Here is a 144,179-nt window from a genome sequence, read left to right on the forward strand (position 1 = left end):
TCATCGCTTTTACAATGTTATCACAAACAAAAAAGGAAAAGGAATTCGCCAGCACTGCCCTCACTATCCAATTGAAAACCAAACTAACATCTTTTTGAATTTTTCTTAAAATGATACTCAGTAAGTTTTATTTTGAAAGTTAAGCTAGGAAACCGCAGATAAAGTAGTCATAGACAATATTCTTTTATGCAGAACTAAGTTTACAATCTCTGATGTTACCGGGGTATATGGAATGCTAATGGAACGAAAACATAAATTATGATGATTTCAGAGAAGTGGTCTGCGGAACATCTTTGAGAGCTCACTAATTCACTCGGCTCTTGACCAAACAGTAGGCTTTAAATGAATTCCCATTACCATCTCGGCTGAGATAGTTTGCGTGAGTACAAAATACATTCGAAATGGTAAGACGAGCTCCAGGAGGTAACATTTAGTGACCTCTCCACATGCAAAATTGGAATTATCACAGACGATTGGCAGGACTCTATCTTCGTGTTTAATGTGGCTTCCACAAATGAATTATCTTAAGAAGATGTAGCTCATGCTTAATGGTTCTTATTACTATCAGAAAAACCTTTACAGCTTAAGTGAATCTTTCTGATAATCTACAAAACAATTTATTAGCCTAAATTCTATTGATTAATGTAACTGTGATTGTTTTGACAGGGTTTACTTAACATGGCAGCGGTCCGATCTTTTGCTCAGAGCATGTGTTCTGTGTTTGTTTTTTTGTTACTTTTGTTTCCCTGGGCATAGACGCATACATACATGGTGACCCAGGAATGAGTAATTCCTGGGTGGTTCCCTTCAATTTTCTTCCCAAGTGAAGAAGATATATTTACATGCAAGTAAGACCAACATTAATATAGAGACAACTTGGAATATTTTGTTCCATTTCCCATTTTGGACCTCAGGTAAAGTGGTTTAGATTGACTATATTCCTCATCCCATGCCACACAATTATCATTGGTACTTCCAAATCCCTTCCTGGTTTTGTCCCCTCCCTATATTCATATGCATCGCTCCTTTGTCACCTGTTCCAATAGCCAATTTTCCTAATGTGTCTAATGTACAACTTTTGCTTGTAGGAGCACTTGCATAAATATTTTAAGTGCATGTATTTGTGACTTATAGCATGAAAAATTTCAAATGTATTCAGAATAGAGAGAATGATATAATGAACCCCTATGTACCTATCACCACCTACAACAATTATGAAATCATGCTTATTCTTGTATTATCTGTACTCCCACCAAATTCATCTTGCTACTAGCTTATTTTAAAGCAAATCCCGGACATAATTTTATCCATAAATACCTCAGTATGCATCTCTGAAAGACAAGGACTCTTATTAAAGACATAGCCATAATGCCGTTATCACATCAAAAATTAATACCATAAAATATCCCATCACTGTTGAAGTTTTTCTGGTGGCTCTCTCTCTGTCTGTCTCTATCTATCTATCTATCTATCTATCTATCTATCATTCTATCTATTTCATAATCAAAACCAAACAAGGCCCACATGGTACATCTTGATATGTCCCTTAATTCTCTTGAATCAAGGATTTCTCCTCTTTTTACTCCCCCTGGCAATTAGTTTCTTGCTGAAGCTGGATTGTTTACCCAGTAGAATCCCCACATTCAGGATTCTGCAGTTTGCGTCTCCATCATGTCATTGATGTGACCGCTGATGACCATTGCCTATACCCATTATTTTGTTAAGGACATGTATAATTTCATATTATAATTCCGGTTACTTCTTTCTGTACTTGATGGATGTGTCTACAGAAAGAAGCATCTCTTTATCAGTCAACTGGGATACTCTGGGATACGGTTTCAACAGAAAAGGCGGGTTAGATGCCTAATGTTTCCCTTTATGTACCTATTTTTAGAATAATAAGTGAGCTCTATAATGTTCTCTAAGGCAAATCAATGAATTATAAAGTATCATTAGGACTTCATGGGGTCCTAACATATAGAATATATTTCAATTTACCACACTACTTATTCATATTGACACTCAAATTATTACATCCATGGCCTCTTACATTGATTTCCAAGGATTTTCTTTTCAAGATTTTCTTTTTTTGTAATTAGGCTTAAAAAAAAAATTTAGGCAATTTTCTTGAGCTTCCTCATATGTTATGGTTCACTACTATATATTTCACCCAAATAATGTATACAATGGAACAGGTTTTATATTTACAGACTTGTGGGTCCACCACTGCGATCTAATTTGGGAACCTTTTTGTCATTTCAGAAACTAAGTCCATGCCGATCAGCAGTCTATCGCTGACTCTTTCTTCCCCCACAACCCTACGCATCTACTGATCTCCTTTCTGTCTCTCAAAGTTTGCTTACTCTAGACCTTTCATAAACAGGGAATCATACAATATGTAGTCTTTTGCGACTCCCCTCACTTAATATTTTCAAGGCTGATCTGTTTAGCATGTATCAAGTAATTCATTCCTTTTTATTGCCAAATGATGCTCAATTATATGAAGGCACCACATTTTATTCATCGGCTCATCAGCTGATGGAGACTTGGGTAGTTTCTCCTCTAGGCTGTTACAAGTAATGCTGCTATGAATTTTCGTCTAGATGTTTTCATGCTAACACACGCTCTTGCTTCTCTTGGGTGTAGACGAATGGAATTGTTGAGCACTGGCAGATTGTTTGCCAATTGTTTCCCATCGTTTCCCACCAGCTGGGGATTAAGGTTCTGACTTCTCAACACCTTCACCAACACTGGTGATTATCTCTCTTTTTGATGACAGCCATCCTAGTGGGCATGCAGTATTATTGGTGATTTTGGGGTTTTGGAGATCTGATTTATTTGTTTATGTATTTCAGCTAATGAATATTTACCGATTCACTGGCAGATACCAGATGCTGCCCCATGACCACACATTCTTTGCAAGCTGGAAACATGAGACCTCTCTATTATTCTTGCTACACAGTCAAACCTCTTGATATTTTTACGTTACCATAAAAGAGAAATAAAATGATCTTTGTTTTAAAATCTGAGTTTTGACTACTCTGCAATCCTGGAAAGGTTTCATACTTCCATCTCTATGTAGTTATTTAATAAGGTATTAACTATAGCAATTCTCATAATTTAAAAGATACTTATATCAGGTAGTAAAGGTACAATATTAAAAAGTTCAATTAGGTCTGAGGCTTTATAGACCACGAATTAATGGCATCAGGGGCCCCACAAAGCTAATTAATTTGCTTAAGATAGTTAAACAAGAATATGGGCAAGTCAGAACCACTTTTAAAAGGATTAAAGATGGCCAATATGTCAGGTCAATGTGATTATACGACCAATATGCCCAGAATGCAATTGTTAGGATGAGGCCTTGGTCTTGACTTGCACTGGCACGTTGGGAAACAGGGAACAGGTGAGTAAGAAAGCAAGCAAATCTGGGGGAAGGTTGACAACTAAGGAACAACTGGTGCTTGCACCGATGAATTTTTATTTCAAGGCATTCGTATTATTGGTTAACATTTTTTAGCAATTATGTTGAGCCGGGACCTACGCTATACGTTTTGTATATATTGCCTCCTGTCATTGTCACAACAACCATATAATAATGTAGGCACTAGCCCCATTTTAAAGATTTGAAGACTATTGAGACATAGAGGAATTAAGTGACTTTTGCAAAGGTCACACAGCTAATACGTGGAAGAACTAAAATGAGAGCTAGAATCTATATTTGGCCTTCCTCGAGCTTGACCTTTCCTCCCAATGGTGCACCCAGATGGTGTCTGGGGACCCCTTCTCCCACTAGCAGTGGGAACAACAATGTGCCTAAGTCAGGCATCCCCAAATCACTGTATTTATATGAGAAAGAGTACCAGGCTTGATAGCTTGGGATGTAAAAGATAAAGTTGGCTCTTTGTCTAGAACGCTCTAGAAGAGTTTTCTTCCCTCAAGACTGGGATGTTTTCTCACTATTTGTGCTAAGAACTTGACAGAAGGAATGGTCTTTAGGCAGGTACTATTGGTACTTCCCTTTTAGGGTAAATGAAAGCTCAGAGGGAAAGTGACACCCACTAATCCCCATGGGTGCTAACTTAAGCGTCTGTACTGTAACTCGGGTGGATACTTGGTTCGGTGTCACTCCTTTCTGACCTTCCTCACGCAGATATAAATTCAACCCGCACAACTGACTGAAATGCAAACAAGTATGATAACACATGGCTTTTTGTGGACTGTCAGTTTCCCCCCTAAAAAGGAGGGATAATAACTGCCTGGCTGCCTGAAATCTTTGCAAGGTTAAACGACACCATGTAAGCAATTAACATACCCATCGACCAGCTTCCCAAGATACTAAAATAAATTCTCTGCATTCCACGAATGCCATTGCAGCCATTTATTCACACATTAACAAATATTCACCGAGTGCCTATAGCGAAGCAGACTACAATTCATGAGGCTGGTGAATGAAGCCAGGACAGATAATTGAAAAACTTATATTCCAGTTTCCCTTCCCCCTTATCTGGGCAGAGAATGTTGGACCAAAGAGCATTCTTAGCTTTTGCCAAATAAAATAATGGAGGATACTGTAAAACTACAGCTTGGGAGGCTGTATAGAGAGCTCACAAGGAGCTGGGAGACTGAGAGCAAATTACTGAGCCTTCCCGCCTCATAGTCCTCAACTATAAAATGGGAATTAAAAAGGAATTGGGCTGTAGTGAGGATTAGCTGAAGTAATACATCCAAAGCACCGTTCTAAGGAATAGCGAGGGGCACAAAAGTAATTTGCTCTATCAGTGTCACCTAGTATAGCTATTTCCTGGACTGTAGACCCAGCTCTGCCATTTTCATGATGTGTGATCTTAAACAAGTGACCTCTCTTTTCAGAGCTTCAGTATCTCTAGCAATAAATAAATAAATAAATAAATAAATAAATAAAGTGTGTGTGTATGTGTGTGTGTGTGTATTCACCTGAAATCGTACTAAGAAATTACTCTTTGCCAGAAACTCTTCTAAGCTCTGGAGATAAAAAAAAAAAAAAAAAAAAGTGAGTTAGAGGGGTGTCTGGGTGGCTCAGTGGGTTAAACGTCTGACTTCGGCTCAGGTCATGATCTCACGGTTCGTGGGTTCGAGCCCCGCGTCGGGCTCTGTGCTGACAGCTCGGAGCCTGGAACCTGCTTCGGATTCTGTCTCCATCTCTCTCTGCCCCTCCCTTGCTCATGCACTGCCTCTCTCTCTCTCTCTCTCTCTCTCTCTCTCATATATAAATAAACAGTAAAAATTAAAAAAAAAAAAAGAGGGAACAGCAAATGCGAAGCAAAAGCAAGCAGGTATTTGGAAGAGAAAGCCAGCGTGGGAAGCAAGCTTAAATTTCCCTCATTTTTCTGCCATTTTTTTATTTTTCACATTTTAACGTGGACCATCGTTAACTCCCTGACAGTATTTTCTGAAGATAAAGTGAGGTAACATAAGTAAAAACATCCAGCGTGGTACTTGGATATAGCAAGCACTCAATACACGTTTGTTCCCGTCCCTTATCTTGGGCCAGTGTGAACAACCCATCATCTAACCCAGAAATGGCACCTACCGCACATACAACTTCCCCAGAACAGGCTGGCTGATTCGCTTTTTATTTCATGAGTACCACTTATTAACATGCTGGACGGATGCTAAATGACTGAAATCTCTTTGTGATTTGTCTTTCTAATCCCGTTCTGATTTAAAGGTTTAATTCCCGACCCTGTCATCATCTAGTTTTTAAAGCTTCATGCTTAAACTGGCACAAAGTCAAGAAATGCCTCTAAAAAATGAATAGGTACCAGAGATAATAAAATTAGATGTCAGTGCATTAAACCTTTTTCTCTCCATGACTGGTCATCACAAAATATCATAAAATCTGTCATAATAAAGGGCAATACCTTATAAATGAGCTGATGGGGCATAAAAGGATGTAGATGATTTATATGCTATCGGCCAATGAAAGGAGCAAGTCGTTCCTTTGATGACACCCAGCTTTTTCTTGTTTATGAATAGGTGAGCGTAAACAGATAGAAACAACAGGGGGTGACTAAGAGTTAATAAACTATATAAGCAATTATTTCAAGTTGTCCCATAAGTGAGGAAAAATTAATACTTTATCTGCTGGGGTTCAAAAAATCATCTTCTGTCATTCTCGTTAATCTCCATACATTTCAACACCTCTTAAAAAGTTACCATATTGATCACTCCAAATTACAGCACCTGTTTCTGAATGCCCAATTATAGGTGATAAAATTCTGTTAATGCTTTGATTATGACCAAGGCTGATAACTGCAATAGCAACTATTTATTGAGTGTTAATTGAGCCTGGAATCTTATGAAAGACCTTCATGTTTGTGACAGACAGAGCAGCGATCACCTAGTATCTTATTTTGTTTCTGCATTTCCAGCTCCCTTAGCGTCAGGCCAACCCACAAGACTTCTTCTGACCAATGGTTGGGGATTGGGCCACATTCAGATTGGGCAGTGAAAATACGTAATTCTTCAACTGCCTCCTCCTTTACTACAGGGCAGACGATTCTTCGGCTGTTAGATCCCCCATTAGACTGAGTCCCTGGGTTACCATATGGAGAAGAAACCCTACAAACTGCAATGGGCATGAGGCATGGTGACAAAAGTCTTTGTAGTCTTAAGCCACTGAAGTTTGGACATTGAGTTTTTACTGAATCACAAGCCAACCTGTCCTAAGATGACAATACTGTCTCATTCAATTCCTCCAAACAGCCTTGAGGAAGGTACCATGATAATCTCTTACAGACGAAGAAAGTGAGGCACAAACAGTAATTTCCTCAGCACTTAACAACTACTGCATGGAGGAACTTAGGAGTGGTAATGAAACCGAGACTCGGCTCCTTGTAAAGCGATAAGAGAACCAAGCATTTGGTTCTAGATAGGCCCGGTTTAAATTCTGTCTCCATGCCAGAATGAAGCAACCTTGGGTTGGTTTCTTAACCTTTCTGTGCCTCACATTGTTTTAGACAGAAAATGAAGATAACATTAGCCTATGTCCAGCCAGGTGGGTTGTGAGGTTTAAGGAAGTTGAAATATGTTAAGTGCTTGGAATTGGGCCTGGCACATGAGGTTTATTTATTGCTACACCTCTTAAGCATGTCTATCAAAGAACCAGGGGAAAAAAAATCAATTTATAAAGAACAACATTCTTGGGCACCGGGAGCCCAAATCTCCTTCAGTTTACAATCAGGAAACTGAGGCCCAAGAAGTTTAGTAACTTGTCTAAGGTCACAAAACAAAGCCCAGATCTCCTTTCTTTACAGGCCAATGGGTTTCCACTTCATTTTGCTGATTCCAGTTCTAATGAGGTCAAAAGAGGGGACGAAGACGAGAGGACATGTCATTGTCACTTTCAAACCAATCTACAGATGCTTGGTTTCTTCCTCCTTCCAAAAGTGCTGTTGAAAGTCTTGCTCATCATTTTAAGTAACGCAGTTCTTATGAAATATGGCAGGTAAGTTGAAAACTAGATTCAGTCTAATAAAAGAATTAATCGCTGCTGGCCTGATGACAATACCCTTTCCTCTGTCTGTCTCCAGTGTGGCATCTCTGATATCTGGTGACTTTGTCCTATGTGTTAAGATGGCACTCAGGCAGTGGCAGCTTCAATACCAAACAAATAATTCGGTCTTCTTTTAAAAAAAAATTTAAGTTTATTTATTTATTTTGAGAGAGAGCGCATGAGGGTGGTAGGAGCAGAGAGAGAGAGGAGAGAGAGAGGAGAGAGAGAGGAGAGAGAGAGGAGAGAGAGAGGAGAGAGAGAGGAGAGAGAGAGGAGCGAGAGAGGAGCGAGAGAGAATCTCAAGCAGGCTCTGCGCTGCCAGTGGGCAGCCCGACATGAGGCTCGACCCCATGAACCCTGAGATCATGACCTGAGTTGAAATCAAGAGTCGGACGCTTAGCTGACTGAGCCACCCAGGCCCCCCCAATTCAGTCTTCTTAATAAAAAAGAAAATAAGGTAAAAGTTAGGAGGGATGGAAGGAAGAAAGGAAGGAGAAAAATAAAGGAAAAGAAACCAAGGATGGAAAAAAAAAGAGAGAGAGAGAATGCAGAGAGCTCTGTTGCTTGTCTCCAGTGACAATGGATCTTCTCCTCTGATGCTGGAGACACATCTCTAACTGCAGCTGTTGAATTGCTGTGAGGGCATCTGAACACTTCGAAAATACATTAAACCTTCACTGCACCTGTGGTTATGCAAGTGATATAAATTAGACAGAAATTTCTGTTGCAAACACTGTGATGCTTGGGGGTTGCCTGCTTTTATTTTTTTCCTTTCCTGGGATTAGCTGCTCAACAGATTGCAACGGATTTACTTACTAATATGGCGTTTTTATCTTTTTTTCTCAAAATTAGTCTACCACCTGTTTTGTCAGTTTCATATCCTGTTTCTCCATGTCTGGGAGTCTTCCCTAAAGCCCTCCTCACACACTTGCTATTTAGATTCCTGTAAACAAAACAGACAGCTCTTTGACACCAGAAGTGATAGAAAGTTTGACTTGAACCCTATCCGATCTCTGTTTTCCTTCTTCCAGCTGCTCCCCCAGATGGCACATACCACTAGAGAAGTTGACATTTGGGGGGGGGACGCTTTATTCCAAAATTATGCTAACGTCTGCACTGGGAGATCTGGTATACACGAAGGCCTATTTTGGGAAGATATCTGAAAAGTGATGGAAAAGTTTAAAATAAATTCACACAAGCTGTGAGGCTCATAAAGTAGTCAAAATGGCAGTTAGTCAGAGGTTTAACTTTGGACTTTCCTGCGAGCGTCCTGCTATAGTGTCAATACAAAGAATTCCTTGATTCAAATAGGTCGATGCATTCAGACACAGACTGTTCATGGATTCCCCGACTGGCTTCTGCAGATATGAAAGGACGACAGAGCTGGTCTGGTCCTGTGAAGCTTTCACGCAAGAGCAGGAGAGACAGACAAATCAGGAAACTGTCAGGAGAGTCAAAAAGTAGGGGCACCTGGGTAGCTCAGTCTGTTGAAAGACCGACTCTTGATTTCAGCTCAGGTCCTGATGCCAGGGTCGTGGGATTGAGCCCCGCGTCAGGCTCTGCACTGAGTGTGGAGCCTGCTTGGGATTTTCTCTCTCTTGCCCTCTGCACTTCCCCTGATCGCAAGCTCATGCATTCTCTCTCTCTCTCTTTCTCAAATTTAAAAAAATAGAAAGAGCTCGGGGTACCTGGGTGGCTCAGTCAGATAAGCATCGGACTCTTGGTTCCAGCTCAGGTCATGATCTCGCGGTTTTGTAATTCAATCCCCGCCGTGGGTTCTGTGCTGGCAGCATGGAGCCTGCTTGGGACTCTCTCTCTCTCTCTCCCTCTCTCTCTCTGCCCCTCCCCACTCATGCTATCTTTGTCTCTCTCAAAATATATAAATACATTTTAAAACGTTTAAGAAAAGGGTTCGAAAAGTAGTAAATACGAAGGTGGAATTAAATAGGACAAAGTAAGAAAGCCTGACGAGGGTTGTTGTGGAAGGACCAGAAAAGAGCCCTGCGTCTCTGCTAATTTAGCAGGGAGTAACCAAAAGCTCAAGTTAGAATTTAAATCCCGGTTGTTTACAGAACTGCGGTTTACTTGCTAGAGATTATAGTCTGGATAACTTGTTCATTCCTAACAACCACTTCTGGGTTTGTACTCTGTACCAGATCCTGTAACAGTTTTTCTCATAGTCGTGTGTTTCAACACTTAGGGGATGTTTTTAAAATGAAGAATCTGGGGTGCCTGGGTGGCTCAGTCGGTTGAGCAGTCCGTGAGTTCGAGCCCCACATTGGGATCTGTGCTGACAGCTCAGAGCCTGGAGCCTGCTTCGGCTTCTGTGTCTCCCTCTCTCTGCCCCTCCCCTGTTCTCTCTATCTCTCAAAAATAAATAAATGTTAAAAAAAAAAATAGGGGCGCCCGGGAGGCTCAGTCGATTAAGGAGCCGACTTCAGCTCAGGTCATGGTCTCACGGCTTGTGAGTTTGAGCCCTGTGTGGGGCTCTGTGCTGACAGCTCAGAGCCTGGAGCCTGCTTCGGATTCTGGGTCTCCCTCTCTCTCTGCCCCTCCCCTGCTCGTGTCTCTGTCTCAAAAATAAATAACATTTTAAAAATTTTTAAAAAATATGGGCTCCTAGATGGCTCAGTTGATTAAGCATCCGACTCTTGGTTTCAGCTCAGATCACAATCTTATGGTTCGTGAGATCGAGTCCCACATCAGGCTCTGTGCTGACAGCTCAGAGCCTAGAGCCTGCTTTGGATTCTGTGTCTTCCTCTCTCTCTGCCCCTCCCTGCTCATGCTCTGTCTTTCTCTGTTTCAAAATAAATAAAAACATTAAAAAAAATATGGGCTCCTAGATGGCTCAGTTGGTTAAGCATCCGACTCTTGGTTTCAGCTCAGATCACAATCTTATGGTTCGTGAGATCGAGTCCCACATCAGGCTCTGTGCTGACAGCTCAGAGCCTGGAGCCTGCTTCGGATTCTGTGTCTCCCTCTCTCTGCCCGCCCCCTCCCCCGTCCCGTTCCCTTTCTCTCTCTCTCTCAAAAATAAATAAACATTTTTTTTAATGAAGAATCTGGACTTGCAGAGGATTAAGGTGCCCAAGCCTCATTTGGTGGAACTTGGCAAATGGTATCTTTGTAAAAGATCCCCATTCTGGGTGGTTCTCCCTTTACAGAGACGTCTGGGAGATTCTGCGCATAACACATGCTCTCTGTTCAGTTGAGAAGAAGGAAAAATCTGTGAATAGCTGTTCACATCTTGTGACTGGATTGTTCTAAAGGACAGAATAGGTCCCCAGGCTGTCACTAAATCTGTCAGTCAATGCTGAAAATAAAAACATAAATCATTTATAAACTAAAACAAAACAAAACAAAACAAAACAAAACAAAACACGGAAGTACAGAGCAGAGACTGCATATTTGAACTAAAGATGCAGCTACATTTGGGTCCAATCGTATCTCAACCACCAAGTCATCCGTGGCATGGTAAGTTTGCTCCTGAAACGCAGTCTCCTCACCTTTATAAACGGGATAATAATGCTGCCTAGGCGCTCGGACTGTGTAGCTCAAATGAAATGACTCATCCTAACATCTGGCGGCTGTAGGTGCTCCATAAATGTTTGCTTTTCCTATTCCAATTTTCTAGCATTCTTCCCTGTTGGGTTCATGGAGAGAGGGTGTGCAACGGGGCTATCAGAAAATATATAACTGTCACGGATTATATGAGGAGGTCTGGCTCTGAAAGTTTGAATAAATAAGAAGAACTACTGATAATAAAAGTAATTCTTGAATCCTCTTAGGAAATCACTAAATGATATAATCACCTACATGAATATAAAATTCCTCTATATAGGAATCCCAGGTCGTGGGATTCAGAATTTAGCCAGGTCGGCACCGCAGGCATAGTCCTTTTCATTTGTCAAAATGGCTCAAACCTCTACCCAAACTGGATAAAAGACAACTTCACGGTAGTATTTTTTTTTTTAAATCAACTTTAGTATTCAAGAATTGATCAGGAACCTAGCACATTTTCTATTGCCATCTTGGTTGTTTCTCTGATTATTTTATAAGCTTAAATTATCTACATTTCACTGTAGGTAAAGAAAATTGAATTAATAAAAAAAACAAAGGAAAAGTGGTCTGAGGTCCTATCAGAAACCAAGTCATATCAGAAACCCAAAATACATGAATCAACTTCTTAATCTCTCCATGTAACTACCTGGAAAGGAGATCTGTCCAACTCCATCCCAAATCATTGCATGTCTTCACCCACGGTGTCAGGTGAATAAGGATGTGGTCCCACCCACATCAGAGAAGACCATCTCCATTTTAAAGCTCACACCTTTCAAGTCTGTCCTTTACTAAACCACCAAAGGTGGTTTCCAACTCATATATGACTATGTCATTTCCTGGCTTAGTGCCATTCAACAACAAGAACAATGCATTGACACTGCAAAACAATGAAACTCAAGAGGGCTGGTGGAAATGTGCCAGGACTCTCAAAGTCTCAGCTTCAAACTCGCACTTCAAACTCCATCAATATTCTTTTGGCAAAAGAAAGTCACGTAGCTAAGTCCAGTATTAACTGGGAAGGAGAGAGCACCCCTCCTCTGCTTCCTAAATGATTCTGATTAGAAGCCACCTGCCAAACTGCTTCAAACCAATCAAGGTACTGTCACTTCACAAGGACCTGGGCCAGGCACAGCAAGCAGTCCCCTAAGGTATAAATCTCTCACGTTGACTTTGACTCTCACATAGGGAAAATACTGAATGGCAGAGAAGGGTGAACTCAGCAAAGAGGGTGAAGTAGAATGTCAATCCAGCTGTCAGACTGGAGAATAAACATTAGTCTGTGGGTCCTGCAGCCAGTGGGGGACTGAGTAAGTCAAGACATCCATAGAATGCCATTGGGAACATTGTCCAAATGTTCAGGAAGTCACTTGCATAAGACTTCAGCATCAGGGTCTAGAATATACAATAGTCAGAGGCCATCCAGTATTCAAAGATTATAGGTACCCACAAATGACAGATGTCTGTGACTGTAAACTGCCTATCACCACGATGCTCGTACCTAGGGATTGTACCAACAAAGCCTGTGATCTTAGGCATAACAACATGTTTCCTGTTAGATGCCATACTGCCTGCCCATGTCCCTACCCAGCACCAATGGAGACAGTAAGAGCCCCTCGTGTGGTGAGGTTCACCAAGATTTGATCCTGTTGACATTTGCAGGAATGGTTCTTTCCTGTTCATGTCCACAGATGAGTTGTTACAAGCCATAAGTCATGCTATGTCTCACCTTATTATTAGAGAATTGCCTCACTGCCGCTACTACGCCCAACATATACACTTTTACCCCCTCAATTTTAGGCACCTTTTAGGGTTCAAGTCTACCAGGAAAGATAACCTCACCTCCTTGGGAAAGGTTAGGTGGTCTCCCTTTCTATGTTTTCATAATACCATAAACATATTCCTATCACCTCCCTTCTAGGTTCTTTTCTTATTTAAAAAATTTGTAATGATTTTTATTTATTTTTGAGAGAGATAGAGAGAGGCAGAAAGAGAGACAGAGCCTCAAAGCAGGCTCCAGGCTCCAAGCTGTCAGCCCAGAGCCCAACGCAGGGCTCAAACTCACGAGTCATGAGATCATGACCTGAGCCGAAGTTGGATGCTTAACCTACTCAGCCACCCAGGTGCCCAGTTATTTTCTGATAGTGTGTGTGTGTGTGTGTGTGTGTGTGTGTCCCAAACAGCCTGAGATCTTTGAGGGAAGGGACTATATATTTACAAAAAAAAATTTTTTTAGCCCCAGAACGTGGTACAGTGTTTGGCACATAGGGCCACCCAATAAATATTACTGAATAAACGATTTCAGACTTCAATATTGTTTCTTAATGTGGTTTCACAACCTCAGGCTTGCAAGGAATAATATAGGTAATACAGTCCAAGCTCCTCATACTGTAGGTGAACACTGTGTGGCCAGAGGAGTGAATTACCCAAGGTTACATAAATAAGTAGGATTGAGTTCCTGCACGGCTACAACGAAATAGCTAAAAACATATTAAATACCTACCGTGTGAGCCAACCAGGCAGGAGATGTGCAAATTTCTATTTAATCTGAGTTTGACTGTCAAGGAAGCTGATGTTCAAATTAAGCTCAATTATCTCCTCAGTGGTACACGTCTAAAGCCAGGGCTCAAAACCAATGCTCTCATATCCAGTATACTTTTCTTTTCTCTTTAGTCTCTCTCAGGGTCTGTTTTAAAACTGCCTTCCTCCCTCACTGGTAAGAAGTGAAATAATAAAGTAATCAAAAATATTTAACAAAGGTCTCCTTTGTTTAAACAGTGCACTAAGCACTTCATATGCATGATCTCATTGAGTCCTACAAGATAGATATTATAATTATCCTAACACCATGTGTAAACACAGGTGTAGAGGGTACACAACTTGTCCAATATTTACATGAAAAATGTTACATTTTAGTAAGACACACTGTGTCCTCTGAACCTGGAATTGGCCTGAAGCTCTGCTACTCCCTGAAGAACTTTTATTTTCTCTTTCATTGCTGATCCTGTGGTGATACCCCTTGATGAGTATTCTGCCTATTTTCCTAATAAAAAATGATACAAAGTCATCATAATTGATAGGACACCATGTTCACACGCCACTCCATCCAATGAAATATTCACTACATTTCTAGAAGCTTCTAATGGGTATAATGATGGCTGCCTTGTCAGAAACCACCTCCATGAGTGTCCGAAGTGATCAAAAATACTGAGGATGCCATGAGAAAGACCAGTGACACAGTACCTTGCTCTCCTGAACTCAACAGGATCGTAAACTGCCTTGAGAAGGAGATGACCAACTGCTTATTTTTGTGGAAAATGCAGAAGGAGGGAAGACTCACCTACCAAACCCGCTGAAAAGGAAGATTCGCAAGCTATAAGAACAGCTCCCTTCAGATGTAGAACATCTTCCTACAGAAAAGATTATCCACAGAGACAGCAGCTGGATTCAGTGACAAAGACAAGGGATTAAAAAGTAATCGTGCTGGGAACAGAGGCCCACTTGACCCACAGACCCAAGACCTTCTTAATGAGAGTGTGGCCACATGGAGAGATGGAATCTAGCCCATGGTGGCTACAGTCAACTTACGAGGGTCCTCTGGGCCACCTTTCAACGACCATCCCTGAATTGGCTGCTAAAATGGAAGGAGGAAAGCGTAGGGGGCAAACCTCATACTCACTGTTGATAAACTGTTACTAATAATTCATTACTGGCTGGCTCAGTTCATAGAACATGTGACTCTTGATCTTGGGGTGATAAGTTCTAACCCCACACTTGGGGTAGAGTTTACTTAAGAAAAAAAATAATAACAGGGGTGCCTGGGTGGCTCAGTCGGTTGAGTGTCCAACTTTGGCTCAGGTCATGATCTCACCGCTGGTGAATTTGAGCCCCGCATCGGGCTCTGTGCTGACAGCTCAGAGCCTGGAGCCTGCTTGCGATCCTGTGTCTCCCTCTCTCTCTGCCCCTCTCCCACTCATGCTCTCTTTCTCTCAAAAATAAATAAACACTAAAATTTTTAAATAATAATAATAAACTACTTTTAAAATCCTTACAATATGTCCAGCAATTTACATCCATTACATTACAGAACGGAAGGTAAAGTCCGGTGACCAGTATTCGGAAGGCTAACTCATTCATTGGTCAAAGATTCATCAATAGTCTCTACATTCTTCCTGCTACTGAAATGACTGTTAAATCCACTTTCCGGATCTCTGTTTCTGTACTTACATCTCAAATTCCCAGGAAGATGCAGCTTCTTGGTTTAGCCTGGATCCCATGTTTGTCTTGTGATGGCCTTCCCAAAGCTCTTCTAACAGCTAGGAATAAGTTACCTGTTCCCCCCCACCGCCACCCTCACCCCCCACCCAGGCAGGGAAACAACTACCTCAACAATAGGGAGGAAATTAGGGGAAGAGAAATAAGAGAAGATGTGCCCACTCTCCCAAAACAAGTCTCCGGTAAAGAAACTGAAGCGAAAGCTTCATTTGGTCAACATCACACAGGTTGTGGGCAGCAGCACAGGAATCATACTCACCTCTATTTGATTTGCAAAATAATCCCCAAATATATAGCCTTTCCTATTCCACACCATAACTTTGTAGCAGTTTGCATTTTCCAAAGATGGCTCTGCACACGTGTGTTTTATCCCATACGGTCTTCCTGCAATGTGACCGTCACTCCTCTAACCAGGAGTCAAGGCGTATATTTGCTTCCCTGGAAATTGCTCCAAGGCTCGTTATTGCTCTCACCAGCAGAGTAGAAATGATGCTATGTGACTTCTGAGGCTAGGTCATATTGTGGAAACAGCTTCCCTGTGTCCCCTCTCTCTGACTCTGACTCTGTCACTCCCTCCCCCCACCCTGCCTGTCTCTCTCTCTCTCTTCCTTTATCTCTGTGTCCCTCTCTGTCTCTGTCTCCCTCCTTCTCTCTTTCTCTGGGTGCCTACCCTCACACCCCAGCCACAGCAATATCGTAAGGAATCCAAAACACGTGGGGAGGTCACGTGGGCACACGTCCGCTGGGTGCAGCGTAGGCTACCAGACGCACGACGGATGGGGCAGAGATGAGCCCTGCCCACGGAGCCTCGCACACATTACAAGATTCTTCGGAAAGACTAATATTTTCGTTGCTGTAGGCCACAGAGTTTTGAGCTGGTGTGTGACTCAACCGGGGGAACTGGAACAGATACGGTCGCTCAAAGTGGGGGTCTGCCGCACCAGATGGAAACACGTAGCGACGACTTCGAGCCGGGGCCGTAAAAGGCAGCATGAAGCATCGCGAAGAGGTGGCTAGCAGGAGCCAGGGCATGCTTGCCAGTGAGGGCTTAGGAGAAAGCAGGCTTAGAAGAAAAGATTATTGGAAGCTGGAGCAAAGGGACCCTCGTTAGAGGCGGGACACGTTGCATCGCCCATAGTGATGCAGAAAATGGAAAATGTACCTGATGAGCTGGGTGGTCCAGGCAAGGAGACTTTCTGGGCAGACTGTTTCAAGCAGCACCTGGCTTCTTCCCACTGCCTGTAGTAGGATATAAGTTAAGCTAAAGAATAAAATACAAAATATAAAGAAACCAGGAATTTTTGAGTTCACGAATGACAAAACTATTTCTCACGTCCAGCCTCCTTCCATGGCAAACACCACTAAAGTTAAGAAATGGCTTCTGGGCAAAGATAAACTCCAAGACGCTGGCAGGAATCATGGCCTAAAGATGAAGCTAAGAATGTAATTATAAAACCCTTTGTTAAGACCTCAGAAGGCACCTAAAATAGATGAGGGCCTTGAAAGCAGGCCTTGGAGGTTCTCTCCGCTAAAGCAATGAGACACCCAAGGATCAGCAAGGTGTGCTCCCTAAGCAGTCTTACCGGAAGCTCAAGGTAGAGAAAGGCTGATCCTGATGGCCAGGGTTGACTTTTTACTGACCAAGTATACCTAATGCAATTCACAGGAAATGCAGAGGTTTGCAATGCGAACTGATTTGCAAAACCACGACCAGGTAGGACTAAAAGTGACAGACAGTACAAAATGAAAAGATGACCACAAAACTACTACAGGCAGAAAAGCTCTCAGAAAACTACCGATCTGCGAGTGCCAGGCACTTCTTACAGAAATGAAAGCTCACTCGTCGTGAGCCATCAAGAGCCCACAAGGAGGACCCAACGGCCGTGGAAAATGGTCTCCAGGCCACGGGATGGTATGTTAGTCGCAGAACTTCCAACATCATCTAGCTAGATTTCAGAATCACTACGGACCACTCCTCTGTTCCTTTCATCACCCCTCCCCATTTTGGAATGGGGGGCTCTAGAGTGGTTATCCCATGCACGCATACTGGGCACACAGGAGGGGTGGCGAATGCCCTGCACTTCCCAGGGATAGAGAACAAGAGAACTGTGCTCAAATAATTGTGAGGAATCACACCTGATGAGCCTCTGCCCCATCTGGACCTGATGGAGATAACAGCATCTTAGACTTTGAGCTTTGAGTCTGATGCCCAGAGGGGAGTCTCTTGAGAGTCCTGGGGGAGAGCGGCAGTGAGTTTCTGCACGGGTAAGGGATGTGAGGTGCTGTGACCAGAAGGCAGAGTGTGGTAGGTTGTCCTTTCCAGAGATGGTTGTGTTGCATTCTCCTTGTTCCTCCTGCACTGTGACTGTGGTTCTCCCACTGAAGGCCGGCATCAATTTTCCTCTCCTTGAATCAGGGTCTTGTGATTGCTCTGACCAATAGTCTGTGACGGATGTGAGAGGGACTGAGCCCTCCCTTACTCACTCTCTTTCCTTCCCTCCCACCCTACCATTCTCTCCCTCCCCCTTTCTCTCCCACCCTCCCTCCCTCTCTCTCTCTCTCTCTTTCTCTTTCCCTCCCTCTCCCTGACACCCTCCTTTGGAACCCAGCCACTGGGTTATATGGAAGCTGAGGCTAGATCATAAAAAGAAAGGAAGTGACTCTCTCTCTCCCTTCCTTCCTCCCTCTCTCTCCTTCCCTCTCTTCCTCTCTCTACTTCTCTCTCTCCCTCCCTCTCCCTGACACCCTCCCGTGGAACCCAGCCACTGCATTACGTGGAAGCCCTGTACCTAGATACTGACAATCCCAGCTAAAGCTTCAGCCAGAGGCCAGCCTCAAAACCGGATGTGTGAATGAGCATGCCTTTAGATGATTCCAGCCCCAGCCTTTGATTCGGCCAAGCTGCTGCTGAGTGGAGCAGAGACATACTCCCAGCCCCAGCCCTCCAGAAGTTGTCGACCCATGAGCAAAATAAACTTTGTCATTTATTAGGTAGCCATAGTAACATACGAACTCTGTTCATACTAACATTACCTCACTTTACCCAGAGTGAATATTCATCAAGACACAGAAAGCAGTTATGTCTTAGTTAAAGGCCTCTCGAGACCTAAACTGATGCCTTATGAAAGCCCTGAAATTACCTGATCTCGGGCTCTGAGTGACCTGTGATCTTAGGTAGACTTAAATGTTCCGTCCTTACCCCAAAGCTCTTATGTCTTGCTATTATAGCATCAATCACCTTGTATCTTACTTGGTATATACATTTTTGCGGATTCCCACTTGAACACACTCTTCAAGCATAAATGGTTGGTTTTCAGTTCTATGCCCACCACCAGGCGTAAGTCCTGGCATATATTAGGGACACAGGTTTCTGAGTTTCTTACAGAATGCCGGTAGCCTGAAGCTGACATCTCTGAACCAGAGCAGAAGATCTGAAGAACAAAATGCTGAAAAGAGGATGCGAAAAGGTCACACAGACATGAGTCAAATCACAGTGTTGCATCTGGGCAGCTGTGTGGCCTCAAGGAAATAACTTAAGTCCTGGTAAGCCTCAGTTTGCTCGTCTGTTAAATGTGTTTAATAATAATGCTCGTATCTCAGAATTGAGCATGAAAATGATCTGACAGAAAACATCTATAGCTCTATATAAACGGATTGAGTCCTATCAAGGAAAGAAAACATTGTAAGTTGTGCATTAATATTCATATGCAAACCATGCTTTGTGAGTCCCATAGAACCCATGGCTTTTTTTTAAGTTTATTTATTTATTTTTGAGAGAGAGAGCAAACACAAGTGAGGGAGGGGCAGAGAGAGAGGGAGACACAGAATCTGAAGCAGCTCCAGGCTCTGAGCTGTCAGCACAGAGCCCGAAGCGGGGCTTGAACCCATGAACCATGAGATCATAACATGAGCTGGTCAGATGCTTAACTAACTGAGCCACCCAGGTGCCCCTCCCAAGGGTTTAATAATGGAGTTATTGACAAAATTCAACATCCTTTGTGTGTGTGTGTGTGTGTGTGTATACACAGAGATGTGTGTGTATATATATATATACAGATGTGTGTGTATATATATATATACATATATATATATACACATCTACCTACATATCTACATATCTACATAGCACAACACCTGATACATGGTAAGAAGTCTGTAAGTATTAGTTATCAACGTCATTATCATTATTATTACATGTGGCAGATAGTGATACTTTCCTACCCAATCCTCATTCTTGCCTTCATTCTCAATAATAGAATCCTTCTTTTTACTTGTGGGAACAACGTGCCGAGATAAAAATGACACTTTCAGCCTGCCTGATGGTTAATGGCGGCTCAGTTCTCACCATTGCAGGTGGCTTCCGAGGGTTTTTTGGTAGAGGAAGATAATCTCATATTTTGTTTGGGGAAGTCACGTATTCAGCCCAAAGTGCGTGCTCTCGATCTCTTGTAGCTGAAGGTAGCCATGCAACCCCATTCTGTCGATGAGGACACATCACGTTTCTCCTGGGTATTTGAAACAAATTTGGCCTTCCTAATATGGGCACCATGTTTTTTGCCTATTTTTTCAAACTTATCTCTGCTCAAGACGTGTCAAAGCCTGGGTTCCTCGGGCAGCAGACCCTCAGAAGAGAGTGGCATGCGAAATATTCTTAGGAGCTCTCATCGTATCAAAACTTACAAAAGGGAAGGCAGAGAACTGGGTGGAGGAGGATGGGTCGTGTCAAGGTAATGTTGACAGAAGACTCAGACGAATCAACAAGGAGCAGCGAAGACAAGACGACCTCTCAGGACCATCCCACGTGGCACAAAAGGTCCCTGCTCTGTGTCGGGCAGCAGCTGGGTGACCGCCACCCCAGAGATGGGGCACGACTCTGAGCTGAGGCCAGCCCTGAAGGGGGATGCCAGCTGACGGCTACTAGCCACACTCCCGACCTCCACTCCCAAAGGGCGAGCTGAGCAGGGCTCCACAACACCCACAACCGTAGGAATACGAGGCTGGAGGGGCAGCAGCCATCTTGAGGGGATGAGGCGGAGAAAGGAGGATGAAAACCCTACACGGAACAGAAGACAGAAGGGTCTTACGACCTTGATAACATTGTGGGGTCATTTCACCAACTTCAGACGGACTTTCTCTAGCCTTCTTATTATATCTTAAAAATAGCTTCCTATTTGCTTAAACTACCATACACGTAACTCTGATATACTCGTTTTCTCATTTGCCAAAGATACGTGTGTAATAACCAAGATAAAATTATGAATGCATTTTCCATTGCTCTAATTTATTTTCCAAGGTCCGTCCTACATCTTCCCCCTTGCAGGTAATAGTTTATTTCTTTTTTTTTTTTTATTAAAAAAATTTTTTTTAATGTTTATTTATTTTTAGAGAGAAAGAGACACAGGGTGCGAGCAGGGGAGGGGCAGAGAGAGAGGGAGACACAGAATCCAAGGCAGGTTCCAGGTTCTGAGCTGTCAGCACAGAGCCCGACGCGGGGCTCGAACTCATACGAACCGCGAGATCATGACCTGAGCCAAAGTTGGATGCTTAAGTGACTGAGCCACCCAGGCGTCCCTGTTTTTTCAATTTGTTTTAAAAGTTTATTTATTTTAAGAGAGAGAACAAGCACGCGTTGGGGGAAGGGCAGAGAGAGAGGGAGAGAGAGAATCCCAAGCAGACTCTGCACCGTCAGTGTGGAGCCTGATGTGGGGCTTGAACCCATGAGCCGTGAGATCATGACCTGAGCCGAAATCGAGAGTCTGATGCTCAAGTGACTGAACCACTGAGGCGCCCCTCTTTTATTTATTTATTTATTCGTTCATTCACTCTTTCATTCATTCACTCCTCCAGGAAGCCCACCACCATTCACAGTCAGTGATCTCCTGTGGCAGCTGTTCAGCAGCCCTCATGGCATGCTTGATTCATTCAAAAAGACAGCGTATGTTTCCTTTGGCTCTCCTGTTCTGTACTCAGGCATGTGCGACCTGACTGTTTCATGCGCCTCAACAGGTCTTCCCCAATTCTCCCAACGTCAGCCATTCGAGAATAGCTCTTACACCACACACGGCCTTTGTGTCCTCCTCCGTGTCAATGCCTAGTGATACACGGCGTATAAAAGTGAGTGATCAGTACTTGCTTAAATGCGTTAGAGCTCTAAAAGCACAATGTGAAACCTACGTGAGCTCTCCGTTAATATGATAAACTCATAAGGTAGCCCGTCTCTTAAAAGAAACAGAATAAAAGGCCTATACAGTAAGACTGCTTAATTTTTTTTGCAGCGAACTTTCATTGAAATGAAAAGGGTATTTGCACACACTGCTCTCCTCTCCCAAAGTAGGCAACACTCGGCCGGAATACTGAGCTTTGTTTTAAATGCCCTTGGAGAACAAAAGGCAAGCGAAAGCAGTGACCTGACATGCTCTGCAAAGAGATCTCATCAATAGTAAATAAGGCATAGACCTCAAGGAGTGGTGGGGAAAGCGCCCTCCTCCTCCATATGCATGGAGACCACCTGCTCCACGAGGGTCCAAGGACAGAGTGCTTCAGGGACCTTCGGATGGTGTCCTGGGCCCGCCTTTTCTCGACTGCTCCTTTCAGAGCACATTCGGGAGTCACTACATGACTCACCGCACCCACGGGGGCTGAAGAGAAGGGCACACACATCAGGGCAGGGGCGGTCCAATGCCAGATGGCGTAGAAGCTTTTGCTGATGACGTCAGCAGCAGCCGCAAAACACTAGTGTTCACCCCAAACCTACTTGCTCATTACCGTAGAAAAAGGGTCTGAATCACCCCTTCCACTCTGAGATTTCATGAGGGAGGGAGGCGGTGTGATCTCAGAAAAACAAGGGAGTTTGGAAAGAAGGAAGCAGAAAGGGAGAAAAAGCAAATACAGACTGGCAAGTGTGTTCCAAGAGCAAAGCCCATCAGAGGCAGAAATCAAGCAAAATGGATCAGATGAAGAAATTAAAAAGAGTATGGTAGCTTGTAAAAGTGTCATGGTTTTAGAATTTTAACCTTCCCACTTTCCACATGGAATATTTAGTAAGTAGTGCCTAGGTTAGGGCTCGGGAAGCCTTCCCGAGATATCGGTGTGGTCCAACAGCAGTCAGTGATAAATCTGGGAGGGAACAAATAAAGGAAGGAAATGTTACTTCTCTGGATTCTGCCACTTGATACTAAATCCCTGAACTCCTTGTGCCAAAAAAAAAAAAATACAGAAAGAGTTTTGTATATGTATGTGAAAAGCCTGATGCCATTTGGCATAATATATGTGACGTGTGGGAAGAAAATAGCTAGCAACCTAGATATTCTACATGCAAAACACCCCTCAAAAAGAAAGATACATACTGTTACGTCCACTGATTGTGCATTGGCTAATTCAGACCTGCTTTCATCCTGGGGGCTGGGAAACAGGGTCGGGGGGATGGTAACATCCACAACAAAGCGCTTGTACCCAGAATATAAACTCCAAAAGTAAGAAACCAAACAATCCAATTAGAAAATGGGCGTTAAGACTGGGAGAGCCGCGTCATCAAAGAGAATGAATGGATGGCAAGTATACACAGGAAAGTTTCTTTTCAACATCACTGGCCATCAGGGAAATACAAATTAAGGCCACCATGAGATACTGTCACATACCTACAGAAAGAGCTTACAGATAAAAAGAAAAGCAATATTAAGTTTTACTGAGAATGTGGCAAATTGCAATTTACCTGTTTTCAAATTCACATCCAACGGCATACTATTTCAAAAACAATGTCTGTTTTCTTTTTTATCTCCATTCTTCTGTTCAGCCATTCCATTTTTTGTTTAATATTGCCTTTTTCAGTTTTAGAATTTCCAGTGGTTTTTTTATAGCTCTTGTTTCTCTGCTAACATTTCTTATCTTTTCATTCATCAGCAGACTAGTTGACTTGCTAAAAACAAAGCTATAACAGCTTTCATTACCCTTTTCCAAAAACCCACATCTGGGTCAATTTCAGGTTCATCTCAGCTGAATGTCTTCACCTTTATTTTCCTGGTTTTTGGTGTGGCGAGCAATTTTGAACTACAACCCACACATGGTGAAACTCTAGACTTTGCTGTTTTTCTTGAAAGACTGTTGATGTTTTGTTAATAGGGCATTCTTGGTAGGACTCAAATTGCAAATTCTGTCTCTGGGGATGAAGCCCAAATGTCACTCCAATTCATTCATTTTTACCTATTTTTCGTGTGCATGTGTGTTTCAAGGACCCACCAGAGATCAGGGAGGAATTTACACACAGAGTTTGAGGTCTGTCCTCACTGGCCCCTTCCTTTCTGAGACTCCCTCCTCGCCTTCCATTGTCGTAGCCTCTGCTCTGCCTTCAGTTGACAAGCTGACTATATGACCATAGTGGGATATTCCCTATAGAAAACATACTATTAAAAAAATCAAATCTGGAATTGTTTTCAATTGTTATATAATCGGGGGGTGGGTAATAACAGCACTGTCTTTTTCCATTTCACGACTTAGGTTGTAATTACAGGAATGTTTGCCTTTCAGTGATTCAGTGAACCATATACTGTTCTCTCATCTATTATCTGTTTGTGTGATACTGTTCACAACAATAAAAATTTGATGCTCAAAGCTGAACAAGTATATCCACTGTTTAGATTTGGCTAAAATGACTAATGCCATTGTTTCAATGGGAGTGAACTTGGGGATAATGAAGATTATATGGGACAGAAATTACGTGTTAATTTAATATCTAAATATATAGTCTTGGGGCACCTGGGTGGCTCAGTTGGTTGAGCGTCCAACTCTTGATTTCAGCTCAGGTCATGATCCCAGGGTCATGGGATCTAGCTCTGAGAGGGGCTCCGTGCTGAGTGTGGAACCTGCTTAGGATTCTCTCTCTCCCTCCCTCTCTCTCTCTTCCTCTGCCTCTGACACTCCCCCTCTCTAAAAAAAAAAAAAGACTATATATATATATATATAGTCTTATTATATGGTTGATTATAATTATTTGCCTGTGTTTATTATATTGAGAGTCCTCATGAGGGAAAATAGTTACGTTTCTCTTCTTTACCATCTCTTAGCCCACTTATTCATTGTTCTGTCAATAATCAGATATTTATTGTTTATTTATTGAGTTGGTACCATTCTTGGCATGGGAGGTACAAAGGTAAATAATGGAGGCAAAAATAATGACCTCATACAGATTACATGGAAGTGGACCATGAAAAAAATTTTTAATCAATATATAATGTCAGGGAATGGTTGTGCAATAAATAAATCAGACTAAAATGATATAGAGAGTTGAAGAGTGTGATAATTTTTGTTGGATAATCAGAGAAGATCTTTCAACAGTTGATTCTTGAGTTGAGATCAAGATAAAGTGAGGCATAGGGGAGCCCGGATGGCTGAGTCGGTTAAGCATCCGACTTCAGCTCAGGTCATGATCTCACAATCCGTGAGTTCAAGCCCTGCATCGGGCTCGGTGCTGACAGCTCAGAGCCTGGAGCCTACTTCGGATTCTGTGTCTCCCTCTCTTTCTGACCCTCCCCTGCTTGCACTCTGTCTCTCTCTCTCTCAAAAATAAATAAACATTAAAAATAAATTAATCAATCGATTAATTTAATTAAATAAAGTGAGGCACTAAGGCAAAAGAATGTTCTAGGTTTGGGGAACAAGAACTACAAAGGCCCTGAGGCAGGCATGTACTTCACAAGTTCGAAGAAGAGTATGCGTCAGTGTGCTTGTAACACAGCGAATAAGGGAATATGTGTCAGGAAACAGGGCTAGAGTGTGTTAATCCTTGTATATCAGGGTGTGGCATTTTATTCTCAGTTTCATGAAAATCCATTGGAAGACTCAGCAGGAAATGACATGATCTGCTTTATATTTTGAAGAAAAGATTGAGGGGGTTGCCTGGGTGGCTCAGTCAGTTAAGCGTCCAACTTCAACTCAGGTCATGATCTTGCGGTTTGGGAGTTCGAGCCCCGCATCAGCCTCTGCGCTGACAGCTCAGAGCCTGGAGCCTGCTTTGGATTCTGTGTCTCCTTCTCTCTGCCTCTCTCTCTCTCTCTCAAAAATAAATAAACATTAAAGCAATCTTAAAAAGAAAGAAAGAAAATACTGGCTATTCTAGTTGCTATGTAGCAGCAGGTGGTAGACTTGAGCAGGGAGGTATTCGGCAGGTAATTATGGAAGCCCAGTTATAAGGTAATGGTGGCTTACACTGGGATGGCAGTGCTGGAGATAGTGAGAAGTATGTGGGAACTGGGTAGATTTTTGAAAACAGATTCAACGGTATTTGTTGACAGAGTAAGTAGGTAACTGGCAAGATTAGTACACTCATCAAATGGAGACTGTTGGAGACAAGTCCATTGGAGAGCATATAATCAAGAGTTTGTGTTTAGGTAGGTTACACTGTGGTTCTATTAGTATTTAAATGACTAGATGGTTTGTTACGTGTTCTGGAACAGAAGGGAGAAGTTAAACATCTGGAATGTATTCAGAATCATTGGCCTACTGAGTATAAAGAGAAATAAAACAGAAAAGAGGGGGTCTCTCTAGTCTAAGAGACGACGACTATACTAGAATAGGGCAGTTCATATCATGGTAACAAAATGACTAAATCCTTCAGTGTCTGAAACGATCGGGCCTCTTTCTTGGTCTCACTGCATGTCCTTGCTAGTAAGCTGGAAGTTAGTTCTACATCGCCCTTACTCCGGGACCCAACCTGATAGAGCTTCTATCATCTCGAGATGGCCAGATGCCATGACAGAGAACAAACAATAATGTTTGCAAATCATCTACTGGTTCTTAAAGCTTCTACCCAGAAGTCGCAGTGTCACATTTTCATTGGCCAAAGCAAGTCACAAGGCCATGATAGACTTCAAAGGGCCAAGCAAGTGCTATATTAGCCTATGCCCAGAAGACAGAGATCCAGAAATACTGGAGGAACAGCATTATTGCATGACACACACTGACAGTAGATGTCAGGATGAGGTAAAGTAATTGAAATATTTTGTTTGATGTTTCACTGATTTCGGTATCTCTTCAACCTCAACACCACCAAATGACTGATTATTTAGAAGATGTCTAAAAAAACCCTCCATACTTTCAGATACAGGCAAGGTATTTTCAAAAGAGTGACAAGGACAGAGAGTGAAAACAAGAAAATATTTTAACAGCAGAATCACCATCCATATATGACAAGATACTGAGTGGCATCTTTCCTGTTGTTTTAGAACTGTGGCTAAAACTGAGGGCAAATGGAGCTAAGCACCACATAGTCTAGGTTCAAAAGCTTCCAGAAGTTGGAGTCAGACATTTCACAGATGACTCTGTGACCCATGCAAGAGCAAATGTGGTCCTGCCACTGACCTCCGTCTCCCACTCCCAAGTCAACCCAATGGGAGGACTGAGAAGTCAAGGAGGTTGACACTTCTTTGAGAATGGAGTGCTCCTAAGCAGACCATCATCACGCCCTTCTGAGGAGGAAGAAGGAGCCACTGACCCTTTCAACAGCAGGATGGTTCAAAATAATCACTTTTGAAGAACAAGAATGGCTTCAAGAATGAAGGATCAGCATTTTACTCCCTGCTTGGATGGATGGATGGATGCTTACTAGTGGAGAAACTACATTCTCAATATCTTATGTGGTACGAATTTTCCAAGGGAAGAGTGAGCATTGACTGAGGAAGGTCTTTGGGCTTGAGCCATCTTTCTGGTACCCTACCAATAGGGCCATCACCCAGACGAGGAATGTCAGAAGATGGGAGCTATCCTACAAGGGTTAGGGAATGGTCAAAGAGGTCACACTTAGGCCAGAATGTTCACGTCACAGAACAAGCATGAGGACTTTCTGTAGGGCTTTCAAAAGACCCACCCTTGCAAAACAGCTAGCATTTTGGGTGGTGTCTTAGTTTCCCGGGGTTGCCTTAACGAAGTCCCACAAATCGTGTGGCTCAAACAATGGGAATTTATTATCTCACAGTCCTGGAGGCCAGAAGTCCAATGTCAAGCTGTCCACAGGTTGGTGGCTTTGCATGCTATGAGAAAGAATCTGCTCCACACCCCTCTCCTAACTTCTGGTGATTTGTTGGCAAATTTTGTTAAGTCCTTGGCTTGTATATGCATCACTCTAATATCCATCCTCACTTTTACACAGTATTCTCCTGTCTTCACATCATCTTCCTTCTATGCAGGTCTGCCTCTGTGTCCAAATGTCCCCTTTTATAAGGACACCAGTCATGTTGTATTAGGGACCACCCAATAATCTTATTTTTAACTTGACTACCTCTCTAGGGGCCTATTTTTAATTAAGGTCACATTATGAGGTGATGAAGGTTAGGACTTCAACAATACATTTGGGTGGGGGGGGCACAATTCAACCTATAACAAAAGGATAAAGCACAGAGGTCCATGTGGACAGTTCCTTACAAGGCCAAGAAGCTGGAAAAACCAACCCAGGGGGGAGCTGGAGGAACGTTTAGTCATTTCCTCTTTCCTCGCCCTTTGCTGCAATATGGCAATATCTAATAGCCGCAGTAGAGGAGAGGAAGAAGAGTATACAGGATGACCCCCTGTGCCCTCTTCAAGACAAATCAGCTCTGCTCTTGGAGAAAAAGGAAAGTTTTATCTTCAGGATGGTGTCCCTCAAGTGAAATCTTTAACGTTTCTATTAAAATAGTACAGTTTTCAAGTTTGGCGTCTGCTTCGAACATAAAGAATTAAATTCCTTGATGCGATGATTCACATTTCACTGCTAATTTTAAATTTGATTTTTCACTTTGATTACAATTAGCTTAATGTCCTTACATGGTTACCAAAAAAAGTATTTAGGCCAATACTGTTAGGATTTTTATCCAAACTCAGTATGAAGTAATTAACTCCCCAAGTTAATTCTCCCTTTGTTTTTAGCCTGACTCTACAGAGACAAAAGGAAATGTAATTCTCTTTGATACTTGAAACAAATTTACTTACCTTTGTCAGAAACTTGGGTCCTGACAAAGCCTTTGTTAAGATCTGTGATTTTGAAAGATGCCACAAGCCTCTTGACAAGTGTCGGCTGAGTTTATAGTATCCTATCAGATCACACTGAAACTTTAGGTACATTATTGCTATTTTAGAGGAAGAACAGAGATATTCAGATACAATTGATAATTTATTTCCTTGGGAGCCATCTACAATTAATATTCTCTTAGGTAAGTCCCCGCACATCATCCTGATACTTTGAGATTTCCAAGACAAAAAGATAATACATCGAAAAGCCTGGTCTACAAAGGTTCCTTTTTGGCATCGTAAACCCTAGAGTCCAAGGTTCAGTTAGTCAACATGAGCTAGAAAGAAGAAACTTGGGATAAATTCAGAAACTGCAAAGTGGCATCCTGAGCCAATTATGTATTGAATTTCCCTGATTCCAGGAAATTTTGGTGCTTTTTCTTTATAACGTATAGACTCAACAATACGAGTATAAATATACTCCCTTTGGGACCCCGTCCGTAGAGAAACATAAATAGAGTCGAAAGTGTTTAACTAGAAATACATTTTAAATAACAATATATACTAATGAGAAATGTTCCATCTGATGTACTCAAAGGTAACTATTTTCACTCAGTGAACTGACTGAAGGCTTCTATTGATGGGTGCTGTGTAATCAACACTATAGTCAGGAACTTCTTCAAACTGTCCAAACTGCGATATTCTCAATGCAATTTAGGCCTCTCACTCATCATCAGTATAAATGGAAAATTAAATGTATTCTCATATATATCACATATTTAAATCAATAACCTTTGGGACGATACATTTGGACTCTGTTTAAAATAGCCAGCAAATAACAACAATTTCCTAGGAATAACCATAACAAGTAATTTCCATATTGCTCTGAAGAAATCATAAAACTTTACTGAGGGTCATAAAAGAAAACTTGAATAAATGGAGAAATATATGATAGTCCTGAATATGAAGGCGGAATGTTGCAAAAAATAATGGTTCTTTCTAAATCAGTGTGTGGGTTTAATATGATCTAATTAAAAACTGAGTGGAATATTCTTACGGTAACTCGTAAGTTTATCAGAGTAAATGAATAAGAATATTCAAGGAGGCGTGTCTGGGTGACTCAGTCAGCTAAGCATCTGACCCTTGGTTTCAGCTCAGGTCATGATCTCACGGTTCGTGAGTTCGAGCCCCATGTGAGGCTCTGTGCTGACAGCTCGGAGCCTGGAGCCTGCTTCAGATTCTGTGTCTCCCTCTCTCTCTGCCCCTCCCTCACTCATGCTCTGTCTCTCTCTGTCTCAGAAATAAACAAACATTAAAAATAATAATAATAATAATATTTTGGCATCACAGATTAGTTAAAAATAAAGACTCCATATATTGCAGAGAAGTCAAGTAAATTTTGACAAAAAAGGGGGGAGAAGAGGCTCAAGTGAAGTTTCATGTCAATTCTTCACCAAATAAACACAACAACATGGGTAGTTGAAACATAGGTATGTTAAATATAAAAATAAGTATAATCTTAGTGTTTTAGAAGCTCTATAGCAACATCAGTGTGATTTTCATAAAAATAACATAAAGAATCACAAGGGAGGGGCACCTGGGTGGCTCAGTCGGTTAAGTGTCCGACTTCGGCTCAGGTCACGATCTCGCGGTATGTGAGTTCGAGCCCCGTGTCGGGCTCTGTGCTGACTGCTCAGAGCCTGGAGCCTGTTTCAGATTCTGTGTCTCCCTCTCTCTGACCCTCCCCCGTTCATGCTCTGTCTCTCTCTGTCTCAAAAATAAATAAATGTTAAAAAAAAAAAAGAATCACAAGGGAAAATCAGCATAACTTATGGCACCAAAGACAAAAATATTCTCTTGATCAAAAGGCATCAGGAGTTGTTAATTTTAGCCATTCTGACAGGTGTGAGGTGCTATCTCATTGTGGTTTTGATTTGTATTTCCCTGATGATGCGTGATGTTGAGCATGTTTTTTCACGTGCCTGTTGGCCATCTGGATGCCTTCTTTGGAAAATTGTTTATGTCTTTTGCCCATTTCTTCACTGGCTTACTTTGTTTTTGGGCACTGAGTTTGGTAAGTTCTTTATAGATTTTGGATACTAACCTTTATCTGATATGTCATTTGCAAATATCTTCTCTCATTCTGTTGGTTGCCATATAGTTTTGTTGACTGTTTCCTTTACTGTGCAGAAGCTTTTTATCTTAACAAGGCCCCAAAACTTCAGTTTTGCTTTTGTTTCCCTTGCCTTCAGAGACATGTCAAGTAAGAAGTTGCTGCAGCCAAGGTCAAAGAGGTTGCTGCCTGTTTTCTCCCAAAGGATTTTGATGGTTTCCTGTATCACATTGAGGTCTTTCACCCATTTTGAATTTATTTTTGTGTCTGGTGTAAGAAAGTGGTCCAGGTTCATTGTCTTGCATGTCGCTGTCCAGTTTTCCCGCATGATTTGTTGAAGAGACTGTCTTTTGTCCATTGGATATTCTTTCCTTCCAAATGTCCATTGAGTGATGAATGGATAAAGAAGATGTGCCATGTGTGTGTGTGTGTGTGTGTGTGTGTGTGTGTACACAATGGAATACTGCTTGGTGATGAAATCTTGCCATTTGCCACAATGTGTGGAACTAGAAGGTATTACGCTAAGCGAAATAAGTCAGAGAAAGACAAATATCATATGATTTCACTCATATGTGGAATTTAAGAAACACAACAGATGAATATAGGGGAAGGGAAGGAAAAATAAGATAAAAACAGAGACAGAGGCAAACCATAAGACATTCTTAAATACAGAGAACAAACTGAGGGTTGTTGGAGGGCTCTTGGGCGAGGGGGGGGATGGGCTAAATGGGGGATGGGCATTAGTAAGCGCACGTGTTGGGATGAGCACTAGGTGTCATATGTAAGTGATGAATCCCTGGGTTCTACTCCTGAAACCAAGACTACACTGTATGGAAACTAACTTGAATTTAAATTTAAAATAAAAAAGGGCATCATGTAAAATTTGAAAGGCAATGAGCAGCTTTCTGACTTCTGATACATTCTTTGGCCAGCAGTCCATCACCGAAGCTCTCCCAGTTTCCCCTTACAAACTCTTTGAAGCCACAGAAAGGATAATACCAAAGCCCAAGACTGACAGCCAGCATATTACCAGAATCCTGGAGGATTGCTTACTAGTTTATCTAACTTATGGGACTGAACTGACAAAATGACAGGTGGCTGGCCCTGCAACAAGCCTTTTCTTTGAAAAAGAACAGATTTGGTAGGTAGATGCTCTATATCCCCCCCTCCCCCATGCCTGCGGTTTATTCGGAAGTCCAGAGTTGGCCCCAAGCAGGACACCAGGCCTTGACTGCCCTCCCCAGACTGGTTCCCTGGGCCCCCACCCAGCCCACTCTAATGACCCCCCCAGAGAACCACAGGACATTAAAGAGACACACTGTCAAAGGCCTTTGCGTTCTGTTTAAGGAGGTCTTTGCTATCCTATGATAATTACCAGAATTCACCTTTAAAATAAGTCCATGGATAATAGGAACCATGTTTTCTTTTTTTTTTTCTTTTAGTATTTATTTTTGAGAGACTGCAAGCAGGGGAGGGGCAGAGAGAGGGGGACAGAGTATCCGGAGCGGGCTCTGTGCTGACAGGCTGAGAGCAGTGAGCTGGATGCAGGGCTTGGACTCGTGAACTGCGAGATCACACGACCTGAGCCACAGTCAGACGCTCAACTGACTGAGCCACCCAGGCGCCCCTAGGAACCACATTTTCAGTGTATAATAACAGAACAATTTGATAGGTACTTCACATCATGAAATAGGACTAAAATTTATCAAGGGGCACCTGGGTGGCTCGGTTGGTTAAGTGGCCAACTCTTGATTTTGGCTCGGGTCCTGATCTCACGCTTGGGTTCGTGAGATGGAGCCCCCTGTGTGGATTTGCACTGGCAGCACAGAGCCTGCTTGGGATTCTCTCTCCCTCTCTCTCTATGCCTCTGTACTTGATCACATGCGTATGCTCTCTTCCTCAAAATAACAAAATTAGAAAAAAAAGGGACTAAAATTTATCAAGATCCTGCCTAAATATTTTTTAATAATTTTGATAATGGAAAAAATAGGACGTTTCGTTTATATTTTGAGACAAAATTATAATGACAGCAATTATATGATAATTATGGAACAGTTCTGAGACCAGTGTCCCCTAACGTCACCCTTGGATCACTTTACCTACTTCTCCCTACTCCTACCCCACCCTTGATCCCTGCTAACCTCTGGCAATCATTAAGGTCTTCCTATTTTTTTTTTTTTTTCATTTCAGGAATGTCATGTAAATGAAATCATACAGTTAAGCGTATCACGAGTTTTTCCTTTTCACTGGGCTAGAGGGACAAAAGGCCCACCTTTGCGAAACACTGCATTAGGAAATATTCAATTCCATGATGTTTGGTAGTTTTCCTCTGTAACTCCTATAAGTAATTGGAACTTTCAATTCTTCCACTACAAGGACCCATTTATACTACTTGAAAAGGTTAAAGAGTTGATGGAATTTGTTCAGTCCAACAGAATGGCTGCAGACATACCTGTGGAAATGTTGATAATTATTTCCCAAACAGGCAACCCACCATGATGATTATAGAGAGAAACAAATTCCATGCCACTTAAAAAAAGTATTTTTTTAATGTTTATTTATTTTTGAGAGAGAGACAGAGACAGAGCACGAGCGGGGGAGGAGGGGCAGAGACACAGGGAGTCACAGAATCCGAAGCAGGCTCCAGGCTCCGAGCTGCCAACACAGAGCCCGACGCGGGGCTTGAACCCAAGAACTGTGAGATCATGACCTGAGCCGAAGTTGGACACTTAGCTGAGTGAGCCACCCAGGAGCCCCTCCATGCCACTTTTTAAGTGTTGTTTGTCTAGCTGCTTCTAATACTCGAAATTTCTGAGAAAAGCAGGGTTGCACCTGAAGCAGCAATGTTATTACCCATTCTAGATGAATACTAGATGCTATTCTACTGATGTTTTGCTTGGATACAGCAGAAACTATGCTGCCTAGAATTTCTAGGAAACTGTTCTGTAAATCCTGCATGGTTGACAGTGAGTGAATTGAGTCACGGGTAATCCAGTCACCTTGTCTGTTGCTAAACACTGAGTCTGGACAAAGTTTTCCTCGTCCACACGTGAGTTAAGAGAAAGAAATAGTAAAACGGAATAAATAAATACCACTCCGATCCCTCCAGGAAGAAAACCCTTAATATATTAATAGAAACAAATTAAATCCAAGATTTTCAGAAATATTTAAGAATAAGTTTTCCACTAATAAAAGGAGTTTAGCACATATACTGTCTAATCCCAACCAAAAAAATGGAAAATTGTTTTTTAAAGGTAAAAACATCAAATTTTCATTGGTAATCAAAGAAATGATGTAAGGTAAACACAACAACATTATACTTTATCAAACTCTCAGTTTATTTTATGGTATTAAATGCAGAGTTTTCAGTAGTATAGATAAATGTTTTAAGTGCTAATGATGAAAACTAAAAAATACCCTAGTTAGTGGGAAATTATCTGACATATACAAAGAGCCTTATGCACGATTATACCTTTGGCCAGTAATGTCACTTTTTTAACTCTGTCCTAAGACAATAATCAAAGAAATGCAAAGGGCATCATGTATAATATTTTCCACAGTCAACTTATTTATATTATCAATAAATCATAAAAAATATAAATTTTCAAATATATGAATATTTAATGTAACTTTTGTGCATTCATATCATGAAACATTATGTGGTCATTAAATGCCAAATTTTAAATAACATTTTATGAATTGGCATAATGTATATAACACAATGCATTCTCATAAAAATCAGGATAAAACCTTTAGTACAATCCCAATTTCAAAATGGATTTACACGTAAAGCAATTTTATGGGGGCCCCTGGGCGGCTCAATAGTTTGAGTGTCCAACTTCAGCTCAGGTCACGATCTCACGGCTCATGGGTTCGAGCCCCGTGTTGGGCTCTGTGCTGACAGCTCAGAGCCTGGAACCTGCTTCAGATTCTGTGTCTCCCTCTCTCTCTGCCCCTCCCTTGCTAGCACTCTCTCTCTCTCTCTTCCAAAAATAAATAAACGTTAAAAAAATAAAGAAAATTTATGTATATTCATAATTATAGTGCTATTTCCAATGATAAAACGTGAAAAAAATTGCTAAGTTTCCAGCACAAAGCTCTGTACTATAAGATAGCCATAGCATGTAACATTATGTATGTACTAAAAATCATGTTAAAAAATTAATGAATTGACAAATTGCTCATAATATAATAAGTGGGAAAAGTCAGCATAATAAATTGCATATAGAGTATGTTTCTTATAACACAAAATAAACATAAATGCATATGTGCATTTTACTGGAGACATAAGTGCACAGAATAAATACTAAGGAAATATAATGAATGGCCAACAACGATCTTTGCTCAGTGGTTAGATTAGTTTCATGTGCCATTTTTTTTTTTGTTTTGCATACTTTCGTTTGGTGTTTTTAAAAATTTTACAGTGAGCATGAATTAGCTTAATGACCAGGAGAATAAACTGTATATACTAACTGTGTGTGCTTACGGAGTATGTATGTGTGTGTTCTCTAGAATATATATTTGTATATACACACATAGATTTTATTCAGATTCATCTCTATCTATCCATCTATGTATATATCTATTAGCTACAGAAGATGAACACATGTACACACACATTATATTGATTATTCTAGAGACCATATTCGTGGTCATTTTTTTCCTTGGTTATGAAATTGCTATGTATTTCTCTATGATGCTAAGTAAAAGCTCTTGAGCTTTTTTTCTTCCGTGTTCTTTTTAAAGGAAACCACTTTGTGTTCCAGGAATGTTAAAAGAATTTTTCAATTATTTCTAAAGTACAAACAGTTGTAGAAGGACCACTGGGTAATTAATAACAACATGGACACAGGCATGCACTGAACTCTAATTAATTTATTCTGTAACGTGGCTTGAAATGGGTAGCTAATTCTAGCTACATTAGATGCATGTTGTATCATATTTTCTTTCTGTATTTGCAATTTAAACCAAAAGACTTTGGCGGGAGGCATTGTTTTCACTAATTCAAGAATAAAGGCTCTGTATTTGTCTTCCTACCAGCTGAAATGAGGTAAAGACAGTAGGAGACCAATTAGCAAAGCACACATATTGAGTAAGTCCAAAGCAAAGGAACGGACGGGAGTCCAAAGGAAGAGACTTTCTACTCTTACATGGCCATCGCAACAGATTTAATGCCGTGTGACGTGCACGCTTCTTCTCATGAGTCACCGGTTAGAGTTTGATCCTGGATTTGGTTGTAGAAAATGAGTATAAGTAGCATCACTTGCGCATCTGTTAAAATGAGACACAATGGTCTTATTCAACAGATATTGGTATCCCCAATTCTAACACAGTAGACAAGGCTGATAAAAAGGATTTGGGCAAATACGGCCACTCTCTCCTTTATGCTTCAGTTTACTTGAAATGATTATGAAGACTTGTATTGATGCTGAATATTCCAAAATTCCAAAATTATGAAATCACTCTGAGTTTTCTTTCTTAAAGAACAAATGAAGAGTTCGTTTAGGAGTAAAAAGGGTGAGACAAATTGTAATCTTGGGGTCTGGGTATGAAAGCTGCCTTTCACAATCTTCCTTCATGACATAAAAACACATTTGATTTATTATTGAGTGTGAAGGACATTCACTCATTCACTTCACCCAAGGTTTTTCAGCCTTTGTTGGGGTGCTGTCCCGCATGCATCGTAAGTTCTCCGGCAGCATCTCTGGCCTCTCCCCACCACATTCCAGGATCGGGCCTGGTTTTAACAACCAAAAAGGGCTTCAGATGTTGCCAAATGTTTCCTAAAGGATAAAAATCTCTACCAGTCAAAAACTCCTGCATTAATTCATCAGTCAATTCTTAAACATTTTGAGATCTTACTTTAAAAAAAAATTTTTAATGTTTATTTAGTTTTGAGAGAGAGAGGGAGGGAGAGAGAGAGAGAGAGAACAGGGAGGTGCAGAGAGAGAGGGAGACACAGAATCCAAAGCAGGCTGTCCGCAGAGCTGTCCGCAGAGCCCAATGCGGGGCTTGAACCCACAAACTGTGAGATCATGACCTGAGCCAAAGTGAGACACTTAACTGACTGAGCCACCCAGGTGCCCCTAGATCTTACTTTGTGTGTAACACCGTGCTGAGTACAGAGACAGACCTAAATAAAATGAAGTCTTGGGGCACCTGGGTGGCTCAGTTGGTTGAGCATCTGACTTCGGCTCAGGTCATGATCTCGCAGTTCAGGAATTTAAGCCCCACATCAGCCTCACTGCTGTCAGTGAGGAGCCGGCTTTAGACCCTCTGTCCTCCACTCTCTGCCCCTCACCCACTCACACTGTCTCACAAATAAATAAACATTTAAAAAAATGCAGTCTTGGCTTCAAGGAGCTCAATTTCAACACACGAACAGACAATCAAAGAATGGGTGGTGTGTAAGTGTATATGTGTAAGTATATATATGCGAGATGTGTAAGTATATGTGATGTGTGGGTATATATATTGTTCACCTCACCTAAACAATCAGAGAAAGTTTCCTAGAGAGGGAAATGCAAGTTTTTGAGTTCTGAAGAATGAGTAATAGTTAGCCAGGTTAGGAAAGTATACAAATTTATATATAAATTATACAAATTACATATTTAGGATCTACTGGGTGAGCGGTCGGAGGTCTAAATGTTAGATTGTGGTTGTAGTACATAATGGAAACACTCTGGTTCCTGTCATCCAGTCACCTCCGAGCTTTTTCTCAAGCAGAAGGGATGTGGGAGAATGTTTTATAGTTCAGGTTCTGAGTCACATCTTCATCACAAGAGAGCAGAGGTTGTTTATAATAGGATATTATACATTAATATACATAATTAGATCAAAGATGTGCCTTAAACATCAGATCAGAAAACAATTCACCTTTAGGATTTATCAGATATAAACTTGAGTTGACAGAGGCCATCAGGCAAAGAAGATTCCTGGAATTTGGGTCATAGTTAGTTACAAGGGAACAACAACAAAAAATGTTCATGACGTAGTCAAGACCAGGGGGAGAGCTGAGTGTCTAGTGCCGAGGTGTGATCTTCCTCAGCACTTTCCTTTCTTATTAATCTCACACCAGTCAAATAAAACTCTTTGGCTCCACTAGAAGTTAAGAAAAAAATTTCCTGGGTGGTCCATAAAAAGTAGATTTCACCTTCCATGAAATCATAGGGAGATAGATACATGATGAAGTTAGTGAAGATTAAGCTTCAGGACACCTTGTATTTACGGGCCCCTCCTAAGAATCTGGGGGGGTGATGGGGTCCTAGAAAATCACTCTCATAATCACATATTTTGTAAAATTTGTAGAAATAATTAAGCTCTTTTAACTAAAATCCATGAAGATTCCCATCATTTTCTATTCCAACTTCCCTTCATCACGTCCACACTTGTGTAGGGTACACCTGAAGTCGCTTTCTCTTGCGGACCCCCATGTAAGTGAAAGTGTACCCAGGAATGCACTTGGTTTGGTTTTAGGGGGATACATTCGTTTGTTGTGCGGCCACTCCCACCAATGGTTATAGCATCGCTACGTCTAAGTCCATGAATGGCTTTCAGGAACATCCCTTCCTAAAACTGTGTCGTCTCATGTGGTACAGAGGTACCATGTTTACAGTAACACACACACACACACACACACACACACACACACACACACGTACACACTTTGGGTAGTAGAGAAGAAACAAAGCTGACAAAATAGGGAACCAAGCGGCAAATCATGTCAAACCCCCTCTCCAATTTCTTCAGATCCCATTGTGCCATTTTGTGCATCTCTTCTCTTTGGTGTGGAGAGCCAGAGTTGCCGGGTCTAAAAATTCAACCAATTTCTGACTGGCCTGGGTAGGGGGAGGAGCACCCAGATCCCTAGGTTTCTGGGCAGGAAACCTGTGAGGTCAGGGCATGTATCTTCTGGGGACTCTGCCTGAAATCCACACATTCTTGGCCTCCTCCTCTTTCCTGGAGGTAATACCTTCTTTAAATCCCTTACAGGAAAAACCTAATCTTGAGGTCTGTTTCCAAGAAACCCAATCTGATACAAGCCAAAACTATTCGGGATGTTTGTAACATTTATCAGCCTTTTACAATTCTAACTCAAGGTAATTTATTTTATTACTATAAATAAACATTTGTTCCTATGCCTAAATTTGTCATGTTGTGCTCTTTTTCTTAAAGAGGGACACTCAAATGTGTAAGGTTCCGATCCCACAAAGCCAGGACCTTCTCTGTGTGGGTTAGAATAGGACTAGAGTGTTATCCATACAGGGTGGAGTCAAGGACAAAGTGAAATATCACTCTTTGCAGACATGCTATGAAGGGACATGTGTACTCTCCCCATTAGAAAGCCCAGAGAAACAGTCCTTGGAAGTCCCTGATCAAAATCCATATAACTGATGACACTTCATGTACATCATTAAGTTATCTGAATATTTGGCCAGTTATTTAACTAGCCATACTCAAGAAGAAACCAAAGAACACTTGGATTATAGAAAGTCAAATCCAGAAGCAAACAGTGATAACAACAGTTCGATATCAGAAGAATAAAGGTAATTAGGTCTCACCACTCTTAAATGTAACGATTTCATACAATCTATGCACTCTATTTTCCTAGAAGTACCAAGGTTCTGCTAATAAGTTTAATAATTAAAATTCCACAGCATCTGAATTAGATACAAAAGATATTCTGCTTTGAATATCATCTTCTACACTGAACAATGTTAATGTTTTATTTATAACGTTTTACTTAGGATATTACTATACACTTAAGATTGAGTGAGTTACTTAACCTGATTAATGCCCACAAAAAACTTCCTCTTTTATCTGTGTTTTAGAGAATTGTTTATGAATTATGTGATCCTTGAAAGATTTTTAAATGCAACTATAAAATCATGTGGTCCTGGAGAATAGCCGAAGCCTGATAATTTGAATATCTTCCATAAATGTCCATTAAGTTTGCGAATATTTTGAGTTATTTCTTTTAGTACTAGGGATAAGTCATTTAAGAAAAATAATCTTTTTGTTGATGTTTTTACATTTCTTATAGAAAGATTTACAGATATTTAATCACAATTTTATACTGTACTAAATCGATTTGTCACACATTTTAAAATTATCGTACCCATCTTAGCATACCTAAACATTTGTTTTCACTTTTATCTCTTTTTCTCATGTACTGCATATTTTTTTTAATATATGAACCTCATCACTAGTTTCTCATTTTAAATGTCAATGTTATTTCTTCATGATTCTCTTGGCATTTTTTATTCTGAGTCTATTCATTGTAATTGTTACTTGTATAGAAATACACATGCTTAAGGGCATACATTTTCCTATGACCACAATTTTTACTATACTCAACATGTTAATATACATACTGTTCTCATGAACATTACTTTCCTAAGAGTTGATAATTATGTCAGAAATTTACTCTTGAACGAAGAAACTGTTGAGAACAATGCTTTCTTTTCCTTTTTGGTTGGATATATTGTTTACATAATTATTCTCTACCTAATTTATATTGCATTAGACTAGTAAAGGAGGCCTAAAGAGAACTTATTTTGTGCACCTGTAGAAGTTTCCTTTGAATCTATATTATGAAAAGTTTTTCTTTTTGTTTTGTTTTTGTTTTTTTTTTACTATCCAAGGATTCTTACAAAGGATGGAGTGGAAATTTAGTATTATTCTCAAAATTATCCTTGTTTGTTACATTTTTTTCAAATGACTTACAAATTCATTTATTGTCTACTGGATCTTTCAAGTGGTTTAGGAAAGCCTTTCTTCTGCTTTTTTACTCCATAATTCCTATCAGCTCTGATTTTTTAATAAAACATTTCAATGTATTTTGCCACTCTTGAATTCATCCTCTTACAACTCATTTTTCCTTCTTTTATGTTTCCTCTTTGTTTTTTAGCTTCTTGTTTATTTCCTACTTCATTGACTTGATGTTTTCTGACACCTCACCTAGACTTACGTGCTCACTGCAGTCTCAAGTTTTGATCCTCACGTAGTGCAATGTCCTTGTTAATCCTTATAGACATAGATTAGAATTTATGAATAATTTTCTGTTGCAATCCCAATAAAAATGCCACCAGGCCTTTTTCTGGAGAAAGTTACAAACTGATTCTGTCATTTACAGGGATAAGAAAGGATCAAAATTATTCAACATGATTCTAGAAAGCTATACCAAAGCTAGAGAATTTATGCTACCATATCAACAGATTTACTCCAGAGCTATAGTCATTAAGAAAGTGTGGCAGCCTAAGAACAAGGAAATAGAGAATCCAGAAGAAGACACATACCTGTATGGACAAAAGTAACAGAGTAAAGAAGCTTTTGATTTTCTTTTAAATAAGTCAACATGGGAAAACTAGGCTTTTTTTTTTTTTTTTGGAAATACAAGTGTATCTAGCTTCTTTTTTTTTTCTTCTAATATAGATATTATTCTAAAGGGATTACAGATATAAATGTGAAAGGCAAAATCAAGAAGTTTGCCAGAAGATAGCCAGGGGTAAATATCTTCATGAACTTAAAGAGAACATAAAAAAGTATTTGCCATAACTAAATGCTCCAATCAAAAACTATAGGGTATCAGAATGGATAAAAAACAAGATCCATTTATAGGCTGCCTATAAGAGACTCATTTTAGACCTAAAGACACCTGCAGACTGAAAGTAAGGGGCTGGAGAACATTCTATGATGCTAATAGACATCAAAAGAAAGCTGGAATAGCCATACTTTTATCAGACAAAGTAGATTTTAAAACAAAGACTGTAATAAGAGATGAAGAAGGGCATTATATCATCATTAAGGGGTCTATTCATAAAGAAGATCTAACAGTTGCAGGGGTATGTGGATGGCTCAGTCGGGTAAGTGTCTAACTCTTGGTTTCAGCTGAGGTCATGATCTCATGGTTTATGAGTTTAAGCCCAGTGTTGGACTCTGCATGGCTGGGGCAGAGCCTGCTTGGAATGCTCTCTCTCTGCCCCTCCTCTGCTCTCTATCTCAAAATAAATAAACTTAAAAAAAAAAAAAGAATTAACAATTGTAAATATTTATGCCCCAAACATGAAAACACCCAAACATATAAATTGATTAATAAAAAATGTAAAGAAACTCATTGATACTAATACAATACTAGTAGGGGCCTTTAACACCCCACTTACAACAATGGACAGATAATCTAAGCAGAAAATCAACAAGGAAACAATGGTTTTGAATAACACACTGGACCAGATGTAATACACTAACAGATATATTCAGAACATTTCATCCTAAAGCAGGAGAATACACATTCTTTTTGAGTACGCATGGAACATTCTCCTGAATAGATCATATACTGGGTCACAAATCAGCCCTCAACAAGTACAAAAAGATTGAGATCATAGCATACATATTTTCAGATCATAAAGACATGAAACTTGAAGTCAACAACAAAAAATTTTAATTTTAGTAAATTTTTTTACTAAAGAAAGAATGGATTAACCAGGAAATTAAAGAAGAAATAAAAAATACAAGGAAGCAAATAAAAATGAAAACATGACAGTCTAAAACCTTTGGGATGCAGCAAAGGCAGTTCTAAGAGGGAAGTATATTGCATTTCAGGCCTATCTCAAGAGGCAAGAAAGGTCCCGAGTACACAACCTAACTACACCTAAAGGAGCTAGACAAGGAACATCAAATAAAGCCTAAAGATAGCAGAAGGAGGGAAATAATAAACATTAGAGCAGAAATAAATGATATAGAAGAAAACACACACACACACACACACACACACACACACACACCAGAACAGATCAACCAAACTAAGAGCTGGTTCTTTGAAAGAATTACAAACCCCTAGCCAGACTTATTAAAAATAAAAGAGAAATGATTCAAATGTATAAAATCACAAATTAAAGAGGAGAGATCATAACCAACACTATAGAAATACAAACAATTATAAGAGAATACTATGAAAAGTTATATGCCAACAAACTTGGGAATCTGGAAGAAATGGACAAATTCCTAGAAACTCACAAACACCAAAACAGAAACAGAAAGAAATAGAAAATTTGAGCAGACCCATAACCAGGAAAGAAATTGAATCAGTTATCAAAAATCTCCCAACAAATGAGAGCTCTGGGACAGATGGCTTCCCAGGGGAATTCTACCAAAACATTCAAAGAAGAGTTAATACCTATTCTTCTCAACTGTTCCAAAAAAATAGAAATAGAAGGAAAACTCCCTAATGCATTCTACAGAGCCAGCATTACTAGACAAAATCCCACTAAAAAGGGGAATTATAGACCAATTTCCCTGATGAACCTGGATGCAAAAATTCTCAACATTAGCAAATTGAATTCAATAGTACATCAAAATAATTATTCACCATGATCAAGTGGGATTTATTCCTGGATTGCAGTGCTGGTTCAATATTTACAAATCAATCAATGTGATACACCATATTAATAAAAGAAAGGATAAGAACCATCTGATCCTGTCAATAGATGCAGAAAAAAACATTTTGACAAAATATAGCATCCATTCTTGATAAAAGCCCTCAACAAAGTAGGGATATATGGAATATATCTCAACATCATTAAGGCCATATAGGAAAGACCCACAGCTAATATCATCCCCAATGGAAAAACTGACAGCCTTTTCCCTACGGTCAGGAACAAGACAAGGATGTCCATTTACACCATTACTATTTAACATAGTACTGGAAGCCTTAGTCTTAACAATCAGACAATAAAAAGAAATAAAAGGCATCCAAATTGGCAAAGAAGAAGTCAAACTTTCACTATTTGCAGATGACATAACACTATATGTATAAAACCCAAAAGACACCACCAAAAAATTGCTAGAACTATACAAGAATTCAGCAGTCACAGGATACAAAATCAGTGAGCACATATCTATTGCATTTCTATACACCAATAAAGAAGCAGCGGAAAAAGAAATTAAGGAATTGATCCCATTTGCAAATGTATCAAAACCAATAAGATACTTAGGAATAAACCTAACTAAAGAGGTGAAAGACCTATACTCTGGAAATTATAGAACACTTATGGAAGAAACTGAAAAGGACACAAAGAATGGGAAAAACATCCTGTGCTCGTGGACTGGAAGAAAAAATATTGTTAACATGTCTATACTATCCAAAGCAATCTACACATTTAAAACAAGTCCTATCAAAATACCACCAGTATTTTTTGCAGAGCTACAAAAAATAATTGTAAAATTTATATGGAAACACAAAAGACCCCGAGAAGCCAAAAACAATTCTGAAAAACAAAACTGGATGCATCATGATTCCATATTTCAAGCTATATTACAAAGCTGTAGTTATCAAGACAGTGTGGTACTGGCACAAAAGCAGACAAAGATCAGTGGAATAGAAAAGAAAGCCCAGAAATGGACCCACAACTATATGGTCAACTCATCTTTGACAAAGCAGTAAATAATATCCAATGGGGCAAACACAGTCTCTTCAACAAATGGTGTTGGGAAAACTGGATGATAACATGCAGAAGAATGAAGCTGGACCACTTTCTTACACCAGACACAAAAATAAACTCAAAATGGATGAACGACCTAAACGTGAGACAGGAAGTCATCAAAATCCCAGAGGAGAACACAGGCAGAAACGTCTTTGACCTCAGCCAGAGCAGCTCTTACTAGACACATTGCCAAAGGCAAGGGAAACTAAAGCAGACACGGACTATTGGGACTTCGTCAAGATAAAAAACTTCTGCACAGGGAGGGAAACAATTAACAAAACTAAAACACAGCCTACAGAATGGAAGAAGATATTTGCAAATGACATATCAGATAAAGGGTTAGTATCCAAAATCTATAAAGAACTCATCAACCTCAACATCCCACAAAGCAAATAACCCAGTTATGTGCAGAATACATGAATAGACACTTTCAAAGAAGACATCCAGATGGCTAACAGACACATGAAAAGATGTTCAAAGTCACTCATAATCAGGGAAATACAAATCAAAACCACAATGAGATAGCACCTCACACCTGTCAGAATGGCTAAAATTCACAACACAAGAAGCAACAGGTGTTGGTGAGGATGCGGAGAAAGGGGAACTCTCTTGCACTGTTGGTGAGAATGCCAACTGGTACAGCCACTCTGGAGAACAGTATGGAGGTTCCTCAAGAATCTAAAAATAGAACTACCCTAAGACCCAGAAATTGCACTATTAGGTATTTACCCAAAGGATATAAAATACAGATTCCAAGGGGTACATGCACCCCAATGTTTATAGCAGCATTATCAACAATAGCCAAGCTCTGGAGAGAGCCCAAATATCTATCAACTGATGAATGGATAACGAAGATATTGTGTGTGTATGTATGTATATGTATATATATGTATATGTGTGTATATGTATATGTGTATGTATGTATATGTATATGTGTACATGTGTATATGTATATACATACACATATATATATACATACATACACATAAATATAATGGAGTATTTATTACTTAACCCATCAACAAGAATGAAATCTTGCCATTTGCAATGACATGGATGGAACTAGAGGGTATGATGCGAAATTAGTCAGAGAAAGACAAATATCATATGACTTCACTCATAAGAGGACTTTAAGACACAGAACAGATGAACTCAAGGGAAGGGAGGCAAAAAGAATATAAAAACAGGGCGGGGGACAAAACATAAGAGACTCTTAAATATGGAGAACAAACAGAGGGTTACTGGAAGGGTTGTGGGAGGGGGAATGGGCTAAATGGGTAAGGGGCATTAAGAAATCTACTCCTGAAATCACTGTTGCACTATATGCTAATTTGGATGTAAATTTAAAAAATAAAATTGAAATTTTTAAAAAAAACAACAACAGGATAGCGACAGACAAACTAGAAGTATTATCATCTATGTAGAAAGTTCCAAAGAACCCACAAAAACAGTTCATGGCACTGATGAGCAATTGTAGAAAGCTTTTATTTTTTATTCCCAGGCTTTACTTTTATTTTTATTGTCAGGTGGTCCTTTTGATTTAGTTACACCCCAAAGCTCAACCATTGCTTCTCATCATATAACTACTGCTTTATAGTTAGATATTTTTTTTCTAGAATCAGTCACATGCTGTGCTGAAGCCAGTTATCCTCCTGAAAACATGACATTATTATATTTAGCCCATACCCTTGGCCTAGACATCCCCCATTCCCCAAGATAAATTCATCTGAGCAATGTCATTATCCTTCACTGTCGCTGGGGCTCAGTCAAAGCCACCCTGATCCAAACTGACTGGGGGTAGCGTCACTTAGGAACTTGCCTTCCAGAAGTTCTATAGGATCATTATGCCATAGTTTCAAATATGAAAGGGAGAAAGAACTTTTGATAAGTCTCACTAGACAAAAATTGTTACAGAGCATTTTCCCTAAGCAAAGAGGTTTATCATGTTAGGTATATAGAACTAAGAGAGACTATGTGGAATCCATCTTGCCAATGCAACCACTAATACAGGACTACATAGGAAGAGGTGAGCACGTTTTCTCACCAAAAGCAAGGGAAGTAGGTAGATCGACCAGTAGGTACACAGAAGTTAACAATCTCTGGTAGGCTGTGCCATTGCATCATCATTCAGGGGCAATGAAATGCAAACAGGACAGCTGTCTTGACTGTTACTGTAGAAAAGACGTCACTTAATACCTACTGATCTCATAAACTTAAATACATTAACAAAGGCATGAAAAACTCCTTTTATAGATACAAGACAGGGAATATAGTCAATAGTGTTGTATGGTGACAGATGGTGTTCACTACATTTGGGGCGAGCACAGCCTAACATGATAGATTTATTGAGTCGCTATGTTGGACACCTGAGACTAATGTAATGTTGTATGGCAACCATACTTCAATAAAAAAAAAACCCTCCTTTTGGGGTACCTGGGTGGCTCAGTCCATTAAGCATCCAACTTTGGCTCAGGTCATGATCTCATGGTTCAAGAGTTTGAGCCCCGCATCGGGGTCCACACTGGCAGTCCAGAGGCCGCTTGGGATTCTCACCTCCTTCTCTCTCTATGCCCCTCCCCCATTCGCACGTTTTCTCTCTCTCTCTGTGTCTCAAAATAAATAAAGTTACAAAAACACCAACTCCTTTTATAATTCTTTTATAATTGTACCCAAGTCCTGCCAAAGGAAATATGCCTAATTTTAATTTTTTTTATACACACACACACACACGGTACGGTATACACAATGCATATGTATGTATGTATATGCATATGCATATACACATGTTTGTAGACATATGTATACATATGTATACATGTTTTCAAATACAAAACAGAAACAGCCAGTGTTAAAACTGTTCAGTTAAAGTTAATAAAAGATCTGAAATCCCAGGGTCCTATGGAGTTTAAAGGTTCAAGAACCCCACCCTTGAAGTGTTTCTATTTGTATTAGTAATTCAAGCAAACACAGAGGGCTCTTGCGGGAATAGCCATAAAATGAAGCTCTGTTGTTATCTGACAAGTTATTTCCGGATCTGGTTCCCTCCTTTCTCTTCCTGATCCTAGTTTCTCTAAAGTTTCTTCCTGGGACATAACTGCTATTATTTCTTGTGGTAGAATTCTACTTCTCCCCTGAATTAAAAATACAGTAAAACCTTGGATGGTGAGTAACTTGTTCTTTGAATATTCTGCGGGATGAGCAAACATTTCTAATAAATTTTAACTTGAAAAACGAGCAATGCCTGCCAATACGAGTAGTACATGATGGCGAATGTCACATGAGCACAACTAAGCCAATGGTTCTTCTCTCTCTCTCTCTCTCTCTCTCTCTCTCTCTCTCTCTCTCTCTTTCTCACTGCAGGATTGTGGATGACCATCTCCCATGCTCGGGTGATCAGTCTCAGGCCACGGTGTTTGGCAGAAATCAGTGATTTTTCAGAACACTGGAAGGTGCCCACAACTGGCACTGGCCTATTTTTTGTCACTTCCAAGCACCTGTGGACAGTCCTTTGCTTTTCCAGACAAGAGTGAGCCTAGGAATGCTTTGCTTCATTCTAGGTCAGGCTGCCTACAGACCTAGACCCTTTCCTCTGCTGCCTTATTGCCAGTCACATTGCATACAGTACATGACAAGAGTTTATTAATACTATACTGTAGACTACATCCGTGCAAGTGTATACAATGGCCCCCATTCAGAAAAAGATTCCATTGAGCCCACAGATAGCAGTAATTCCGTGAAAGTCGTCCTACACACTAACCCCCTTTCTCTCTTGTCTCTCTCACACCAGCCACGAAGGTTTTCAAAGGGAAGCACAGATTTATTTTTCTTTATATTTTGCATTTTATCATTTTGTATTATATTACAGTATCAGAATCATTTTTATATGAATAGTTTTGGGTTGTGGAACGAATCATCTGAGTTTCCGTTATTTCTTATGGGGAAATTTGCTTTGATATCTAAGTGCTTTGGATTACAAGCGTGATTCCAGAGTGAATTATGCTCGCAAACGAAGGTTTGTGAAATTACACAAACCTTGAAATAAGTCGTGAAATTATATCAAATGCTCTGACACCCAGGAAAAAAATGAATGACCATATAAGATCTGTTTTACAAAGATATCAAGAGGGGATAATAAGCACTTAAAATTGGCCAAGCTTTTGTCTTCACAAGAATCAGCATGTTGCAGTGGCTAAGAGAAGAATCCAGGCAGTGAATTCAGCTTGCCTCCCTGCTCTTTGGGCAACTGGCTGAACTTCTGTAAGCTTCAGTTTCTCCAGTGGAAACACGCAGCTGATAACAGGAACTATCACCAAAGGCTGCTGTGAGTGATAAGCAAGAGAATATCCATGAAAACACTCCAGCGCAGGGTCTGGCACAAGAGGATTCACTCGGTGTCAGCTGCCCTATTAATTATTTTACACTATCATTGCTATTGTTATTCTTATTTTGCATATGCATCAGTCTCCATGTTTGATTCCATTTGTTCAACTACTCCTTGAATTTTTTAAATACATGTATTTTGAGGGGCACCTGGGTGGCTCAGCTGGTTAAGCGTCCGACTTTGGCTCAGGTCATGATCTCACGGTTGGTGAGTTTGAGCCCCGTGTTGGGCTCGGTCCTGACAGCTCAGAGCCTGGAGCCAGCTTCAGATTCTGTGTCTCCCCCTCTGTCTACCCCTCCCCTGCTCACGCTCTGTGTCTCTCTGTCTCTCAATAATAAATAAACGTTAAAAAAATTAAAATATATATATATGTACACACATATATATATATGTATATATATATATATATTTTTTTTTTTTTGAGTAGCTCCCTTACTGCTCATACTAAAACTATAGTGGTGAATGAGTGTGTTGCTATACCCTAGCAGACTCTAAGCCAAGGGTGGATGATGGCCTGATGAGGCCAAAGACTTGGAGACAGTGATGGAGACACAGGTTTATTGGGGGAACCTACATACAGGGAGTCCAGGAGCAGCCGACTGGACAAAGCACCTGCTGCTGAGATCTACATGCAGTGAGCTTTTATGGCATAGCAACTGAGCCTAGCAACTATCCGTAGCCTCTCTCTCCTGCACAGGCTGCGTTCCAAGGAGATCAGGCCTGCCATCCAGACATTCTCTGTTACAAAAGGAGATGCTCCAGATTGGCCACCCGCAGAGTCCTTGACCTCCAACGCGGAACTACACGTTCTCCTACACATTCTGCTTGATGGGAATATAGAGGGAGGGTGGGGTCTGCACATTCTCAAGCTCGTGATTAACAGGGGCATTCACGTTGTGCTTGCACAAACCCGCCTTCGAGAGCGTATCCTATAACAAGACAGTATGGTCTCGGCCCTGATCAGAGTCCTGTGCCTTTGCTAGCCTGTTTACCGTGAGACAGCACAGTCACATAGAGTGGTCAGCACGTTGTTTTGCCTTCCCAGAGAGCCTGAGTACTGAGATCATGCTAGAATAAAAGGGAATGGATTCTGTATCACATGCTAACCATGTTCCGTGCCTGGAGCTTGGTGTTGAGAAGGATGCAGTGTCCGTGGTCAGGCTCACCCAAAAGAGGGCAGCACTCACGACACCCACCACAGGTGCAGGGGGAGAACGCATCCGTGACCCCTGATGCCTATTTGCAATGCATTTCATGACTGAACGCATGAATTCCAAAATAAATAAAAGAACTGGTAATTGTATAGTTCCAGATTAGCTCTTGGTAGGATTTGTCATTCCATCAAGTTTAGCTTTAAGAAAACAAAATTAGTAGCATGAACCCCAGCTGTTGACATTTTCCCCTGCTTCTTGGCGCCCTATTATCCCAGCTGGTCTAAGCATAGCTCATCAATTACCGTAGTTCTTTAGGCGGCTCTCGGGCCACTTAGGCTGACACTTTGAAATATTAGTGGGGAAATGCTGCAGGTGTGGTGGGTTGGCAGCGACCCAGCACAAGTCTGCATCAGCCCAGAATTTTAAAGAGTTTTGTGCACCATCCCTTACGTTATTAAGCTGTTTCAATTAGAAGCAAAAATGCTATTTCCTTTGGCAGGCACCTTGTTTCATCTATAAAGCCATCACGCTCCCCGTGAAAAAAGAAACCATCGCTTTCTAGGATTCTGTTGTGAATGTGATCATCTCTGCTCCCGCTACCGGGGAGCACAGCAAGAGCTATGGATGACAGGGTGACAGGACACTGCCGTACCCACCAAGGCAGCCCACTCTGCTTTCTCACTTCCCTGGATGCTTCAACTGCTTCCCAGCCTCGACCACGCAGCCCAACATGCACCTCTCTGTGGTCACATTTTCCTGTTGAGTGCTTTCGTCTGTGTCACTCTCATTTGCCTTACTAGATTTTGATCATCTCACATACACCTGGGTATTGGGCAAGATGATTAGCTAAGATGAGATAAAAATATTGTGTAATCAAAACCACTTTTCAAACCCTCTTAATATTAGATGATATTAGGGATTTATTATACATGTTCGATGTGATACGGGAACGGGGTTATGTAGGGAAAATAAAGTACCTTTGTCAGTTCGAAATGCATCCTGGAGAGCTTGTGTGCCAAATGACACGATGTGTAAGATTTGATTTAAAGTAAGGTGGCAAACACTCTAAGTGTGGTGGGTAGATAAACCCACGATTGAAAAATACTGATAATGACTGAAGCTGGGTAATGGATATGAGGGGATTTATTATCCTATTCTACCTTTGTATGTATTGGAAATTGTTTTTTATATTCAGAATGTAAAAAAACACTTCAAGTGGCCTATTAAGGACACACACACACACACACACACACACACACACAATTTAGTATGCATATGCTTACATTTGAGAAGAGTAAACAACATGAAAACTTTATGCAGAATGTGTTCAAAACCATTTAGACCTTTAGAAACTCTCAAAGTTCATGCTGGTGAATCCAGTCTAGTGGCTGATTCCGTTGCATTCCTATCTGCCATTACATTTTACTCCATGCGATGGTTAATTTTACGTGTCAACTTGATGGGGCCACAGGGTGCTCAGATATTTGATCAAACATAACTGTGGGGGGGTGGGGTGGGAGAGGGTGTTTCTGCATGAGACTGACATTTGAAATTGGGAGACTGAGTAAAGCAGCTTGCCCAATCAACCAACATCTGACTGCAACCCCATGAGAGTTCCCAGGCCTACCAGAGCTCAATCAACCCCCAGATTTGTGAGCAAAATAAATTATTACTGCCGTTTTAAACCCACTGTTTGGTGGTAGTTTGTTGTGCAGAAATAGATAAGCAGAACACAAAGGAAGACAATGCATTTCAAGGTCACATCAGTGAGGCAGAGGCCAACTTGAAAAGAGAAGATGCATTTTACACACCCGCTCACTTTTGGTTGGGGATTATGCTTCGGCATAATGCTACTGCTAACTGGTGTTTCCTAACGTCTGACTCTATTAGGGACATCTCTGATTAAGATTCTACAAGCTCAGGGATGCCTGGGTGGCTTAGCTGGTTAGGCATCCAACTCTTGGTTTTGACTCATGTCATGATCTCACGAGATTGAGCCCCACGTCAGGCTCTGTGCTGACAGCGTGAAGCCTGCTTGGGATTCTCTCTTTCTCCCTCTCTCTCTGCCCCTCCCCTGCTCACACATGTGCTCTCTCTCTCTCAAAAATAAATAAATAAAAACTTGAAAAAAGAAACATATACTTTAAAAAAGATTGTACAAGTTCAGCCTCTTGTTCATAATTAAAATAGTTGAACTTATTCATGCTCTTTGATAATCGCCACTGTTTATTCTTTTCCTTTATTCTTCATGACAAAATAGAAAGGGCCCTGGTCCAGGCCTCAGATGATCTGCTATCTAGCAGGTTCTAATGCAGCCAGAGTTTACCAGTGAAAAGCTGAACTAAAAACTGCTTGAACTAAAAGAGAGAGAGAGAGAGAAAGAGAGAGAGAGAGAGAGAGAGAGAGAGAGAGAGAGAGAGAGAGATTGATTGTACTGTGTTGGGCAACTGAAAATTCCAGTAAACTGATCCAGGGCCTCAACAATGCCATTAGAAATCGATATTTGTTCATTTCTCCTCTCTGTTGATGGCTGTGTTGGCTTCATCGGTACGTGGGTTCTCCTTTGTCATTAGCAAACAGTCTCCAGCAGTTCCAGGATTGTCCCCTACCATCTCAACCACCCCAGTGGGAGCGAGAGCTCTCCTTCCCTACTCTAAGTCAATTCCGCAAATTAAATGTTGTCAGCCTGGTTGTGGTCACAGCACACATCTAACCCAGTCACTAACTGGCCAAACCTGGGCTCCATGTCAACCACTGGACCGTGGCATTTGTTGGCTGGGCCAGAGATATTCTGGTCAGCCTCACCCAAAACTTATGTGCTGAGAACTGGGAAGACTATTTCCTAAAAAGAAAAACCGAGGGACTATTCTGTTAGGAAGGGGACAGAAACAGTACTATGTCAACTGGACTCTGGTTTTCCTAATCTCACCTAGCCATTCTGGGCTTCTGATTGTTCATCAGTGAAATAAGAGAATAGAGTATTTGATGGCTATATCCCTACTCATCCTGAAAGTTGAGTGATTCACAGTGATGCAGGCAAAACCTATTATTGTGGGAGTACAACAGAAACCAGCATTGTGATGAATTCTGCTGCTAGAGACTGTCAAACCCAGGGAGAGGTGGTTTGAATCTGCAAAAGACAAGAAAAGAAAAATCTGAAGTTCTTTTTCTCCCCTCTCCCTGACTCCTCCAACAACTGTACAAACAGAACCACTTGCCAGGGTTGTAAAGCGTGCAGACGGTTCGAGGGTCTGTGGTGACTCCAGTCACCACCTGACTGTCGAGGAGCAGAGCCCGGGAAGGATTCTCCGGTTTTCCATACTGCTAATGAAGCCTGCTTTGAGGGACAGCCCCAAGCCTTTTGGTGTGTCAGTGGACCTACCATGATTCCAAGCACCCAAATTCGGCCAGGCTGACTTAATGAGGCACTGTGTTAGAAATGATCACCAGGCTGGTCTACGTGCCACGAGGGACACTGAGTGACTCAAGAGTGCTATCTGCCGCTAGGAGCCTTTGGGGTGCATGGGAAGCAGCTGAGTGCTGTAAGGGAGGACGGGCAGCAAGAAGGTGGTCGGAACGTGACCCTTCCAGAAATGCAATTAGCCTTCCATTGCTCCCGCTGCCACTGAATTAATCGGTCTCTTGTTTCATTCACACTTCTGCTCACCCCTAGGAGCCTGCACCTAGCTGTGGAACAAGTTCACACCCTGTGCTTTCCAGGTGCTGAGCAAACCATTTGCACTTGTCACCAGCACTTTTACCTGTGACTCACTGAAGCACAGAATGGAATGTGACCTCTCACACTTCTCCAAGAGGCACACATACAACTTCTTCCCCAGCCTCCGGCATCGGAGTCTCCTTGGACCACTCATCCACGCCCATGACTTATAATTATCCGTGAGAAAGCAAGCCAGCCACCAAGTTCCACTGGAACTCTCATGTTACTTCCTATTTTTCTTTTGCCTCGTATTACCTCCTCGTGGCAATGATAACGAGAATAGTGAAATGATGAATGGAGAGTGCCCAATACGCACTAGGCACCGCTCTGGATGCCTTCCACGCCTGATCTGATTTAAATCCCCTAGCAATTATTTTCCCCACTTTACAGACAAGGAAACCACCAATTAGATGGTTAGGAAATGAGCCCAAGATCACACAAGGGACTCAAATATAAGTCTATCTGGTGCCAGAATACATACTTTAATTAGCATGCACTATTCACACTGCATTGGTGTAGTACAGAGGCGGAAAATACTCTGGCTAAGAGAAACAGACTGAAGTCGGTAGACTTGGCATTGGTACCTCTAAGCCCAGTAACCATACAACTAGGGAGATCGGCAAATCAAGGATTTCCGTGACCCTGGGAAGTTGGGCTGGACAATTTTGGCTTTGATGCCAAGAGCCCAGAGAGACTGCTGTCTGGGAGGCCTGAGGGGTTTTGTGACCATCCCAGGCCATGTATGGAGCTGATGATCACTGGTATGTCCTTGGGAAGTCCTTGGACTTCCCAATATCTACCTTGCTGCCTGCCTGCCTCTCCTTCTGGGAGCATCAGGAGGGAGAGGAAGAGAGAGTGCGGCCCAGTGAGTGCAATCAGTTCTGTGAGGCAGGGAGTGGTACCACAGATATTCTTCTGGAATCTCCGCAGTGACAATTAATCCCAAAGGTAACTCCAGGGACTAGGGTCATTCCTGGCTTCTCTTCCCTACTCTCGGGTCATTTCAAGAGTTTAAAAAGTCAATACAATTCTGGTGAATACGAGGCCCCAGCACAGTGCTTTGGCTAGAAGTCGTGCATTTTATTATTTGTAGGTATCATACAAAACAACTTTTTTCTCCTCTCTGCCTTTGCACAGGCTGCCTGTTCTTTGATCATGGCTCAAGTTCAAGCGCTGTCACAAAGCTGTCCCGGCTTGCTCAGGACAAAGGTCTACCTCCATGCTCAAATTTCTGTATCACCTATTGTCTATACCACAGTCTCACACTATTGCGTCCTGCCCTGATCTGTTATATTCTGGCTGCTTCATTTCTGAGTCATCACCTCCTGACCAAATCTGTGGGCCTCTACAGTGTGTCCCTTCAGGGCATTGCTTCAGCGGCTTCAAATGGAAATGACCGCAGGTGTTGAGTAGGTGAAGCAGGATGGGCAACGACTACAGCCTCCGATGATTGAACAGGCTGCTTCTCCACACAAGGCAGCTATTTCCAAACCAAAATGTGAACAGAGTGGCCGCTTCTTACTGTTTTTTTCAAAAGAAGCCATAAATTCAGATTGCGTATATATGTGTTATGAATTCTCCCAATTTAAAATGATGTCCCCTAATTTAATTAAAAAAAAAAAAAACAAGCTTGTGAAGACCAAATAAAATATCCATGGAATAATTCTGGCTAAAGAACTCCCATTCTGTCTAGAAGCCTAGATATAAAGTAAAAGTTTTAAAGTTAATCAGTCAATTGGCAAATATTTCTTACAGATATGTTTAATGAATGCACCATGGGCTGGACTCGTTGCTTTTACCACGAGGGGAAAATGTTCAGCTTTTTATTTTATTTTATTTTATTTTATTTTATTTTATTTTAAACAATTTTTAATGTTTATTTGTTTATTTAAAGAGATAGGAGGGAAGGGGCAGTGAGAGAGGGAGAGAGGGAATCCCAAGCAGGCTCTGTGCTGTCAGCCCACCGCCCTACGTGGGACTCGAACTCATGAACTGTAAGATCACGACATGAACCAAAATCAAGAGTCAGTTGCTTAATCGACTCAGCCACCTAGGCACCCCTCAACCTTTGATTTTAAATGTTCAACTTTTTTATGCTAGAACATTCTCACCTAGAAAGTAGGGATTTTAGTACAACCAGAGGCACATAGTAAAAATGAGAATGAAATAAGAAAAAATGCACAGAAGTCTGTGTACCATGGATGGCACATAGAATATACTAAATAAGTAGCAGCAATAATTAGTAAAACAAATACAGTACTAATTGTCATTACTGTCATGATCACAGTAGAAATAATAGCTGTTACTATTTACTGAACACTTGAATCTCTACAAAACTCTAGGAGAAAGGAAATACAAGTAATCGCAGGGGTGATAATGGTGTTAGTGATTGAAGAAGGCGCAGCTGTGGTCGCAGTAACAGAAATAACAAAAGGGCCAAATAGAAATCTATTCAGTGATATTAGAAATAGTAGAAACAGAAAAACAGACCACTCGTTCCTTGTATCTTTCACGTATTCCCCTCACCACTGTGAAGAGTTCGTATGGCTTTGCAGGGCACAGAGCACGTTAATAAATACTTGCTCAATTGGTTGTTTGTCCCTAGAAACCCAATGGAACCTAGTTCTCTTCTATCCTATTTATTTATATCCAGGAAAGATTTACAGTGTGTGGCTCTTTTTATATTCCCTCTGATAAGCTATCCTGCTACACCATTGAAATCTTCACCTAGGAAACAATCTCCCAGGTCTCAAAAACAGAGAGGTGAAGGTACTCTTCACTTCTACAGCAGGGGAATGCTGTCCTGTTGGGGAAAATAAGAATGCCCACAACTGAGTGTTGGTTTTTTGTTGTTTTTTTTTTAAACAGCTGAGTATAGCAAACTGTGTCTTTTAACGCCAGGAACTGTCAGGGAGATGCACCAGTGAAATCCTTCACACATTCTGTCCACGCAGCAAGATCACTTGCTTGGCTGTCTCATCGCCCCAGCTGTGAGATCCCTCATTCCTACCCCGCTGAGGCCACAGCCAGATGGTAGGGGCAACTTGCCGCACCCCCGCGGCCTTCCTGGCACAGAAGAAGTCACCAGCCGTGTCCTACCCTTCTTGATGCCTCATGGCAGAGTTTCTGACCTTGTCTTTGTGGTCACAGGGTTGGAGGCACCCAACCTAGGTCTCCTTTTAATGTAGGTCTCCTTGGGGAGGCACCCCTAGACTTAAGGGTTAAATGGACGCCCTCCCTACCTTCCTGGAACCAGAAACCATGAAAAGAAGCAGATATCCAAAGTGCTTTCCAAAACCAGTGAGGACAGGCTTTACATTTTTGTTTTGCAAAGACTTCGGTGTCATTGCAAATTTAATTTTATTACTCAACCTTGGAGGCTATTCTTGGTAAGGAAACCATTGAAGACCTGTATTTGTACACCTGATTATTCGTATCAACAGAGTAGCTTCTCATTTAGACATCTTTCCATTTCTCCTCAAACTTAACAGTATCCAAGCCGAAATATTCATCTTTTATTCTCGCACCTGTTTTTGCTCTCCATTCACAAAACTCTTACACCCCCAAATGCCAAACAAGAATTCTGAGAACAATTATCACCCTTCGATTGACACCTCGCATCCAATCAAACACTGACATCTTCTGACTCCACTACCCACATTTCATTATAATTCACTCAATTTCCATTTCTCTCCATTCCAAACCGTCAGGACTGCTCATGATTTTTAGTCCATTCTCTACCCAGCCGTCAGAGTGTAAATCTGAAACCTTTACAGAAACCAAGTCTGACCTCCATCCTCCAGCTAAAACTCCTAAATGTTCTCCCATTGCTCTTAGACTAAGAGTCTAAACTCCTTGACACAGCTAACAAGATTCTCAGGGATCTGACCCATATCTGCCTCTCTAACCCCATCTCTGCTTTCTTCACGTGCTATGTTCCAACTCAACTGGATTCATTATTTTTTAGTTCTTAGAAAACAAATATAATAGTCAACACTTTGTTAGTGTAGCCAGTTTCCAAGATGACTTCCAAAGACCCATGTTTTCCGGCCTTCATGTCTCTGTATAGCGCCCTTTCACACTGAATTAAGTTTGGTCTGTGTGGCCAAAAGAATGTGGTTGAGGTAATGGTGTGATTTCTGTCATAAATGCCATTGTCATTTCTTTCCTGTTACCTTTCTGAAGGAAAGGAGAGTTTCTTTCTGAAGGAAACTAGCTGCCATTATGTGAGGGCATTTAAGCAGCTGTGTGGATAGAGCCACAAAATGGGGCACTGAGAACCCCTGACAATAGCCTGCACCAGTGGAGAGCCCTGTGTGTGAGGGCGCCATATTGAAAGCAGATCCTAGAGACCCAAGGTTCACTTCAGATGACTCCAGCCCCAGTTGGCATCTTGACTGCAACCTCATGAGATGTCCTGAGCCAAAACCAACCACCTGAGCCCCTCTTGGGCTTCTGTCAGGCACTGTGAGATTAAAAAAATATGCATTTACTGTTGTTTCAAGACACTGAATTTTGAGGTGATTTGTTAAGCAGTAATAGATAACCAATTCAACTTACAGAACACTTGCATGAGATGTGTTGTGCTAAACATTCTACATATAGGCACATATTCAATTCTCACAACTCTCCAAAGTAGACACTATCATTGTTACCATTTTACAGATGAAGAAATGGAGGCACCATGATGTTGTAAGGGATTTTCCATGGGCTATAAAGTTATTAAATGTTAGAGCTAGAATTTGAAGCCAAAGTTATACAGCGTCCTATGAAATACGCTTTTATCCTCTTTCATGATTCACTCTTGGGTCTTTCCAAATATAATTATGCAGACCTATCTTCATTAAAGGAACTGCCCATCATGTGTACACTCTTGCTATTCAGGAAGAATTTGTTTTATCTGTTTCCCCTGCCCTGAGTAGCTGGGAAGGGGTTGCAAGCAACCGTATCATTCCAGCAGATGACTGATAAATTTCTATCCAGCCTTAGCACACTGTGGAAACATGGCTTGGGCTCTAATGGAGTATTTATTTGTACCATATCCAACCACCCTACTTGCCCCTGTCAACTAAAAACTACCTCTGAAACTGCAACTCCAAACATTAACAAGCTGACCCGCAGTTAAGGTCAAAGCCAGACGGAAAAATAAAGAAAAAAAAGAAAACAGAATAAAGAAACACTCCCTGTGTCATCTGGCAGATTTACTAATGGCTTGTACTATTAACAATCCTTCCAGATAATTCCCAATTAACAAAATCACCTGGTATAATGATCCCATAAGCTCCCAGAACTTTGAAAAAGACCTAAAGAGTCATTAAGAGACCATTATCAACCTTGGAACAAGGTCACCTATGGTGGAGATCCAACCTCCACAACAATGTGAACAAAGTCACTTGCCTGGATAGCCAATAGCAGTGAATGAATTGAGTAAATGCTTAAGAAATCTGCAGATATGTAGGGAGCTTCATCTCGGTCCAACTATTGCCAATATCGGAGTACTTTTTGTTGAAAGTTTTTTTCCTTCCTTGAAAGTTTCAACAGAATTTTTAAAATTGAAATTCTTTTTCACAATCCCACATTTTACCTGTTTTCAGCTTCCAAATGATTAAAAATACTTTTTAAAATAAGCTACTATCTGGAAAAAATAGAAATTTATTTCTATATATTAAGTGGCCTCAGATTTAGACTCCATAATATACATGCTTTCATATACTAAGTGTGATCTGTAGTTAGAATATTTTGGGGGGTTTAGAGATCCTAACAGGTGCCTTATTTATCTTCCTTCTACCTCCAGTGCCATGGTATATTGAATAAATCACATTCATCCATTCATTCATCAAATACTTTATTCACTTAAAAATTGAATTAAATTCCTATTTTCTATTCGGCCCTGGTTTGGTTGATGGGGAATAATGCAGTAAAAAAAAACAGCCAAGTCCCTTGTCTTCATGGAACACGTTATCATGTCCTAAGGGAAACAAAAATCAACAATAACAACAACAACAAAAGTGAGTAAAAGTAAACAAATCAATACACAATTTTGGATGTGAGTCCAATAGGGCAAAATAAGGCAGAGTAAGTGACAAGGAGAGACTTGGGTAAAAGAGCCATTGTGTAGGAGCGGTTCAGGGAAGGGCCTTCTGATGAGGCAGCAGTCAAGCAAGGACCTAAATGAAGTACTTCAACGATGAGGAACTTAGGAGGGAAGTACACCAGGAAGACATAAAAACTAGAGATCACTTGTGGGAAGGATGCTGGCACGTCTAAGAAATAATAGGAGGAGCGATGTAAGGAGATAAGTGAGTGGGTGGGAGTGTCTGGAAATGGACCACCATGCCTCCATTTTTCTCCTGCCTCACTGCGTGTGAACAGTGACGTCACCTGGCTAATATCTGGCCAGTTTCATTACCTGTTGCCTGCAGCGTTAGCTGAAATTTACTGAACATCTACCAGATACCAGGTATCTTCATGCGCTACCTAGTTGTACAAGTGTCTTTAGCCACATTTTGCAGATGAAAAAAACTGGGGCTCAAAGAACTTCTGGAACATGGCCAAGGTTATATAGCTAGTAAGCGGTCAAGCCAGGATTCAAATCCATGGCTTTCTGATACTAAAGTCTATGACATATAAGGGGGAAAATGTAGAAGAAACTATAGAACACAAACAAAATCTACAGTCCTGCCTTAAATTTCCTACTAATCCTTCATAACCCTAGGACTCTGGTTCAAAGGATAATGGTCTTGCCTCAAAAGTTTAAACCTAAGCAATTCTGTGTCTCTGTCTCTCTCTGTCTCTCTCTCCCTGTCTCTCAAAAATAAATATGGTGGGGCCCCTAGGTGACTCAGTTAGTTAAACATCCGACTTCGGCTCAGGTCATGATCTCACGGTTCACGGGTTCATGCCCCGCGTCGGGCTCTGTGCTGACAGCTCAGAGCCTGGAGCCTGCTTCAGATTCTGTGTCTCCCTCTCTCTCTGCCCCTCTCCTGCTCTTGCTCTGTCTCTCTCTGTCTCAAAACTAAACATTAAAAAAAAATTTTTTTTAAGTTTAAACCTAAGCAGATTTCTTTGACAAGACTCCAGTGGGTTACTAGACATGGAGGACCAACTGAAATGACTTACCAAGTAATAAGTATGCTATGAAATTGACACCCTCTAATTGATATATACACACACACTTAATACATATGTATATATATATGTATATGTATATACCATTGTATATATGTATACATACACCTATGTGTATGTATATGTATATATCTATGTGTTATATGTGTGGGTATGTACATATATATATATATATATATATATATATATATATATATATTGAGAGAGAGAGACTCAACAGAGACTAAAGAGAAAGTGGCAGCCAGAGTATACCAGAATATAGCTTCCCACAGTAAGCCTGAAGGCACCAACACAAAAAGAACACTGCAGCAATGTCTAGCCATTGACCGATGAAAGCTTTGAAATAAGAACTTATAAAGCAGATGAGACATAGACAGCATAATTACTCAGAAGAGAAACCAAACTTAGACAGCCCCAAATGATTCCACTAAGCACAGGCCCATGCACCTCAAACTCAAGGTACTCTGAGAGTTACCAGAGGCGGGCCAGGAATGCTTTAGGAACAGCATAGCATTTCTTTCTGGAGCTTTCATTTTTCTTAATTCCACTAAATGACTTCGAATAGGAAATCTTTTTCTTTTGTGCATTTTAAAAGTAATTTTAGAAGTATTTTTATATTAAAACAAGCAAAAATGCCAAACAACTTCTCCATGGATTTTTGAAACAGATTACAAGTTTCATAGAACTCCTCTGTGCTACGTCCCAGCACCCCAGTTAATTTCTACCATTTGTATATAATGCTGCTTTCATTCATACACACATTACATAAGACAACTAATGTTTCTTAAAATATATGCCAGGTTCAATGTTAACATTATATTGTACATTAGTATGGACACACTAGTATGGTTCTCATATTTTCACATGCAATTGCTGAGCTCTTGGTAAGTAAGACACAGATGGCTGGATCCCACCACAGAGTTCCTGATTTATTAAGTCTGTGGTAGGACCTGAGAATTTGTATTTCCAATAAGTTCCCAGGTAATACTTCTGCTTTTGGTCTAGGGATCACACTTTGAGAAGCTTTACATGAATGAAAAATTTAAGAGGCACCAGATTTCTAGGTAATTAATGCATAGCTACGTCATTTTATAAATAAATGCAAAAACTAAATCACAGAGCATAAATAATTGACCTACAATGCACAGCTCGTCAGTGACCAAGAATTTTTACTTCGATCTCAGGCATCTTGTTTTGCTTTAAGATTCTCAGAGCACCAAACGGAGACTGGATTACAGGAATTATACACCACGATCTTCTTCTCTCTTTGTGGCGGAAATACAGCTGCTGAACTTCCCTCTGTCTAGAAAACTTTGAAGCAATCTTTGGCTCAATAAAATGAAAGCAGTGCTACACTGAAGGGCGAGCATCTCCTGACCCTTTATCCTGGCACCTCAGTGTAATCGCGGACAAGACCAGAAGCACAATCCAAAGACACGCTTGTCAGAAATGAGCGACGCATGATTCACAAGAACAACAGAAAGTGTAACTCTTTAAAAAAAAAAAAAAATTGAATGCTTATATATTTTTGAGAGAGAGAGAGAGAATATGAGTGGGGTAGGGGCAGACAGAGAAGCACAGAATCCGAAGCAGACTCCAGGCTCTGCGATATGAGTGCAGAGTCTGATGCGGGGCTCGAATCCACGAACCGTGAGATCATGACCTAAGCCAAAGTCAGACGCTTAACCGTCTGAGCCACCCAGGCGCCCCAGAAAGTGTAACTCTTGAAAGACAAACGTAAAACCCAAAGCTACCCTGGGGCCTGAGCAGGACGTGAGACTGAATTTCAGAAGACGTGGGTATTTCACAAGCAGGCAACACATCTCTGTGTTCATTCTTACAGCCAAGTACCGTCCGATGAGCATCATCAATTTAACGGTGGCCCCTGGTCTGCAAAGACTTCACACCATCGCAACAGTAGTTTCAAAAAGTAGACGGCTGACAGAAAGTTCATCTGGGCAGTGACACCTAATAATTACTGTGAGAAATGGAAGTTTACTTTTTCTAAAACACTTGGAGAAACAAAGCACCACTTCCCCTGAAGAAGAATAAACATGACTGAACTGCGGTAAAGATAAACATATTTTATCTGGGTAAGACAATGACTCAAAAAGGCGTATCTGCATTCGTGTTCTGCCGCCGCGTGAAAAGCGACCACACGTTTTGTGGCTTGAAACAATATCCACGCATCATTTCGTAGCTCCGTAGGTCAGAAGCCCGGGTGGCCTTGGCGGGTCTCACAAGGTCAAAATGAAAGGATCAGCAGAGTTGTGTTCTTTTCTGGATGTTCCGGGGAAGAATCGCCTTCCACGTTTATTCAGGTTATTGGCAGAATCCAGTTCCTTTTGGTTGTAGGACCGAAGGCCCTGTTTTCTTACTGGTTATTGGTGGGGGACCATTCTCTGCTCTCAGGGGCCATTCCTAGGTCCTTGTCCTCTGGGCTCCTCCGTCTTGGCAGTGGGCAATCTCTCTCCCATGTCAGATCCCTCTGATGTTATGAATCTCTCTGATTTTCTCTTCTGCTGCCAGTGGAAAATAGTCTGCTTTTGTGGGGTTTATGTGATTAGACTGAGCCTGCATCAGGAATCTCCCTCTCATAACCTCTACTGAGCTGTTAATTGCACTTGCAAAATCCCTTTTATCATATAACAAAAGGAATCAGGGCAATGACACCGGGGAGCAAAGGTCATTGGGGCCATCTAGAGTTCTGTCTGCCACACTATCTGACATTTTTAAGCATAAGAGTGACCACACGTGCATCCTTACACATGCACATGGGTGTTGCCGGGCTCCTATTATAAAGAACAACAAACACCAAAATAGGAAAAACCCTCTAACTTCAGTGAGCACCACTGAAGGATCAGTTCCTACATGAGAAGACTTAATCTGTGAGATCTACAGCTGTGCCTGCATTAAGAAACAATGACCCAACATGACCCAGACAAGCAAATCATGAGAATGAAGATCCTACTAATGCCCCCTAACTTCAGGGGTAAAACCTGGAGGAATGGGGTCATGGTCATGGGGCTTCCGTGGTCATCTCCTCAGCTCTGGAGGGGCAGGCTAAATCAGGTGAGGTCAGCTACCTTGAACAGGAGGTCTATGACAGTGCTGACTCTCGGTGTGCATTGATGGGGAAAATCCAATTAAACTCACAAAGGCAACTCAGCTGTGACTGTGTGTCCTTGAGGTTACCAGGCCCCAGCAAACAGCTATTCAATCAGCAAATATTTATTGGATGCCAAACATGGTTCTAGGCACCAGGAATGGAATCAAGAATGAGAAGGGTGAGGTCCCTCCTTTCATAGATTCCAGTCTAAAGCATAAGAAGAGCAATAAATTAAAAAATGGATGAGCTCTGTGAAATGGAGATGAACTTGATAGTGATGGGGACAAACATGGCCAAAGGAAGATGTTTAAGTTGAAAAGTGTACTTTAAAAAGGGATAAGCAGGGGGTGCCTGGGTGGCTCAGTGGGTTCACGCCCAGCTCTTGGTTTCAGCTCAGGTCCTGATCTCACAGTTTATGGGATCAAGCCCCACCTCCGGCTCTGCACTGACAGTGCAGAGCCTGTTTGAGATTCTCTCTCTTCTTGTCTCTCTGCCTCTCTCTCTCTCTCAAAATAAAAAAATAAACATTAAAAAAATAAAATAAAAAATAAAATAAAATGGGACAAGCAGGAGTACCTTGCGGGGGGTTGGGGGGGCGGCAGAAGGTCTTTTAGGCAGTAGGGGCATTTCCTGAGTAAGGAGGTAAGAACAAGTCTGGGAAAGAAAGCCTCTCTGGACTCAGTATAGGAAGCAAAAGAGATTGGTAGGTGATAAGGCTACTGAGATCATTAAGAGCCACACCACAAAGAGTCTCATAAGCGATGGTAAAAAAAAAAAAAATATTAGATTTTATGTCAAATATAATGGGAAGCCACTAGGAGATTTCAAGTTTATGGGTAAAATTAATCTCATTGATGTTTTTAAGAGATCATCCCACCTACACTGTGAACAGGGGCAGGGAGCCAGGAAGCAGCCTTTGCAATGGCCGAAGCAAAAGCTGCTGCTGGCTTGGACGGGTGTGACAGATGGAGAGAAGTGGTTAGATGGGATGTGTTTTGCAAATAGGGTTGGGAGGACAACCTATAACATTAAATATTAAAAGGCACTTTTCTGAATTGTAAAAGCTTCAAAGTCCGCTGCTGGCTGTGCCCTCACCTTTGCTCCTACACTCTTCCCAGGTTGTTTGCAATTCTCAACAGGGGAAAATACAGTAAATAAATAAAAACTTTCCCACTTTCCTAAAAAAAAGTCCTAAAAAATTAAGCCTAAGAAAATGAAGATAAAGTCCACGTAATTGCAGAGACGTCCTCTCCATAGCCAATGCTGGAAATGCATACACCTTGGCCAGGAATGCAGACATGAAATGAAGACAAAAGGACGCCGGGGTGGCCCAGTTGGTTGAGTGTCTGACTCTTGATTTCAGCTCAGGTCATGAGTCCAGGGTTGTGGGATCGAGCCCTATATCAGCTCTGTGCTGAGTGTGGAGCCTCCTTAAGCTTCTCTCTCTCTCTCTCTCTCTCTCTCTCTCTCTCTCTCTCTTTCTCTCTCTCTGTTCCCTTCCCCCACTCATGCTTACTCTGTCTCTAAAATTTAAAAAAAAAAATTGAAGGAAGAAAAAAAAGATCATCATGCAAATCTTATATATAAATGCTCATAGCAGCATTATTTATTTATATTCCCAAAGTGGAAACAGTCCAAGTATCAACTGGTGAATGCAAAAACAAAATGTGGTATATCCATACAACGGAATCTTATCCAGAAACAGAAAGGAACAAACTGCTAACATCTACTGCAACAGAGATGAGCCTCAAAAAGAGGTAAAAGAAACCAGGGGGGTGGGGGGAAACCTATATATTTTATGATCTCATTTATATGAAATGACCAAAAAAGGCAAATCTACCGGGATGATATACATCCGTGGCTGACTCAGGCTGGAGTCTGGCACGGGTCAGGGGACTGGCTGCAAATGAGTCTGAGGACCTTTTGGCGGGGGGGCGGGGGGAGATGGAAATCTAAATTTCGATGGTGGCAACAGCTGCATCAGTCTGTAAAGTTACAACACATTGCTGAATTATAGACATAAAAAATCATTAGGCAAATGAAAACTTGCTGGTATCTCAAAAGAGAGTTCCAAGAAAGGGTCATCCAAATAAGAGTTACTTTATAAGCAGAAGAAATTTGAGATAATTATTAATTCAGTTTTGAAACAAGTGGTGAAACTAAAGACAGAACTTCCATTTATTTTTTCTATCGTGGAAAGTTTCCATTTAAACAGCAGTCAGAAAACGTTCCCTAAAAGAAAAAAAATGTCCAAAAAAAAAAAGGGCAGAGGTCCTGTTCCAGGTGAACGGATAAACAGACTGTGGTAGAAACACATAATGCACTTCTCAGCAATAAAGCCACACAAAGCCAGGCATTAATCTTAAATGCATATGGGTAAGTGAATGAGGCCAGTGTTCAAAGGCTACACAACTGTAGAGTTCCATTTATGTGACATTCTGCAAAAGCTCAACTACATGAGAGTAGATAGGCTACATGGCACCAAAAACAAGAGATTAAAATCTACAAGTCATTCAATTCCTAAGAGAGAAAGCTCAAAAGGTATCTCATAAAGCAGAGAAGAATAAAGATAATGAAATGAACAACATGAGGATATTAAAGCTTAGAAGCAAGATTTTCAAAAACATATAACATGAATTTAAGATGAAGAGGGGCAGGTGTGCCTGGGTGGCTCAGTCAGTTGAGCGTCCAACTTCGGCTCAGGTCATGATCTCGTGGTTCATGAGTTCGAGCCTCACGTCGAGCTCTGTGTGACAGCTCAGAGCTTGGAGTCTACTTCGGATTCTGTGTTTCTGTCTCTCTCTCTCCCTCCTCTGTTCATGCTCTCTCTCTCTCTCTCTCTCAAAAATAAATTTAAAAAAAACATTAAAAAAATTTTTTAAAAAGATGAAGAAGGGAGAACATACAGAAAGAAAAGCAATGATTCGGTAACAAAACTATATAAAGTCTAGAATACAGATCGTAGGAATGGTCTGAGCCACACCTGTTTGAAAGATAGGGAGATTTCACAAAATACATCTTTTCAACTCTTGTCAAAATTCCAAGGACTGGGCAAACCTGAGGAGGTCTGTAAACGCTGTTTTACATTTATAAGAAGATGCTAGAGGAGGAAGCAGGGGAAAAGTGGAAGAGGCCAAGGCAAGAGGGAAACAAAGACAAAGTTATCAGGAACATTGCCTTTTGTCTGGGGAAAGAAATTATTAAAATATTGAACATTAAGTCTTATGATAAATGCAACAAAATCTCCCTTTTTATTTCCCTGAGGATCGTCAGTAAAGATCTGGGGGCACCTGGGTGGCTCAGTCAGTTAAGCGTCCGACTTCGACTCAGGTCATGATCTCACGGTTCGTGGGTTCGAGCCCCACGTCGGGCTCTGTGCTGACAGCTCGGAGCCTGGAGCCTGTTTTGGATTCTGTGTCTCCCTCTCTCTCTGCCCTTCTCCTGCTCGTGCTCTGTCTCTGTCTCAAAAATAAATAAACATAAAAAAGTAAAATAAAGGTCTGTATCACTGAGTAAAGTCAGGTATGTGTGTATGTGCATGCATTTGTGTGTGCGTGTGTGTGTGCACACATTTAAGTGTGTGTGCGTGTGTGTGCGTGTGCATGCACACATGTGCACAGTTATGTGACAGATGCAGTAACATGCTGAATCTTGTTTAAAGACAGGCACAAAATGGCTGGTCCACACGTAGGTTACAGAGTAAAGAGTAAAGCAGGTTTTACAGTAGTAGTTAAATCATAAGCCTGGTTTGATAAGAAGAAGAATAGCCAAAAAGGGCAGGAGCAGGATGTCTATTTTACAGTTAACGGTATCTTTGAGAAGGGAATACAGATGATATTTGCTTTTCCCTGTTTCAGATTTGATTCAAAGGATATTTATTGCCTTTACAATCGGAAAAGGCTAGGAGTAGTGGTTGAGCTTAGAATGTCTCCTCCACGCTGGGACTATGACAGACTCCCGTCAGGATAGTTCAAGTGGCACAGTTGTTAGAAAGAAAACCGCCACCCAGGCAAGCTGCTGAGGGCCAGGAAGATACAACTCACCTGTCTAGAACAGTGGCTCTCTGGTCCGGGGCAGTGCTCCTCACCATGGGAAATGGGGATCTGAGAAGCCATTCCTCCACAGGGAGGGACATTCAGTAGTCACTCCTGCTTCATGCGGCTCTGAAGTTCCACTTCCACTACTTGTGAAGAAACTTCACGACCTTACGTGTGTCTGTGTCCCTCTGGGTCCTATCACAGTCCCCTGAGGACAGCCATGCTCCTCCCACTTCACCGAGTGTAGGGGTCAGTCCTCTCTGGGGTTTAAAAGATCCGGAGACTCCCCTGAAACCCTCTCCGTCACTCTGCAAGTTCCTGGCACCGTTGCTTTTCCCTCTGTTCTCTGTTCTTCAAACACACTGGTTCTTCCTGTCAGAAAAATCACTTCCTCCACCTGAATCTCTCTCAACCTTGCTGACGCCCTCTCTTGTCTCAACTCAGCTCAGTCTTTTCTGAAAAATTCCTTCCCCAGGTACCTCGATCGGTGCACCTCCCCTGCTATTCTTTATCCCACACCCAGTTTTTATTCTTTCACAAAGGACAGCAAAGGCCACGTATCTCTAGGTCACCATTGGATACACGGACCGAGTAAAGTCCCCAATAGGAAATGGCGTCCAATGGCAAAGTGCCCAATGGCAGAGCTCAGTAAGGAAAGAGCACTATTCTCACATATGGATTCAAACAACCGGGACCACAGAGAGATGGCACCTGTGACGGTAGCCTCGTTGGCATTGTGGTGCTTTAACAAATTGAGTTTAAAAACTACATTTGAAGAAAGCTGGATTTGTCAAGCATGTATTATTGTCTAATACTGAGCACATGAGCGACTAAACTCCCCAAACTCTCTAAGATATAAGTATAAAACCACATAGGTCTTTTTTTACTATACTGTTTTCTGCCATTTTTCAAATAATGTTGAGAACAAAATTAGAAGATCCATTAAAAAGATGTCCTATAAAATCCTGCCAACTAAGGACAATCATTGTTAGTGTCCGATGTATTTCCTTCGAGCTTTCAGGCAAGCTATGTGGATAGATGGCTAGCTATCATTCTATTTGCCTTTCCATATTCCATTCATTCATCTAGCCAGATATGCATATCCCTTTACATAAAACACACACACACACACACACAAACAGAAATGCTCACACATGTGTATATGTGTGTATCAGTCTTGATGGTAACATACTAGTCATATGGTTTTATGGACAAATTGAAAGCCGAATAAGAAGTCAGTCTTCAGAATAGCTGGAAAAGGATGGCAGCTAGCAAGAGGGAAGTACGGCATCAACCATGTCAATCAATATTCATCTAAAATAGAATACTAACTAAAAGTCACTGCACTATATGGTGTCATAACATGTATGGGTAAACAATTAGGTTGCTCTTATTTTCTTATTTACAGTTATTGACATAAAAAGATGTCCACGCTTTGCTAAAGAACATTTATATCCTTATGTGAATATTAAAATGATATAAAAATGTTTATTCATGTGGAAAGATGCTAATAATGGAATGTTAAATGAAAAATGTTATCAAGGAGATGTAAACCTGACAGCGTAATTGTGAAAACAGATATTTAAAAATGTGCATTTACAATATAAAATTTTTTGTAATGTTTATTTATTTTTGACAGAGAGAGACAGAGCATGAGCGGGGGAGGGGGAGACAGAGAGGGAGACACAGAATCCGAAGCAGGTTCCAGGTTCTGAGCTGTCAGCACACAGCCCCATGCAGGGCTCGAACCCATGAACCATGAGATCATGACCTGAGCCAAAGTCAGGCGCTTAACCAACTGAGCCATCCAGGTGCCCCTCTATTTTTTTTTAAAGCTTATTTATTTATTCTGAGAGAGAGAGACAGAGTGCGAATTGGGGAGGGGCAGACAGAGAGAGAGACACAGAATCTGAAGCAGGCTCCAGGCTCTGAGCTGTCAGCACAGAGCCCGATGCGGGGCTCGAACCCACAGACCGTGAGATCATGACCTGAGCCGAAGTCAGACGCTCAACCGACTGAGCCACCCAGGCGCCCCAAAGATGTGCATTGACAAAATAAAGATAACTTATGAATGGGATACATGACAAAATAATACACTAAAAACTTACTATTGCTGATCTCTGACTGGAGGCCATCCAGTAAATGGCATTGTCATTTTTATATTCTGAGTTTCCTACAATGGAAATGTATGACTTGTAACATGACTGTTTTTAGAGATATTACAAAAGTACCTAATTGTTATTCCATTTTTTAAATGTTTATTTATTTTTGAGAGAGAGCACGAGCAGAAGAGGGGCAGAGAGCAGAGAGAACAGAGTATCTGAAGCAGGAGCGGGCTCTGTACTGGCAGCACAGAGCCCAACGCGGGGCTTGAACTCATGACCGATGAGATCATCAGGCTGAAGCCTGATGCTCAACTGACTGAAACACCCAGGAGCCCCTGGTTATTCCATTTTTTAAAGAATATATATTGCCTTTTTAAAGACAATATATGCGTATTTGTTTATTCCTTTCTAAAACTTAGGTGTGTACATGTAGGAATTGTTACCTCTAAGTTGGGAGGCTGAATGACTTCTTTTTTTCTTATTTTACCACCTGTATTTTCTATAGTTTAATAATATATCAATTTTATGATAGAAAACGTTTGTCATAATATTTTCTCATAAAAATAAAAGACCATATTCATAGACATTTTTAAACGCTGACCATATAAAGAGAAATTAAGATTATTTCAAATCTTTAATGACCAATATTAATATTAAAATATATATAAATACAAAGATATTCACATAAAAAATTGCGACTAGTTGCAAAATATTTCACAAGACACAAAGTTGTTTACAGGATGCAAACAGCATGAGCATCTTACGTGTAATTATGGCCCAACTTTTTCTGTAAAAGGTCAGATTGTCAATATTTTATGATTTGTGGGCCATGTGGTCTTTTTTGCAACTGCCGATTCGCTGTTGCAACAAAAAGTAGCCAGAGACTGCTATGTTACCGTAAACCTTTATTCATGCATACTGAAATGTAAATATCATATAATTTTCACATCATTATGTTTTTAATTTTCAGTCTTTGAAAATGGAAAAAAACCACCTATCCTGAGCTTACGAGCTATACAAAACCAGGCGGTAATCTGGATTTGTACCACAGGTCACAGTTAAGGAGCCCATCTATTTACCTTTTTAACTTTCTTTTAATATGGTGCGACTCGTGTATAAACATTCAGTGCCCGTCAACTTTGGGTGGCAAAACCACACCCCTTCTGCAGCTGATCTGAAAATAAACTACTGTTTAAAGTCTTGTCCACAAAATTTTCCACAGGCTTTAAACTGAAATGTCCTTCTCAGTATCAGACCATATTTCGATTTCATCCTGAAGAAATATTGCTCTGGCAGAGAACAGAGTCCCTAAATTTTCCAAGCAGTACCTAAGGGCAGCTTTTAAACTAACATTAATGTCAATGAGAACTGCCCAGAACAATCTGTGTTCTCAGGTGAAACACGGTTGGCAGCAGGGTTGATTGAAACAACTCGAGGTATTAAAAAAGAGACAGACTGTATGGAATACTTCCCCAAAATCTGAAGATAATTACAAAAAAACAGGTGATTTTTCAAACCTTCCACTTTGGAACCTATCTTTGATGAGGTAATTCAAATAAATGGTATGTGGTGGTAATACCTACCAATGCAAAAAAAAATCATCTGACAGTTTTTAGACTGCTATTAAATGCTCAGTTTCACATACAGTTGTACTTAAAATAGTGCAGGCAATGCCCAATCATTGAAAGTCAGCCATATAAATAATTGTGACCCTAATTTACAAAAATGTGCATTCAAATTTACACAGTAAAATATGGCAAAGAGACAGCCACAGATCTCAAGGAAAAACACCTTTATGGCCAGTGAAGACAGTTATAATTCAGGGCATTTAATTAAGTTCCAAGGCCCTAACAGACAGTTATTCATTGCAATGAAAATGCTTTATATACCATGAACATTTTAAGAGTCAGTATCATTTTTTTCCCAAAGTTTGTCCGAAAGAAGCTAGTGATTGCTAAGATGTCAGTAGTTTGCCCTTTTCTCATTTAATAAAAGATCATGAACATCTCTTGGTATACAAGAGCCCTGGGAAAAAAGAATTTCAATATAAATTCCAAGTCTTGCTTCCATAATTTTTCTGACATAATTTAGTAGAAAAAACACTAAGTTCTAAAGTGATTAAGGAATTGAGTATTTTTTTCCCAATTATATTCAGTACAAATTAGGTAGCAAAGACTATGATGTTTTCAATCTCAATCATTCATAAATGACCTGAATGTGCATGCCCCAGGACTATGTAATTTTACCAAGATACAAAGTCATGTCTCAGTAAAGATGAGGTTGGTCGGAAGGATCCTATTGCTTATATAGAAGCACATGCCCCTCACCACCACCACCCCCCCGACTCAGTTTTCCTGTGCAAGTACCATACTTGAGCTTTGTTATTCTTTTTCTCTGCATCACATACACATCAAGTTTCCAAAGAAGTCATCATAATAGGGGTGCCTGCGTAGCTCAGTCAGTTAAGCATCCAACTCTTTATATCGGCTCAGGTCATGATCTCATGGTTTGTGAGTTTGACCCCTGCATCAGGCTCTGCACTACCAGTGCTTGGAATTCTCTCCTTCCCCTCTCTCTCTCTGCCCCTACCCCACTCATTCTGTCTCTCTCTCTCTCTCAAAATAAATAAACTTAAAAAATTTTTTAAAAAGAAGTCATCATAATATTGTAAGATTTTCTTACGAAAAATGATCACCTGAAATGAGATGTGAAATTATAATAATAATTAGTTAAATGGTTAACTTGTGAAATGATGACATATTATGGAAGAACATAATGTTTGAGGAACAGAAAATTTGGGGGCAGACATCAGAAACCACAATCACTTCTGTATCTGCAGACTTGAGAGGCAAGACATGGCCATGGGGAGTACTCTTGGTGATGTCAGTGACCCGCTGCTCAATGGAGAAGGCTATGATCAATGCATGGATGTCTGGATTCAAACGCACATCTATGGTAGATGACCTTGAAGATGATGGTAACAATGGCAATAATAGTAATGATGATGATGGTGATACTGCGAATACATCAACAGTGCTATATACTGTCAGGTTAATCAAAGTTACACTGACAAGAAGAATTTCCTACCAGACAGGTAGGAAGCAAGGTTAGAAGTTCTCCATGCACAGACCCCCACTGCCCACCATAAAGAAGTTTTACTGCTATTTTTTTGTAAATAAATCACATGTCCATATAGTTTTAAGAATATATATGTTCTTAAATATATATTTCACATATATTCTTAAATATATTATATATGATATATTCTTCAATATATATCTACTATATATCATATTTATAGTATATAAATATATAAAATATATGTAATAGTATATAAATATATATAAAATATACATCAAACTATGACAAAAAGAGGTGTTTAAGAGGCAAGTCTAGTTTAATATTAAAAAAATTATTCAATGCAATTCATCGTACTAATGGATTAAAGAAGAAAAAGCACATGATCCTATCAATCAATACAGACAAAGCAGTTGACAAAATTTAGCATCCATTTTTGATAAAAGTTCACGAGATGAATAGAAATAGATGACACTTTCTTCAACTTGATAACAAGCATCTTAAAATCCACAGATAAGAGGGCCCCTGGGTGGCTCAGTCGGTTGAGCGTCAGACATCGGCTCAGGTCATGATCTCATGGTTTGTGAGTTCAAGCCCCACGTCAGGCTCTGTGCTGACAGCTCAGAGCCTGGAGCCTGCTTTGGATTCTGTGTCTCCCTCTCTCTCTGCCTCACCCCTACTTGTGCTCTGTCTCTCTCTCTCTCAAAAATAAATAAAATGTAAAAAAACATCCACAGATAAACATCCTTAATGGTGAAAAATTTAAAGCATTTCCTGTTAGATCACAGGCAAGGATGCCCACTCTCACCGCTACTATTCAACATAGTTCTGGAAGTTTTAGCCATCACAATGAGGGAAGAAAGTGAAATAAAACATACACAAGATCAGAAAGGAAGAGGTAAAACTGTCCCTATACACAGGTGACAGATATCCGCATAGAAAATCGCAAGGAATCTCCAAAAAAAAAAAAAAACCCTTATAATTAATAAGTGAGTTCAGCAAGGTTGCAGATACAACATAAGTATAAAACAAATTTCTATATATTGTAAATGAACTCATGACCATCAAAATTAAGAATGCAATACCAAATACAATCGTTCAAAACATAAAATATTCAGGTACAATTCTAACAAAATTTATAACATTTGTATGTTGAAAATGATAGAACAGATTAAAGAATCTAAAGAACATCTAAAGAAATACATAGGCTCATGGATTTGAAGACTCAACAGAGTAAAGATGTCCATTCTCCTAAATTCATTCGCAAATTTTAAATAATTCCTATCAAAAGACCAGCAAGAATTTTTTGTAGATATATACAATAGTGAAGTTTATTTGGAAAGGCAAAGGGACAAGAATAGCAAAAGCAATTTTGAAAGCGAAGAAAAGTGGGAAGAATGAATCTATCCAATTTCAAAACTTATTTGTAGCCACAGGAATCAAGGCTGTGTGTTTTGGCTGAGGGGAGACACACCGATCAGTGGAACAGAATACAGAATGCAGAAATATGTTCGACTGATATTTTGCAAAGTTACAAAAGCAATATGATGAAGGGAAGATTATGTGTCCAACAAATGGTGCTAGGGCAATTGGGCATCCATTGACCAAAAAATGAACCTCTCACGTATCATGTAAAATTATTATTATCGTAAGATTGCAAAAATGGACCACCACTCTGGAAAAGTGGCTTCTGGTTTGTCAGTTACTTAAAAAAAGAAACACGCAATCAGTATATGACTCAACACTTGTACTCCTGGACATTTACCCCAGGGAAATGGAAGTTTATGTTAATCCAGAAATCCAAAGATCCATGTTTTAAAGATGGTTTATTTGTAAGACTCCGAAACTTAAACAACCCAAATGTCCCTCAAAGGCGAATGGTTAAACAAAACGGAGAGCCATATTATGGAATACCACTCAACAACAAAAAGGAACTCATACCGACCTATGCAACAACCTTGATGAATCTCCAGAGAATCGTGCTAGATGTAAGCCAGTCCCAAAAGATTACAGACTATATCATTTTATTTATATACCATTCTTGATGTACCTTAATTATAGAAATGGAAAACATTTGTTATTCGTTGCCAAGGGTTCTGGATGGAGATGTGGGTAGGGGGAAAATGGGTGAAGCTAGAAAACAGCACCAAGATGGGTCCCCATGGTAATGGAAGCATCCTGGATCTCATTTGTGTTAATGCCAACACCCTGGTCCTACTCTTGTGCTGCAGCTTTACAGCAGCACAACACTGAGGGACAGTGAGGAGAGAGGACCTAGGGTCTCTCCGTAGTACTTCTGACAACTGCATGATAAAAGCTAATTCTCTTAAGATCAAAATTCAACTTGTAATAAATACATGAGTCTTGGGGCACCTGGGTGGTTCCGTTGGTTAAGCGTCTGACTTCGGCTCAGGTCACGATCTCATGGTTCATAGGTTCGAGCCCCGCATCAGGCTCTGTGCTGACAGCTCAGAGCCTGGAGCCTGCTTCGGATTCTGTGTGTCACTCCCTCTCTCTCTGCCCCTCCCCCACTTGCAGTCTGCCTCTCTCTCTCTCTCTCTCTCTCGCTCAAAAAATAAACATTAAAACAAATTTACAATAAATAAATGAGTCTTTTAAAAATGTGTCCACCGCTGAACTGTTCACACATTTTCCCATCTTTTTTCTAGATCTTTTCCATATGTCTCCAAGTTAGCATTCAGTATGATTATCCCACTCAACCGATTTGGGCACTGTATAACGTGATTTTCTCATGGTCAACAAAGGCAAAACTGACACTACCTCATAATTCTTTAATTGCCTACAGCATACACTTTGCACCTTCCTTCTCCAGAGTGCCAGCAAAATCTAGCTCTTTCCACACATGAAAACAAATTTAACAAACATTCAAAATATGCCAATGACTCTGCTTTCATGATCTTGTGACTTTTTTTTTTTTAACGTTTATTTATTTTTCAGACAGAGAGAGACAGAGCATGAACGGGGGAGGGGCAGACAGAGAGGGAGACACAGAATCGGAAGCAGGCTCCAGGCTCTGAGCCATCAACCCAGAGCCCGACGCAGGGCTCGAACTCACGGACCGCGAGATCGTGACCTGAGCTGAAGTCGGACGCTTAACCGACTGAGCCACCCAGGCGCCCCTCTTGTGACTTTTTTTTAAGTGATCAAGAAGAAAAATCTTCAAGCAAAATTTAATAAGAAATTATACATTTTATAAGAAATTATGCATTAAATTTTATAAGAAATTATACATTTATAAGAAATTTTATAAGAAATTATACATAAATTGAGGAATTAACTGAGAGAAATAACTGTAAATTTAAGTTTATTGGATTTTCTTTTGTCATTTACTCATGCCTCTTTTATAAAGAGCTTTTCAAATCAACTGTGTATTTTCATTCAAAAAAGTTCTTAAATTTACATTTAAATTTTTCTTTAAAGATTTAAGGAGAGGGCGTTTCTTGGCTTAATGAGAATAATATTAATTGAAAAAAAATAACGTGCATTATGTTTGTTGGAATGCTATCATAACGACAAACCACTGGAAGCAATAAACACTTCTCATAAAATAAACATCGATGCATCTATCAACCAGAATATTACTATTATTGACAAGGGAAATATTATAAAATGTTCATTGAAAATACAGTTTCTAATACAGTTCATAAAAGTGTGTGTCTGGTATTATGTGCTTGTGAGAAAAAGCGTATGCATATTCATAAAGGTGCATATACACAAAGGGGAGAAAAGGCTAGACAAATCTACATCAAATGTTACAACAGTTGACTGAGAAAAGTTTTATGTACTGCTTCACACTTTCCTAATAGTTTCATTTTATTTTCTAGGTAAATAAACATACATTCTTAGTATATGGTGGGGAAAAGTTAGTTTATTATTTTTTTAATTTTTTAATATTTATTTTTGAGAGAGAGAGAGAGAGTGCGCACAAGCAGGGGAGGGGCAGAGAGAAAGAGGGAGACAGAGGATCTGAAGCAGGCTCTGTGCTGACAGCAGAAAGCCCGATGCAAGGCTTGAACTCACGGCAGGATCATGACTCAACCGACTGAGCCCCCCAGCCCCCCCCCCCCACCAGGGGAAAAGTTACTTTAAAATATCACTAAGGTACAGAATATGTGAAAACCACAGAACCCAAAACAGCATTGGTTCAAACTCCCATTAATCAAGTACCCACTGATATTTCAAGATGAATTATAATCATATATTTTAGTTCCTGAGAGAAAACAATTAGAATTCCTCTTGAACTTGACACAACATGGTTGAACAGATGGGACCGGAAGGGTTTTAAAATGACAGATATTGGGAGTGGGGCACACAGCTCGGGCTCCCCTGCATCTGCCCGCTTAAACTCTCTCCTCAAAGGACTCAACTTTCCAGTTTCAGAGGGAGATACTTCTTTTTGACAAGTAAATCCATTTCAACAATATCATTAGCACAACAATGCTTTTGATGAGCAATTTTCAGCTGATGAATGTACTAGGGTGTTACATGGATATTGCTTTCATTTTCTCCCCAAACTGCTAAACAGGAGAGTGGCAAAGTGTACCAATCAACCCAGCTACTGATAATCAGGATATATTTTGACATGATTGAAGAATCTTGGAGCTGTGGACCAGCAATTTGTTTCCTGTGGGAAGTCTCCAGAATGAACTGTGGGCCCCTAATTGTTTTGAACCCACTTTCTTTTTGTGATTACCATTCGTCAGAATTTCTCCTGGTCCTTTTATGTTGTCTTTCCCCTGTGCCATGAGTAAATATGAATACCATTCTCCCTTAAACTCAAAATTTCAGAAAAATTGATGTATTCAGTAGATGTTTCCAACATGATACTACCATGGTCAGAAAAATACCACCATATGACTGAAATATAAATCAAATGACAACTTCCTAACTGGAAAATAAAAGGCAGGCTTAAATTTCTTTAACATTTCACTTCAGGGAAATCCCAAGGAAATGACACACAGGGTACTTTTCCTGAGTCACCGTGCTTGACCTACTGAGAGCAGTCATGTATTTTCTGATTAAATTTTTGCTATTGTCGTCATTGTTATTTTATTCATTTGGACATAATTTTCTATTCTTTTTAAAAAATTTTTGCAACATTTTATTTAGTTTTGACAGACAGAGTGAGCAGGGGAGGGGCAGAGAGAGAAGGGGAGACACAGAATCCGAAGCAGGCTCCAGGCTCTGAGCTGTCAGCACAGTGCCCGATGCAGGGCTCGAACCCAAGGACGGTGAGATCATGACCTGAGTGGAAGTCGGACACTTAACTGACCGAGCCACACTGGTGCGCTCATAATTTTCTATTCTTGTTATCTAATCCAGGGAAATGGTGGACTCGAATGTCAAGGGAGAGGACCCAAAACAAGGAAGATATATGGGAAAATACAACTGAAGCCAGAGAGAATCTGTCGTCATCCCCAAACTGTACCATGGAGACAGCTTCCAACTTGACTCAGTATTTGAATGTCAATGATAACTTTTTTTAAGAGAAAGAAAAGACTCTTCAAATCATGACATTTTATAGCAAAAACCTGAATCTTTCCAGACATGAAGCTAATTCTACACTGACACCATACCCCTCTGGCCTTCAAGTTTCCTGCTTATCCTTCAAGGTAGACTCCTGTCTCTCCCTCTCAATCTCTATTCCCCGGGATCGGGGGATTTTTGTCACCGCATGTTTTTTGTAATGCAGTCACGCTCATTTCCTTACACATTGCCTATGGCCATTTTTAGCAGCACGGCTCAGCAGCAGAGACCTGCTAGTCTACAATACCATGAATGTTTACAAAACTGGCTAACTCCTTCTCAAAGTTCTAATCAAACTCTTGTGTCCTGAAAATCTAGGCTCATGCCTTCTGAAAATCTTTTCCCCTGAAATACTGGATCCCTTCCCCTTCCCCTCTGGCTTTCTACCTGACGAGTTCCTCTCATCCTTCAGGGATGGTTTGGATATCTCCACCTTTCTTTAAACTAGGTCTTACCAGGGGCGCCTGGGTGGCTCAGTCGGTTAAGCGTCCGATTTCGGCTCGGGTCATGATCTCGCGGTCCATGAGTTCGAGCCCCGCGTCGGGCTCTGTGCTGACTGCTCGGAGCCTGGAGCCTGTTTCAGATTCTGTGTCTCCCTCTCTCTCTGACCCTCCCCCGTTCATGCTCTGTCTCTGTCTCAAAAATAAATAAACGTTAAAAAAAAATTTTTAAACTAGGTCTTACCTGTTATTTGCCTAAACACGCTTGTCACAATTTACAATCATTGGATTAATTCTTTCTCCCCCTCTAGAATGCGTTCCCTGTAATTTTATTTCCAAAGCCCAGCAGCACACTTGGAACGCAAACTGCTTATCCAATATATGTTGAATCAAGACCAAGTACAGAGCAAATTCTCAACCAAGAGTTAGGAGTGGGTTTCCAGCCACAGCCACCTGGGCTGCCCAGCATAACAGGGGCCTCCTCCCAGTGCTGGTGGTGGAGGAATTAGGCAGAACTCAAAGAGGGGTCTTTCCTGACTCCTGACAGGGAGAGCCTGGGACTTCTTCCTCCGGTGAACTTAGCTCACCTCCGACCAAGGCTTTCATTTCCCTCAGAACTTCCAGTAGGAAGTAAGACTGGGAGCTTCTGAGACTGATAGTGTGAGTGTTCGTGTGTGTGTGTGTGTGTGTGTGTGTGTGTGTGTGTGTAGGGGGGTCTTTGTCTCCCCTTCTTTTTGGGTGGGCTCTCCCCTCAGTCCTCACTCAGTGCCATACCTTGATGCCTCGTTTGTGCTTGGCTACTCCTCTTCTGCTAAACCCAAGGCCAAATCCGTCAGCAGGAGTACACCTGTGCCTTGGCCCTGACGAGCATTCAGACTATGAGTAGTAATGAATCCAGCTTGTTTTGTGCACGAAAGGCCATGGCAACTGCTCTCAGAAGACCGCCTGCCACCCCAGACCACCCAGACGGTTTGAGCTAAACCCGACTCATGCCTGTGCGGAGGGACCGTGGAGTGACCTCTGGAGTGACCCACGATCACCTTGATCACAGTATCATCCTAAAATCTCTGCCCAAGGGGGCCCCTCAGCCTCATTTACATAACACGCGGTATATGTACAGGCACGGTTCCTTGAGGTGCACGAACAGCCTTATGCCCGCCACTATATACAATGACAAGGCTTCCCTATCTAAATATTCATCCTACCCCTAAGCAAAAGGAATCTATTCACCCTCTTTCGGGGGAGTCACAGCTTTGGAAGCCATTCCCCATGATCTTATTTGCTGCAGCAAAAAAAAAAAAAAAAAAAAGAGCTTCTTTGTGCGACAACTCAAAAACAAACAAAAAAGAATTAGGAGTGGACGATGTATTAGAGTAGCTCTCCGATAAATACCTATTAGAGGAAGGGAGATAAGACAGAAAGAAAAAGCAAGGGGAAACATTTGCTCCAAGATAAACTAGAGGAGCTGTATCTCCACAAATGCACACATTATCTGTATACAATATGGCATAAGTTTCAAGTCCTGGGTTCCTTTCCTGGCTCCCGTATTCACTGGGCAACTCCAGACACACCTCTGGAGTCTTTTGTGCTCTTGAAATCACATCTGTGAAAAGAGAAACTTGATATAGATGATCCAAAGTCCCTATGATTCTTTGGATGCCTGGGTGGCTCAATCAGTTAAGCATCTGGCTCTTGGCTTTGGCTCAGGCCATGATCTCACAGTTCTGTGAGTTTGAGCCCCTGCATTGGGCTCCATGCTGATGGTGTGGAGTATGCTTGGAATGGTCTCTCTCCCTCTCTCTCTGCCTTTCTCTCCCTTAAAATAAATAAAAATGTTTAAAAAGTCCCTCTGATTCTTAATATATGATGATTCAACAGAAGTTCGAGATAAGTTATATAGGCTAATTATTAAGCACAATTCAGTACACAAATTCTCATTTTTGTCTGACCTGTTTGCCTGGGAATAAAACCTCGATTTCTATATGGGACACCATGCAATTTCTATAGGTTAACCTTACCCCCTAGTTCTGGTTGTGAGTACATGGGCCCCATCTGGTTAATCAGGTGGTTCCATCTCTCAAGTGTATGCAGGGGATCTTTTATGGGTATAATACCCAAGACAGGCCAACCAGACTTAATTCTAGGACTTCAGAGAAAACGATCAGGAAGAACTCACATTCTGTCAGGATTATAAGCTACAAGATTTACATGTCTGCAGCTGCCAGGGAGTTCCATGTATAGAGAGCTGGCCTACGAAGGGAACACAGATAAGGAGGCAAGTCCAAGAAACAGGAAGAGAGATACACTCTCTCAAAATCCTTAGATCCCCTGGAACCAGCCCTACCTGAGCTTAGGTCACACTGGACTGTTACGTCATTTGGATTGATAAATCCCTTGTTTTGCTTAAGTGACATAAATCCCTTTTTTTGCTTAAGTTTCTTTGAATTTCAACCAAGAGTCTCGGACAACACATGCAAATCATCTGTTTTTATGTACAAATTTCTTTTCTAAAGGGTGATTTGTCTACTTCATGCTTCAATCTCTACTCCCTGCTTGTCTACTCTCTGCCCACCCCCCTTGACACTTCTCAGCCTCTGACACCTCATCATCGGCAAAAGCTTTCAATCAATGGAAGACAAAAACTGGACATGGGAATGAATATTTCCTTGTTCTAAAGATCTGGATGTCTATCAACAGCCGTTATCTTGTGTAAATCATTAAAATAATTGAGTTGCTAAAAAAAAGAGAATAAAACACCATAAAACTTATCACCGAGCCATCAATGTCATACAAAAATAAGATGGCTTTGGCCCCGTTAGGCTTAAGCTGAGATAAAAAGTAACCCAGGATGTTTACCTTTCTAACTTTAAAGAGACCCAGTAGGGAGAAATCAAATCATACTGTGATTATTGAACATTTCAGGCACTCCAAACCACAGGCTTGCTGGGCTCTGAATGTTTTGAGTTGGAAACTCATCAGCACTTAACTAGCTGGAGGAGAGATTGACATACAATTAAAGTTCGACTGCTTGGTCATGATACCAAAAAGTAAAGAGCCTACGAGACCTTTCTGCACGTAGTTTACATTTTACACATTTTTCCATAGATTCCATCTTATCATTTCCTAACAATTCTATGAGTTAAAGAATAACAATTCCATTACACAGATATCAAAACATAAACATGTACAGGTAAATAGCTTGTAGAAGATGCCACGATTACTTATCAGCAGACACTAAAGCAGTCGTCCTTAATCTTTTGTTGTTGTTGTTGTTGTTTGTTTAATATTTTAAAAAATCATCTAAAGCTTAAAAGTTAGATCAAGATTATTGAGAACCTGATAAAACCTATAAATCTTCTTCCTAGGCAACACATTTTTACATACAAAAACTTCGAATACAAAATGAAAAGAAATGGATCCCTAAAGCCTATTAATTAAAGTCCCTGGGATCTTTAGACCCAAATTAAGAACAATTGACCATAAAAATATCATCACTATTGGTTCCCCTTGCTGTAGTCTCTCCATCATGCAATGATGGCCATTGTTTATTAACCTGAATACATTTTCAGAGATAAGAAGCTGCATGTTAACATTCAGCCAAATGCAAAGCTATGTGTCTTTGTATCCTCATTTGTAAAAAAAAAAAAAAAAAAAATGCAACCCATGTCTCATTCTTCTACCCTTCAAAATGAAAATTACAATTCTTCATTAGCCCAATTATCTAGCCACAAATTATCTGTGCACCTCTCAAAGATCTTAAGTTTCAAGTGCCTAGATGTTAAAGGAAACAAAAAACAGAAGGAAAAAAATGAGGGAGGGAGAGAGAGAGGGAGGGAGGGAGGGAAAGGAAGGAAGGAAGGAAGGAAGGAAGGAAAGTAGGTTTGGAGGAAGGAATAAAAGGAAGGAAAGGACAGGAGGGAGGAAGAGAAGGGAGGGAGGGAAGGGAGGAAGTCTTTGTTGTTGTTAATATTATCACTATTTACATTTCTTACATGACCAACAGTTTTTTTTTCTTTTATTTTTGATAGTTTATCTTAAAATTATTTCTGGGGTTCCACTAGGACTTCTTACATATACTTACAAAAACATCCCATTAGATAGCTAGGGTTGTGCACCTTCCCGTTAGTTACTTTTACATTCTGCTGCCTCTGCTCCAGTACACACAGGTGACCTACAACCTCCTTATGCCACAACCTGCACATGCTGCCACCTTCTCTCCATGGCACCACTACCATGGAGAAGCCAAGTCCTGCATCAAGTGTTTCTGCCATTCTTAGTGTATACATCAGAGCCTCGTAAGGTTCCATCTACTGATGGAAAGGTCGATCTGCTCTGTCCCCTTTCAGTTAGGTTTTCTCAAACAGATATCAGCGTACTTCACCCCGAATCATATAGAGGTCTTAGTAATTTTTTAACCTATTAAACTTCCCCCAAGAGTGAAAACTAACAGTCCCTGGTGGGGTTGAGCAAATGAGCTGTCCCACCTCTAGTTTGGCTGGATGTTTAAGGATAAATTTCTCATAAAATTTTTTTCAATTCTCCACTGCTTCCTGTATCTATGCCCTATACAGTGCGACTTTGTAGCTCTTCCATCAAGGGTGAAATGTATTTCCAACTCCATGAATTTGAGATGATTCTGCCTTCAATTAAATGAATAAAATGCGGTAGGAATGACTATCTGCTGGTCTGACCCTGGCCTTCTAGAGATCTTTAATACTTCTGCTTTTATTTGGACCCCCAAGACAATCATATGAACATATCTAGCCTTCTGGAAATGAGAGACCATGTGGAATAAAGTTAAGTCTACTGATTCTTCCTAATCAAGGCTCCAGACCTTTGAAGGACCCCAGCCATGCTGAGAAAACCCAACCTGTAGTTAACCACAGGAAAGAGTACAACTATGCCAGACCAACCATCCCTAGTCAACCTAGGGACTTGAGGAGGAAAAAAAAGGTTGCTGTTTCAGCTTACTGAGTTCTGGAGTGGTTTGTTATGCAGCAAGAGCTAACTGATACATTTTTCTTTCCAAGGAATGATTTTCTTTTAGGAAGTCTTCATTTACTGATGCAAATACTGTTAAGAGAGCCTTGGCAAATAAGCCTAGGTGCTCTGAATCTTGTCAAGTTGATTCAAGTTGTAACAAGCCTATTATATCTGAATTCTAAGTCAATGTTTGTGTTTTTTATTTTTAATTGGGGTATGTCCATGTTTCTAGGATTTTATGTACCCATATAATGCTTTACATTTTAAAAATAGTATATGTTGAATTATTTTGCTAATTATTCACATTTTTTACATATTTTTTGAGGTTTTCACATGGATAAATCTTTTCCTTAAAAACATTTCCTTTCAGATTCTGTAAGACCCAACCATCTGTCTGAGATTACTCCACCAGTGGTGTTGCTCTTAAGGCATTCATTTACTTAAAAAAAATATTCTGTGGTATCTTTGACAGACGTTGAATGAGTAAATGAAGGAGTTAACAAATGCAACCACTTCTTCCTTACCAAGGGTTGGTATTTAATGGCGGACATTCACTGGGTCTTTACTATGTACTAGATATTGTGTTACATGCTTTTGATGAACTTTGTCATTCATCCTCATTTATCAGTTGGATGAGGCAGGTATTAATATTCTCCACGTTAGCGGGTTCAACTAATGTGATCAAGATTACAAAGTAAATGGGAGATTATGATTTAAATTTATGTCTTATAAAAGATTTATAGATGTCTCTGTGACCTGTGCTTCTCTCTCTCTGCCTCTAAAATCAACTTCTCCAGAACTCAGTTGGGTTTTTTTTTTTTCATTTATGGCATTTATTTTTTTTTTTATATAATGTATTGTCAAATTAGTTTCCATACAACACCCAGTGCTCATCCCAACAGGTGCCCTCCTCAATGCCCATTACCCACTTTCCCATCTCCCCCACCTCCCATCCTACAATCGATTGGGTTGTTTAGTCACCAATGGATGTGGATCATCTCTAAGGACAATGTTTTATTTATGTCAAGACCGTGGAACGCCTTTGATATTTGAATAGGGTTAACACTGTTGGTTTCCTCCCAAAGCACATGACCTTTTAGATCATGATTAGTGAGAGTTCTTCTTTGGAGGTGGGGGGTTCATTTGCTTTTTCTGTTTGTTGTTGTTGTTACACTATAAACGGCCTCAAAATTTCAGCGGTTTACAAAAACAAGTATTTTCTTTTCTCACTTATGGATTTGAAGGGTGTGGCTCATTTGCCTGAACATAGCTGAGCTGGGTTCTAGGCTGCAGGATAACCTGAGGTCTTTTCTCTGCCTCGTCATTACTGAGGGTCCAGCAGCTACCCAGGACATGGTTTTGTTTGTTTTTGCCTTGGTATCGGTTTGGGTTTTTCATAAAGATTTTATCAATCATCTTTGAGTTCTTAAGAAGTCTCTTTCCCAAACTTTTTAAAAAGTCGTAGGTCTCATGTCACAGATGTTTTCTTTAAGGCTTGATTTGTTTCGTTTTGTTTTAGAATAGTTTTACATTCACAGAAAAATAGAAAGGAAGGTACAGAGATTTCCTGCATACCCCCTGCCCTCACACATGGACAGTCTACCCAATTATCAACCTACCGCCAGAGGGTACATTCACTACAATCAGTGAACCTGTATTAACACCCCATAATCAAACAAAGTCCCTAGTTTACATTACGGTTCACTCTCAGTGCTGTACAATCTATGGCTTTGGGGAAATGTATAATGACATATATCCATCATTGTAGGATCAAACAGTCTTTTCACTGCCCTAAAAATCCTCTGTACTGCATCTATTCATCTCTCCCCGCCTTCCAACTGCTGGCAACCAGCAGTCTGGCAACCAGACTTTTTACTGTCTCCATAGTTTCTCCTTTTGCATATCATAGAGTTGGGATCATACAGTGCACAATCTTTCCAGACTAGCTTGTTTAGCTTACTAACATTGCATTTAAGGTCCTTCCAGGTCTTGATATGGCTTGATAGCTCATTTCCTTTTAGTACTGAATAATATTCCATTGTCTGGACGTGCCACAGTGTATCCATCCATCCACTCTGTATGAAAGAACATCTTGGTGGCTTCCAAATTTGTGCAATTATGCATAAAGGTACTATAAACATCCATGTGTAGTTTTTTGTGTAGATGTGAGTTTTCAACCCCTCTGGTTAAATACCAAAGAGCATAGTTGCTGGTTTGTAGGGTAAGACTGTGCTGAGTTGTGTAAGAAACGGGCAAACTATCTTCCAAAGTGACTATCCCAGTGTTCATTCCCACTAGTAGTGAAGCCATGTTCTTTTCATGGTAGATCATAGGAACACAAGAGAAGAAGCTACTTGTGCAGATATATTTAAGCCTTGTTTGCACCACTAACCTTAACATTTCCATAGTCAAAGCAAGTTACTTGGCCAAACCCAGTGATAAGGAAATATACCCCACTCACCACAAAGTCACAGCAATGGTAGGGAAAAATAATTCTATAACAGAAAAGGAGTGAAAACCTTAATGACAGGAAAGCAGTGCAATTATGATGATGCAGTCTACTAGAGGAAGCCTAGGAAGCACTTTTGAAGATCTCCATGTGTCTCCAGAACAATTTGACCAATTTAACTGGATGGAAATCTCTTAAAGGGGTGACCATTTAATAGCCCTCCAGAGCTTAACACTACTACTTTTTCAATAAATTCTCTCTGAAAAACAATATAACTTCCAGTTTACTATCAAATGACTTGCATGCTGAGGGAGCCATATGGAAGCAAGAGGGACAAAATGCTTACGCCTATGGAATATTATCAAGTATTCACTTTTAGACAGTATGGGATGGTTCTGGAAAACTGGCTTCTGGAATCAGAACAGCATTCAAATCCTGGATTTGCCATTTGCTAATTGTGTTACTCCTGGGAAGTTACTTGACCACTCTTTATTATGTCTTCTCCTGCAAAATGGAGACAATAGCATTGCCCACTTTGGGTGGGCAGAACAATGGGCCCCCAAAGATGTCTACCTTCTAATCTCTGAAACCTGTCATGCTGCATGGTAAAACAGACTTGCTGAGATAATTCAAGTTACTGACCAGTGACCTTAAGATAGTGAGATTATAATGGATTCTCCGCGTGGGCCCAATCACGAGCCTTTAGAAGCACAGAAAGGTCTCCAGTTGACTGCAGAGAGATATGTCAAAAGAAGTCAGAGGGATTCCAAGCAGGGGAAGGGGTTGACACACTGTTGCTAACTCAGATACCTAGGGGGGCCCAGGTGCAAGGACCAAAGATAGGCTTCCAGGAAATTAGGGCAGCCCCACCCTGCAGCCAGGAAGGAAACCGGGACCTCAGTTCTATAATCACAAACAACTGTAATTGCCAACCTCTATGATCACAGAATCCGACTTCTTCCCCAGAGCGTCCGCTAAGGAACGCAGCCCTGCACACACTTTGACTAGAAGCCAGTGAGACCTATTCTGGACTTGAGACTTCTAGAATACTGTGAGATAATAAATGGGTGCGGTTTCAGGCCACTACACATGTGGTGATTTGTTATGGCAGCAATGGAAAACTGATATGCCACCTCATAGCGTTGTGCTGAGAATTCAATGATGTAGAGCACTAATCATCAATCCCTGTTCACTGTTGTATTTATGTGTGTAACTTCTGGGGACTCCTACTGTTTTAAAACATCCAAACTGGAGCGCAATTTCGCAAACTCTCCTGGCATAAGAATATCATTAGCGGAAGATTTTTGGGTTCTGGCTAATTAGATGTGGTACCTAACAAGCAGTGTTTTCTGTGTTTGTGTGCACAAAGGCCTTCTGCTGTCTGGCAACCACAGAAAACAAGTTGTTACAAATCCAACCACTGTAACTTCTCATTAAGTTTCCCTGGTTACTGGCCATCAGCGAAAGCCTTTGTCTACCTTGAAATGCAAATGCTACATTTCTCACCAACCAACTAGGCAAGATGAAAAGATCCTAGAACATGGTTACAGAATTTAGGAGAGAGGAAAGTGAATTTCCACGCTTTTCTTCTCCTCCCAAAATCTCTTTCTCTTCCCATATGATTCCTTTCTTTTCTTTCGCTTTCTTCTCCAACAGTAGTTTTCACACTAGAAGCTGACCCAAAGAATGACATATGAAAGGTGAAAAAGTCGGATTTGAAAAGTCTAGAGGCAGAGTAATTTGAGTATGAAAACAAAACAAAACAAAAACACAAAACCAAACCCAAAGCACTGAGTCAGTAAGAGCAGGCTTGAGAGCCATGGACACAATGCAAACTAGGTTATTCTTGCCTTTCTACGAACAGGTACATTTCTTTTAAATGATGCAGTAAGCATTACCTCCCTCTCAATCAGATGTGTAACTCCAGGAGAGAAAGGAGTATGGCCTGCCACTCACGGGTTAGAAAACCAAGCTGCTGCCTCTTCTGATCAGCATTCTGCGACCCCGATCCAAAAAAACTCCACCACTGTGCACCTCCAATAAAAGAAAGCCACTTATTGTGGTGGAGAGTGGGATATCAGAACAATCTCGCCAATCCCCATCACTCCACCTTGAAATGTCTGGTGTGCTTAGCAAACAACGATGATTTTAAAAACTGCCCGCTGCTCTGAGTGGGACTTAGGCAAATGGCCCTCTCCCTAGTTTCACAAATTATAATTGTGCTCAGGCTTCCATGAGACCAGGAGGGAATATTTAGTCATACTCACCAATCCTGCAGCAGGGGGAAAAAAATCATAGTGGGGAAGGTCTACTAAGGGCTTTTATTTTCAATTACTCTTACCTGAGTTATCACAGTTTGGGTTCTGGACAAACAATTGCCATGGCAACCATTATCTCCAGCAATTTGTATTCTTTGCTCATTTCTGTTCCAGTTTTGCAAAGCATTAGTGTTTTCGTGTTCAATTTATTTTTACCAGTCAGTGATACTCACACAGGCAGCCATGCTTAACAGCCTCTCTCACACTGATATTATATTTTTTTAATGGCCATGCATAGGGAAGATGGTTTCTTTTGTTAATTGGGCATTAAAATGTACCTGCTCACACATCTGCTTTTTTTTTTTTTTTTTTTTTTTTTTTACTGAAGTTTCCTTCAAAATGATTGAAAAAGATGGGCTGTCTTGAGGTAGCATCTTGCAACTCTTTGTAGTTGGGAACTGGCGAACAGGGCTGGCCTGAGCCGTACAACTTTTAAGGATGAAATTCAAAGAGCAAAGAATGGATGTCTAACTAGATTCCAGTAGCCCTTTCTCTAATCAAAGTACCAGCCTTATGGATCATTGCCTCTCCCAGCTCTATACCTGCCTCTCTATCACTTTCATAGATAAAAGTGCAACGTGCTGAGATTTGTCCCTTTAAAGGTCTTTAATATCGACTTTCCTGTACTTTTATGCGAAATAATTACGCATCCGTTTAATCCTCTACCTTACCCAAATGTTACTTTGGTCTTTGGTGCTATCATTAGCACATACAAGAATAAATGCATAGCTAGTTTCCTGCTGGATGAATTTTGGCTCCTCTGTGTGGATCGTTCCTCCCGACAGACAGCACAAGGGAGTCAGTTCTGCTTGTTACCAAAAGGCTGTGGTGTAGACTCACGGTGTGTTTTTTGGTGGGTTTTTTTCTTCTCCCACAAAATATCAAGCATTATTACTCCAGGCTAATTGCACTGCCATGTGCTGTATTTAATTTAATGCTTGCGCTTTTCATTTTGCATGGAGGTAAAAGAATATTTAGGAACATTAAGCATTACTACAGTTGTTTTCAAACAGTAGCATCTTTCAGAATCACCTGGATGGCTTCTTAAAACTCAGATTCTGCATGTCTTGGGTAGAGTCTAAGAATTTGCATTTCTAGTAAGTTCCCAGGAGATACTGATGCAGCTGGTCAAGTCTCCACGTCTTTAGAAAAACTGCACCGTAGTATACTTGATTAAAATATCTAATTTGGGGGCATTTGGGGGGCTCAGTCGGTTGAGCATCTGACTCTTGATTTCGGCTCAGGTCATAATCCCAGGGTCACGGGACTGAACCCCAAGCCAGGCTCTGTACTGAGTGTGGAGCCTGCTTAAGATTCTCTCTTGGGCACCTGGGTGGCTCATTGGGTTAAGCCTCTGACTCTTGGTTTTGGCTCAAGTCATGATCTCGTGGTTTCATGAGTTCAAGCCCCACGTCGGGCTCTGCGCTGAACATGCAGAGCCTGCTTGGGATTCTCTGTCTTCCTCTCTCTCTGCCCCCACCCCCCGCATGCCCTTCTAGTTCTCTCTCAAAATAAATAAATACACTTAAAAAAAAAAAAGACTCTGTCTCTCTCCTTCTTCCCCTCTCCCCCACTTGCATGGTCTCCATTTCTCTAAAACATAAAATATAAATTAAAATATCTAATTTGGTTCAAGTATAACAGGGATCACAGATTCTTTCTAAGATTCAAGTAAGTTGGGGGGTAGGGAGCCTGCAGACGCTCCCAAGAGAAATTCATCCCCACAGAAGTAAAAAAGCATAATTAGTGGGCCCCGGAATGAATAGTTTACAAAAGAGGGATAAGCTTGAGTTAGGAGTGATATCTCTCAAGTCTGTCTTTTGGCCCAGCCCCAGTATACTAACATCTATGCCCTGTGGAAAGTAGGAAGCTCTAAGGAAAATCTGCAAGATAGCCCATTGGACCCCAAGAATCTCTTGCTTTGGGGTCCTTCGAAAATGGAGCTGAGTAGAAGGGAGAAAGGGAGATCTCTTCTCCCAGCCTTCCCTCTTCCCCAGTGATGTCTTGACTCCGCAGTTTTGAGATTTAAAGGCAGTGCCTAGCAGAGCATTGGTACATTAGCACAGGCTGCCAGCAAAGAGGCAGGAGATGCCCTGCAGGAGACAGACACTTCCAACAGTGGCCAATACAGTCACACCCAATGGATGCTCAGCAAATATGGTGGAAATCAGCCATTGCTTAGAGGGAGACAGTGTTGCATAATAAACCACAAAGACATCGGCTGAATATCCAGAATAATTTCGACAACTCTGAGAAGAAACAGTTTATGAGCATGAATGAGAAAACCCTGAGACCAACTCAGTCACTTTACATTCATTTATTCACTCAGTCAATAGTCACCGAGTGCCGACTATATTTCAGACATTGTGCCAAGTGGCATAAAAAGAGATCAGCTATACAGATATGGACCTGTGTTGAAACTTAAAATTCACACATTAATAAAATAATTAGAGCATATACGCTGTATATGCTGGTTGTTCAGGGTCAGAAACAGATGGAAAATTAGTTAAGAGTAGAGTAGAGTAGAGTAAATGGTGAAAGAAATGTTTGGCCAGAGTGCCAGGTAAAGAAAGGAAGACAAAAGCTTGGTCGTGGAGCGAGCAAAGTTTACACTGTCATGTTTTGTGTCCAAATAACATGTCTCAGTGGGATGCTGGGTTATAAGTCCTTTACAATAGTGGCCAAACAGGGCTGGCCAGACATGGCTGGGCTACTTGAATGAAAAAACACCAGAATCTGAATTCATCTCCTGAGTTCAGGGCAGCGGTTCCCAAGGTCTCATCAAGGACAAAGCAAGAAATTCTAAAGTAGGATGGGTAAGCTGAGCATATCTTCACTGCAGAGTGATTGCTCTCTTTTCATAGTGAGGTTATTCAGATTCTTTTTTCTGTATATAATTTCCCCGAATGGTCTCATCTCTTCCCATGGATGCGGACTCCTGTATTCACGGAAGCAGTCCTAGCTGCCACTGCATGCTTAATGCAACGTTATTTGTTATTCTCCCAAAGCCTGATGTCTGTCTGGGGGACTTCCTCTGTCTTGTAACTACACCACTAGGAGCACGTGGCCCCCAGGGTTGCTGTGAAGGAGAGTTACTGAAGAGTCTGCAGGTGTTTTTAAGAGTCCGGCTGGCAATGGCTTTCATCGTTACTTCCCCATTACCCGGGACCCTGTTACACGATTCCAGTTTTCCTGCAAGGAAACCTGGAAAAACATGCATTTTAAGGATGGCTAACAGTCTCTGCCAGATGCCTAGTCTCTGTCTCCACCTCTGACATCTCACTGGGGCTTCAAACCCACTTATCTGATGGCCAAATGGGACCGGTCCTCTCCAAAAGCAGCCTCTCTCTGCATTCCATTTATGAATACATAAGGCCACCCGAGCCTCCGATTGGAAAGCCTTCCTTCTTCCTTCCTCCTCCCCAAGTCTATCCATTTATGGTCGTAGACTGTCTCCTTCTCCCCATCTTCGCCACGGCTATGCCAGGACACAGCCGTATCTGCAGACTGCCTCTCTGGCCTCTCTGTCTCTGATTACCCCCCTCCTGCTTCCTTTCCTCTCCATTCCCCAAATTCAGGCTAAGTTATTTATTGTGAATGGGAATTTGGTCATTTCTCTTTTGTACCTTTTTTTTTTTTTTTTTTTTTTAGCTTTCTTTTGTCCTTAGGAAAAGTCCAGCTTCTCACCCATGGATTGTGAGACCTTGAATAATTAAACTTTCCTTCTATTCCCAGAAAAGGGAATAATTATTGAAGCAATTCAAAAATAAGCATTATTATTTAATTATCACTTTGATAAATGTTACAGGAAAGTATTGGCTGCTAGGAAAGTGCTAGGGATATTTAACCTAACCTGGGGTGACAGGTCTAACCTCAACCTGGGGGTCGGCACAGGCCCCCATTAATTGAAGAATTAATATTTAAGCTGAGAGTTGGAGAAACCAAGGAAAACAGTGGGGGACAGACAGGCAGTTCAGGGCCACAGGCTCACGGGGCTCAAAGACAATGGGAAGGGTGCCCCAGTATACAACACGGTTTTCTATGTAAATGCATTTCTTGAGTGCTACAAAGCTGTGACCCTTTTTCGGAGAAACAACATTTCAGATAAGAAAGCAGTGTGTAGAAAGGCTATGGGCAACTTAAGGAAGGTGTGCTGATCTCAAATACTTGACTCGAATCACTCTTTGTCAGTTTACTTGCTAAAATTTGATTTTCTAAATGTGAACACTCTCGAGTCACTTGGGAAATGTAAATTAAGGTTTTACCAACCCTCCCATATACGCACACTGACCAATAAAGTAAGACTTCACAGAGATGAAGGCCAAGAGTTTGTTCAGACCTTTTTTTTTTTTTTTTTTTTTTTTAATTTAGAATCCTCAGAAAAGTCTGGTGTATCCCATTCAAGGACTGGAACTTGAGAAGATGCTACCTAAAATATCGATAAATCTGGACCAATTCCTGCAGTGGCACAGGGTACCTCTCGCCCTGATTATACTAGAAAAGAGAAGTTGTCCAGAAGAGAAGGGGAAGGAATAGTGGCACCATCAACTTACCTCTCATTTTGGTGTCCAGAATGATGCCACTTCATTAAAAATACAAACAAAACAAAACAAAACAAAACAAAACAAAAACCATTAAAAGTTTTTAAACAACTAAGGGTGTTTATCAAGAATATTTTGCTTTGTCTGCCTTCTTTTTGCCCTTCTTACCCGAGTAGCTGTTACTAGGCTGGAATGTGGAAGTGATAGGCAAGCTGGATAATTCCAAAGTCTTGCTCTTTTTAGAATGAAATCGATCACTATGTAAATTAGCTAGAGCTTTCTATTGTAGCTGTTTGTATATTCATCTTATCTCTTTCAATGAACTTCGAGCTTCTGGAGTCCTAGAGTCTGTATTTCTTCAGTAAAATCCTTCTTGTTCATTGTACAACCTTGCTTATAATAGTCTAAATGAATGGTAGTGAGGGAAACACTCTAATCATGGCCCATTTCAAATGGAATAAAATCCAAGTTGGGTTACAAAGAGCTACAAAACACCGATAGGGGCTCTGCCTAACTCTAGGATTTCAGTTCCTACCTCCAGTCTCCTTAGTCAATATGTTGAGGTGACCTTGGCCCTCCTGTGCTCAAACACTCCAAATTCCCTTCCCACCCCCCAAACACTAGGATCGTGGCACAGCTGGGTTCTTTACATAATCCAAAGCTCGGCTCGGATGCCACCTGCTCAGAGAAGTGAACACAAACCATAGTATCTAAAGCAGGACCACGTCTGCCATTGCTTCTTGTTTCGTCAAGCTGTTGGATTTTCCTCATGTCACTCTATGAAATGACCTAACTCAGTCACCTGTGGATTTCCCTCTCTTTCTGCTGTATAACAGACAGTCCATGGCTGTCATGACTTGATCTGCCACGTGATACATATACACGTACGTGCAGGGACTGAATCCACACAACTCCCCACGTGCCACAACCTAGAGCCTGTACAAGTCAGCATCTATACCAGCAGAAGACGGATGTCTCGCTCAGATTAAGACAACGAGAGGAGAGTCTAATAAGCAATTTATTTACTAAGTTGCAGGCAGTGCATAGAAAACTGCACTAGTATCCAGGGGCTGGTTAAAACAGAGGTGCTACCCAAGGCCAACCTAAACAGATGAAGAATTGAAGGGGATACCTAAGGCTAGCTAGAGAGCATCATGGAGAGAAGACTTCCTTGCCAGGACTGCAAGACGATAGGAGTGTGAGGGGGACTGAGGGAAATAAACACTACTTCCTCTGAATTCTTCCTTCTGTTATAATCTCCTTAGGTTCCCCATTAACTGAACTAAAAGGAAGTTAGAAAAAAAAGAGGACTTTTATACCTTTTTATCTTAAGATGATTCTAGATTCACATGCAGTGGGGAGAAAGAAGGCAGAGAGATACCCTGTAGCCTTTTACCCAGTTGCCCTATTGGTAACATTTTGCAAAAGTGTAAATTTGTAAATTTGAAAAACAATGTTATATTGACATTCAAGATGCAGAACACTTCCATCAGCCAAAGATCCCTAATGCTACTGTTTTTACACTCTGTATCCATTTCCCTCTCACCCATGCCAGTGCACGAACCTCTGGCAACCACTTCTCTATTCTCTAGTTCTGTAATTTTGTTATTTCAAGACTGAGATACAAATGGAATCATACTGCTCCTAACCAGTGGGGTTTGGCTTTTTCACTCTGCACAGCTCTCCAGAGATTCATTTAGGTCATTACATGTAACAATAACCCATTTCTTTTTATTACTATTTCATTTTAGGCGATTATTACAACCTGTTTAACCATTCATCCATTGAAGGATGTCTGTGCTTTTTTAGTGTTACGTTATTATAAATAAAACCATTATGAACATTTGTGTACATGCTTTTATGTGAATGTAAGTGCTCATTTGTCTGGAATAAATGCCAAGGGTGCAGTTCTCGAGTTGTATGATAGTTTAAAACTTAGTGTTCTTTAAGCAACTGCCAAATTTTTTTCCACAATGGCTACACCAGTTACATCCCACCAGCAATGAAGGAACGATACTATATTTCCACATCCTTACCAGCATTTGGTGTTTTATTTTATGTTATTTTTAAATTTTTATTCCAATGTGTGTGTAGTACCAGGATAATCATCTGCACTACCATAATGGCCAATGAAGTTGAATGTATTCATATATGCCTGTCTGTACACCCTCTTCAGAGAAAAGTCTCCTCGTGTCTCTTGTCCATATTCTAATGGGTCTGTAGTTCTTTACTCTTGAGTTTTAAGAGTTCTTCATGTGTTCTAGGCACTAGTAGTTTGACAATATGTAATTTCTCCCACTCAACAAAAATGTTCCCACCTTTTTATCCTCTTAACAAGAGATTTCACAAATGTTTTTAATTTTTACAAATCCAATTTATCTTTTTTTTTTTTTTTCATTTTAGAAAGCACCCTTTGGTGTCCACTAAAAATTCTTTGCCTGGTCTTACCCCCAAAGTTTTTTTTCTATTTTTTTTTTCCTAACAGAAATATTCTCTGTACATCTGGAATATATGAGGCCAAAGGAAGACCATGGAACTTATTCCCTTGCCTTTTGTCCTGGCACAAGGTTGTTAGCCAGTCTGTCTTCCTTTTTCCACGTTTCAGATACTTTTTACATTTGTTTCACATATAATGTCCAGGGCTGTTAGCTGTGCTTAGCAAGGTGAATAGGAAAAAGTATATCCACTCCATCTTCCTAGAAGACTTTTACGCAACCAAATGTCATTCTGTCTAAGGACAGAGCAAATTTAAGAATAAATACGGAAAGAAAAATGGAAAATATCCAATACAGGGCTTAAGTAAGAGAGGACATATACCTGCTTAGGCTCCTTTTACTTACACTTACGTATTTTTCTAAAGAAAAGCCAACAAACACTTGGAATATATTCTCCTAATTAAAAACATTTTAGTAATGGCACTGTATTCTATTCTATGACGCTATTTGTGAAAAAAAAATCCTTTTGGTAGTTTCTGCATCATTTGGAAGTATTTACACAGTTTTTTAAAGAAAAGAAAAAATATAAATGATGGCTAAGAAAGCTTAAGTACTATGAAAAGCTGTCAGAAAATAATCTATATCCTTGTAGAAAGAGCTTTATTTTTTCTGTCCTTACATCCTTGTACCTCAGTAGAATATCTAATGTAATTTCATGCAGATGTTTGGACCCAAAAGAAGTAGAGACAAGATTATTTGAAGCAGATGAATTACTGTTGGATTCTACCCAAAGATCTATTTTCTCATTGATTTTCTTTTGGAAAGCTTCACTTCTTATTACAATGTCTATTTTCACTTTGTCCCTTAAATATGTTTTGTGCTCAAGTAATAATATCGGAAGTCACAGACAAGGGAGAACTGGAAGCTGGGTCTTGTCACACAAATTGGAAAGCGTACTGCAATGTCCTTCCTGAAGGAGACAGGAGAGAAGGCATCCCTCTGGATGGGCTTTTTGACAATATCCTTGACCACGTAACGATAGAGGGATAAATCACAAGCTATAACTCACTTATTGCACACAGCTTCACAAACAGTAAAAACTTGTACACATCTTTGCAGAAAGTATGCATTTTAAATCAACAATAAGTGTGGAAAAAATCTCTCTTTTAAATGGTGGTCTGTATTTTCAGTGACAGTACAGTCTCAATAACATTCTATACTTATAAATTTCACTGGGCTAACAAAGAAGTAGTGGGAAAAGCCAGTTACAATAAATAAGCTTTTATCATCCTATCCCTTCATTCTCACATATTACATTGGTGTGGGATGGACACAAATTCAATAATGAGGTAACATGTAAGCTTCTAACTTGCTCCATGGAATCATCATAAAATGACCATTTCAAAAAAATAGTGGATTTTTTTTTGGTATTAGCTAAAATAAAGTTCCAACTATCATCATAAAATGTCCATTTCAAGAAAACAGTGGATTTTTTGGTATTAGCTAAAATTTCCACCTATCATTATTGGCTGAAGTAAACTCAGAAAAGCATGAAATAACTCATGTGGAATATCAAAATCACGGACGTCAGAACACATCTTTATACTGACACATTCTAGAGCAGAGATTGATTGTTGTGATTTGGGACATGATAAAATTCAACTACATCAATTACCTATTTTTATCCCTCTTTTAAACACGGTTTTATTGAGGTGTAGTTGACATACCATACACACATATTTAAAGTGTGTAATTTGGGGGGCACCTGGGTGGCTCAGTTGGTTAAGCGTCCAACTTCAACTCAGGTCACGATCTCCTGGCTCACGGGTTTGAGCCCTGCGTCGGGCTCTGTGCTGACAGCTCAGAGCCTGGAGCCTGCTTCAGATTCTGGGTCTCCCTTTCTCTGCCCCTCTCCGACTCACACTCTGCTCTCTCTCTCTCAAAAATAAATAAACATAAAAAAAATAATAAAGTGTGTAATTTGGTAAATTTTGACGTGCACACAACTGTAAGAACAGATGATGAACATTCCCATCATATCTTAAAGTTGCACCTCTTTTTCTTTCTAAATGTTTGTCTTTCTTTAGAGAGAGAGCGTGCACAAGTGCATGTGCGCATGAGTTGGGGAGGAGCAGAGAGAGAGGGAGACAGAATCCCAAGCAGGCTGCACGCGGTTGGGCGCGAACTCACAAACGGTGAGATCAAGACCTGAACCAAAATCAAGAGCTGGATGCTTAACCAACTGAGCCACCCAGGCACCCCAAAGTTGCACCTCTTTATAATCCCTCTCGACTATGCTTATTGCCTCGTTCGCAGACAACTACTGGTCATCACTATAGATTAATTTACCTTTTCTAATATTTGATATAAATGAAATCACTCTGTATGTTTTGGGGTTTGTTTTTTTTTTTACTTTTTTTTTTAACATATATTTATTTTTGAGACAGAGAGAGACAGAGTGTGAACAGGGGAGGGGCAGAGAGAGAGGGAGACACAGAATCCGAAACAGGCTCCAGGCTCTGAGCTGTCAGCACAGAGCCTGACGCGGGGCTCGAACTCACAGACCGTGAGATCATGACCTGAGCCGAAGTCGGACGTTTAACCGACTGAGCCACCCAGGCGCCCCATGGGGTTTTGTTTTTATCTTGTCTAGCTTCTTTAGCTGAAAATTATTATTTGATATACCGTCCTGTTGTAGCAAATGTCAATGGTCCATTCCTTTTTATTGCTAAGTCGTATTCCATTATGTAATACCAAAGTGTTTTAGCCATTTAGCTATTGATGGACGTTTGGTTTGTTTCTAATTTTTCACAATGAAAACTGAAGCCACTACAGACATTTATGTACAAGTATTTGTGTGCCATCATATTATTTCATTTTTCTTGGTTAATACGTGGCTGTAGAGTGGCTGGGCCAAATGGCAGACGTTTTCCAAAGCTGCTGCACTATTTTACATTGTCATCAGCAGCATGTAAGAGTTCCAGTTACTTGTGAACTTAGATGCAAAAATTCTAAATACAATGTTAGGGAAACAAATCCAACAACACATAAGGAGGACACTACATCATTTCCAAGTGGGGTTTATCCTAGAAACACAAGTTCAGTTTAACATTTGAAATCAATCAATGTAATGGACTTAGTCCATTCATTTATTCGACAGATACTTGCTGAACACCCACCCTATACCTGAAACTAGAGAAGACTTTGGAGATATAGCAGTTACAAAATTATATATTAATGTGTGTGTGTGTGTGTGTGTGTGTGTGTGTACGTGTGTGCACACGCACATGTGTGCATGTGCGTGCACCTTTGCAGAGGGCAAAATATAATGGAATCAGAATATACTAAGAGACATAGGTAGTATGTCAAATGATAAATGCCATGGTCATAGGCAAGTTAATGTTTGAGCAAAGACTTCAAAGAGATATGGAAGTAGGTCATGTGGTTATCTGGGGGAAGTGTGCTCCAGGTAAAAGGAGCAGCAGGTAAAAAATTTTGACGCAGAACTGTGCTTCTGGCCAGTTTTGCTGAAATGGAGGGAGCCAAGGGAAGAAGAGATGATATTAGATAAACAGTCGCAAATTAAATCATGCAGACCTGTGTGTAGACATTTTCAGGATTTTGGTTCTTACTCCTTCATTGTAAGCCTTGCAAATGTGTTGAGCAGGGGACTGGCATGATCCGAGCTACATTACAGGGCATCATTTTCTTGCTGTACCAAGAAAAGCCTGTAGGAGGCTAAGGGTGGAAAATCAGGAAAAATCCCTAAGAGGCTACTTAAAGAGAAATAGATAAATGCCATGGTCACAAGAAAGGTAATAGTTGTTTTCAAATTGGATGAAAATTATGACAGGAAGAGAAAAGATTCAAGAATATCACCAAGGGCTTTGTTTGTTTTTTTCTGTTCTGTTGTATTCTGTTGGAACATCTAGAAGAGGTAACTTCTTTTTTATTGAAATGGGGGAAGGAAGAACAGATTTTGAGGGAAGATCGGGAGTTTATTTTTAGATTTGTTAAGTTTTAGAGGAATTTGAAAGCCTTAGGTGGAGATGTTAAGTAGGCTATTGGATATTCAAATACAGAAAGAAGTTCAATTTAGAATATAAATTTAGTAGTATTTGGTATATTGGTGGCAGTTAAAGCCATGAAACCAAATGAAATCACTTAGGAAATGAATGTTCACAGAGACAAGTTGAGAAAAACAAGCACCAATGTGGCCAAAATTCACAGAAAATGGGAGGTGTCTTTGGGGCATGAATTGGTAAGTAACCCTTGAGACCTCCAACATGTAAAAGTTGTGGCCAGTAAAAAAAGGAAAGAAAAAATGAGAGTCTACTGTCTCTGAACCCAAATTTTTAAAAATGTATGAAAAGGTTGGTAGTGACCACTTTCTATTCAACACAAATTATCAAATATATTGAAAACCTGATCAGTCATTTCTCCTACCGTGGTACTAAACAGATGGAAATCAGTCTCTTTCACCATCTGAGTGGACAGACAAATATGGCTTCCATGACCCCTGCCTCACACCTTTCCTTCAATACTGTGATCTTCTCTCCTTGATTGTGTATGGGATCTATGACTTGCTTTTAACTAATAGAATATGGCAAAGGTGATGGGATGTCACTTCTGTGATTATGTTAAATTATAGAAGACTCTGCCTTGCCAGTAGACTTGCTCTTATACATCTGCTGGCCTTGATGAAGCAAACTATCATGTTGCAAATTGCCATGGTGAGGGCTATAGGGCAAGGAACCATGAATCTCCTCTAGGACCCGAAGGAGGCACTGGCCAACAGCCAGCAAAAGAAGGAAGGCTCTCAGGGAGCACCTGAGTGCCCTGTCAGTTAACCATCCCATTCTTGGTTTCAGCTCAGGTCATGATCTCACGGTTCGTGAGTTTGAGTCCTGCATTAGCCTCTGTGCTGACAGTGTAAAAGCCTGCTTGGAATTCTCTCTTCCTCTCTCTCTCTGCCTCTCCCCCCTCAAAAATAAATAAATAAGCATTGAAAAAAAAAAGTAAGGGTCTCAGTCCTACAATGCCAGGGAAAGTTCTGGGGCAGCTTGAGTGAGTTTGAAAGTTGATACTTCTCCAGTTAAACATCCCAATGAGAACATGGCCCAGTTTATACTTTGACTATGGGTTGGTGACACTTGATGTCCAGGTGTGCCTGGACTCTTTACCCAGACAAACTATGAGATAATTAATGGAGGCTGCTTTAAGGCACTAAATTTGTAGTACTTTGTTACACTACAAGTAAACACACACACACACACACACACACACACACACACACACACACATATACACTATCCATTTGGCTTGAGGCATAAGTCCTGTTCCATAGACCCATATATAGGACAGGTGCCTTGTGAACCATACTGACCCTGGTCCAAAACCAGACCACTAACCAAAGTCTATCCCTATTTCTAAATGATTCTTCTGCCAAGTATATCCAGTTTTTGCCTACTAGAAACACAGCTAAATTGGCCTAGACCCAATTGTGCTTAATGGCATTAACTCACCTGCTTCTGTTAGACTGAATTTCATTTTTACGTCTACTTTCATTCAGTAGCTTCAATACAGATGCATCTGTGCTGATCATGGTAGCTTGTGACTAAAACTTGCCTAGTTCTTAAGAGTCTGGCCTTCTGTCTAGAATCCTTGAATGCTATATACCCTGCCTCCTAACTAGTTGCCTGAGTGATTCTAATACCACTCAAAGTAAACTACCTCAAATGCCATAGAAAATTCAAAGGAATATTGGCTTTGAGATCAGATACAATTGTCCATTCATCACTTGCTGAGTGACCTGGAAGAAGTGATTTCATGAATCTGAGCCTTAATTTCCATATCTATAAAATGTGACTACTTTCTTCAAGTTTGCTGTAAGGCCTAAATAACAAATACTGGTGAAAGGACTGAGATTGATGGAGATGGAGATGGAGATGGAGATGGAGATGGAGGAGGAGGAGGAGGAGGAGGAGGAGGAGGAGGAGAAGAAGAAGAAGAAGAAGAAGAAGAAGAAGAAGAAGAAGAAGAAATTGATTAGTTTTATTGACTCTCCTTTCTTTCTGGAATTAAACAAACCAGAGTTGGTTGGTTTTTTTTGTTTTTTGTTTTGCTTTTTTGGGTTTAAGTTTATTTAATTATTTTGAGACAGAGAGAGAGAGAGAGAGAGCATGAGCAGGGCAGGGCAGAGGGAGACAGAATTCCAAGCAGGCTCCATGCTGTCAGTGCAGAGCCCAACATGGGGCTCGAACTCATGAACTGTGAGATCATGACTTGAGCCAAAATTGAGAGTCAGCCGCTTAACCAACTGAGCCACCCAGGTGCCCTGCAAACCAGAGTTGTTTTGAAGGTCCACTCATACCTCTGAATAGAGAAAAATGTAATTTATTATTCCAAATATGTCTACTAAGATATTGACTTGTTTTTACAGCATCCATTAAATTCTGAAAAACAGTTACTCTGAGAAGTTAATACTCATTAGAAGCTTCAGAAAAAAATATCATTTGCATAGAGAACCAAGAGCCCTCATCAGACCAGCAGGATGCCCTTGACACTCAGTTCACCAACAACTTCAATGGGCTTCACAGATGAAGTTCACGGGCAGAAATATACTTAAAACATTCTCAAGCAAGCTTTGATCAAGAAGGCAAAGAGCGGTGTATTGAAATGGTCTTTGGGTAATTGATACAAATTAAACTAAGCTTTCAGTCAATACTATAATTACCAGGGTAATGAACAGTGAAAAAAAGAATATCAGTTGGTGTACATGAATTTCAGTTAAGTTTCAGAGTGCAGCTCAGAGCTACGTCTGTTCACCTATCAGAGAAGACGCAGAAAGAACCTTATGTCTCGGCTTTTATGGGCTGGAGGTCTCAAAATTCCTTTATATAATTTTTATCCTTCTTCTACTTTTGGTAAAAAGGTCTCAGAGTTGACCTAAAATGAACCATTTAATACATTTTTAAACCTGTATTAAATACAGGTTTACATTAAATACATTTAATACATTTTTAAACCTGTATTAAAAAGGTTGCATATGGGTTGTATTATTCTTGATAATAATGGCCAATTGAATGGAACAAAATACGTGAAAGTCTCCATTTGCATTATTTCTATTAAGGTCTTTTCCTTTGGTTTTTGAATCTTGAAATTTTACTTTGTCAATGATGTCATTGGCCTTTTCAATTTCCTTTCAGCATGTTGATATTTTTTCGGATCAATTTGTAATAATATATATATATATATATATATATATATATATATATATATAATCAGAAGCTTTTTATTTTCTGTAACATGTGACACAAATATTCACCCTGGGTTTAGTCTTACCTTGAAATCCATTAAAAAAAAAAGCAAGCTACTTGAGGAAGGGCATTTTGTTTGCTTCTTCCACATTATATTCTTAGCACATGCAAAAATTCCTGGCAAGCAATTGTTTTATAAGCTATAACGATTCTTCTGCTGGAAGGACACAGCACACTAAGGCTCGGATGGAAGGAGACTGACAGCTCTAAGGGGAAGAAGGCAGCCAGACAGGGCCATGTGGGGGGGCATGGGGGGGGGCCTGCACCCGAAGGTGAAGCAAGAGCCAGCTGGAGTTCTAGGAGGCAGCTTATTTGTGGGAAGCAGGGTGAGGTTAGCTGGGTTTTGTGAGTCTCCTGGGGACAGGCTAATTTGAAAAAAAATTAGGGTATACTGGGGCATAGGGACTGCCCCTACTTTTACCCCAGGGACATTAGGGCTCCAGTGGCCCTGGAGTATGGGAGTCTGAGAAGAGGAAGTGGATATAATTTGTCCTTAATTAATTTCTGTAGAAAGGGAAGCAACCAGGCTCTAGCCAGGACTTCCAAACTAGCTCAGGACTGGGTTTGAAGGATTTCAATATAATCTTAATTATATTACAGTAGATGTTCAGTATATATTTGTTGAAGGAATTGTTTAATGTTCAATATCATTTATGTTGCGTTTCTGAAATGGAAATTTTTTTCATGTTTTATGCATTTTAATACATAAGTACAGCTTTATAAATATGATCAGAAAGAACATCAGCACATTATTTTCACTTACTACTTTTCACAAATGGATATTCTCTCGTGTCTGTTCTTTCAGATGAGCTTCAGAATAATTTTCTTGAGCGGCAAACATTCCTTTGAAAGGGTGTTTGGAACTGAAACCAATTCGTAAGATGATTAATGAGAATTATTAGTCAATGATCTTGAATCGTCTCAACTACGGAAATGGTATGTGCATCAGCAGCTATCGCTGTGTAACAGAAGAACCCAAAATGGGTGACTTAAAACAATGATGATGCATTGTTTACCCTGGATTGGGTGAGTACAGCTGGGTGGTTATTTTGTTCCACGTAGTATCTTCTGGAGTTTCTCACTGTCTACGTTGAGCAGGAAGGTTGGCCTCCCCCTCCCACTTGCCATTTAATGACGGCCATCTGCTACAGACATTCGTCTTTCTCCAGCTGCTCCCTCGTTCCCCAGTACTTCACTTCTTCCCCACAGGTCTTCACCAACAAGACAGCAAATACTTTGTTCTGTAGCAGCTGGTTTGCAAGTGGACAAGCCCTGATGCACCTGCATCCGTGTCAAACACGGATAGTTCATTGGCCAAATCATGTCACATGACCAAAGTCAAAGTTAAGGTTATGGACACAGAAATGACTTCTGGATAGAAAAGCAGCAAGGCCACATTGCAAATGGGCATTGAGACATGGAGAGCAGCTATTTATAGGCATTAAACTAACACAGTGGTCCCCTTAGCCAAAAATTGTTTTTATCGCACTTACATGCAAAATATGCTAATACCCAGGACTTCCAGGAGCCTCTCAGGCTCAGGCTCAATCTTGAAGTCCAAGGTGGGATCTAAATTAAGTCCAGATAGAAATGAATTTCCGTAATTGCAGAACCTCTTGTTCCAGAGATCTGTTAAGGTACCTGTGTCTTGTGCACCCAAAGAACACTATACATTTCCATTCAAAATGGGAAATAATAAGGGTGCCTGGGTGGCTCTGTCAGTTAAGTGTCCGACTTCAGCTCAGGTCGTGATCTCACGGTTCGTGTGTTCAAGCCCCACGTCAGGCTCGGTGCTGACAGCTCAGAGCCTGGGACCTGCTTCGGATTCTGTGACTCCCTCTCTCTCTGCCCCTCCCCTGCTCGTGCTCTGTCTTTCTCTCTAAAATAAATAATAAACATTAAAAAAAATTAAAAAACAACAAAAAATACAAAATGGAGAATGGAAAATAGATCATAATAACTAATCCATAACAATTTTGAAATCTGCTAGGAACTTGCCCCTAATATCCATACTCTTGGGTCAGGAAATGATCTTTGATTATGGCCTATTTCTGGTCATTAGAAGGGCTTCCTGAACCTTCTTTTTAAAAGAAAAAAACCAAAACAAAGCTTTCGCTCCATCTGCTATGCTCCTTGCTACCTATAAAAATGTTGAAAGCCTCTCTTGATCTTTAATTTTTTTAATGTCTATTTATTTTTGAGAGAGACAGAGACAGAGTGTGAGTGGGGGAGGGGCTGACACTGGGCTCAAACTCACAAACTGCAAAATCATGACCTGAGTCAAAGTCAGATGCTTACCCGACTGAGCCACCCAGGCGTCCCTGCCTCTCTTCGTTTTTAAATGCCTTTATCACTTTTAGTTCAAGCTGGCAGTGCTTTGCCTATATAATTCTCTTAAAAACTTGGCAGGTTTTTTTAGAAATCTTACTGGGGTCACTTAATGCCCCAATATATCCCTCAGCCATTTTATGAGATAAGTCTTGCCATTTCAGGTGTATGAGGCTTCTGTGTTATAAATACCTTGAGATTTTCTAGAGCTATTTTGTCTAATTGAGAGACAATCTTTTAAATCTTTCTGAGGTCTTAACAAACGCTCTCAAGTTCAAGTCTGGATCTGACCTTTACCCTATCTGTTACTTTGGGGATTTCTGCCAGCCAGAGAAATTTTCAGGGCTTTCTATATGCACTTTAATTCTGCTTGAAAACTAAGTAGTTCCTCCCACCTTACTTCACCTTCCCATATTTATTTATTTTTTTTAACTTTTTTAACGTTTACTTATTTCTGAGAGAGACAGCGAAAGAGAGCGTGAATGGGGGAGGGGCAGAGAGAGAGACAGAATCCGAAGCAGGCTCCAGGCTCTGAGCTGTCAGCACAGAGCCTGACACAGGGCTCGAACTCACAAACCGCGAGATCATGACCTGAGCTGAACTCGGACGCTTAACGGACTGAGCCACCCAGGCACCCCCTCACCTTCCCATATTTACTATAAGCAGCTAAAAGAAGACAACTGACACTTTTTCAACATTCTGCTAGGAATCTCGTGAGCAGTAGCCACAGGTCGATTAGGTACATGTTTTAGTTTCTACGTAATTACCCAACGTTCTACTGCACATAAGAGAGGCCATCCTTGCTTCATTCTCCATTAGCAATCTCCAGTTTCCACTCTGAGTTTTCCTGCTTCGACTGGGAATAGATTTCTTTAAAAGATACACAAAGACTCACGAAGGGAAACTTAAGAATGTATATTAATGAAAAGTCACATTTAAAAGGCAAGCAATTCATATAACTGGCAAAGGGCCCATATCTAGATCATGGGAAAATAGCTCCAAAACCAATAAGAAAAACGACAACCCAGAAGGAACATGGAAGATAGGAACAGGCAGTTCAAAAACAAAGAAAATCCAAATGGCAAAAAAAAAAAAAAAAAAGAGAGAGAGAGAAAATATGCTAATTAAGATTCAGGCAATGGACTTTAAAACGCAATGAATACACTCACTATTAAGACTAATACTAAATCTGACCAAGGGTACAAAGTCTCTGTTAAGCAAGATGGACAAGTCCTAAATATCTATTGTATACCATCATGCCCGTAGTTAATAATATTGTATTGTATACTTAAAAATGCTTTAGGAGAATAGATCTTATGTTAAATATTCCTTTTGAAGTTTTATTCGTTTATTTTGAGAGAGAGAACAAGAGGGATAGAGAGAGATGGAGAGAAAGAGAATCCCAAGCAGGCCCCCCAGTGTCAGTGCAGAGCCCGATGCCCTGACATGCGGGGCTCAGACTCACAAACTGTGAGATCATGACCTGAGCAGAAACCAGGGGTCTCCCATCAACCGACAGAGCCACCCAGGCACACCTCTTAGGTTAAGTATTCTTATCATAAAAATATAAAGAGGGAGGGAAGAGAATTTGGAGGTGAAGGGTGTTGATGGCATGAATTGTGATGATGGTTTCATGGGCATATGCTCATCTACAATCTTGTCAAGCTGTATGCATCAAATACATGCAGGTCTTTGTACGTCAATCACATCTCACAAAAAGTAGCTTTAAAAAAACTGACAGAGTTGTAAAAAATGTCAACACACAGCTGGTGCTCAACAGACAGAAATCACCAGCTTCTTATTCTATTTCCTGGCTCTTTAAAAAACTTACTTTTTTTGCAAAGCAATATTAAAATAACAAGAATGCGAAAATTAAAGATGTCAATTGTTTACAATTCCACTTGATAGCCGAACAAATGTTTAAGTTTTCACTAAGAAATTAGACTGACAATAATAACTGATAACACAGAGCAAAACAAAATGTCATACACGGGGGGGGGGGGGATATAATTTGGTCAACTATTTTAGAAAAAAACTACTGCATAGTCCACAGAAGTTTAAGATGCACTTATCCTACTATCTAGAAACACCAATCAGAAGTATAGCTCCAAGAGAACACTCACAATCATTTTTAATACACTTAAACTGGAAATGATTTAAATTTCCAAGTGAACTGAGATATAATTACACATCCATAAAAATGGTCACCCTATATTTACTCCAGACAACACTGATGAAATACGGACACAAAATATTGATCAAAAAAAACTCTACGTTATTCCAATTATATAAAGAAAAGGACTCACCTAAGCTTCAGGGTTTTAGGGATGTATACTTGAGCAGTAAAGGCGTGAATAATCGAAAGGATTATGATAATCACCGTGGGGTGCTGGAGGTGGCCCAGGATGCACCAGGAGAGCTGACTGGGGCATTTCAACCCAGGTCTGTGTTGGCAGCTTGAAATGAGTGATAGTAGGAATATTTACATTATTGATATCAGCAAACACTACAGACCTGAGTTTTTGTTTTGTTTTCTGGAGAAGGGGATGTGAAACATATATCAGCACACCACTGCCTAAAAGCCATGACAGTGGTCATCGTTAGGAGATGGAAGGGGACAGTTATCGGAAACAGGAATATTTGGGTCTGCTCAGACTCTAGAACCCATTGTGCTTATTCGCCACAGCTATAACTACATAGATTTTCCCATATGTGTTCTGTATCATAATAATCAGTTTTTCAAACACCTAAAGTAAATGCAATAAGGCAAGAAAAATAAATAAAAGACAAAGGTATCACTTTTACAGATGAGATGTTTGATCAATTTGATATAAATGGGAAATAACTGGAAGATTCCTTCACTTAATAAGTTCAGTAAGGTGGGGAGCCTGGGTGGTTCAGTCGGTCAGGCGTCCAACTTCAGCTCAGGTCATGATCTCACAGTTTGAGCCCCACATCAGGCTCTGTGCTGACAGCTGGCAGCCTGGAGCCTGCTTCGGATTCTGTGTCTCCCTCTCTCTCTGCCCCTCCTCTGTTTGCGCTCTGTCCCTCACTCACTCAAAAATAAATAAACATTAAAAATTAAAAAAAAAATAAGTTCAGTAAGGTGTCCAAATATAAGATTAGTTTATGATACTTGAATATATGAAATATTCTTCACATCAGCAATAAACAATTTACAAAGGCAATGCAAATAATTACCACTACAAATAGATATATTAAATACATATGTAAAATCTAGCAAGCACTGTAGTATGCTATAGCAATGAAAAGAAAACTACAAACCTTTCTTAGAAAAGACCCTAAATAAGCAGAGAGAAAATGTATGTCTTCAGCTGGGAAGGCTCACTATTTTGTCGATGTCAATTATCTCACCAAATTATATATTCAAATTCATCGCAATGAACATCAAAACAGAATATTTTTGAACATTTTAAGCTGATTAAATCCAAAATCCAAATAACCGTAAATATAACTTGAAATGTATAAAGAACAGAGGATGACGTCCTATCAGATAGCTTCATATTTTATAAAGTAATAGTAAAGCAAGCTTTTCAATATTTGTAAAGGAACAAGTAGATTAACCTAATAGATAAGAGAGTCCAGAAAAAGATTTCTGCTAATTTCAGCTTTTCCGATTCTTGAAGCAAATTCAACAAGCCGACAACCTCGTCTGGTGGAACGAAGACAGAGCTAGGGCACAGTTCCCTGAAATAGTAGCCCTTTCTCTATCTGTTAAGCTTTCCAGAGGGTCCACGTCCAAGCATTCAGTATTTGACTCTGATTTAATATTTATTTCCTGAAGAAAATGAAAATGCAAAAAAAAATCTCCATACGTAATTAAAAGGATATAAAATAAAATAACAACGGGATGTTTTGCCATCAAGTTGGCAAAAAAATAAATAAATAAATGCTTGGAAATGTTCAGTACTGGCAAAGATGTGGAGAAACTGGTTATTCTGATACAAATGAGTCACTGTAAACAGGAAAGCCTTTTGGAAGGCAATGTGTCGGTAACTAACAAAATTTGTATGCTAATTCCTTCCACAACCAACACTGCTTCTAAAAATCTCTCCTAAGTCACATAGCACAGGTGTGCAAAGACAGATCACCATCATCAGCATCATAGAAATACAAAATAGCACTAACTGTACCATATTATTATAAGTAAGCATATCCATCAATATTTGAATTTTAATGAGAAACGACAGACACATATTACTTATTTTTTAAATGAAGATAAAAAGTAAAGCAAAACAAATCTAAGTTAAACTTTGGTACATTTTCCATTTTTCTTATCAGCTAAGCCTAAATTCACATTTTGAGAAGATTCTGAACAGACAGAACTTTCATGGGGAAATCTGTTCTCCTCTACATGGAATTTAGAGTCCTTCAATGTCTATGTCTTTAGTCTTTGAAGTAAACTCTCTAACTTTTTGAGCAACCAAGGGATGAAGTAAACAAGACAGAACACAGTCTCTCTTTGTTTTTCTTTTTCTTTAAATCTGCAAGTTAGAAAAAGGAAGGAGGGGGGTGGCACATAAACACAGAAGTTATGTGACTCCTATTGCCCAATAGCAAAGTTTCTCCCTGTTGCTATGACATCTCTCAGGCTGAGCTCTCATTTACTTTTCAAAAATAATAGTTCCTGTTTGCAAATGACACATTTCTACCCCATCATCCCCTGGCCCTCTGTCCCTACCTATGCATCGTTCCAACTCACAAATTACAAATTTAGAAGGTAACGTTTCCTAAAGAAATACAAAATTGTTACCATTCTTCTACTTTTCTCTCAGTGGGTACGCCTACAGTAAATTTACAACAAATGTGACAGGTCAAACCAGCAGGTTATCTTGGAAATAGTCTTGAGAATTTTCTGAGGGACAGTGCCTCCCCAGAGTAGAACATTTTGAACAAAGTTGAACAGAAGACTTTAGAACGGAGGTTAGCCTGGCTTCATCACAATAATATGCATGCAGTAGTGAAAGGAGTAGGAAAATCCTCAAATTGTGTAGAAAAGTGAAGAAATAAACATAAAGGGTTTCAAGATCCTTCTTCATGATGTATATCTAGTGTCATTCAAGGAAAGAAGTAACCAGAGTGAAAGGCAGGTGCTGCATTTTATTTATTTCTATATTTATTTATTTTGAGAGAGAGAGACAGAGAGAGAGCACAAGTCGGGGAGGGGCAGAGAAAGGGAGAGAGAGGCTCTCAAGCAGGCTCTGCGCTGTCAGCACAGAACCTGATGTGGAGCTCAAACTCAGGAATGGTCAGATCATGACCTGAGCCAAGATCAAGCGTCAGATGCTTCGACTGAGCCACCCAGGTACCCCAGGTGCTGCCTTTTAAAGAATATTATGTTCTATGTTGATAAACTAGTAAAGCACCGTGTTAACTGACATGAACAATCAGGCCTTCTGAGATTCTTATTTGGGCACATCCCTTTTTCTTTCATGGAGATGCCCTAGAATTCCTGATGAATGGTTGGCAAGAACCGGAGAAGAGCCCATTCCTGAAATAAAGGCTCTGAAAGAAGGGACACAAGTCCACAGAGAACCTCTCACAAGCCATCTTGTTATCCTACATTTTGCTTGAATTGGAATTAACATTCTGGAGACACATCTGGAAGATTTGGGTGTGAATATCTACCAGAGGAATATACTGTTATCAAAATACACTTAGAAATGAGGATGCGGAACAAAAATCAGATCTTACAGTCCTACCTGACCTTTAATTTATGCAAATGGGAATAAATGTAAGATAGATGTGTACACACACACACACACACACACACACACACACACACAAATACCTGTTGTGTATCTGTTGTTTGGCTAGATAGGTAAATAGATACATAGGGTCCGACAGGAAAAAAGAAAAACAGAAAGATACACAAAATTATGAGCCATCAATTACTCAAGGAAAGGATACACTTTCATTCTTTTAAAAATATATACCCCTCAAAAATGGAATTATGGGTGTTTTCACTTTTGTTGTGCTTTTTTAAAATATTTTTCACATCTAAATAATGACCTAGACTGGACTTTATTATCAGAGAGAATGCTTTAAATGCCTTTAAAAAATGATCTTTCCTTCAATTAGCCATATTTCTAGCCAGGATACTAGTAACTAATCACATACTCACAAGAATAGTATAATCCTGAAAAACTGTATGAAGATCAATTTCTCAAAACTGTATTTCTCTCAAGTACTCAAAAGTGGCTTTCTCTTTTAAGAAAACACTGTTGTGAATATTCTTATAAAATTTTGCCATACTCAACTTGATTAAATAATTCTCTGTTAAATCAATGATGATATATATCCCATTTGTGATTAAGGAATAGGAAAACACTGTCAGTGAGTGTAAATCGGTAAATGCTTTCTGGATAGCAAGTTGGCAATAATGATTAAAATTTCAAATTCCCATATCTTATCATTCAATAACTCTCCTGCTTAAAATTATTACTAATAAAGCTCACAAAGATATGCATTGTAGCATTGTTTTTAATAGCAAATATCTGGAAATTATTTGAAATAAAATATTCATCCACAGAAGACATCTATAACTGGGGCTTATATTCCTAAAAACTAAGTTGTTAAAAAGAACAAGCTGTGTTTATGGGTGTTGATGTGGGAAAGGTAAGTGAGCAAAGGTAAGGGTCAAAATAATGTATGTGATATGATCTCATTTAAGAGCATTTAAAAGAAACAGAATATACAGAGATAAAAATACATAAACACTACATGCCAGTTTGAATCTTTTTTTTCTGAAATGAGGTCCAGATATTATTAATGGTTTTCTTTATGAAAAGGAATGGCAAGAAGAAAAATTGGGAAGAAAACTTTTAATATTTTTTAAATTAACCCTTTATATTTTACTTATGTCTTGCCTGGTAGATGCCTTTTATTTACTATGCAACAACTACAGATATTTAAGCATTTAAAAATTGAGGTGTATAAAACTCAGAAATCATATGTGGCTCTGATGAGTCTATACAAACACATATTCATCTATCTACATAAACATGTGAATGATATGTTTGTGAGTATATATGTAAGTATTACATACAGGTAATCTATATATAAAGGCGTATGCATGTGCATATATATGAAATACACAGGGATATCTTTCTCTCTTTGAATTAAGTTATGTCACCAGTTGGCATCTAATTTTAAAAATTTCCCTACAAAGAACTCATTCTCATGCAGTTTCCTTCCAAGAAAAAACAGTGTCTAGATCTGCATGGGGAAAAGTATTTGGGTGAATGTGCCAAGGGTTAAAATATAATGGAAATTAATTACTATCTCCCCTACATTTTATTAATCTGGACATTTTCTCGCTTGAGAACACATGATGTGTTGAATTTATGGTATACAATCCTGTCTCAGAGAAATAAAGCATCTTAGATTATATCCTTTTTAATTCACTGAAGTATAATGGATAATAAATTATTTAGTTTAATTAAAACCTCTTTATCAGATGGGCATTTACCCATGACATTGTTATGCACAACTGGTGTTCTACAGAAGGCATCATTTCTAATTCTCTTCTCATTTCATTCACGGATTCCTTTAATTGCATTTCAAATTACATCTATTTCCACAAAGTCATACTATAAACCCGTCAGACATTTGTGCCTACTCCTTTACCTTCAGAATTAGAAATCCCTCTCTTCTGTTGGCTTTAAAATTCATCCTTTTCCCCTCCGGTTTGAATGGAAAAACCAAGGAACGCTACAAGATGATATTTAAGGGGTTTAGAACATACTGGCCTGGCTTGACCCCCAGCTCTCCCTAGAGGAAAATTACTTCTCTTCTCTGAGATTCAGCTTCTTTTCTCATCCAAAATATGAAGACCAATAATGGTTTTGCAAGACAACGAGGTAATGCATGTAAAACAGCACATTTCTAGGCACTTGGTAAAAAGATAAGTTTGATATAATCATAATGACTTTAATCAAATTTTACTCAATGTCTTGAGATGAATTTTCATTTGGGAGGCTAGAGCAATGACACGGTGCAAAGACAGCCTTTTAACACTAAAACCTAAGGCTCCGAGTTTGGAGATTGCACTGGAACATTACTAGGATTCTGGCATCAAAGTTTAATTTCCTTTGAGCACAAGGTTCCCTGAATTCTCAAGGGTCCCACTTCCCCTCTCCACTCCCTCCCCTTATAAGTTCATTATATTCTCAATTTTAATATCATTTGAAGTTGCCTTTTTTTTCACCGAAGGAGAGCTGACACACAGTGTTACATTAGTTTTAAGTGCACAACATGGTGATCCAACAATTCTGTATGTTATGCTATGCTTAATTGCCTTAATTTTTGTAGGTTGCCAGATTCTTACACTCTTTATTGACGTGTTATAGGAAAGACAAAGAAATGAACTGGATCAAAGTATATAAGAATCTGTAAGGCGCCAGAAATAAGGATTTCACTAAAGGTTTTGTGAGGAGGCAGGAAAAAGAATCATCATATATACTACAAGACAAGATATATCATTGACTTTCTCATAAAAGTGTATCTCGTTTTTTCCCCAATGACCTTCTTGTCTTTAACAACCTCATCTCTCTCCTTTGCCTTCCTAAAATAGTCTAGTGAAAGAGAACAAACAAACAAACAAAAAAAACCCTTCCATCTTTGAATCTTCGCTCTTTGGTGCCCCATGGAGCAAAATAAGGTTCAGGAATTGGCTAAAAGCGCATCATCTGATTTTCCTTAAGCGCATGACTTGGGGCTCCAGTCAGAGCAATGGCACTGAGCACAGCTGTCTGTCTAACTATTTGAGGGTACCGAACTCACATGCCTTTGTTCTTCCTTCTTTCCTCTTAGGGAAAAATCTATCCTAGGTGTCATTTCCGTCATTTGCATAAACTTGAATATTTTTAAAAACATGACTCCTACTCACAGTCCATACTCTCATAGGCAAATACTTGACTACCTACACTTGAGGAGAGGACTTCTTAATTTCAGCAAATGCGGGGTTAGTAACAATGATGATGATGGTGGTGGCAGTGGCGGTTGGACATGAAGAATAATGACAAGAATACAGGAAAGGTAAGCAGGATACAGCAGGATCCCTCTTAAACTGCACAACAACTGTACAAATAGGGACTGTGTCTGTGTCTTCTGAGCGGGGATCCGGGCGCTAGAGAGGTGGGGTCATGTATACTAATTCACACGGGCAACGTGCATCTAAGGTGTGCCCCTGTCCAAAGCCCAGTCTCTTCACAAAATTGTACTTTATACTGACTCCTTCAAATGCGAAAAAATAATTAAAAACTAAAGTAAAGTAAAAGATGCTCACTGGTAATGGTTTCCATTTCTACTCTGCCCAGTAAACATATTTTGTGCGCTTATGATATGTCAGATACTAAGCTGGTGTGTTGGAAATTTTTTTTAAGTGGATCTCATTTATATTTTTCATGTTATCCTGCATATCTGCCTTGTCCAAGCAACGTGCTGTTCCTTGTGTTGAATTAACTGTTTTATTTTATTGTTTTTGCTACTGTTTTGGTGGCAGGAAGAAATGGAGATGCTAGAAATCAGACCTCGATGATTATTTCTTCATCAGAAAGTATCTAAACTTTGTCCACTTATCCATAAAGCCCTCTCTCCTTCCCTATTCAATTTGCAATCTCAAGTGGATCAGACTGCTCTGAAAAGAAGATGACACGATTTCTAAGTCACAGTGACCATGACAGTGGAGACACCTGATATCCCTGTGATGTTTGCTGCAGTTGGTAGAGGTGGATTACGCCCAACTACTTACATGGAAATTCTTATGCATGTGAATAGCCCTGGGGGAAAGATAAAGGGATCTCATCCACCTTTTCATGCCATTACATAAAACTACATTACTTATCTACTTCTGTCCTTGCAGCAACCTTAGAAGATAGGTATTGTTATCTTCATCGTTTAGATACGAAAATAGAACCCAAGAGATTCAAGGATGGACTAAAGACCTCAGAGCTGGAGAGTGCAAGATGTGGGTCTCAAGCCATATTTTCTCATTCTACCCCATCACTTATGGCCTCTCTTCAATATAACATTATAGAATCTTGTCTCTATATCGTAAAATTCTGCACAACGGTACAGATTATTACTTACAGGCATAGTAGGAATTCTTTACATCCTGAAAATATGAATTAAACCTTCTCCATTCCCTAAAGGAACAGCCTTTGCACTTATGCCTCATGATTCATCTTGCTGTACAACAGAACACATCTGCTTTGTTTGCCGCTGTGCAACCTGCACCTGCTCTAGTGCCTGTTACATAGGAGATACTCAAGTAAATATTACTGAAAGCATGGATGAAATAATTATGGATGAGCAGCCAATGTTTATGCTATTAGCCATATTCACTGTAGCATAAATTAATTCCAATGTTTTTCCCCCTTGAATCACTTGCCCTTTTCAGGGTTTGAAATTGAAAGCAGAGAGAAAACAAAACAAAACAAAAGGCTGAGCTAGAGAAGCTCTAACTGGGGAGCTCCTGGAGGCCCCACAGCAGCCTATATATTCTCGTAGGAGAAAACCCATAAGCTGAAACAAACAAGCGGACAAAAGAAAAAAGACATGAAAAGGGCACAGCGGCATAGGAAAAATGTGAACCCAAGTACCAGGATTGGGTAGCATTTGGCCAACAGCAAGGTGATGGAACCACACACAAAACTTCAAGATAAATCTGGGAAGCCTGGTGGGGAGGGGTGGTTAAAGTTCCACCTGAGCAAACCCCCTGCTATCTGTTAAGAACAAATGTAAATCCTCTCTGAAAAAATATGTCCTCGATTTAAGCCCAAATTTCCCACAGTTCAAGGTCAATTACATATGAGTCTAGAATTAAAGACTACAGAGTGTGAAAAGAAACAAACCACAAGGGTAAATGTCCACACGAGTTGTAAACAGCAGAACTGGCCTCCAAAAATTTCACATAACAGAATCATGGAATATGAAATATGCCATAAAGGTAACTTTGCAAAAATCTTAAAGATATGAAATAATAGAAAGATCAGGAACATTCAATAAGAGAATCAGAATAGAAAGGAAAAAATATAAGGCTTTCAAAAAATGTTTTAAAAAGCCATTGGAATGGGGGGGGGGAGTGGGGGGAGAGTGGTTACCCAGAAAATTAGGCAGAACTAAAAAAATCCCGAATAACTAGAGAACAGAAAAATTGAAAATAATTACTCCAAATGTAAGCCAGGGGTAAATATTATGTAAACTAGTGAAAGATATTTAATCTGAGCTGCAGAAAGATAGAACCTGGGTGGGTTAAAGTGTTTTTGAGAGATTAACTGTATCTTTGAATCAATGATAGCTATCAGAGCAAATAAATGAAAAGAAATCCCACAGTATAGGGGAACCAGAGAAGACCAAACACCATGAGAAGATTGTATTAGCAGTCAGAGTAAAATGACAGACCCAGATCAAGGAAAGAATTCTTCTCACAGCTTCTCTAAAGCAACATGAATCTTACAAAGAAGCAAAGAGGCTAACTCTCAACTGAGAGAGCCCATACCTTGTAAAATTATACTTCAAAAACAGAAGTGGAAATAAAGTCATTTTTATATAAACAAAAACAAGGAATTTTTACTGTAAGCAGGCTTTTATTAAACAAAATCGTAACGAGTAAACTTGAAAACATGACATGATGCTTTAAATTATCTCCCAGAAGGAAGGTCTGAGGTACAGAAAGAATGAATAGTAAAACTGATAATGGCGGATATTGTTAACTAAGCATTCAATGTAAAATAACAACAATAATGTCTAGGGGTGCCCAGGTGGCTCAGTCATTTAAGCCTCTGACTTTGGCTCAGGTCATGATTTTTTGGTAAGTTCAAGCCCCTCATCAGGCTCTCTGCTGTCAGCACAGAGCCTGCTTCAGATCCTCTGTTCCCCTCTCTCTCTGTCCCTCCCCCTCTCATGCTCTCGTTCTCTTTCAAAAATAAACTTTAAAAAACTTGGGGTGCCTGGGTGGCTCAGTCAGTTAGGCATCTACCTCTTGGGTTCAGCTCATGTCATGATCCTGTGGTATCATGGGTTCCAGCCCTGCATCAGGCTCTGCTTGGGATTCTCTCTCTCCCTCTCTCTCTCTGCCCCTCCTCCACTTGTGCTGTCCCTGTATCTCTCAAAATAAATAAATAAACTTAAAAAAAAAACAAAAAATAAAAAAATAATGTCAAATTTACTGAGTTAAATAATGAAAATAATACACTGAATGAAAGCCTGTTTTCTTAAATATTTATTTGGGGGGAGGAGGGGTAGAGAGCAAGGGAGAGAGCATCCCATGTGGGCTCTGTGCCATCAGTGCAGAGCCTGACATGGGGATTGATCTCATGAAGCATGAGGTCATGACCTGAGCCAAGATCAAGAGTAGGCCACTTAACCGACTGAGCCACTCAGGTACCCCACACAGGCCTATCTTTGTAAGAGTATAGTCAGAGTTTAAATATTATAAGTTCCTTTGATTATTTGGCAGGGACAATGATATTAAATTTTGAATAGGAATAGAATATACAGTTTCCAATATGAAAGTCCCACAAAAGGGGCGTCTGGGCAGCTCAGTCAGTTGAGCGTCCAACTTCGGCTCAGGTCACGATCTCACAGTTTGTGGGTTCTAGCCCCGTGTCGGGCTCTGTGCTGACAGCTCGGAGCCTGGAACCTGCTTCAGATTCTGTGTCTCCCTCTCTGTCTGCCCCTCCCCCTCTCATGCTGTCTGCCCCTCCCCCTCCCCCTCTCTCTCTCTCCTTCAAAAATAAATAAACATTAAAAAATTTTTTAAAACACACACCAAAAAATTAGAATAATGACATAAAGGAATCATGACACATTTTGCCAATGGTAGGAACAAAGAAAAAGCAGCAGCTTACGAAAATTGCAACAAGGCTGATGCAAAAAATCACTATGACAGAAACAAGTCTAGATATATTAATACACACCAGAACATACAGGAAATGGTTTGTAAATACCGAAACAAAAGAAAACCAAAAAACCAAAACACAAACAGCAAAACCCCTGAAAACCAGCCCTATTATTAGAACCCAATTCTGCCGAGGGCCTGTGGTGTCTAAGGAGGAATTCTTTCCAAGTGTTTATTGATGGCACAAAATGAAAACTGCGGTTCAAATCCCAACAACAGAACCCAGCATCGACTGGACCTTTACTAGGGAATAGATGCTGTTGTTTCTATCAACTAAAACGTTAACCCCACCACTCTGTAACTAGCATGCCTATAACCACAGAATGAGACAACTAATCACAGAACCACTGGGAAACTCACCCAAGGCTCTACCTCCAGGGAGGGAAGGAGCCAGCTTGAAACCCACAGCAGAGGCCGTGTGGGAGTCACCTCTCTGCTCTGCCGCGTCCATTTTTATTTTATGCCCTTGCCGGAAGTTCAAAGCCAAAGCATGCACACGGGGAAGGGTAGTGGGGTGGAATCAGAAGTTACCCTTCTTGGTTGAATTTAGATCTTCAGAGACTCACAGAAACCAGCTCACTACAGTACAGCAATAAAGAAATTGCACGCCTGCCCGGCGTTGGGTGACGTAAGGATCCATGTGTGGCTTGCACGCTATCCTGAGTGTTTACATTAACCCACATTCTCTGTGTTTAAGGTGATTCCCTGGTGTGGGTGACAGAAATCCACTTCGTCCGTCTCTCTCTCTCTCTCTCTCTCTCTCTCTCTCTCTCTCTCCCTCCTCCTGAGCCCCATTTCCAATAGCTCAGCCCCCGCTGGGTGTAAGGGGAATGCGGACATGCATAATCAGAGGGGGACCCCATCCTGGTCACCAAGGCTGGGCGAGGACAGACACAGGCCCGGAATCATCTTCCTTAATATTCCAGACCATCCTCTGCCACACGTGCTTCCAGGTGATCGTTGTAAGAGGTGGGGTTGAAACAGTACCGCTTAACTGAGTTCATTTTCTGAGCCCCACAAGGGTCTTTTCTTGATTCTGGACAAGCCTGACAGGGTACCACAAGTGAGAAATTGTTTTCAAAGACGCATGCGAACTTGTCAATAGGTGGTCTAGGACAAGCATGTTTACAGAGGTAGCAGTTTAGATGGGGTGGGGCAAAAGGTTGAGGGCTCAGAAAGTGGAGAGGAGAAGCATAAACAGGAAACTGGGAACATAATTTACAATTCTTTTTTCAAATCACATCTTTTTCACCTTTTTTGCCTCAGATGATATGGACCGAACATCCACTCTGTCCTCAATGCAGAGGTGGGTTTTGCTTTGCTTTGTCTTGTGTGTGTGTGTGTGTGTGTGTGTGTGTGTGTGTGTGTTTTGTTTTCTTTTTTACCCTACGTAGACAAATTCAAACAGAATTAGGGACTAATTACCAGGAGGAGCTGATAGCGTTTCAAGACGCCCTCTCTTCTGTCAGCCCACACAGTCTCTATACCACTGTGATCTTGAACAACTCTTTCTGTTTCCATTATTTCCTTCCTTCCTCTGTTCTCCCTGCCAGGGAACTATCGCCATTTCTCTCTACTTCCTTCTGCCTCTTGGCCTATAGAATACGCTAAATGCTCCCGGTACAAGTCTTCTTTTTCTGTCCATGTTCTTCCTCCCCCAATTAATCACAGCATCACTTTCTTAAATGGAGTGAACCCGCTGCTCGATATGGCATACTTTCTGAGCCTGTGCTTTGGGGACAGAGAGAATGGAAGAAACCGTTCAAAAGAACCTCAAAGCAGGTTTTCTTTTTTTTTTTTTTTTTAAGTTTATTTATTTATTTTGAGAGACAGAGCGAGTGAGCAGGGGAGGGGCGGAGAGAGAGAGGGGAAGAGAGAGAATCCCAAGCACTGTGAGTGTGGAGCCCAATGCGAGGCTTGGACTCACAAACCGAAAGATCATGACCCGAAGTGAAACCAAGGGTTGGATGCCACCCAGGTGCCCCAAAGCAGGTTTTCAATATTCTTTTGCAAAGGCCCACACTTACCATGATAGTGGCTGCTTTCTTTAATAATTTTCATTGAATAATAATTTGGATATAAATATGAGTCATCTGCCAGGCATATGCTAAACTCACTCTACATCTATTTTATTTAAGGCTCCCAAACATTCTGTGATCCTTGATCTTCCCCATTTAAGAAATGGCTTCAAAGTCTGGAATCAGACTCAGACAGAATCACCAGAGCACATGTGCTCCTGTCAATAAGATGCAGGAGACCCGGCCAGAGCGGAGGGCTGGCACATCCCATGCAACCTTAAAGTGACTGAACACTTAATGTGAGAGCCGTTGTGCAAGGGGTTTCCGGTGTGGTGTCGTCACCACACATTACGACGACTACAAGCTTGGGGAGGAGGAAATACTGTATTCGTGTTTACTACAGGAGCAAGCGGAGGCTAAGTTACTTGACTTGCTAAGGAATTTGACCAAAGCACAGGGCTAATCAGTACTAGGTGTGGCACCAAAACTCAGGTCTCTCTGACTCCAAGCTCATCTCTCGGTGGGTAGGACAGGCAGCCCCCCAACACTGGCCCAAGGGATTCCCCATCTCCCGCTAGTCACGCCTTTGTGTCATCCTCTCATCTCCAGTGTGGACTAGACCTGCTGGTTCCCTTCTAACAAACAAAACATGGCAAACTTTGGGGATGTCACGGCAGACATTGGCCTACAGAAAGACCATGACTTCAATTTCTCTCTCTCCTTCTGTTTCTCACTCTCCCTCGCTCTACAGTGTCCACATTGTGAGTACCCCTCTGGAGAGGCTCACGTGCCTGGAAGGGATGAGTCCAGCTGACAGACAGAGAATCTGAGACCTGCCAAGGGCCCCAAGAGTCAGCTTCATAGTGAATTTTCTAAGACCTGCCAGGTGAGTGAACTTGGAAGCAGATCTTCCCCCCAGGCCAGCCTTGAGACATCTTGGCCTCAACCAACACTGTGATTACTGCTTGATGAGACACTCTGAAATAGAAACACCAGCTAAGCTGTGCTTAGACTCCTGATGTAGGGAAACTGAAATAATACATGGGGGATGGGTGGGCAAGGGGATACATTTGGGACAGGCAATGTATTCCAGAAAGTATCCACTCCTTCATCTAGAAGTTCTATATTAAAATCCCTTCTGGAACACACCCAGCTTTATGGCCAAAACACACAATAATCAAATTTGCTGGAGTAACTGAATAAATACTATGTATTCATTTGGGTTCACCAGATTTCTATCAGAATTCTTTTCTTAAAAGTTATAGTTATTAGTTTTATATAATCACATAAGAAATCACATAAGAAATATGAAAATAGCCAACCATAAGCCTGCTAATATTTTGAGCATGCTCTTTAAATTATATATGTAATATAATTACTTATATATATTCAAACAAAAACTAAAATCCTACTGTAATCCTGCTTTATAACTTGTGTTTCATTAATATCTTTCCACTTAATTTTTAAATATCTCTGCATTTTATTGAATGTTCTACCAAAAGCCTAACACTTCTGAAGGGGTAAGGTTTAGAATCACTTTCATCATTTCTACATGCTGGCTGAGCTTAGCCTCAGAGAATAAAAATCCAGGACTTTGGAGCAGAGACATCAAAAAGCGGGAAATTCAAAGTTAATCATTTGATTTTACCTACTGGCAAGATAGATGCTACGTTACATTACTAATACTTAATATTTATGGAGAAAATTTATCATAAATACTTTACTATTTGCTTAACACTAGGCCAGAAGTAAACTATTCAAAAATTAAAATTATATCTGATTCATTGCGTGTTTATTATTTTTTTTAATTAAGATTATGGCCCCCTCTTGCTTTGCAATGGCAGAATCTCTATGTTCTGGACCCCAAACTAGTCAGACTTTTTATATAAGCAAGGCAAGTTTGCTGTGAACTTTGGAGAGCAAGTGACAGATACTAAGCAGTTGACCAAGAATGTCTTTCAGGTGGTTTCAAGAAGATGGTCAAGTTCTCTTTTTAAAAGCGTAAGATAGTAACATGTGACTATTCTGAGTGTTAGCTTTTAAAAAGGAAAGCAGGTGTTGGTGCCTACGTAAGCATAACAGTCCAGTGGACTGCTCTAGGCTATTATCCGAAGCATATAGTCATGTGGAATTCTAAGAGATCACACCTAAGAACACTTTCTGTATTTTAGTAGACATATAAAGGATTTCCAGACAACGAGATCAGTAGGCTTAACCTCTCTGAGATTAAACTGGGGAGAGGGGAAAGGGGACATTCATTTGAGACATCCATTACTCTGGGGAAATACAAAGGCTCTTCTAGAGAAACCATGAGTTAAGAAGTGGTTCACGTACTAGATTAAAAATACTAGGTTTTAAGGCTTACCTGAGAAAATGGCAGAAATTCTAAGACAGACTGGAGGCCCGAACACTGTCAGTACCGCTTTGATTTATCTTTCCTGCCAACCTCCATTTTTCCTTTCAAATCAAAAGCTAAAGTAAGACACACATTTGGGGGAAAGTTGTCAAAATTCATTTTATGGAAATATGCTACTCAGGAGTATCCTTTGATCAGCTGCCGCATCTTTTGAAATTGAAATTGAATAGATTATATGGTGATCTACCTCTTCTCTCCTCTGAGTTCAGCTGGAAATAAATTGGAAATGCATGTGAAAAATACAAACTCTTTTTTGGTCTGAGCTTCCCTAATATTGCTTTTACCCCATCTTTCAGCAAGAGATGTCAAAGCTACTGGCAAATGTGGCTCCTGAAATCCTCACTAGAAAGACGGGTATGCTTAGCTTAAGAAATCATATTCATAAATTGTTCTCATAAAATGTGTAATTAAACCAAAAACTCGGGTCTTTAAGATACATGGATTCCAGGACTAACTCATGCCCAGCTTCTAAAGAATTGCAAAGTTACCTTTGGGTTTGGTAAGTGCACCTCTAGCAGTGAGCAAATCAGGGGAATTCAAATGGTAGAAATGTAAATCAAACTAGATTAAAAAATAGATAATTATAAAGGCTGGGGGGGAGCGGTAGGTGGGTCTCCCCTTCAGTACAGATAGATCTAGGATTTAAACACTCACATCAGAAGTTGATCTGAGAGGCTCTTCTTTCTCCCTCTCCCTCACTCTTTCCACCTTTAACTTTTCTTTCTGTTCTGTTACATTTCCTTCTATCTTCTTTTTTTTTAAACGTTTATTTATTATTGAGAGACAGAGAGAAACAGAGCACAAGCAGGGGAGGGGCAGAGAGAGAGAGAGACACAGAATCCGAAGCGGGCTCCAGGCTCTGAGCTGTCAGCACAGACAGCTCGAACTCACAAACCTCCAGATCATGACCTGAGCCGAAGTCGGATGCCCAACCGACTGAGCCACTCAGGCGCCCCTCCTTCTATCTTCTTATGGCTACTGATACTCCAGACTCAAGGTGCTCATGGCACTTGGTCTGTTAAATGAGCATGCCTCCTTCTTAGTAGCCTCTATAAACACCACGGTGTTCAGGCTACCTGGGCCAGGATGGGTCACTTGCCCATCACCGAACTAGACGGGGGATTCTTGGATTAGAACATGCTGACGGGACCGCTTGGTCAGGTACCCACCCGTCGAGACTGAGGAGGGAATAGGAGAGTCATGCACATGTGACTCACAGGGAGTAGGACTGGGGACAGGTGGGCCTACAAAAGAAAAAACTGAAGGGGCGTTCTAGAATAAGAAGTAAAATCCGAGCAGGAAAAAAGCAACAGATGTCCACTACACTGCCCACCAGCCAAAACTTCTGTTAAGCAGTGTGTCTTTTTCTAATAAAGCCAACGCGTATTTTAAATTCCTCATTAGGTTTGGAAATTCTGTGAGACCCTTCTTTTGTCAAAAGTGATGACAAACTCCAAACGAAGAAAAATAATCGGTAGACATTTATCACAGATGGCAAAGTCTATTCTAAGTGTAGCTTGGCATGATTCTCATCGCCAGCATATATAATGCCAAACACTGGACAAATCACTTGAACTGATTCCTACCATCTATTTGATTGGCAGTGAAAAACAATTTGACCAAAATCTGTGATGTGCTTGAGGACTGATTCTGTGAAGAGAGAGAGAGAGAGAGAGAGAGAGAGAGAGAAAGAAAGAAAGAAAGAAAGAAAGAAAGAAAGAAAGAAAAGGAGAAATGAGTCAAGCAAATGTTCTGGAACTGTAGCTACGGGGTTAGAGCACAGCCGTGGTGTATACAGTGAACGCATAAATTCCACTTCCAGAAATGGTCTTTTATAATCTCTAGTGCTTCAAGATAGCTCGGCTGATAGCCCAAGGGATATCCAGGTTTCATCAAAGCTCAGACAATTCAATCCAAAAAAAAAACCAAACAAACAAACAAAAAAAAACACCTCCATGGCCTAACAAAACCGCTCTGAAATGGTCATTATAGACAATTCACTTGATTTATGTGGGGGCTTCTAAACTGAGTAATTAGTCTGGTCTCTAAAATGAACACTGAAAAGGCCACTGGCAAGTGATGGTAACGAGTTCAGCCACGTCTTCTTGGTCACGTCTATAATTTACCACCCATCTGTGGAAAAAAAATTACAACTTCAAATTAACAGATGGCCCTGTCCGTGGCTACAGAAATGACAGATTCAGACTGAAAAATGAGTTCAATCAAATAATTGCAGGTGTACCCCGCTCTCCTCAAGTTCGTTTTGCACCACTGCAACTTTGACCCAAGACCTATGTCAGTGCCTGTCTGTGCTCAACAAAAGAAACCCAGAGAGGATTTCGACTGCCACGTGAGAGGATGTTGCTTTGCACCATTTCAGGGTATACAAGGTTTCCTGGGAGCGCCCCACTTTCGGAGAGAGCAGGTCATACCTACATGTGCAAGACTGTTCCCTTCATAAAAGTTAATAGCCACAACTGTTTTCAACTTTTAAATCCATACCGCCATGTAGTCAATCAATATTTATGGGGTGCCTGTTGTGGGCCAAACCATGAAGTCTTAGCAGTTAGGAAGGCAAAGATTCAGGATAAACCAATAATGAAATAAATACCACCATAACTTCAGAGTGTTCTGTGGTCTGAAGAAAAACATACAGGTTAGCATGACAGAAAGGCAGCTGTGCAGGGATGTGGGCGTTGGGAGGGAAGAGTTCACCTGATGCAGAATTAGCGAATCGGGATGGCCTCTCTGACGGGCTAGAATGAAGGGAAGGGAAAGCCAAGTGAAGGTTTGTATCTCTTAAGCCAAGAAAAGAGCAAATGCCAAGAACTGCCCAGGGAACAGGTTGAGGGAAATAAATGCATTCTACTGCTTTAATTGCTTTTATTTTGAACTAAGGGAAAATATTTTTTTTTAATTTTTTTAACGTTCATTTATTTTTGAGAGACTGAGAGAGACAGAGCATGAGTGGGGGAGGGGCAGAGAGAGAGAGGGAGACACAGAATCCAAAGCAGGCTCCAGGCTCCGAGCTGTCAGCACAGAGCCTGACGCAGGGCTTGAACCCATGAACCGTGAGATCAGGACCTGAGCCGAGGTTGGATGCTTAACCGACTGAGCCACCCAGAAGCCTCCAAGAGAAAAGATTGCTAATGGATTTTTTTCACCTAAAGCTTTAAAGCTTTTTTGCCTAAAGCTTTAATTTTTAAATGCTTTAAGTTTTCCCTTTCCTTCACATGTGTGGGTACACTGGTCAGTCTGCAGATGGTTTCCTTCCTGCATCAGAATGCAAACTCCTCGAGGGCAGGGTTTCTTTTTTGACTACATTCCCAGCCCTTAGAGGGGCTCACCATATATGTGCACTCAAGTATTCACTGGTGGAATAGAATTTAAGTACCAAATATTTGCAAAGTGGCTAAAAACCTAAAACTTTGCTTTGTGGTGCACGTTCAAGAATGTTCAACTGAGAAAAGAGGGACACAGAAAGAGGGAAAAGAGTCAGTGGAATCAATGCTGCAGGTTTTGTTTAGGTTCATGTCGCAGGGCTTTCGGATCCCACTTCTGACACCAAGGACGGCTCTGAAGGTGATTAGAGCTGAGCCCCCCATGCACTATATAAATTCCCAGTGATAGAACTTTCCACTTTTCATTTTCAACCACTTTTCACTATTTGGTATCTCATAATGTATTCACTCAACAGACATTTGAGCACCTTCTACATGCTGGGCATCTCTAAAAAACACAACAGCTAACAAAACAGTGAAAAAGAATCCCTGAATTTAAGGAGTTCATATTCTGATGCAAAATTGGAATCGTCCACAGACTGGCAAATGTGACTCTCGTATGTGCAGGGAGGAGCAGACACAGCCTACGTGTGGCTTTTTGATTGCCCTGCGTGCCTCACAGGCCCCCCACCCCCACCATCACTTCCACCCACTCCTGAGGTGGAGCTGAGGAGGAAGACTAAGTCTTGCTATGTCTCTCTCTTTAATGCCCAGGCTTATGTCCCCACCCAGAGAAACTCTCATGAAGAAATGATGCTCTTAGGTCTTCTGTTAGGTTCTCTGAAGATCTGTGGGAAAGCGATCCACCAAAAAAGTGGTCCTGGAAAACACTGGAAAACAAATGAGGAAGAAGGATTGAGTCTGGAAGGAGCCAAGAAATGGGGCAATATCAAGCGATGTCCCATGGCAGGCGACCTTCATTCAGTCCTACAGGGAAATCTGACCCAGTGCAGGTCACAGCTGAGTCACTGCAGTGGGGACAAGGCAGTGTGACCGTGGTACCATCAGTCGTTGGTTGAGGGTTGGCACCAGGGGACTCCACTCTCCTATTCAGGCAGAACGGGTTCTTAGTGATGGGCCTGGAAACTGGTTTGCAGGATCATGGTTAAGAAATCCAACGGGTTAAGTGCAGAGTACAAACTACATCTCCTTCAGCAGTGGTTACAAAAGCATGGTCCCAGACCAATGGCATTTAATATCACTTGTTAGAAATACAACCTCTAGGGACCCAGCCCAGACCTACAGAATCAGAAACTCATGGGGGCGGGGGGGGGGGTGGTTGGTAAGAAATAGCCCCATATGTTAACCAGCCCTCCAGGTGACTTTGATGCACACACAGTGTAAGAGCTACGGAGCCACAGGGATGTTCACACACAGCAGGCTCCTCTTGCTCCTAAGCTAAACTAAGCTCCAGCATGTCCTCATCTTCGCCATGGGGAGATCAAGAAAAATCATACCCAATTGGGCCTGAACAACATGTCTCTTCCTCAGTTTTCCAGTGTCTAGGCAAGCTAGACTCTCCAAGCCAACTCTGTCTCTAATGTAATACCTTTTTACCTGGGTTCTCCTAATGTATAGTCAAAAGATCAAAAGGGGGGCTCCATCCACCCCCCAATGAAGATAGCATCTCTGTAAGTAGTAATGCATCCTCCCTGCTCATGACAATAAAATAATGTGTCTGAGTCCAACGTCCAAGAAATGTGTGTCTGAGTCCAAGAAATGAGGATGATTCTTTAAGAAATAATGAAAACACCTGTATCCCTCTTGGCCATTCTCCAAGTAGCTTTGGAGGTCAGAATTTAAAATCTATTGTCAGTGGAGCACCTGGGGGGCTCAGTTGGCTAAGCATCCGACTTCATCTCAGGTCATGATCTCACAGTTCGACTTCATCTCAGGTCACGATCTCGCAGTTTGTGAGTTTGAGCCCCACGTCGGGCTCGGTGCTGACAGCTCAGAGCCTGGAGCCTGCTTCAGATTCTGTGTCTCCCTCTCTCTCTGCCTCTCCCCTGCTCACGTTCTGTCTTTCTGTCTCTCAAAAACAAACATTAAAAAAATTTCTTTTTAATAAATAAATAAAATCTATTGTCAGTTGTGAAAATGGGAAGAAAGTTTTCATTTCCTTAAAATGTCTGACATCCCTACATATATATTTTACTCTTTGTTATGAAAACCACATTGTAAAGCAGTATAACATAGGGATTAATTATAAGGCGTTATCCTCAGACAACCTGGGTTGGAATCCTGTCTTCCACTTACCAGCTGTGGGAACTTTGGTTTCTTATTTAATGTCTTCAGACTTCATTTCCTTAGAGAAGGGAAAAATCACAAGGCCTCCCTAGCAGGGTTGTTAGAAAAACCATGTGAGATGAAATTTAGAAGTCCAACACGTTGATCACCATAAATATTCTACACACATTTGTGGCTCATTATCACCATTAATATTGGCAGGTACCAGCTAACTTCTAGTTACCTTCACGCAAAACAATGTATTAATATTTGCCCCTGGAAGTTAATGAAATGGTGATCCTGCCTTTTCATAGCAATTGCTAAGCTACTTGTCTTAGGAAGTATTTTCTGCCCTTCCCTACAATCAACTCTAGAAAAATAGAGAAAACATTTGCTACAGGTCAATTCTGAAGTAGTAAAACTTTGGTTTGTGAGCATAATTCATTCTGGAAACATGTTTGTAATGCAAAGCACTCGTATATCAAAGCAAATTTAAAAAACCATTGGCTCAGTTGTGATCATGTGACCTTTGGTGTCACATGCTACTCATATTGCAAGACATTGCTCGTTTATCGAGTTAAAATTTATTAGAAATGTTTGCTCATCTTGTGGAATACTTGCAGAACAAGTTACTCACAATTCAAGGTTTGACTGTAATTACTTTCGATAATTCCTTCCAAGGATCTCTGCTTATCTTGTTAGGCTTTGCATCACAAGCCTTTAAAATTTTGGAAAACAAGGTCTCCAAACGCTTTTCAAGAAAGGAAACCAAAAGAGCGATCATCTGCTCTCGGTCAAGGCAGGGACAGCTGGCCACAGACAAAAGGTACCGTGTCCAATGTCTAATGCAAAATGGAGGTAACGCCTTGTCCGCAGCTGTTCTGAGCCCTCAAGGAGGTGGAGATAAACTGTGCGTGCCACATTCCTTAAAACCGGAAGAATTCAGGCCAGATGTCAGACCTACTAATGCAGGAAAAAGGCTCATTTTGACTTTTTCCTAATGGAGACAGCAGGACACAGGGGCTGGGGCGTTGAGTCGCACCCTTGTATTAGCTTAGGTTTCTCCTCTGGTCCCTGTGGGTTTCTCGATTAATGGGTTTGCTATTACCCAGGCTTTGATCTATGTGGACTTCCCACTGGTTTTCACAATACGAAGCCTCCCTGGCTTTATTACAGTGCAGCCTATCCATAATGCATTTAATATTATTTCACCATCCACACCTCTACCCATATTATAGTTTCACCGAGAAGTGATTTTCCTCTCTAAAAATAAGGCACTGTACTTAGAATTACACTTTTAAGATGACAGTAATCCAGTAATCACTTCTAGGAACCCAGACTTTTAGGACAATATAATTATGATACACTTAGATATGGGGATGATGTGAAGAAATGCTAATTCCATCATTCATATAGTTCAAGTCCATTAAAAGTTGATATACATTAAAGGTGAGCCTGAAAGAAAAGCAGTCTTAGATCAAGTTCTTCCCTGGTACAAAAGAAAAATGACCTAAAACGTTGAAAAATTAAAAAAATATTATCTAAGACATGTTGCACGAAGTTCTTTCCCCCACGTCACTTAAAAATAACCCAGACGAGGGGCGCCTGGGTGGCTCAGTCGGTTAAGTGTCCGACTTCGGCTCAGGTCATGTGCTCACGGTTTGTGAGTTCAAGCCCTGCATCAGGCTCTGTGCTGACAGCTTGGAGTCTGGAGCCTGTTTCGGATTCTGTGTCACCCTCTCTCTCAAAAATAAATTGACATTAAAAAAATTTTTAAATAACCCAGATGAATAATTTTCTCATATTATAAAATATGATATGACTTCAAAGAAGGTGGTCGCTTTCTCTCACCTTTTCCCCTTCCACCTCTATTTTATATAAGATATTGTTCCCCATTACGTACTTCTCCTTGAGGCACTTTATCTCCTTGAGGAAGAAAAATGGAAGGTCTTTCTGTATTATTAGATTTGTTTCTATTCTTTTATTTTCTTTACAAGACACAGTTTTCTTTGCGTGGAGAAGGTGGGGATGTCAAATGCCCTTCAGCATTCAGTATCTGTTAAACTGTATCTGCTCATCAGTAAGTCTGAGGGCGGGCAGCATGCAGTGAGATTAAAAGTTTCACTCCAAGAAATCCCTTCCATCTAAATTGTGGACAGACAGAGACAGAGAGACAGAGAGAGGGAAGGAACTGCCAAAGTGTAAAATGTATTTGACTACAATACAAAGCAATGTTTTTTGTGACAGCAAAATTATATCCTGGGCCACTTCCCTGAGGACAGTTCACTGAGAAACAGTGCTGCAAAGTCAATCCGCAGGAAAAATATTTCCATCTTCATTTAAAAGATTAGCACCTTGTTCCTTTTTGTTACCAAATTGGAAATAAAACCAGTTTCCTTGCTTTGCATAAGGCATGAAGGAGGAGAAATGTCTAGTTTACGAGATGGACCCTTGGGGCTCCGGCTCTGTCTCTAGTGTCAAATCAGCTCCCTCCACTGGGCTGAAAATGACCAAAGTTGTTTGCATGGTAGGATTTCCATCCATGGTGTCTGCGAAAAGCTCCAACCTGGTTGGACACCAGCTTACAATGGATCAAGGCTAAGAGTGCTATCCGGGCTGCTGTGTGTGTTTGGACAGCAAAATGCATTAGCCAGCGTACCAGCAAAAAACATCTCCATGCAGGAGGGTGTGCATTAACACATTTTGATCTTTTCCATTTAGATCCTTTCCATCTATGTTGGCATGTGTTCCTGATAAATATGAGGGTACCCCCCCCAAATTGGAAAATGCATTTTAAATCAGGACATAAAAATTTATCAATGGAAGAATAGAAAAAGTAGGCACAGGGAGAAGAATGGTGTAGGCAGACTCCGAAACATTCAGTCTCCGCTACGTGTGATCATGCTGACCACATAAGATTGTTGTCAAGCCTGAAAATACACTTTTGGGTAAGTTGCTGATATGAAAATAACATGTAGAGGGTCTGTCACAAAGTCGTAACTCATAGAGGGTCTCTTACAACTTTGATGTTTGGGTTAATTTGTCTTTCTTCAGCTGCAAACGGCAGAAACCTAACTGAACATGATTCAAGCTATTGGAAAGCACAAGGGATTCCTTTAGGCACAGCTGGATACAGGGTTGCAGATATCCTTCCATTTCTCAACTCCGATTTTTCTCTACATCCTGAGGCAGATTCTCTTAACGTGGCAACGCTCTTGCCAGCAGCTGTATCCTCATGTCTATGGGGCCAGCAAAGCCTATTTGAAGGTAGGGAATAAAGGGGCACCTGGGGGGCTCAGTCGGTTAAGCGTCTGACTTTGGCCTTGGTCATGATCTCACAGCTTGTGAGTTCGAGCCCCGCGTCGGGCTCTGTGCTGACGGCTCAGGGTCTGGAGCCTGCTTCGGATTCTGTGTCTCCCTCTCTCTCTGTCCTTCCTCTGCTCATTCCCTCTTCCTCCCTCAAAAATAAATAAACATTAAAAAATTTTTTGAAGGTAGGGAGTAAAGATAGGTCGGAACCTTATCACCTCCCTCTAATTCCAGAAAAAGTCTGGAGGATAATTCTCATTGGATCAGGAGCACCCTATGTTAAACCAAACCAATCACTGACTCTGGCCAACTATAATCCCATGAGCTGGGAACTGATCACCCCCACCAAAACACAATGGGCCAAGGGTAAGAAAGAGAGGCCGCCTCAAAAGAAACAAAAACAAAAACAAAAAAAGTGGACTTATGTGATCAGAAAATAGGGAATGAATGCTGAGAAGGGATCCACTATAAAACGGCTGCTGAAATGAACCAGAAAGCTTTCAGTGGGTCAAAGAGCAGGACAGCGGTAAAGAGAACATTTAAGGTAGAAAGAACAAATGTTGGGAGGGTAGAAATTCACAGTACATATGCAAGAGGTAAACAAAGCAGACTAAAGTGGTCTGTTTAGAAGAATAATGAGAAATCAGGTTGGCTAGTTATAGGGCAAGAGGGAGAACAAATTCGTGTCAGGACATAAAAGTAAATTTCAGAGTCTGAACTTAACACAATTAGCTATAGGGAACATCTGTATATTTTAACAATGGTTTCAGGTGGGAGAGGCAGGATTGAACACGGTTGTGTTGGAGAACAGAGGCCCCAGCAGTGAGGAAACTATGGCAAGGAAGTTTGTGTGAACACCTGAAGGATATTTTCTCCATGTCTAAATGTTTTCGTTAACTATTTAGCTACAGAAATGTACGTGGTCTCTATCTGAGCTCGAGGTGGGAAGGACAGGCCTTAAAAAATTGTAATGGGATTAATTTCAGTCCTTCACCTACATTCTAGAAATGTGTTTTGTTTTTTTTTTTTTCCAAAAGCTGTTCTGCAAAAGGATGTGAAAAAATATTTTATGATCATAGAGTTCTGGGGTCAAATAGATTAATTCTAACAAAAAGATTTCTCTAGAACTTCGCAAATATGAATATCCAAGTGAGAGACATGGTCTGCAGCATTTCCCAAATTTATTTGTCTCCAGAATCCTGGCCTTCCATAGAGTATCTCACGCAACTAGGGTTCCACAGAACCTACGCTGGGAAACACTCTTCACTCCCACGCGTGAAGAGAATTCAAACATTTACAAAATATTATCTTATCGTGAGTCTTTGGGCAAGCAAAACCAAGGTAATTCTGGACCAGTCTCAAGCTGCAATATTTTTAATGTTATAATAGGGTAGTGGGTCTCAATTTTCTGTCTTGAATAAGTCATCTCTAGGCTAGATAGATATACGGCAAATATCTAGCCAGACTAGAGTTTCGGTGTGTAAACATGGTAGCATTAATCTTCACATGACCATGACCATAAGGCAGTCAAATTATGGTCAAGTCCAAAGTACCAGAAAGAGTCACTAGCCCCTGGAATAGTGTTCCAGGCCCCATGACAGCTGAATATACAGTAATTGAGACTGAACTGAACAGAGTGGAGACATTTTAGATCTTCAAAATTTTCTTAAAATGAACATAATCTCAAAAGGGAATTATTTTTCTGGCAAAAAGAAAGCAGAGCAGTGCCTTTCCATCTAGTCCAAATCATTTTACGCTATTTCCTTCCTTATGATACACATGTGTTTAGGGAGGGAATTGGACAAATCGTGACTTGTACTGAACACGATTGATAGGTCTGCTTCAGATAATATGACAAGTTTCTCTTGGCTCCTTCTCCCCCCAGACTCAGAAAATGTGTTGTGATTTTTCTCTAAGAGAAAAAATGTGGTTCTACCAATGATCAGTTTGTAAGTCAACACTCACAAAGATTGAAAAGTGGCTCTCTAGCATGTATCCTCTTTATCCCATTGGATTTTTAACCTTATTCTCCAAACTATAATCAGAGACTCAACGGTAGATCCCCAGAGGGCATATTGGAAGACATTTCATGGTGGGAAAGCAGAAAATACTCCTTTCTATTCATAGAAATATAGTAACCTCTTCTGAGTGTGGTGTTATATGGGTTGGATTGAGATCATTCATAAGATCTTTTGGGAATGAAGCTATTCTTCCCAAAAATAGGTTTCTTTTGAGCATAATTACCTTATTCAGAGGATAAAGAATCAGGCTTAAAAAAGCAAGGAAGAGTTAGAACAAAGCCACTGGGCATAAGAGACATGAAAATGAGAACTGAGTATGGATGAGTGCACGCGTTAGGATATCCATGAATCAGAAGTCATACGCTACGACAAACACTTCATTGGACTTGATGTGTACATAAGATTTAGACCTCATCCTTTGTACAGGCAAAGGGGTATGCTAGAATAAGTAACTGTCTTACCAGCTACTCTACAAACACTAAGATATTCAGTTGGGACCTCTCAATGTTTTCACTGTATTTATATTTATTGAAAGTAAAAAAAAAATAGGTGTTAAGATACTATCAGTTGGAACTAAAGAAGAAAACTGTGCTCTTCTTCAGGCATGAGGGGTTAGACATCATTGTTTTTCCAGAATTAAGAGAGGATATAACAACATGCATGTCTTTCTCCTGGCTGATATGTCATATTGTGGCAACCGTTGCTAGCTGCCAACCGAATGGTCATTTCTATGGTTCCTATCTTTTTTTAACTAACAGAACGCTCATTTTGTTTAAGCAGGCATTATATTCATCTACAAACATTTCCTAACCTTTTCTTGATGTGTCCAGGCATCCCAATTCTGCCCAAGGAAAGGCAGACAGACACTCCCATGAATGGCACCCCTTCCCAAAACCAAACAGCAGATCTCATTTTGTCTTGTTCTCTCCTCCCTTCCTGGATCATGAAAGATTCTTGAGGTTCTGAATTGGAATTAGAGTATGAATGGAGGAGTCCACATGTACATGTACATGCACATGTGTTGACAACTAGTGCCTACATCGTTTATTATATGCCAGTATGCACAAATATGGTTGATTCCTTGGCCAGAACAGAGAGATATAAGGAGCCTTTGAACGTATTTCTGTGCCAAGACGTACAGAAGAGTTGAAAAACTGATGAGAACATGCCAAAAGTTCCGAAGAGACAGCTTGATGTCAAATCCAGAAATTTTTGAGCATTTCATGAATAATGACAGCAGGTGATTTTCACATACTAAATAAAAATGAACCCATGTAACTCTACTGGACAGGAGTACACACATGCATTAAGGAGGAAGGGAGAGCTTCTGATTTTGGGGTTTTGTTTATTTACTTGGTTTCCAGTACAGTACTCATACTACTAACAAATAGATGTTGAAGTAATGAAAGAGTTATAAATTCACTGTTCTGCAAGGACTACAGCAATAATTGATTCAGGCAAAATCAGTGGTGGAGATTAAAATCCTCGCGGTGAACAAGACATTCACACAATTTAAAGTATCTTCCCACAGATTACTTAGTAATCACAAATGGAGGAGAGAGGTGACTTCATAGTGCAAAATCTGGCAGGCACTACCTAGAAGAAGTTAGCAAATGTCATCTAATCAAAATTGACTCAAACGGGGCACCTCAGTCGGTTGGGCGTCCGACTTCAGCTCAGGTCATGGTCTCAAGCCCCGTGTCAGGCTCTGTGCTGACAGCTCGGATCCTGCTTCAGATTCTGTGTCTCCCTCTCTTTGCCCCTCCCCCACTCGTGCCTCTGTCTCTGTCTCTCTCTCTGTCTCTCAAAAGTAAATAAACATTAAAAAAACATTGACTCAAACTGATCTTGTACCTCCTGGTGTAACACATGTAGAAGGATACAACACAACATCACTGATAACAGTATTCCTGCTAAAAATGCACTGAGTCCAATCACAAGGAAAAATCAGAAAAGCCCAAATGAAGGGAATTCTATAAAACAGCTAACCTATATTCCTCAATATTGCCAACATCAAGAAAAAAAAATGAAAGATTGGAAAACTGTTAGCAATTCAATAAGAAACTAAAGAGACACAGCAACTAACGGAAATGCGTGGCCCCAGATTAGATCTTAGAGCTGGAAAAAATACTGCTCATAGAAACTTATGGAAACAATATATATAACATACAACTTTGTACTTTGGGACATGATCTTAAATATTTGAATATGGAGTGTTACGTCAGATAATGAAATTCAAACAGTGTTAAATTTCCTGATTTTGATAAATATGCCAAGATTAATGTCAGAGAATGTCCCTTTACTATGAAAATACTAGGTGATGATACAGGTCTAGAAGGATTGTGATGCCTGCAAATTACTCACAGATTGTTCAGGAAAAAACAAATATGGAGAGAGAGCCCAAGAGGGAATGTGCACGAGAGAGAAGAAGAAAATGTTAATCATTGATGAATCTAGGTAAAGGGTATGTCACATTCATTGACTAATTTTTAATATAACATAAACTGAGAAAAAGCATTTTTTAAAAATCTGGTAAACAGGATATTCAAAAATATATTATGCCTTTAAGTCATTGTATTATAATACAGGATGGTGTCTGGGTGGCTCAGTCGGTTGGGCGACTGACTCTTGATTTTGGCTTATGTCATGATCTCATGGCTCGCGAAATCGAGCCCCAAGTCAGGCTCTGTGCTAATTAATCCCCTGCTTGGGATTCTCTCTCCCTCTCTCTATCCTCTCTCCCTCCCTCTCTCTCTCTCTCTCTCTTTCTCTCAAACTAAGTAAACTGTAAAAAATAAACTAATTAAAAAGTAAATAAATGGAGGACGAATTAAAAAATAATAAACTAAAGAAAGCAAGAAAAAGGAATAAAAATAATGACTGATCGGTGCATTAGATAAAGAAATACATGACAAATAAGCTTAAGAGATCATTTCAAAACAATCATTAAAGAAGTTCTCTTTGTGGTCAAAACAGAAGATTAGAGAAATCAAAGGAACTTAAATTAGACGCACAATTAAATACATAAGAGCCTTATAAATGTTATAGAAAAATAAAACATGTTGGGAATGCAAGCTGGTGCAGCTGCTCTGGAAAACAGCATGGAGGTTCCTCAAAAAACTAAAAATAGAACTACCCTATGGCCCAGCAATTGCACTACTAGGCATTTATACAAGGGATACAGGTGTGCTGTTTCGAAGGGACACATGCACCCCCATGTTTACAGCAGCACGATCAACAGTAGCCAAAGCATGGAAAGAGCCCAAATGTCCATCGATGGATGAATGAATAAAGAAGATGTGGGATATATATACAATGGAGTATTACTCAGCCATCAAAAAGAATGAAATCTTGCCATTTGCAACTACATGGATGGAACTGGAGGGTATTAGGCTGAGTGAAATTAGTCAGAGAAAGACAAAAATCATATGACTTCACTCATGAGGACTTTAAGAGACAAAACAGATGAACATAAGGGAAGGGAAACAAAAATAACATAAAAACAGGGAGGGGGACAAAACAGAAGAGACTCATAAATATGGAGAACAAACTGAGGGTTACTGGAGGGGTTTTGGGAGGGGGGGATGGGCTAAATGGGGAAGGGGCACTAAGGCATCTAGTCCTGAAATCATTGTTGCACTATATGCTAGCTAATTTGGATGTAAATTTAAAAAAATTAAAAATAAAATTAAAAAAATTGTTAAAATGCATGTAAAATACTAAAAAAAAAAAAGAAAAAGAAAACATGCAACTTTGTGCTAATAAATTTGAATATAATGGTTTCATTCATTAATTAATAAGATAATACAAATAAAATTCACATGGATGTATTAAAACTCAATTTTAGAAACTAAAAAAATGGTTCTTTCTCAGTTACTGCTCTTTAAATTTTAATACACACACGTTCACACACACAATTTGTACATACATATACAATAATACAGAATTCTGGACTTACATGGGCTTAATTTTTTGTTTTAACTTCTCTTTCCCAAGAATGTAGATCCCCATTTTATGTGCTATTCCAGAATTTTTTAGAAGATTCTCCAGTAAAACAAAATCTCTGTGTAAACCTGACATAGATAAAATACGAAAAGCATAGATCTAACTCATCCATAAATACAAATGCAAAAATCCTAATAAAAACTTGGCAGATTATATTTTGTAGTATATTAAAAGATGATAAACCACTACCAAAGAGGGCTACTTCAAGGAATGAAGAATGTTTCAGAATTTAAAATAAGTGAATTTTATTTCATGTAAATTACACCTCAATAAAGCTTATTATTTTTAAAGTATGAGATTGTCTAATATTTATAAACTATATAATCACATCAAATATGTATATATGCAGCAAAATCTGTACATTAGGTTGGCATGGACAAATAGACTACAGGAAATATAATGTTTGGTGATAGACTTGGGCAATATTTATTTTCTTTACTTTTTTTTTTGTAGTTTTCAAATCATCTACCATTAATATAAGACAATGTCATGATAGTATGAAGAAAACCATGCATATCACTGTTCAGATCCTCAGTAGAAATTAAACAATCTAATGTGTGTGTTTGGGGTGGGGGGTGGGGGGAAGCCAAACTCTTTAGTAATTTTGGTTTTAAGGCATTTCAGTATATAAGCTTCCTTGGGAATGTATCTTAACGCCTAGAAATACTACTCTAGTCAGCAACAGCAAAGCAATGAAATGAACTAACAACCTCAAACTGTCTCCAGATCTTGGCTTAGACATTGCTTTTTATTTACTTAGTTTTGATCCTTCACATTCTCTTCTAATGAGTCAGTTGATTGGAGGTTGATTAAACAGAAAAAATGAACGACAGTGATATTGTTTTTTCCTCTAAAAAGTTCTCCAATGATTTCTGAAATAGATAAATAACTTAACACTCTGATATTTCAAGTTAAACTTTCTGCCTTTTACAAAAAATACACTTTCTTAATGAGTTTTGGACTATATTATTTAGCCTGAAAGAAGTCCTACAAAATATAAAATCTGACAGTTGAATTTTATAATCTTATTTTCTTTTTAAAATTTTTTTCTAACATGTATTTATTTTTGAGACAGAAAGAGACAGAGCATGAACGGGGAAGGGTCAGAGAGAGAGGGAGACACAGAATCTGAAACAGGCTCCAGGCTCTGAGCCATCAGCACAGAGCCCGACGTGGGGCTCGAACTCACAGACTGCGAGATCATGACCTGAGCCGAAGTCGGACACTTAAACGACCGAGTCACCCAGGCGCCCCTATAATCTTATTTTCCGACAAAATTGACATCGCCTCCATTTAAATTTATAGACATTTCATACTAGATATCAATTCTGATGACTAATTAATGTGGGCAAATGATTTTGTTCTTTCTGAGATTCATATTTTATTGGCTTTGTTAGTGTTGTGATCCACTCCTTTTGAAATCTCTTCAGAGTTTATATGTAAATAGCATCAATGTATTTTCTCTTTTTTAGGATTAAAAGAGGTATAAAGTTTAATATTATGAAATTATTTTTTAAAATATTTCTAGTGTGTGGTTATGAAAACTTGTTTGGAAATGTACTGAACTGGAATTAATTGGCATTCTGATTTCATTCCTAATGTGCTGCTGTCTATTGTTTGGAAAATAAAGGAAGATGAACCGAGCTGTTGAGACTGAATGATCTATTGACTATCTAATTAATGTGCTGGGCCATTTCGTTAGCATTCAGATGTTTTATGTAGATTGACAAAGCTCCTGTGGTTTTGTAATCTGTGGAAAGACTGGGAATTTAGATGACCACTCTGGCAAAAAGGCCAGGGCAGTGTCTCAAGGTGCAAGATTAGGAGGGACCCTAGGGAAACTGCAGCTCCCGGGTGCTAAGGATGTCACCATTCAGGCAGATGTCAGTCACCTGGAGTGGTCTGAGGACAGAGGTGGCCTTTTCTTAAGGCAAATAAGACCCCCCTCTCCCTTCTGCCATAAAGAAACCATCTCACCTCTCCGTCCCTCAGTTTCCTTATTTACTACATGGTCTCTGGTGCGTCTTCCAGCTGTATCCATCCTTCATTCAAACTAAGAGTTAATAACCACTGAGGCATCTTCCTCCATACAATCACTTTGGAAGACAACGCTGGTGATTAAAATGGGGTTATTCTTCTAGGACCCAGGAATTGTACTATTAGGTATTTTTCCAAAGGATACAAAAATGGTGATTCAAAGGGGCACATGCACCCCAATGTTTATAACAGCACTATCAACAATAGCCAAACTGTGGAATGAGCCCAAATGTTCATCAACTGACTAATGGATAAAGAAGATGTGGGGTACACACACACACACACACACACACACACACACACACACACACACAATGGAATATTACTCGGCAATCAAAAAGAATTAAATCTTGCCATTTACAACAACTAGATGGATGGATGGATGGATGGAACTAGAATGTATTACGCTAAGTGAAATAAATCAGTCAGAGAAAGACAAATACCATATGATTTGACTCATCTGTGGAACTTAAGAAACACAACAGATGAACATAGGGGAAGAGAAGGAAAAATAAGATAAAAACAGAGAGGGAGGCAAACCATCAGAGACTCTTAAATACAGAGAACAAACTCAGGGTTCCTGGAGGGGAGGGGGTGGGAAGGTGGGCTAAATGAGTGATGGGCATTAAGGAGGGCACTCGTTGGGATGAGCACTGGGTGTTACATGCAAGTGGTGAATCACTAAATTCTATTCCTGAAACCATTATCACACTACACGTTAACTAAGTTGGATTTAAATGTAAAAACAATTCAGCCATTTTTCAATATGGTATTTTGTGTGTGTGGAAAGAGAGTACAAAAAAAAAAGTTCTTAATTGCTCAGAGCCACTTCACAAACCAGAGGAGAAAATGCCTACTCATTTAATAGTTAATATTTATCAAATAGGTCATCAAATAGGATATCTTCCTAAAGCCCAAGCTATTGATTTTCTTCCAAGAAAACGAGTATAACCAAGTATACTGCCTGCCAAGCACGAGGGTCACAATGATGAGCAAGCACACAACAAACAAACAAAGATCTCTGCCTTCCTAGAGCCTCCAGTATAGCTGGAATAGAGTCGGCAAATTAGTAAGTAGCACCAGAAGAATCAGAAAGCGTGCTAGGTACAAAGGAAACAAACAGGGTGATATGCCAGCGCATCCAAGGTAGAACCTTTACATAGAATCTCTCCTGTGAAGAGATGACAGACATTTCAACCTGATACTTTGAAGGAGCCAAGGAGCTCACCAAACCAAAACCAGAGGGGGGGCTTTCTTTATGAGGGAACAGCAGGTAAAAAGGCCATGAGGAAGCAGAGAGCTTGGAGTGTTCAAGGAACGGGCGGAAAGCAGGTGAGCTTCGGCGTGGTCAAAAAGCAGCAAAGAGGCGGCAAAGAACTGAGAGGTGAAGTTGCAAAGGAGCTCAGCCGGCTCCTGCAGAGTCTTGTCAGACACAGAGGCACCTGGATTCCGTTCTGCGCACAGTGGTTTCCTTCCGGGAAGTTACTCGTGTATTTCATTGTAGCGGACAAGGCACACACAGAGAGGTACACTAAGCACTAATGTATAAATTATAAGGTGTGCCATTGTAAAATCAAATGCAAGACAAAAAATAGAGCCTGGCCAGCATCCCAGAACCCCTGCCTACCCCCTGTCACTCAAAGCTACCTTCCCTCCTTCCACAGGTAAACGATAGTTTCACTTTTCAAGTAATAATTTTCTTGCTTTCCTTTATACTTTTCCCACCTAAGTATGAACTGCTAAACACTACAGCTCAGCTTTCCAGGTTTTTAAAGTGAAATGAAATTGTTCTTTGTATCAATTTGTGTCTGGCTTCCTTTGCTAAGTATTACTGATATAGGGGCCACCGGTGGCTCAGTTGAAGAGCCAACTTTGATCTTTGCCATTTTTGATCTCCAGGTCGTGAGTCCGAGCCCCATGTTGGGCATAGAGATTACTTCAAACAAACAAACAAACTTTTTTTAAAAAATCACAAGAAGTATTATTGATACAACTTAAATATAATTTTGGAAACTCGTGTTGTGACATGTAGTTACAAGTCATTCACTTTTATTCTCTATAATGTTCCATGGCATGCCTATCCTTCGATTTAATATTTGTATCCATTCTGTTGTGGATGCACATTGGGTTGTCTTGGGGGGTCTGCTGATACGAACATTTGTGTACACACTTCGCAGTGCATGCATACACTCTTTTTGTTGGCTGGCAGGCCTTTGGTGATGGAACTGTGGTGTATCTTCGATTTAGTAGGCGATACCTCCTCCAAGTCATTTTGACTCTTCTTTTTTTTTTTCTTAACGTTTATTTATTTTTGAGAGAGAGAGCACAAGCAAGGGAAAGAAAGAGAGGGCAATGCAGAATCTGAAGCAGGCCTCAGGCTGCGAGCCATCAGCACGGAGCCCGACGCAGGGCTGGAGCTCAAGAACCATGAGATCATGTCCTAGCCAAAGTCGGATGCTTCACCAACAGAGCCACCCAGGCGCCCCGCCTCTTCTTTTCATTGTCATTAAAACTTGTTCTGCTAGGAATTTACCCATGGGATACAGGAGTGCTGATGCATAGGGGCACTTGTACCCCAATGTTTATAGCAGCACTCTCAACAATAGCCAAATTATGGAAAGAGCCTAAATGTCCATCAACTGATGAATGGATAAAAAAATTGTGGTTTATATACACAATGGAGTACTACGTGGCAATGAGAAAGAATGAAATATGGCCCTTTGTAGCAACATGGATGGAACTGGAGAGTGTGATGCTAAGTGAAATAAGTCATACAGAGAAAGACAGATACCATATGTTTTCACTCTTATGTGGATCCTGAGAAACTTAACAGAAACCCATGCGGGAGGGGAAAGAAAAAAAAAAAAAAAGAGGTTAGAGTGGGAGAGAGCCAAAGCATAAGAGACTCTTGAAAACTGAGAACAAACTGAGGGCTGATGGGGGGTGGGTGATGGGTAGTGAGGAGGGCACCTGTTGGGATGAGCACTGGGTGTTGTATGGAAACCAACTTGACAATAAATTTCATATATTGAAAAAAAAAAAACTTGTGCTAACAGTGTGTGAGACCTCCTGCCCCATGACTCACTACCGATTGGTACTGTCATTCTTTCCAATTTTAGCTCTTCAATGAGTGCTTTTATTTTTGAAGATTATTGTGGATGCTGCACGATGGGGCCAAGTAGAGCGGGTATACACGGCAGGTTCTAAGGACAGAACAAAGAGGACCGGCTGCTAGATTGGGTTAGAGAGCTGAGAAAAGGGCAGTGTCACGTATGACTTTAATATTTCTGGCTTTAATAACTGGATGCTGATGATGACGCTTTCTGAGATAGAAAGGATCGGAAGCAAAGAGAGTCAGATCTTGCGTGGGCGTGTTATGCATGGGATGCCTATTACACACCCACCTTATGTCAAATCAGTATTTCAATACACGGGTCTGGAGCTCAGAGGAGAGGTAATTGGCAGAGGTACATTTTTACTATTTGCAGAATGATATCATTTGGGGAGAAACACAGATACACAAGAAAGATGGTCCAAAATTCAGCCTTGAAGAATCATAACTTTTTTTTAAATTTTTTAATGTTTACTTATTTTGAGGGAGAGAGAGTGTGCGGACAGGAGAGGGGCAGAGAGAAAGGGAGATACAGAATCCGAAGCAGGCTGCAGGCTCTGAGCTGTCAGCACAGAGCCCGATGCAGGGCTCGAACTCGACAACCGCAAGATCATGACCTGAGCTGAAGTTGAACACTCAACCGACTGAGCCACCCAGGCACCCCGAGGAATCATAACTTTTGAGAGATCTTGTGAGAAAGCAGGAAGAAAGGAAAGAAGAAAAGCTGAGATAGTGTTAAAAGACAATAAAACAACAACCGACAATCAAGAAAGAAACTTCTAGGAAAGTTTGGTGAACTGTACCAAATGTTGCCGATAGGTTAAAAAAAATAATAATACCATCCCATGGATTTGTCTACACAAAGATTGGTGACCTGGAGAAGATCAGTTTTAGTGTGCTGGTAGGAAGATAAGCAGGACTGTAAAGGGCTGCTAAGGACTCTAGAAAATGGAGATGGTGTGTGTAAAGTATCTTCAAATTGTTTGACTGGAAAGGAGAGCAGAGAAATGGGTCAGAAGCTAAAGGAATGAGAGTCAAGGCAAACTTTTATCAAGATGAAAAGCAGCAGAATGTTTTTATGTTGGATGCAATAATCTAGAATCAAGAGATCAACTGAAGATGGAGAAGAGAGAGGAGAAAATAAAGGAGCAGCGTCGTGGTGGAGGACAGATGTAATGCAGGTGCACAGCAACAACAGAAGGACCGCCTTGGAGAGAGAGATGCAGGAGCACATCTCTTCCTGTAGCCAGTGAAGGGTGGGGAGTAGTGATGCAGGAAGAGGCAGATGTGGTAGAGGACAGAAGGATAGAGAATGTTCCTGGGGGAATCACATGTCTGAATGAAGTTTGAGTGACTTTCTCAGGTTGTAGAGAGAAGACAGTAACTAAAGCCTAAGACAGATGGACAGAAGGAAGGAAGGAAGGAAGGAAGGAAGGAAGGAAGGAAGGAAGGAAGGAAGGAAAGAAGGAAGGAAGGAAGGAAGGCAGGCGAATGGACGGAAGAAGGAAAGGAAAGGAAAGGAAAGGAAAGGAAAGGAAAGGAAAGGAAAGGAAAGGAAAGGAAAGGAAAGGAAAGGAAAGGAAGAACTTACCCTTAAGAGGAAAGCATCATAGATTTGAAAGGTCTACTATATAAGCATTGAGTTAAAATCAGGATCAATCACAAAGGTTGATTTTCTCCAGCATGTTTCAGCTATGAAAGTGCTTGCAGGAATGTGGCTAGTTATGAGAGCTGCAAGAAACAGAAAAACTGGTGCATGGTGGGTTAAACAAAGAGGGATTTCCTTGTCTCTTACATAATAGGAAGTCTGGGGATAATGATTG

The sequence above is a fragment of the Panthera tigris genome, chromosome A3 (genome assembly GCF_018350195.1).
Source record: "Panthera tigris isolate Pti1 chromosome A3, P.tigris_Pti1_mat1.1, whole genome shotgun sequence".
Classification (NCBI taxonomy): Eukaryota; Metazoa; Chordata; class Mammalia; order Carnivora; family Felidae; genus Panthera; species Panthera tigris.